Genomic DNA, 103745 nt, shown 5'->3' on the forward strand with positions numbered 1-103745 from the left:
ACACAATGGACTACTTTACTGTGAATGTAAGGAAGTTCAGGGCACTTTGGTGCTAATGAGAGATGCTTTAGAGTTGAAATAAACAAGCGTACTTACTGTATAACTGACTGCATGCACTATACAAGAGTAGTTAATAAAACAGGTGAACAGGTACATTTTAACATGCCTATGATGTACCGACATCGCAAAGGAACAGCATATTGTCTTTGAAGCTATCATAGGCAAAGTATGCTAAGCTCCTCGTATAATTCTCCTTTGATAACAAGAGGGTAAAATATGTTCATTATTTCTATATTTGTGAGTTAATGCATTGACCTACCTGTTTTTTGCAACCAATTGTAATTTGGAGCAGTTTCCTCACAGGCCTTGCATGTTTCAGCTTTGTGTTGTTTTAATGAAGGAAAATAAATGTCATTTGCGCATCTCAACCTCTGTACACACAAAGAAAATACAGGATAAAATAATGATCCATATTAAACATGTGAATCACCAGTCCATAATGCTTTCCTCCCCCTCATTTAAGACCTAAATGACAATCATGTTACTGCAAATTATGGATAACACGCTCAATGCCAACACAATCTAAAAAGGTATATTTACACATATACTGAAAATTACAAATCTGAAATTAGAAGATTATTAACCCAATTAAATTAACTCAGATAATTGATTTGAAATATCACAATTCACTAATGTGTTTATTAGAATTGGCAAATGACGAACTTTCTCTTCCCCAACAAGTCTTCAGAATTCTTCATTCGTGTTCTTTTTTTTCTCCATTGCATTGAAGCGTTACAAAAATAACAATAATAATAAGTGTATATCAAGTCCCAGCCTTGAATTAATGGTTACAGTTATCATTGTGTCATGTTAACTCATTATAGGTATGTGTGTTTTGCATGTGTTGTATCAGCTTACCGGTAACAGCCATAATAAATCCTTGAAAGCTTCTACAACACCCTCACAGGAAAGGGAGGGAGCTCAGCTTTACAGAAGATGGGGACCGTGCGACCATGCTCGTTTTTGCCGTCGCTGTTTCAACCCGGCTTGTCCACACAGTGCTGTATATGACCTGTACCTTCCCAGGGTCCGTCACATAAAGAGCGGGAGACTTTCCCCTCCGACTGTAGATCAAGAGTGGCCGTGTCCATGTCATGAATTTCATGGCACAATTTCATTATTCTTTGCTTCATAAAAATGAAGTGGGTAGGCCCGCACTTTCACTTTCAGGACAGTGTTAAAAGTTGAGGAAATACGAACAGAGTCAGAGGAGAGAGGACACAGGAGATAAACCTTTGCTGGGATTTGCCTGAGGTACAATAAATGAGAGTATTTTTGTGTATTTGTAAGCACCGGACCCCCTACTCTAATTACAATAGTCTTTACTGTATTTACTTTTATTCTGGATTTATTCTGTATTTTACATCGACAGATTTTGTGGGATGGGGGATATGTGTTTTGTTTCTTTTCTTGTCATGTGGTATGTTGTGTTTTTTGTCTCATCATGGGCAAATCCCAAATAACTGAGTTGTGTGGCAATAAATTATACATTCGAATGAATAAATAGATTTACAGGTATTTCTATCACAGTGCTTGTTGACTGTATCAATCAATTCTATTAAAAAAAAAATCACACTATCCTTGTTTTATCTTTGAGGTGTGTTTATTTATCCAAGGATCAAACTTTGTAATGTTTAAGAATACAAAATAGTCAAACTCCGTCTATAATGTGTGTAGGACTTTGATTTTGAATGATTTTAAATAGTTAAATAATTTGTGAGTGTCAAATCTGCTGCTGCTCCCAGCGGCAGGCCTCCATTAGGTTGGATATCAAACCACCAATGCCCCAGAGAAATGCAATAATTCTTAATCAGCCATTTATACATGCAGTACATTTATAAGGTGCAACTATCTGCTTTGCTTTTCAATTGATTTGAAATGTTAAGTCATTTGATTTCATTTCATTCACAAAAGCAATATAAAAACGTGGCAATCTAGATTTAGTTCTGATGAGTTTGACTTTGATAAAAACAGCCGTTCTGCTGAAATATGATTTCACGAGTCAAGTGACAGAAACTCAGTGAGTGAACCTTTTCTATGTGCCAAGCTGTGTGGGCAGACAATGGAATTTAATGTCATCGCTATCTTCTTTCACATCACTGAAGGTCCCTTATGAAGAAAGACAAAATGATAATCTGCATTTGTAGGGAAATCTGCCGTGCGTGCAGCTACTGTAGGTCCAACACTTAGCAGCACGTCACCTGTTAGGATGTTAATGATCACGTCTGCTAACATAAAAAGGCTTTCACTGCAGGGCACGGGGGGATCGATCAATAATGATAAGGCATTAGAACAGATACATTTTGGAAGAAGCATTAAAAGCAACCGCCAAAGGGGGAAATGTATATCCTGAATAACTTTTATTAATCCTAAAATTGCTCTACTTACAATGCTGGATTAGATACCCTCGTCATGTACTTTCACACAAGTATTGTACACTTACAAAAAAAACAGCGTTGTCAGGGAGTCGATGTGCAGGTGAACGTGAGACGTGGTTTGTTATGGGAGGGGAAGTGACTGTCAGCAGCTGTAAATACTGTAAATCACACCATGCTCTGGAACCTGCAGTTAAAAAGGCACCTGCAGTGTTTCACTCCATCATTCCTTCACACGTTTTCCTCGTGTGAAGACATGTTTTCCACGAGGCTGCAGATCAACACGTCCAGAGGAAAAGCCATCTGACTTTTTAACACACACACACACACACAAAAAAAAGATTTACTCGGCGACCTCCGACGCTCCGTCAGTGATGAGCCTCCTGTCATGTCACCTGGTACAATGATTACGTTTTGAACTTGTGAAAAGATCTCACTCGTCTTTCTAAATATTCATGCTTCAACTCTCACTTTGCACTCAGTGTCAGTGTGAACACCCGAGCAGTGACCACCCACTAGGGCGGGTGTTTCTGAGGGGTAGAGTGGTCGTTCTCCAACCTGAAGGTCGGCAGGTCGATCCCCAGTCTGACCCATCTGCATGCCGAAGTGTCCATGGGCAAGATGCTGGACCCGGAATGGCCCCCCCATAGAACAACAAAGGGCTGTGGATAGATGCACTTTATGAATGTGTGTGTGAATGTGTGAACGTAAAACTGTACTGTAAAGCGCTTCGAGTGGTCATCAAGACTAGAAAAGCTCTATATAAATACAAAACCATTTAACATTTACTTTCAGAAAGGGCTCTGGTTCGAGAAGTAAATTTTCGAATTAATTTTCTTCATTGACGTTTCAGTAGTAGCGATTGGACACTCATTGGACACTCTTTTCCTCCTCTCTAAATAAATTTAGCTGGCCTGATATTCATGCTTGTGATTAACATTTCCATGGTAATAGAAAGCTCAACCAATCAGGGACGTTGCGATTACACCTGAGGATTGTGGGTAGTGTAGTACTTCTATTTGTTGAATAAAACACTAACTAAAACATGTTCTTCTTACAATGTAGTTGATATCCCAGGAATCTGTGGCTTCTGGTAAGTCTACCTTGGATGCTTCAAATATTATGGTTGATCATTCAAATCTCTATTCAGAAAATGACTTCCGTAACCACACTGTGGAGCTCTACAGACCAGATTCACATGACGAGCATTTCCCCCTGACTTCACGCTCTGGATGAGGGGTCAAATTATTGTTATGAACAGGATTATGTTGCAGTGCTGTGATCCAGGTTAATAAGTCATCTAAATACAGAAAATCTGACAGTGTTTTCATTTCACTGCTTCCCACCCTGAGCATGAGGTCAGAGGAAAATGGCTGCCGTGTCCATACATTCAATGAAGAAACGTGAGAAAACACGACCAGGAGAAAATGAAAAAGATCAAGTGAGTGAAAGTGAATGTTGGTGCGGATGAGAAGAAACTGAAAGTTTTAGAAAATAAAGAAGAAATGCGACTTTAATTGCTCGTAGGTAATATTTCAGCAAGCGGTATTTCAGGAATTCCACGCACACAAACACATTCATACTTGCATACACACAGATAAACTGTCATGAGAATGAATATGCATCTACAAAAGTACATGTGCCGACACATGCATTCTTATTTGCCAGTTCTATGCTGCCATGAATAATAATGACCTGTTATTTTATCTCAACCCTTGAAAACTGACGTCCCTTTTCTCAGGTGTCAGTGTGGGAACTCCCTGTTTCTGGTCTTAGTACCTCATTTGGACTAAAGCTCAATCTAAGACACTTATTAGTCATTTTTTACATTTTAAAAACGAGTGTTTCCAAAGATGGTCACACGGGACGAGCTGTGTCGTCTCTGACCTCAGCAGCAACAGTCTCATCCAGAATTCATTCACCTTGATTTCACCTTGATTCATTTTAACCCTACCCCAACCTACGACCCCATAACTTAAATACAGTTAGAGTATAAAGTACCATGCTCATCGTCATCGTCCTTTTAAGTAACATCCCTTCCCCCAGTCTCTGGAGCTCTGTTCTCTGAGCACAGACTGCTGGGTAAGACATCTGAGTGACAGCCTGTAACTCTGGGAGCTTGTCTGAAAGTTCTTGTTCATGAGTGTTTACTGGGAATTGGGTTTGGTGCCACCAGGAGCTGGGTCGGGAGGAGGGCCACCGCCTTGGGCAATTCTTACAAAGCTGTGGAGGAGAAAGAGAGGAGAGTTCAGCGCTCGACCAATTAGGGATCGTCCAAATACCCCCATCGTGACTTCAGCTGTACAGTAACTATAAATGTGATTGTTGACAAGTGTTCCTGCAGAATCAGGAAGGAGGAAAATTCAATCAACTAAGTTAGCTCGTTTTTTTGTGTTATTTATGAATATATTCCATTCATGACTTATATATGAACCTGGTTCCAGACTTAATTAAAATGCATTGCTCTAGTTTTCTCTTACAACTACAAGTGTGGGTTTTCAGACAGATCCCATTGATGGCACCGTTTTACCAGCAGATGGAGCCATACTCACATGTCCTTGATGTTGTCCACTTTGGCCTGGATATTTGCAAAGAACTTGTCCACTTGCTCCTGTGAGAGAACAGAAACAGCCAAAAATGTCATTCAATTCAAACGGAGGGCAAATAAAGAAATTCAAGTTATGATAAAGATAATGAAGGGACGGAGGTATCACCTGGCGTTGTCTGTAGAAAAGTGGCAGGGAAAAGAGAGCAATCACACCTGGTGGAGAGAGAAAAGTAGAGAAGATAAAAATGATACAGAGACTCAGTGGGTTAACAGATTGCAGATTTCCAGCAGGTAATGGTTTCCTTACAGATGATGAACACGGTAAGGCCATTGCACAGGGCTCCCAGGAACGTCACAAGGTACATCAGGACCAGGAACTAGGACCAAGAGAAACAGAAACAGAGACTCAGCTGCAGAAAGTTAGTTTAACTCCCATCGATGATCCGTCCAAAGATCAAGAAAACGCTGCAGCCCTGACACATGTGGTTCTCATTCTTTCAGGAAGCAGTAAATCAAGCTCGTGTTCGTCATGTAACTGCACCCTGTCAGACGGCCTCATACAACACTCAATAAAAAGATCCTTCACTGACTTCATTTACTTTTTGATGATGGAAAGTTGCTCCAAGTGAACAACTCCCAATATAGTTTTATATCAGGGGCTGGGTGTGTGGGGGATCCAGTGTTGCCCTGATATGGGACAGCCCTGTCTCTGATGCAAAGAGACCCCAGGCCATCCCAGGCGTTTCTGTGCACAGCGTCCAGTGTGTCATGGTACATACCGGACAGGTCAGGGGCCGGAGGTTCAGGGGCTCAGTTACCTCACACTGACTTGACTGATTCACTGTGAACTGCCTGTCTGCTCTAAAACTGCTGCTGCTCATTACTGTGAATATATTACAGGTCAACTGCTGCAATATGAAGTGCAGTCACCTATATGGTTCTTTATAAATATACATGTATTTAGAATTGCATGTCAAATTCTACATCACATTTCAAATTTACTTCACGACACAATTTGGGATATCTGGATTTTACAGGTTGGAGTCAAGAGGATCCTTCAGATATTTTACATAAATTAGATATTGACGCTGCAAGAAACGTTTTCCACATATCGCTGCGTCCTATAGGACTTTTCTTGTAATTGAATAGAATTAATGATTGCTTCACACTTAAACCGTTTTTTTTAAATCATTAGGGTATAGCACTGTAACGTTTTGTTTATGCTATATAAAGTTTACTATTATTATGGACATGACTTTAATCTTATATTTATTTACAAATGTATGAACATAGGGTAGGAATGATGTCATCATGATGTCAATATGAAGTCAATACGACATCAGTGTTTTAACATCATTATGACATTACATTATTACAATATAAACATGTTACCAGTGCATTAATGGGGAACATACAGCACGTGCACATGTATGCAAGTGTAGTAAGTAATTTTCACAGATCGTATGTTAAATGATACCCAGCATATTACACCAATGACTATAAAGAATAGTATAGATTAACTACATTACGAGTTTAATAAGAGTAAATTGCTATCTTGATTACAAATATGCACATTGAATATAATGGTCGGCATCATGGCATTACGATAATTTGTACAATTTGCCATTTTAATTTACAACAAAATGAAACCGCTACAATTAATGGCTGACTCTAAATCACCTGACCTACAGCCTTAATGTGTTTTTTAATATAATTTTGCAGATGTCGTTTCATCACAGGTTATTGACAATTACAGAATTTTAGGAATTAGATTCTAGGGACATAACATTAAGAATTGTTTAAAGGCAAACAAAACAAGTTTTGCAAAGCTGAGGTTGTGTACTGTGAGAGACGGTTGGCATGGCAATGATGGAGGGAGGAAGATGACAGATGATGGAGAGAAATAAAAGAAAGCAGAGACGGACTGATGCTTGAGTTAATGAGGGGTAGAGGCACTGGACAGAGGGAGGCAAATCTTTAAGGACAGGTGATTAAGCGAGTAAACAAGTGCCGCCTACACACACAAACACAAACCAACACACACTGATACACACTGACACACACTGGCTTGGCTCACCTTGAGGGAGTCAAAAAGGTTTCCCACGAAAACAAGTCTCTTCAGAGTATCAACAGCCGACAGCGTCATGACAATGGCTTTCTGCATATAGAGTTCAGCCTGTTCTCCACTGAAACTGATGTCCAGGTCCAGGTACGACCTGGGAGAAAAACGAGGTGACAAAGAGACGACAGGAGAGGCTGAAAAAGATTTAAGTATAGACGATAAACACAGACATTCTTTCTCCTGCCTCTCGGTAGAATTGATTTCACATTCTTCCTGCACGGTTTAACAAATAATGATGCTAAACGACACAGTGATTCATGATCATTGGCTTCAAACCCAAAGACAAATCTCATCCTGTAGCTGCTTCAGTGTCAAGAGATCAAGAGCCGTAGCTTTTTTAAATTGTGCTGGATCACCACCAGCTTTTTATAATCCCTTTAGTTAGTTCTACAGTTGTCTACTTATTAAGGAGCACAAAACAAAACAATGCATAAAAAGCCAAACACAGACACATTGAAACAGCATGTTTCTTATGAGCCTTATTTAAACACCGATTTAAATGTATGAACTTCAACATAACCACAACTTTGCAAACAGAACCCCCCCAACCAAATAATAACCAATATTACTGGACTATTAATAATTCACAATAGTAAAATAAAGAATAACATCTGTTATTTATATATAACCTTTTAAAACACAGCTACAAAGTGCTGTGTATACATAAAAACAGAACATGTTGAAAAACATGCCGCCTGATCCCTTTTCTGCACCACAATTGAATGGGTTCTTCCCTTAAACTTTCATGGGAATCGATTGTGTAGTTTTTGTATAATCCTGCAAATTCACAAACACAGACAAAGCCTCCTTGGAGGTTATTAAAAAAAACGACTCAAATGTTTTGAGCATTGATTCAACCTGGGGCAGAGAATCCATGTCTGATCTTATCAGGCAGCGCAAAGTCTGAGGTCTCTTACTGCAAAAGTCACCAAGAACAGTGCATTTCAAAATGAGCTTTGCTGACTGAGGACTTTGGATGAATGAACTCAGGCACCTTGGTTTAGAAAAAACAAAAATTTATTGGGGTAGATCCAAGGTTATGTCGTTTTTCTCCTCCCTGTTAGAAAAGGAAGTGTGCACTGTCCTGTTCAACTTACTTGAAGGGGTGGACGCCATCGCCCCACTTGAGGGCGTGGAGGACGTGGTAGTAGATGCGCATTGAGATGGTGACGCACACGACAGCCAGGGAGGCTGTGGAGAATACGGTGATGATGCTGAGCTGGAACAGGGTCAGCAGGCCCACCACCAGCCCTGTCAACACCATGCCTGTTCGCTCTGTGTCCTTCCAGTAGATCAGGTCCATCACTGAAACACAAGGAATTTAGGTGGATGATGAAAGAGTGATAGAAATAAAGAAAGGTCCCCCCCCAAAAAACAGGGATGAAGTTGATTTTAATAACTGAATTTCATTGCGAATGAATGAAATGCAGAGATTGAACCAGGGTAGCCAGCATACTGAATTATTCACAGGCTGAAGGCACCGGATCCATCACCACACATAAGTAACAAGGATAACACTCTAGTAGAGTAGAAATTCGTTCGGTAGATTTTGCGTCATCCTGCAGACAAACAAACCAACCAACAGACGGGCTGAAAACCTTAACTCGTAAGCAGAGGGTAAAACAAATAATCTATGTTTAGTTGGGTCTTGAATTCAGGCATTCGGTTTTCTAGCTTTGCACATCTGACAGCATTGTGAATCACTGCCAGGACCAGCTGCAGCAACATCCCACCTCAGCCTCCTCAGCTTCTGGAGGATGGGTGGCAGGAAGACGGACGGAATAGGAAGTGGATGGGAAGCGAGAGCAGTGGATCAGGGAGTGGATTCAGCATTCAGCATGAAGACAGACACACAGCAGCTAGAAGGACACGTCAGGCTCCGGCCCGGGCTAAATTTAGCCCTGGGATGAAAGAGGTGTAGGATAATTTAGACTCAGGCTTTTAACAGCACCTGCTGACAGACGTCAGACCCTCAGACGGCCCTTTTCCACACCCTGTTGGTTTCCCTCTCCCTCTGTCACCCAGCAACAGCTGCTGTGGAGAATGAGGCTTCCATAGAGTCAAGCTTAACTAGAGCGGATCAATTTAGTATATACAGTAGAATATGTACTTATATAGCTTGACATTTTTCTGCTTATACAACAATGAAGGAATGTATAGCACACGGCCGTTACAGTAGTTCTGTTGTCTGGGGATTAATACCCATGATGCCCCTAGAACACACCCACGTGACGTATGTCATTACCATTAACCACATGTAAAGATAGATGACATGACAACTCTCCAAAAGTGAAGCCAAACTTTCTTGATTGCCCTCTAGAGGCTGACTGAAGTATAGGTTTAAATCCCGCCTCCTCTATATTACTGGATGGTACATTTCTGGTAAGTTTGGTTTTAATTAGTTCTTTGATTTTGGGAGGAAACGGAGGGAAGTGGAGACGCGTCGTCTATCTTTACAGGCTGTGATTCATGATGATGTCACTCCGGGACGTGGTTACTCAGCACATGGAGTCGGGATAGGTGACTAATTTGATGGGAAAATGAGAGAACACTGGTGCTGGAAGGGACAATGTCCATGGAGACACACATGGGGCGGGGGGGGGGGGGACCATTTCTACATTCACCAGTGTCCAGTGTATTGAACTACAGACCGGCCCACACTCTGCATTCATCCTTTCGTCACCCAGGATTTTCTAAACACAATGGGGTGGAGTTACAATGCAACAGCTCTGCAGCAGACATGTACTACATTCTTTTTTGCAAAGCTAAGCTCAGCAGCTGCTGGTGGTGGTAGCTTTATTATTAAACATTGAGATACTAGAATAGTTATTTTTCTTCTCGTCTTGTTTTTGGCAAGAATTCATTTTCAGTTTTTCATTAAAGTCCCCACATATGATCATATTCAAATCCTAAAGTTAACAAGCTGCTAAAATGTAACACTTGTGTATTATTAGGTGTAATAAATATCATAGCCTTTAGGTGCCTTCAGGGTCAACAAGATGTTCTTAGTGTGACCTTTAGCTCAACTCAATCTGCTGTATTCATATTACTTCATGTGGGCCTAATGTGCAGCCCTTTTCACGATTACAATATGAATCCTTTAATTTTGTTCTATACTACATAAAATGAACCAAAGGGGGAGCAGTGCATGAAGAAAACAATGATCCAATCAAGCAATGGACTGACCAGCCAATAAGGAAATAAATTTGAGTTTCTACCAACCAACCATGACCCAATTTCAATATCCATTTCACTTGGCTCACGTCGTGTCAGATCATCCGGTGGTACTTGAGTCAGAAATGTGAGAGAATCCAGCCAAGATATTACGCACAACAACAATAATCTGCAAACCCCATACCCAAACATCAGATGTCGGCATCCTTTGAATGGCTGGTGCTAATTTAAATCAAGGCAACCGATACGGAGAGACTGGAGCTGACGGAAGCTGCCGTCTCCAGAGACCCTGCTCGTGAAAGTGATCAGAGACCGAGTGAGAAATCCTGACGGCCTTGAACTTCTCTCTACTACAATAAAGGCACACATGCTGGAGAGTTTACTACTAAAGAGATGATTTCCACCTATTAACATTTAACTTCTCTGTGGTTCTCCTCTCCTGTCAGCCACAGCAGATTGCATTAGCTGACTGACATCACATACTCTAACATCATCGACGTATGTGCACACTGTTGTCTCAAACTATCCTCTTTTATCTTAAAGTCCAGGGTCTCACCTTTACTGGCCATTTTGGTCGTTGCTCCAGTGTTTCCCCCTCACGCCCTCTTGTCCCTGTCTCTGTCCTGCTGTGCTCCCCTCGTCCCTCTGAGCTGTTTTTGGCCACCCCTGCTCACTCAGCAGTCCAAAGGCCCAAGAGCCCAAAATAATCTTGTTTGCGGCACCGCCCACCACGCTTCAAGACTCCAAGAGCTCCCCACATAAAGAGAGGATTCACGGCAATCGCACAAAAATCTCAAAACCACTCGACCTTCCCCCTGAAAGCAAACATTCACTCTTCAGAAGAATGAATTCATCGGGTAGCTTTGAACTTAAAAGGTTATATAAGAGCTGTGTGCATATTTATGTCTCATGCGACAACTGAAACAGGAGAAGCAAGATTTAGTTTCTGCTATGTCACCAATACAAATCGTTCGGAGCCTACAGCTACACGGGTGGGAGGGAGGGGCTAGCAGGGTCTAAAGCCCCCCCCCCCCTGAAAAATCGGAGGCCCTCCCAAAGGAACTATATGTATCCAATAAAAATAGAATACAAATATACATAACTGAGAATGTGTGTGTGGAGTCTGTATGTAGATCTCCCACAGATTGGCGTGAGGTTAATTGAAGACTTTAAATTGAGTGGAGGTGTGAATGTGAGAATGAATAGTTGCTTGTCTCTGAATGTTGGGCCTGCGACACGCTGGCAAACTGTCCAGGCCGTGCCCTGCCTCTTGAAACGCGACCCTCAAAAGGATAGGGGGGGTTACATAATGGGTGGATGGAGTTATTAAATAACTATATATCATTTCTTTGGCTTTTATTCTCATGATGATGACGTTGACCTTCTCTGCTTGTTCTGTGATCCCTTTGATTGGTTTGCTTGTATCATTTCGTGTAAGACGTAAGCAGTCCTAGCAGTTTATAGTCTGCAGTTTTGACTGTGTGTGTTCTAGTGTGTTTAAACCAACTAGCAATAAGTTAAATAGGTCGAGCTGATCCTTTACTTATCTAAAAATAGTTTTTCTCTTGATAGTTAAACATATTTTACTGTTAAAAGTTCCAAGAGGAGCTGTTGCCTGTGAGTTGCAATTTAGTTTTTCTGATTTCTTCATCGGTTTGGAGATCTGAGGGAAAACCACTGAATGTTTTTGTATCTGTAGATTTGGACGAGACTTACTTGACCTGTTTACCTGGACAATAAGACAGTAGCATGCAATTACCAGCTGAAATGCACGGATTTAGATTAGAAAAAAAAAAAAACATCAAGCAGGATTTAGTATAATTTCAAAAACTTTAAATGCAAATGCTAAACTTATACATGTTGCTCTAAGAAACATGTTTCACTTGATAAGAGCTTTGTCTGTTCAAGAACTTTACTTGAGGAAGATAGCTTCTGGTACTTTAACTATAAAATTAAACTAAAATTATACCATACCATAGATAAAAAAAGAACAAGTGTTGAATAAAACCTAGCTATCAATACCAGAAAAAAACACGATGTTCTAATAGGACATGCGTGCTATTTATTCAGGACACCCTAAACTCTGTCATCGCCTTTACCACACATCAATCAACAGTCTGGGGGTTTACTGCCCCCCCCCCCACCCTCACATCAACTAAAATAAGACTGAGCTCCACACTGACTGAAGGTCCACTTAAAGTGCCATCAAGCTGGAAGAGTTTATCTTTGTCTCACTCACTCCTTCAGTGTCAACAAAGTCCCATTATCCTGCATTTAAAACTACACACACACACACACACACAATAAAAGAGAGACAGGTGTGTGTCTGTAACTGTAACACACTGATATCAGCAGTGAGAGTTACTAGGGAGACAAAATGGATGTGCACCACTTCCTGGTTTGAGGTGGGATGAGTGGGGGGGGGGGGGGGGGGGATTTGTCTTCTTGCTCCTGATGGTCCATCCTGAAATCTGATATTTTCTTTATTTAAAGTATTGATCAATGATATGAGCGAGAGGATCCCACTCAGCAGGAGAAGGAGGATAAAGAAAGAAGGACAGAGGAGAGGGGAGGAATGAAGAGAATGTGTAGATAACGTGGGGGTATGTACCTGCTATATGGATGCACACTGTCAGGTCCTCTGATAGCTTAAGTGCTGAAAACCAGTGATCGCTGACCAGCTGTTCCTGAGAGTTTAGACTGTCGGTACCAGGAGGCGAGGGCGCCGGGCCTCTGGGTTGTCCAGATGTGAGCAGCTTGACTGAGATGGTCTCTCTGATGACGGGGGACTCGGGCTCAGGGGTCAGGGAGGCTGCCGCTGCTGGGGAAACAGAAAGTGATGTCATCATCTCTTCTGACTTGAACATTCTCAGCTTAATCAAAAACTTTGATATTAAATCAGAAGTGTTTAGTCGGAAAAAACTGTTTTTGTAGTTTAGTAGTCCTTTCTTATATATTCCTTATTGAAAGCTTTCTTACAAAAAGGAATGAGAATTATTATTAATAATTATATACTGTTTTATTTATTTTTTAAATCCATAATATCTCATTTGAAGGTTTTGACATTTTTTCATGAGTGTTTTCTCTGCATTTAATTATTTAAGGTACAGACCTCAGAAAAACAGACTGGGTATAAAGATAAAGTGAATAATTCAAAATTCTTCCTCATACATGAAAGTATTTTCATATATCTATATGAAGAAACCTAAATATTTCCTCATAGACAGATCATAAAATACCTCTGATTAAAAAAGGTCCCACAGAGTTTTGCCGACTAATACTTTACTTTCTTAATTATCCTCCACAACTTGCTTCCCATAATAATTTGTCATAATTTCTGTGTCAGTGCCTCATCACATAAAGTGCAGCTATATGAAAGATCCTCATAAATCAGTTGTAGTCTGCATTGATGCTTACAGGTTGAGAAGAGGGAGGAACCATGAGGAGGGGAACATACTGGCACAAGATTTGTGGAATCATCAGCTCAGTCCTGAAGAATCCTCTGAAAATATTCTCAACCAGATGCCTCTCAGACTGAGGGGGATACTTTAAATCGACAGGACCGTGCAGCCCACTTGAAATGATGCATGACTTGTTAAGAAGCAAAGACACTCAGGTTTGTCTCACCGTCCAGTAGCTGTGTGGATCTCTGCTGCTGAGAAGACAAGGCCGGAGAAGGGGGCTGGACGATCTGGGTCGTCCTGCTGTCGCCCTCCTCTCTTTGGATTCCTGTGTCTCTCCCCTGAGCCTCCGTGTCCAGATTTTGGGGCGAGGGCTGAATTGTAATAGTCTCAGGTTGTCTGTCCTGCTCCCTTTCCATCCGTCCAGCTGCGCTCGCCATCCTCATCTCCTCTCTGCTTTCTGACACTTCCTCTTCCTCCTCTTGGTTGAGGAAGACTTGAGGGTCCCAGTCTACATCGGGGGAGTCCAACAGTGTTTCCAAGGTGTCCGTGCGGATCAGAGTGATGCGGCTTCCCCGTGGGCCGGCCCTGCGCCGGTCGCGGTGGTGACGAGAGGCTCCCACCGACTCTGCCTCTGCGATGGCGATGTAAGAGAAAGTCAGCTCGTTGGAGGTCTGACGCGGCGTGCCCCAGATGGACGGGGATGAAGCCAGTCCATCGTCATCATCTGGACCTCCGTCTTCATCATCCTCGTCTTCAGACCACTCCCTGGCTGTTTGCAGCTCGTACATCTCCGACTCCTCGTTTCCGCCTGAATGGAAACAGGACCGAGAAAGATACGGGGAGTGAATACACAAAAGTATAAACACTGGGTGGGGAAGTAAATCACAACACTTACTGATTCATTTAATTGCAGAAACTTACAGTTGGCTTATAAGTTCTGAGTGGTACAAAGAGTGGAAATAAATAAGTCAGTTGGAACCAGCCGAGTGTGTCATTTGATCTCTGGGAGAAAAAGGTGTGTGACATCTAAAGAGGAAACCCTCTTTGATTTGTGCACAAACAATAACCGCTTCCTCTCAAACCTGTGGATCTTCATATGAAAGGAGTTAAACAACAGAGGACCGTGTTCGGCTGAATTCATTTCACAGACTGTTTGAAATCAAAGATGTGTCACAAAGCATTTAAGTAATCCCTTGTATTTTAAGTTTTGTGAGCGTGTGTTCATACCATCGGTGCACGGAGGCGTCGAGTCTGGAGTGGACGCCACAGAGCCATATTCCTCTGCAAGAAAAGAAGATGTTATTTGAATCTACTCATAAAACCTGCTGCAGCCAAACAAACAAAGTGTGTTGTTGCTGCTTCCACTTGAAACAAACTCATTCCTCTCACTGTCTCACATTCATCTAAATAGTGTGACTCAAAACTCTCAAAGTAAATGATGGAGACAAACTCAACAAACACTTGAGCACCTTATTCAGAGTAATTTCAAAACTGAGCTTAATATGACTGAATATATCACAGAAAACTGTAGACATATTGTGATTGACCCAAATTAGCCAATGTTACACCTCCTTAATATGCCTGATTTCTATCATCAAATTCCAGTAATTATTCCCTGAGAAAATGCTGAAAATGCACAATCTTCATCAAGAATTCCTGGATCAGCCACTTTATCTGATCTGCACCAACATTGAATGGAAGCTTCCTTGGCCCATGTCCCTTCGTTTCAATACGTTTTGTTGAAATCCTTTCAGTTGTTATCTGTAACAACTGAAAGTTTGTAATCTTGTTTACAAACCAACCCTAAAACAAACGGACAGGGGTGTAAACATGACCTCCTTGCTATTCCTTCTTGGTGGAGGTAATACGATAAAATCAACAACTTACACTGCAGCACCTTGTTCAGATTCATTCAAAAAGTTATAACAGGGAACTGAGCTTCATGTGATTGAATGACTCACAGAACAAAGTAGAAAGCGTATCCCTGTATTTCATGTAGAAAAATATTGTCAATAATCCAAATCAACAAATGTTACACCTCAAAACAAAATAAAAATACATGGCATTATACATAATACTTGTATTTTATAGTTATATATATGGTATGTATAATATACTACAGTACTATAGTATATCAGCTACAGATCACTGGAAGAGGACATGTTTGATTGCACACTTAAGGTCAGTGAATCTCGCCAAAGTGGCAGGAGTAAGGGCCTACACTACATTAGATAGCCAAATGATATTAGCTAATGCATCAACCCAGGCTGAGCAATGACTGCAGCATTATCTCTACTGTAAATAAATATGAACCCATGCAAATACTCATATCACTGCCATTCAAATGAAGAGAATATCAGGTGAATGTTGAGGCAGAAGGATGAAATGAAACACAAGCATGGAAGAATAACAGAAGCCTCGAGACAGGAATAACTTGCATCGTAGAAATAACTGCTCGCACAAATCCACACAAACATCTGCAAATCATCAACGAGCCGTTGTGACGGTTCTGCATCTGTCCGTTCAGCCATTTGTTTATTAAAGGCTGAGGCAGGAGAGAGGGATGGAGAGTAGGCAGGAAGAGGAGAGAAAGAGGGGGGGGGGGTGTGTGGGCTAGCAGCAGTTAGCAAGGAAACATGATATGAGCTGGAACATGCATGACGCTGGTGCAGTGAGAGAAACCAATGCAGACCTCTCGCACAGTAGCAAACAGCAAGAGGAGAACTAAAAAAAAAAGCAGACTCACGGCAGTGGGAGAATCCTAAAACCTGGCCCATACTCCATCAAGGCATAGCTGGGCCCATCCAGTCTGGAAGACCCCCCCCCTCCCTCCAATGCCGCCAGCAATCAAACCCTGTGGATGCACACACTCCCTCTCTCTCTCCTCCTCCTCCTCCCTCTGTTTCTTGGTCTGTTGAGCAGCCTCCTCCTCTCTCTCTCTCTCTCTCCTGCCCTCCGCTCTGTCACTCAGCAGCCCCACCCTGCCTCGCTCCAGCATCCTCCCTCCTCCTCTTCCTCTTCAGCTGCTTGTGCGTTGTGTGACTGCCGAAGCGGTGTTGGTGGTAGTGTACACTACAGCAAGAGAGAGAGAGAGAGAGAGAGCGAGAGAGAAGTATGAGTGTGTACCCAGTGTCTGCCTGAGCTGGTTGTCATCGCCCATTCATGGTTTATCTTTGTCTGTCTCCCTCATCGTGTGATTTCATCTCTGGCTCATGTAGCCTCAGGCTGTAAGAAAAGCAGTTATGTCGTTAATAATGTATAATGTATATAAACACTAGTATATGCGTACATGCATAAGGTCCATCGTTACCAGAATGAGGTTGGTCAGCTTTTAATATCTTTTAGATTTACAAATCATTCTCCAAATTCCTATAAGTAATAATCATAAGAATGATCAAAATAATAATAATAATACATATTACAATTAATATCAATTTCATTATTAGATTGATGATGAAAGTTTTAACGAAAAATGATTCAACTAAAAGTATTTTTGTCACAGGAAGTGAGGCCTGTTACATCTTATGGTCACATCTTTAAAATGTACTGTTGTGACATGTGTAATCTGGAGGGTTTTAGTAATGTCAATGTGCAGATTATGTGGGTTGATCACCGGTTTAAATACCAAAAGAAAATACTCACAAACAAAAGGAAGTGAGTCCTGTGCAGCAGTGAAACATAGGGGGCAGCAGTGTTCATCTGTAAAACTGATGCTGCTCCACTGTTACATGATCTAAATTCACTGCCTCACAGTTTAATGATTCTACCGACCATTCAAGTGTACACACTTATAAAACAAATGTAATTGAATCATATAAAACAAAACATGAATACAAACATTTTTCCGGTTTACTCTGTAAAATAAACGCTGATAAAGATTCTTCTGTAAAAGGTTATATTGCCCAACCGGAAAAAAATCGATCTGGCTCCTTTTTTTGCTCTGGCTTGTTCTAGAATAATTAGAAGGGACACAAAATATATTGGAAACATACAACATGGCCTCTGTTTTCACCATATCTTTAAAATACTGCCTCTTCCAGTTAAGAACGTACATTTTTTAACTCAATTTGAAGATTTTCAGAGTTGGAGCAGGTGTTACATGTTGTCAAAACTTTTTACAGTATTGCATAATAAGTAAACTTGATGCCATTAGGAAAACCAATAATCTGCCATGTTTGAAGGAATGAGTGTATGGGGTTCTGTTAGGAATTATATAGATCTTTTTATACATTTCACTACACATTCAAGTCATTAAAGAGAGACAGACTCTACCCGTCCTCTGGCCACTGTATCAAATGTAATCAAACAACTCCATACTCATGATAAATCAAGAGATGAAGAGAAGATGCAAGAGAGGATGCACTTACTGTGTCACTCAGTTTTTTTGTGTTTATGGTTCTGGCAGAGACAATCATCAGCTTATAAAAGGTTTAGTCCTTTATCAGCAACTATAACTGGATGGGAACCAACTTAGTATTCCACATATAGTCCTTAACACTATTAAATCACAGTGGCTGCATGTAAACCAGGTCAGCGGCTCCAAATACACAGCAGTTAATGAGATAAGGACACGACAGGCTGGGACCACAGGGGATCGACGAGTCACTGAACCAGTACAAGGTTTGAGCCTGTGTGTCGACACATGACACAACTATTAACTCAGAGAAATGACTTTTTATTCCATCTTTTAACTATTCAATTAAAAATTGCTGTTGTTTGTTTTCTTATAAACAATTTGTTTTAATTAAGGCGATATGTGCATTTTAATTTTGCCCCTTTTATTCATTTTATTTATTTTTCACATACAAAAGCAGGCACTTAAAATGTTCATGTTGTTGTAAAGTGCAATAGTCCGACAAGTATTAAAGCGATTAAAGGGAATAAAATTTTGATTTCGAGAATAAGGTCATAATATTTTATTTAATTACAGTTGTTATATTAAGGGAATAACAAGCTAATTTCAGGCTAAAAGTCATGTTAAACATTAACATAAGTATCAGGACTTTGAAAATATTGTAAAAGAAACTGTGTCTTTTCAGAAAGACACACAGCCACACAGACTTATATATACGAGTGTGTGTGACAGGTTACTGTTGGTAATAATGTGCTGTGGAAGTTTTTCAAGAAGCAATGACATTGTTGGTAATCAAAGGTTTGGATCCATATGTATATATATATATATATATATATCTATTTAGACTCCACTGACTGTGAGATACCTCTGTGTCTGTGTTGTGTAAAGCGTAGTGCTCATAATCCGTGTGCAGAGACATGTCATGTAGGCCACCTTGAAGGCCAGGTGATTATCCAGCAGTGTAGCAGAGACAGGGCGACAATCAGTGAGAGGCAGTAGGTGGGGCAAAGCAGAGGGATGAATCTACAGAAATAGATGGACCAATAGAAGAGCAGGGCTGATACAGGAGGGCAACTACAGAGAAGGAGGGAGACACATAATCAGAGAGCTGGACAGAGAAAGACGTTTTATCCTCTATTCTCAAAAACAGGACAGAGGACGGATTCTATGACTCCACAAGCAGGCTGAGGGAGGCAAATATGGCTCTGATCATATTAAACAGAAAAAACAGTTTAAAGTTGTTTTCATTTAACAGGTTAATTTTGAGTGTAAATTATCTTTGTTCACCTGCCGGAGTGACACAGCTCAACTGCTGAGCTGGACCTGCTGAGGAAAACACAGGGCCGGAGGAGGGGCACCAGGAGGAGAAAGGAGGCGGCCAGGTCCAGCAGGAAGCTTGAGCACAGGCTCCGCGGGGTGATGAGGACGGCCAGGCGGGCGAGCAATGTGGAGGTGCCCTCCTTCCTCCGGCATCTGGTCAAAGAGACAGAGAAGATGGTCACCTTCTTCTTCAAGGGAGGGATCAGGGAGGCAGGGTCTGGGGAGGAGGACAGTCTGGACGAGGAGGACTTCATGCCGAGCCCGTACCTGGACCGTCCCAACCTGGAGAAGCATGTGTCGGAGGGGGGGTCGCAGTCTGGGATGAACTATGCTGAGGCGAGCATGCAGGGCTGGAGGGCTCAGATGGAGGACGCTCACACCTGCATGCCCCAGCTGAAGGGGGAGCTGACAGAATGGGGGTACTTTGCTGTGTTTGACGGACATGCAGGGTCAAACGTGGCACAGTACTGCTCCAGGAACCTGCTGGATCACGTCCTGGCAACAGGTACAGTACAGGAAGTGACCAATGAGATCAGTGTAATTAATATGTAGCACTGAATGTTCTTTAGTTATTGGGTGTGAGGGAATCACATCTACCTCTTAAATACATTCACTGTTAGTCACTTTGGACAGAATCATCGAATTAATAAATTAAATGTAAGGCATACAATGTTTTAATTGAACAATAAATAATGTATACTGTGTTGCTATTAAGATTTTAGTGTATTATATTCAAAATGAAACAAATAATGATCGACTATAATGAATTGATGTAAAAAAAATGTCTCTGCTTAAGCACAGAAACAGACTTGAAACGTGAACAAGTCTGATTACGAAGTGATTCACAGAGTGATTAAGAAGGTTTAAGAGGTCAAACAGGTCAGAGGTCAAACAGGGCGGGATCAGAACAGATCGTCACTTTTGACGTTTAGTCAGACGTCAGGTTTCACACCTGACATCTTGAGGAGTGAACTGAAAATCAATCTGTCCGTCCATCGTCTACGCTTCACGTCCTTCTTAAGGGTTGTGGGGAACCAATTCCCGGTTGAAGGAAGGGTACACCCTGGACAGAGACAGAATCAAAATTCAGATAAATATAAAAAAGAAAATCAACAATGACAAGTTCATGAAAAGCTTGACTAAACTCATGATACAGCTGTTAATGAGACACTTATTGTGTTTCTTAGATAAATACATTTGAACTGTGGGTACTTTTCGGTTATGAGATCTCAACCTTACTACGCTATTTAAAGTGCCATGAAACATTGTGTGTTGTGATTTGGTGCTTTGTAAATAAGAATGAATTAAAATTGAACGGCTCAATTTCAGCACAAGTTTCTCGGTGCTCTTTATAAAATCAGAAGCCTGTGTCGGCCGTGTTATTGAACTGAGCCACAGTTAATCCAACATCTTTGCAGTGTTGGTTTCAGTTCTCTGACCCCAGCACAACGCCTCTCAAATATATTTCATGTACGTGGACCACCTGACCAACATGGCGCCACCAGAAACTACAGCATGTGTGTAAAATCTTAAAACTAAATGGTCCACAGGTGGGGTTAAAGCAAGCGAGGACCCTGAGCAGGTGAAGGAGGGGATCCGGGAGGGCTTCCTGGACATCGATCGCCACATGCACAAACTGACTCGCCAGGACAACTGGGAACGAAGCGGCTCCACTGCGGCGGCCGTCATGATCTCACCACGTTACATTTACTTTATCAACTGTGGGGACTCGCGCACTCTGCTCTGCCGCAGCGGCCGGGTGGTCTTCTACACGGAGGACCACAAGCCGTTCAATCCCAGGGAAAAGGAGCGCATCCAGAACGCCGGAGGCTCGGTGACCCTGCAGAGGGTCAATGGCTCGCTGGCCGTTTCCAGGTCACTGGGGGACTTTGACTTCAAGGAGGTGGACTGGAGGCCGCAGACTGAGCAGCTAGTGTCGCCGGAGCCGGAGGTGTACGAGCTAGAGAGGACGCCTGAAGACGAGTTCCTAATCCTGGCATGTGACGGTGTGTGGGACGCCATCGGCAATGAGGAATTGTGTGCCTTTGTGTGCAGCCGTCTGCAGGTGTGCGATGACCTGAGAGAGATTTGTACCCAAGTCCTTGACCTCTGTCTTTACAAGGTGAGACATGGGCCACAGAACATTAATAACGTAAAAGTGCATGGATAAGAGTAAATCAGGAAAAAAAACACACAACGGTTTTGATAAAAACAATCTGATATTTGTAAAATCATTAACCACACATGGGGTTTCACTCAGCTCTTCAATCAATTAAGAAAATAATCAGTAAATTGTCAATTAATGAGGGAAAATATTTAGGGACAATCCCAACTACTAATTATAAGAAAGGTTGTTAAAGCAGGGGGGAAATATATTAAATATCTAAATTGTATCTTCAGATTAAAACAGAAAAATATATCCCCCGTGAATACTTTTGGAATATACTTAAATATTTGAAACCGAACTCTGATTCTTATTTCTCACAAGCACAGATTACGGTCCAGTCATTATAAATTGAGCTGCTTACTTCCTGTGCATGTGTGTTCATGTCATAGCTCAGCAGAACTCCCTCTGGTTTCTCATTGGACTGTGCTGTAGGAGACAGGGTTACAGCAGGTGGGTTCATGAATGGGAAGCTTTACATTAAGGAGGGAGAGTAGAGGGCTGGGTCTCAGTGAGGAGGAATTACACTGAGGTTGTTATGCAAGTGTTTTCTCTCCTGTCTTCGTAATGCTTGTTAGGAACCGTCTGTCTATAAATAAGTGTATTAAAGCATCTAGGGTCACGGGGTGGGAGGGAGGTGCAGCTACACGTGGCTCGGATTAGGACCGAGTGTGTTCTGTACACACAACAGCTCAGAGGTGTTATCCTGGCTGCTATGCATTTCACCTAAAAGGCTTAAAGCACCTGCTGGAAGACTGCATGTCCCAGTACATGATGAACATCTCTGTTTGCATCTCGGATGTTATGCTCAATGGAGGGAGTGCTTTAAGAAGGGATTTAAAAGTAGAACCAGATGCAGCACTGAAAAAAAAAAAAAAATTATATATATATTTATTGGTTTTATACGGGGGGGGGGATATATTGGGGGGGGGGGGGGGGGGAGAGTAACCTAACCCCAGAGCATGTTGACCAGCTCTAAACATATCCAAGCACTAGCTTTGCATAGCCTACATGCAAACAACAGTGAAGCATAGCCTACCTCTGTTTATTTCAAAGTTTATATTTTAAGTACACTTTTATTAATTCTATTTAATTTACAATTTATTTATTGTTTAAAAGTAGCCTAAGTGGCATACATTTCTTAATCTGTCAGTTTGTGAGCAGTTGACAGGGACTATACAATAATAGGCGCATGTTTTTATTTTTTTTATTTAATGGCTGCCTGGCAGTCATTAAGTTAATGTTAATATTTGAAATAAAACTTGTAAAGCTCTAAGTGAATTTGACTATGTTGTATTTGAAGGTATGATTCAACAGTTTTCCATGGTCCAGTATTTAAAAAAAAGAAAATCAAAAGAAATCGTAATATCGAATCGCAATACCTACAGAATTGCAATACATATCGTATCACCACCTAAGTATCGTGATTTTATCGTATCGGGAGGTCCCTGCAGATTCCCGTCCCTAGTAGTCATTCCAAAGATTGGGGGCTCATGGCAGAGTCGTAAGGAGTCAATCCTTGATATACACAGTTATACTGATTTAAGATAGAAGCAGAATTTTAATGTAATAACTGGTTGGGAGCAGAAAATGTAAACTTTTTATATTTAAAATATATGATGTGCAATTTATACCCTAAATATATAAAGAAAGTAAGGGTAGTGAACTGAGGGAACAAGTTCAATATCTGCCTCTGAGGGGTAGTACAGTAAAGGTCTACAGCAGCATGAAATGGAAAACAAAAAAAGGTATAAATACTCTCACTACTTTCTATTAAAAGCTGTTGGACTGATGATCCTGTGTCTCCCTCCTCAGGGCAGCTTGGACAACATGAGCATCATCATCATCTGTTTCCCCGGCGCCCCCAAAGTGTCACAAGAGGCACTGCAGCAGGAGGCAGCGCTGGAGAAACAGATCGATGTGAAAGTGGGAGGTGAGTTATTTCAAACCTCCAGCACAAAACACACCAACTCTCTGTTATCTCCCGTTACTTATATATTGTTATGACTATCTCCCTTCACAGAAATTATCAAGATGATGAGGTCAAGAGATGAGGACCCTGACCTTCTTTATGTGATCAAATTCCTGGCCGCGGAGGAGATGCCAGGACTTCCACCAGGAGGCGGCATCACCAGCAAGTGAGTCTGATCAATCACCCCCTAAATAACACACAGATGATTTATCATGGATAAATAAATGGGAACCCTTTGTAATGTGTTAACACTGATTGTTTCTTTGCAGACGAGAATGTATTATTGCTGCGTATCAGAAACATATCATGACTGTTAGACCCCAGGAGCCTATGGTAAGATACACTTCATTCAGTCACCATATGATAATAATAATAAATTAATGTTCAAACTAAATTAATGACATCTTTACAAATCAACACATTTGAGGAGCCAGAAGAAGAAATATTTAACATTCTTGTAAAATCTCTAAACTTTTTAAAACTACTACCTCTTGTAAACTTTAAATATGGTGACGCCTGCGAGCTAGTTCTGGCAGGCAACTCGAGCTGCGCTGCGCCAATCACGTGACATACATCACGTGACATACATTATGTGACATACCTCAATCTCCACAACCATCTATAATACACACCCACCTTATCAGGTGGTCTATTTAACAAGAGAGACATTTCCCATCAACCCCTCTTGCTCGCACTGCTGCTGCAGTATTGCTACCTGTTGCTTCAGTCCCTCCACCACCCCAGCATCCACCTGTAGGCCCAGCATCCACCTGTAGGCCCAGCATCCACCTGTAGGCCCAGCATCCACCTGTAGGCTCCAACGGGGGGTTACAAGTATTTGCTCATCACTCCCATCATTACTGTGTAATCATATGGGGGAGTGATTAAGTTGGAGCCTAGACGCCAAACACTAAATCTGTTGTAATAAATATATTACATGATCAAACGTGAGTTGTCTGACAGAACTAACATTAAGTTGCACCCATACTTCATTAAACATACATTCTACTATTTGTTGCATCCTCCTCAAACATGAAGTTATATGAAGAAAGCACAGAAGTTTTGATAACAGCTACATTTCGTCTTGTGATATTTCAGGACATCGAAGGATCGGTGGAGGACTCACCACCGGCTTCACCATCTCCCCGGAGACCAGTTTAGACACCGTGTTCATTTTAGATGAGCAGTAAGCTAATGAAAAGTCTTCATGTAAATTATTCTCTTTGAGTTTTTTGCTTTCAGGTGAATAAAAGTCAAACTTAATTGAAAAACCTGCTGTTGTTGTGTTTGATAATATTTTACTCTTACAGGCAGACACTGTTGGATTTGTATGACATGAGGCCGCTCACTGACATTACTGTGTGATACTGTACACAACATGCAAACACCAAAATAGAATTACAAAAATAACTTGGACTTCATGTGAATCGTAGTCTCGTGATGGAGCTCCGGTTCTACCAGTGAACATTTAGTTGGCACAACGCTGCCAAGGAGCAAAGGTGACCTGGACCACAATGACGTGTTACTGAAACATGAACGTTTGCCATGAGAGAAAAAAGAGCCAGAGGAAGAGACACAAAATGATGCACAGAGGGTTGGAGAGGGAGATACCAGGGGGAGGGGGGGGGGACTAAGGGGAAAAGGAAGAGTCATTCCCAGGAATTAGGACCCACAGCTCATTACACGTGCACGTTAGAGTGGACGTGTGATGTGCTGCATCAGCATGTGAGTTAAACGCTGTTCCCCTACAGATTTCTTCAGCCTGATGAAGCCCACTGACACGTTGGTCCCACTATTATTAAATATAAAATAATAGATAGATCTTGTGCATAAAAGGAATCCATCACCAGTGGGTTTGGTCATGAATCTTGTTGTTTTCAACATTAGTTTTTTGATATTTAGAGCCACTTATTTTTGAATATAAAATACAAGTTGTGAAATGTATAGTGGCTCCTCTGTTAATAAATTCCACAAGTATAAGAGTAACTTTAAAATGGCTGTTCTGAGATCAAGTTTATCATCATCAAAAATACTTATAAATGTATTTTTGGGAAATAATTTCAGCTCTTGATAAAGCAGATTTTCTTAGGTTTGCTTATGAAATAGATAAATTGTGTTTTTTCTAAAAAAGGCAAGAGCTCACAATCTTGATCTCTCTTCTTTTGGACACATCTCAAAATATAAAGGCTCTCTTTAAATCTGCACGTTTGTATTTGAATGAAGAGTCTGCACAAAAATATGACTTTCAAATGCAAACTTCCAACACGTGCAAGCAAACACATCACTGTCAATACAGTCTAAAGTCAAATGAGGGTCTTTAGGGGGCTCTCGTCATGTGTTCTTCAGAATGTGTTGCCAGTGTATAGTGAGGCTCAGCACCTCTGTATTAACTCTCTGAGCAGAGCATTTATTGGACAGTGTCCTTGTCACATCGACAAGTCAGACCACTCAAATATTCAACGGAGACAGAGCTGCTCTGTAAACGCTTGAGGACCGAGTCAAAGAAGAAGTGGACACGGAATAAAGAAGAAAAAAGGACGAGCGGCGAAGACAAGAAAAAGTAAGTCTGTCTTTGGGAGGGATTTAGATGAGCAAGCAACCTGTCAGCTGTTTAGTGGTCAGTGCTGGTCAGACGGCTCCTAAACTAAAAACTGCTGTGGGTTGAAAACCTTTTAAAACCTGTAAACCTTTTATAGGAACTTTAGTAACAGAAATATATTTGCTTTGATTGATAGGCATTTTCATCTAATGTTTTGTGAGTCTAATGTGCTGACACATTCAAATCTAGACTTTGACTTAATTTAAGTGCTGCACCGACAGGGTCTTTTATACGGGAGCCTAATACAATGAAAGTAATCAGTATTAAATTATAAAGAAATATTAAAACACACACTAGAGGCCGATGCAAGCATTTTACAGACATATCAGCGATGATGGCTTTTATGGGTTAGGGCATTTCATCTTTTACGGTTGATTATTGATTTGTATTTTATATTTCTGGCTATTGGCTTTTTACATATTCATATCTACATATATAAACACAGGGGCTTCACAGAGGTGTTGTACCTGATCTCTCACAGTTTGGGGGTCACAGCCTCTGATGTTCCTACTACCACTGGGATCAAATTGCATATCATCCTCCACATATGTTCTATCTGTTCTGTCAGACCTTGGTACTTCTCAATCTTCTCATGCTCATTTTCCCTGATGTTACTATCCACTAGGATTTCCACATCTATCACTAATATATATATATAATATATATATATGTAAAGTTTGGGTTTGATGTGTGGCAGTTGGATCACTCTTAATGTAATGGAACAAAAGGATGGAGACGGATCACTTTCCTCTTCTTCCAACTTCTCATCTACATCAGCAATAAACACTTCCTGCTTCTCAATCTCATGTCACTGAACTAACAAATAAGAAGGCAAAAAGGCCTCAGACTCAGGTGACTGTGAAAGAACACCTACTGTTCTTGTGTTCTTGATGTAGATATTTAAATATGTAAATAATGAATGTGTAAACATAAATATGTAAATAACTTCCTGGTAAACATTATAAAAAGAGCATTTTAGTAAATTAACCAACATAACTTTCAACTTGTATATAACGTATTATTGTGAATATTATATTGAGAAGTTTCAGATAATACAAGAGGCTCCTCTCATTCTCTTTGTACAGTATTTCTATCTGAAAGATACTGGCGTCACTTTCAGGCTCAACCTGAGATAAATTAGCCAATCAGAGGCCAGTATGAAGCTGTCAGCTGACCTGGATCATGTCAGACGCCAGGTGTTGTAACTACGTGTGTGAAGCTGCTCATGGCTGATCTGCTCAGTGAGGGGAGCGGCAGCAGTTAACATCTGTAAACCATAGACTGTCTGCTGTAAACATGGAGCACCCAGAGGAGACAGACACCCTGGTATACACTCACACAAACACACACACACACACACACACACACACACACACTCACTCACTCAATCCTGCTTCCACAAAGTCACCTAAATCCATTTCACCTCTCGTGCCTCACCTGCAGACGGACAGGATGCCGCTGGACGCCGGAGACACCGGGTACGGCAGCGTGGTGGGCCCCGGCCTGTCGGGCGGGGTGGGCGGCTCGGAGGCGGCGCCGCTGCTCATCCCGGAGCCGGAGCCGGCGGTGCGGTGGCGGCCGCTGAGCAAGGCGGAGCTGGAGGCCGTAGCAGGAGGCCCCTGGTGGAGGAGGCTGCGCAGCTACCTGGTGGTACTGTTCTGGATGGCCTGGCTCGCCATGCTGGCCACCTCCATCGCCATCATTGTGACGAGTCCCCGGCCCGTGGCCACTCCGCTGCGGTGGTGGCAGAAGAGTCTGTTCCACCAGCTGCAGCCCAACATGGAGGCGGAGCGGTCAGAGGGCATCAACGGTGAGGAGACCAGGCCTAAAAAACACAAACTTTATTTACAATAAAAAAAGATTTCAATACAAAGACAGGATATGACACCACACACCAATATATAAAATATACACATAGTTTGGTTTAGCTTTAATTCAGACTTATATATTCATTAAAAGAAATAATAAAATGTATAAATTACTATTCAAACCCAATTCATTAGTCCAATCTAATATTTAGACCTTCAACATTTAGACTTTTGTTCAAGTGTCTCCAACAACACGATTACTCTTTTAGAGTTGGTTAATTGAAAAAAAATGTTTATATATATATATATATATATATATATATATGATCTAAATCTCGTTCTAATTTACTTAGAACGAGATTAAAAAAATCACTAAAATGGTGGTCTTGCATTCATCAATTTGGATCTTTGTGTTTACCATTTTTCCACAATTTGAGGAAATATTTTAACCATAAAAAAACTTTATTTTAGATTTTACTTTTGCTTTAGCTCCAAGCTGCTACATTTCTTACATATTGAAGATTCAATAGGTTTGTCTGGCCTGGCATGTTGGAGGCATGTCGATTTCTCCAGATAAACAGTATCATACATTCATGTCTTTTCAGAAAAACTTTATAGGCTGCAAGATACATTTGTTTTGACCATTCTTGTAAACTTTGGCTATAAAGATAATTGGAGAATACTTAATTTTCTGTTTTGCAATCTGTAAATTTGACCCCAACTCTTTGGCTTCAATTTTGGAGTTGTCAAGGCTTTTTGGGGCCTAGTGAGAATTCCCCAATCCCGTTTGCTCTGTAATGTTGCCAGTTTATAAACACTTATTAGTGGAGAGTCAGGCTGACCTCGTAAGACAACATCCATTCTGGCAGAAATGGGAATTTCACAACGGCCAACCAGTTCCCGATAGCTGTAAGAAAACTTACTTCAGGGCCAAAGTCTTTCACACTTCAGATGGACCAGTCAGCAGAAGATCCCTATCACACAGAAAAGTGATCTCTTAACACAGAATTGCAACAAATTATTAAAAAAGCACTGATTTGTGAGAGGAAATGACCGGCTTGTGTTTCTTGACATCAGATCTGCAGAACTATGTGCGTGTGAATGTTTGCTTATGAGGTTGGCCGTGTGATACGCTGGGGACCTGCAGGATGTTTCTCGCCCGATGTCAGCAGGGATTGGCTCCAGCCCCCCCCCCCCCCCATGACCCTTAACAGATGAGCGATATAGATAATTGAATGGATACATGTGTAAATATCACTAACTTTGTAATGTCTTCTGTCTCAAGCACTGTGTGAGCAGCTTCCTTACTTCAAGTCCCTGGGTATAGGGGCTCTAATCCTGGAGGGCCTGTTCCATAAAGAGCCGTCTCCTTTAAACGTCACTGCGAGCGGTGGAAGTTTAGGGACCTTGCCTCAGATCCAACATCTTCTCGCAGAGAGCAACAAAGCAGGTGAGCAAAGTGACTGCCTGCGTATGTCCACTCTGAGGTTTTTCCTGCCTGATTTGATGATTCATGTTTTTATACTGAATTTGCAGGTCTCAAAGTGGTGTTAGATTTCTGTAAACTGGATCTATATGCAGCAGGAAATAAACCAACAAACCTCTCAGCCCCAGTCGAGGTGAAACCCGCTCTCGGCTCAGGTTACTATTCATGTGAAGTTCTCAGATATGCTCGATTTCTCAAACATGACCTTATTATTTCCACAGAATTCACTGCAGTTCTGGTTGGAGCAGGGTGTGGCAGGATTTGCCATCTGTGATACAGATGCAGCATATTCGGAAAAGGTCGACTGATGGTTGATTAATGTTTTTGAATTTCCATTTAAGCAGCAGCATTTCCAATAAAATATTGACCTTTCAGATTCTGCTGGAGTGGAGAGGTCTCTTCAGGGAGTTTAGCACTCAGGAGGAGGAGGAGAGGTATTGTGTGTGTGTCCGTGTGTGTGCAGATGTGGAGCGATGCGTAGTCCTTAAATAACGAGGTCATTGAAAGTGTGCGTCTCTTCAGGATTGTGGTGGTGAAACAAACGCAAGACTTCCTGCCATCTCTGAGAAACACGACACTGGTTGATGTGGTCATGAGGTCAATTCTGCCAACGTCACCACAGCCACTGTCTGCACAGGAAGTAGCCAACGCTATAGAGACACACCTGCTAACGAGAGAACAGGAAACATGGCCGAGCTGGACAGTAAGAGACATGCACTCTACAGTCAGTGGGCAGTTAATTAGGTACACCTAGCTGAAACTAGATAGATAGATTACTTTATTCATCCCCGAAGGGAAATTAAGTTGTCATTGCAGCCGGTACATTTGAATACAATAAAATACAATATTTGCAGTACAACAGTCTAACGTTGAACTGCCTGTAAGAAACTTATAAAAGTTTCGTGATCGTCTTTATCGTTATAGTTTTAATTGAATCACATATATAATTCCATTGTCCTTTTGGTTTAGACATAGTGTTATTATTAAATTGTGTTTCTGCAGATCGGAGGTGAAGGGCCTCGTGAGCTAAAGAAATTACTGCTGGTGTTGATGATGACTCTGCCAGGATCTCCCACAATCCAGTATGATGAGGACATCGACCAAACACAGGTAAACAAACAGACCAACAGACACCATTTTAAAAGTTGCTGATACCTAATAAAAGCTTTCTGCCACAGAATGCGTCTCTGAACATTGGCTCATCACATGGACAGAAGAATGAACCATCAGACACCCATGCAGTGAGTAATAAAACCAGCGTTCCCTCTACAAATACATCTAGGTCTTATCCGCTGTGACTTGTTAAACAAATGAGTCATGGAAAGCTGCACTTGGAGAAACAAAGGATCCCTTGAGTTAATATTTAACTTTCTGACACCATCCCTCTCTCAGGACAAGGAGAAGGCGAGGCGTGCTGCCGTGGCTCTTTTTACTTCCCTCAGTAGCTCCAGAGCCAGAGAGGAAGCTCTTCTGTACGGCAGCTTCACCTTCCTCCCCTTCAACACTTCCACCAACTCTTTCTCCTCATCCTCCTCCAACTCCACTCTCGCCTCTCCTTCATCTCCCACCACCCTGGCCTTCCTGCGATCCTGGGGCTGCGTCCACTTCCTCGTTCTGCTCAACCTCGGGCCTGAGATCCACGCTCTGGATCCGGCCTGGGCCCCGAGTCTGCCCGAGGCCGGAGTGTTTGTGTCCAGCACAGGAATGGACCGCCTGGGGTCGATATCGCTCTCCACGCTGGAACTGCAGCCCCACGAGGCCATCGTCATCAAACTGTTTGAGTCAGGAAGTTACTCGTAAATCTCTGTCAGATATGTGGAGATATCAGTGCTGCAAATAAAATATTGAACTTGTATTCTGTGTTTCGCATTATTTCTTATTTTCACAGCATTGGTCCAATTTGTGCTGACCAGTTTGTGTGGCACATAAGTAACGACAAAGTGTGAACTCGAGAGGTAATAATAATTTACTCAGAGTAATCATACAAGTTTTGTAATCCCAGAGAAAATCTGAAATGGTTAATTTATAACAATAATAACCAGCATGTTTTTTTGGTATAGCTCATCTTGAAAAGGATTCAAACTGTTTCCCAAATGTAAAACAGCAGAATTAAACAAAACTTTAATTTGTCATTAAATGTCATTGAAACGCATCAACAATCAACCGGGATGATTAAGGCTTTCTTTAAACAAAAACTATTTAAGAGGGACTTTTAAAGCAGTGACAGATGTAGCTGATCTCAAATGCTAAGTCTTTCCAGCAGCTGGAACTGCAAACGCACGACAGCCTCCGGTCTCCAGTCTCCAATTAGGCTCTGGGAACTACCAGCAGACGATCAGCTGGTCTGAGATGGTGTGCCGCATCACAGGGTGTCAAGAAATCTTTGATGTACACATGGGCTTGGTTGTGTAAAGCTTTAAAAGTCGTCTTCGTAACTAAATATTAACATGTGACCTGTGTGATGAAGTGAAAACCCTCTGCAGTGGCACCACAATCACTCACTTGGGACAGTTCTCCCTTTTCTGCAAATTAAACTTTGCAGTGATTTACAGAGCCTTAAAAAAATCCTTTCTGACACTTTATTTTGAAGGACAAGATATAAATAAAGTCACAAGATCTATAAAGTATAAATCAATAAATGCTGAGATAACTTAAATGAATAGAAAAAATAAAAGCATGTGATGGAAAATACATTTTATATTTCTGTATTTATTATAAGAAAAGGTTGAGTACCTCATTCTCTTAAGAGTGATTACCTGTGGTTTAACTTAGTCGGTGTACACTGGTTAACCACAGAGTGGCGCTACAGCAATGGTCTCTGCTCTGTTGCTCTGACAAGACCTTGACTTTATATGAGAATAGGATTTCAATATTTAATTAACAAACTTTAAATTTAACCAACAAATCAATACAAATACATACAAATATACTGTTTACATAAGCTGTCATCATTCGGCTCTTGAATTTATTATTACCAACATTACTCGTCATTTGTAATTGAATAGATCCATATCTCCTAAACAAACATGCAATTTGAATTGTAAATATTTACCTGTATTAACACTTAGGCTGTCTACTGCCATGAATCACGTCTGTCAGTATTTTAACAGGTAATGTTTTTTTTAATTAACAATCTCTCACTACTCAAGGAACGATAATGGCTGTCATCAACTCGGTTGTTCCTTATTTCATCACACAAATGTATTTTGTTTATCAAAACAAGCTGTTTAAAAACGCCCTCTACAATATCACACTATGTTTTCTGTTTTTCATTTGTTTTTTCCCTCTGTATCTCATTTCTCAAATTCCTGAGGAAAATGTGATTTGCGACATGATGAACTCAAATTTGTCCAAATTGTTTCTCAGAAGTCACATCCACACTCTCAAGAGTCTCAAATAAATAGGTTTTTCTTTCAATATTTTATTTTACATGAACAAAATACCATACTATTTACAACAAAATGTATTTCTTTATTTCAATGGATAAAAATCTCAATAATGTATGCCCCCGAAGAACAAAATGTGCAAGTGATAAGTATCTGATTTACGCTGGGTCACACGTGACTGAGCGTCGAAGACTATAAAGCGCAACACATCTGGAAAAACTGAAAACACCCCGTCTGTTGTCAGCGTTATCTCCACACTCAACTGAATCACAATCCAGCACAATCATGAGGATGCACAACATCACAGCACGGTGAAAAAGCAAAAATACATACATTCATACATCTAAATGCGGACACGGCATTGGTCATGACACCAAAAGATTAATTTTCAGTGCATTTTGCAGCAGCAGTTTCTTTTTTCTTGAAAGCAAGTGGCTATTAAAAGAACATTCACAGACGATCATCACAGGTAGCTTAGATATCAGTGAGGTGCAATCCAATGTTCATGCAATACAATGATATGATGAGCTGGAAACAAACAGGAATTTAGTTTGAGACTTTTCAACCTGAATAACTCAATTCTCAGACACAGTTTGGAGAAGTCCTGAATTTAGGACTAAAAGACAGAGGTTATAATTTAGAAAGACACCGACCCATCTTACACCCGGGCCCCTTATAATTAACTGCATGTATTCAGATTGTTTTTTCATAGTGGCAGGCTGTGTTGCAGGTGGAACTTCTGGCAGTAGGAGGTCAATGCTGTCTGTCAGTCTGTCAGGGTACATCTTGATTATTTATTCTGTTTCAGCAAAAAACAACCCGTACCATGTTTGATAGGTGATAAGCGAAAGGACGATTTCCAAGATCACTTTCACAGGAACAATGTAAATGTAACAAAGCTGGAGCCCATGCATGAGGTTGCTCTTCTTGGTTTTGAGTGAAATGTTTTGACGTCTAATGTGCAGAGATCTGGTTCATTGATATGGGGATTTATATATTGTGCTAACTTTGCCAACCTCATAACGATTCATTTAGCACCATCATCGAGTTAAGTGGATTCACATGCATCCATTCCATTGGTTCATTACGTACCCCCAGTGAGCAACATTCCCATCAGACTCTAATTATGTTAGTATGTAAACACACTAAAGTAAGATGGTGAACATTGTCAACATCATACCTGTTAGATACATAGAATAAAAATGGACGACATTGAAGCTCCCGCAAAGTGAAGCCAAATCATTATCGCCACCTGGTGGCTTACTGTAATATAGATTAAAAAAATTCTGCCTCTTCGATGTTAGCACATGGGACATGGACCAAAGTACAAAATCATCTACTACATTTTTCTCAAAAATGGTTGCTGTTAATTTAAGTGGTTTTAGTTTAGTTTGGATTTGTACCCCTTCTTGTTGTATACAAAAATATCAGTGGCTTTGCAAAATAAGGACAAATTTAAATTAATAAAATACGTGTCTCCCTTTTGGATGACACTCACATTATAACTCTGGTCGGCGGGAATGGAATAAAGTGTCGTGAAGACTGGTCCTGAAATAAGCTGCAGGTCATCTTCATGCCATGTGTCACTGGGTTCAAAGATGCTGTAGACGAGGTGAGTCCATCATCCTGGAGTCACGTGGCTGTGTCCCAAGGGAAAGGCGGATTGATAGAGAGAAAAAAGAAGACAGTATGCATGCATATTTTGTACCCATAGAGCTTTACCCGAGTGCATATAGTCTGATTTTACAGTATATGATTCATGGGCATGATATGGTTTGACGTGTTCCATAGTGATAAGTTACAGTGCTGTTTGTTTAATGGAACAACTCTCCGAGGAATACCTAAGACCTTGTGCAATACTTTCTCCAATGTTGGTTCATGGAGAAACTGGAACGGTTGTGAACTTCCTTGTGAAAAATGTCATTTCACGAATTGTCCCCGATGTGTTTCGGATTTGAAAGTCCCCCCCGACCCCCCCAGCCAAGGATTTCGGTCACAGAGGTAAACTGGAGTACACGGACTGTGAGACTGTCACATCTGGGGGGTTGTGATGCATGTGATTGTCAAGGGGTAACGACAGAGCGCAGTGTGTTGTTGTCTTCACGGCTCCTTTGCTGAAGCAGCAGCTCAGCAGTGAGCTGAGGTGGCGAAACACGGACTTGCGGCAGATGATGAAGACCCATGGATCCACGATGGGGTTGAGGGCGTAGAAGCGGAAGGCCGTGAGGTTCTCCGCGTCGCTGGAAAATGGGTGAATGGCGTTGATGAAGCCTGCGATCTGTAGAAGGAGAAGGTCGAGATTAGTCTTCACAAATATAAAGAGAAGTAAATAAAAGGGAGTTTCACTTTTAATACTGTATTTCAGGTTTATTATCTAATTTACTTTTTCAGTCCCTAGCCGCCCACTGACAAGTAAGAGAAGTGGAAGTGATGAAAATCAAGCTGCAGCTGGAGATTGATCCTTTAACTTGTCTTTTAAACTGCATACAGGTGGCTGCTTGAATCTGTCTTTTGGCTACTGGTTAATATTGTTCTTAAAATAAGCCTGGATAGAACATCCATCATAATCACACAAATGATTGATGCAGTAAAGCAAAGAGCTCATTTTAGTAAAGAGGCCAATAGAACATGATCTCTCATCTGTGTCAAGGCAACTACAAATGATGGTAATACTGGTTAGTGCGCTTACAATGCAGCAGATGTTGTTTGTTTGGTTTTGTAATACAGTGCCATCACTGTCATTACAAATAATTTTACACACATATTTAACTTCACATTTTCATCACTGATAATTGTAGCATTTGGACTATTTATTAGACTAAATAAGCAAATAGACAATATTTAATTTTGACTCAAAATAAGGACATTTACAATTACTTGGATAATTTTACAGATAAAAGTGAAGAATCAACTTCAACCAAGATAACACATTGAGTCTGCAGGATTTAAAACAGGAGAACATGATGGAGTTGTCAGCACCTTATTGTCTTAAAACACAACAGGAACACGTGACTGTTTGCCTAGTGTCAGTGTCCTCTTGTAATAAGATTAACCAAATGTCAACACCATTCTCTGTATATCACTGACACACCTTTAGTTTCCAGATCAACAAAATGCCCTGAGAAGAGATGCAGTCGACACCACAACTTCTTTTTCTGTGTTGACCTTTAAGGTATGACAGACTGCAGGCCGCGGCCATTGGCTGCAAATTCATCCTGGGCAGACAAAGAAGCCGCAGCTGGCCCAGAAAGCAGCGTTGACGCCTCGCTCATCTGCTCTATCAACAATTCTCCATTTCCTTCGTGAAAACATCCAACAAACAGTGACCTGAATAATGGCTCATGCTGATTGAGTGCTTTTGTGCATCGGTGTAAATGTTTCCCTGTTGCTAAGCCCAGGGATGAAAACTAATAGGCTGGAGAGATAGTGAGCTGGGGGGGGGAATCCAGAGCCAACCCAAACCAGACTAACCGAGGTAGCATATGCAAGGCTATGTCCTCTGCATGCTCATTAACGAACTAAACTCATACAGATGTGGCCACTCCGATATCAATCGACCGACTCAGCCAGGAGAAAGATGAAGAGTATGACGGTGCTGGCTGTGGGAGAAGCCAACGCCCCCAAAACCTAACAACAAATATCCTGTGACGCTTCCAAGATGTTGAGCTCATGCTAATCTTCAAAACCTCGGAAGAGAGTTGTCATGTGAGGCGTGTCAGAAATGGTTACACTGCAAAGTGGAACAAAACAACAACTTTTTTAGGAAGTTCTCATGTTCCTTGTGGTTGTGACTTTTCTTCAGTTGCACAACAGATGTTGCTGGAGTCACTGTTGGATTTTCATAGACACAGTAAGATAATAGCATTTGTGGTTTACTATACTGCTCTCACACACACACACACAGTCGGAATATATTTACAGTCATCGGAGGCAGGGTTATTTTTCCTTTTACAGGATGACATGCTTCCATTTTAAAACACTTGATAGTGACAGCAATTGCAAAAATCGTTTCAAAACTTGGCCTCAAGCGAACTCTTTCAAATTTCCCTCATGTGACGCTGTACTGGTCTGCATAATGTCTGGCATAACACTTAACCAGCTAATGCTCAAGTGATGACACCCTCTTAATAAATTAATCCAGAATTAAGTTTGTAGGCTTAGTTCCTGGGAACTAGAGTAGAAACGTTGAACAATTTAGTTGGTAAAGACTACATCTGTCAATGGGAAACATCATGGAACGCTGTGCATTCACAAGCTCCTCAGAAAGTCTCATTTTCCAAATATAAAGCATTTGAATATATGCATTAAAACCAATAGCAAAAGGATCAGGTGTGAAAGTTATATATAAAATAATTCATTGGCCAACAAGTGGTCTTTGGCACATTGATATAATGTTTGTAACTGACAAAAGCTACAGTTTGGAGGTTAGGAAGTGTTGACGTCCCCAAATCAACAACTAGCTCACAAAAATGCTCTCTCTTATTCCGACTTTAGGTGGCATCGTACTAGCCCAACGTACTAGCCCATGTAAACACAAAGTCACTTTAACAAAACTGTCTTTAACTTTCCTTTCAAAGATTAAAGCTCTATACAGTTTCATACATGGGAAAAAACATATTAGAGCTTTAGAGTTTGACTGATAATATTGGCCAAACACATTTTTGTTATAGTTTTGTAGTAAAATCAACCAAAACATTACATTTCTTAGTCGTAAACGTTTTAATGACGAAATCTTAGAAATCTATTTTTTTCGGACATTTTTACTGCCTCACATCACTATGGGGATCGCTCCCCACAGGCCCATAGGCCTCTGTCTCTAGTTAAAATGTTATCAGCCATGAATAAATCTTCACACTTGTATTTCGTGGTGAAGTTGGAGATTACCGAGCTGGTGCAACGTGCTGCATGATATCAGTACAATGAAGAGGCAGTGGATCCAATACATGTTTTAAAAGCTTTGAAAACGACAGTTAAATCATTAATGACAAGAATCACATTCAAAACACCTCTAACTGTCGTCACTTATGATGAAAACTACAGGCTCATGCTGACAAGTTGTTCATTGAATCAATACCTAAGATTAACATGAAATTTAGGCCTTACTGGCATTAAACACATTGACAAACACAATATAACAAATGTCTCTGACACTCAACAGGGAGTTATTTTACACTTTATTCATCATGCAGCTGCTCCGGCGACATTTCAAACAGAAGTGCATTCCCATACACTCTGTCATCATCCTCATCCCTGTTGTATCACTCCACATTACCGCCCTCACCCCGGCTTCTGTTCCAGTATGCCACCCTGCCTCTTATGGTCCTCTCAGCAGACCTCCAGCCCTGCAGCACAGGGACACAAATCACCAGCTGTCCTCTCCAAGCACCGCGGGCCACAGAGCTAAAACTGATGAGATGTCAAGCTCTGGTTAAACAGGAGCATGTTCATATATCAGTCTGTGGGAAAAGAGCAGGCCAGAGGCAGTGTAGGCCAGATAAATAATTTATTATTTATTTATAAAAGCTTTGGAGGAGTATACTGTGGGCATTCTTTTGTAGATAAATCAAGCTGGGTGCTTCAACATACTGCTGACTGAGAGTCTTCATGTACCTGAACCCATTGGCCCGGTGTAAACGCCCACTTCCTGGCAGTGACACACCAAATGCTATTTGGGGGCTAATGAAAGCTGCGTCTTTCAGGAAGCAAACCATAATGGATGTCTATACGAGCTGTGCCCCATTATTTTCCATCTTGCGGTCCTTGAGGACTCTGCCCAACACTTTCTTCCTGATCCTGTTTCACTGAAGGATCATTACAGGGGGATTAGAGGAGCCAGTGCAGAGATGACTGGCCTTTCAGAGACAACTGGGGGGGGGGACGCTTTAGTGCTACGCATCACTTTATGGAGTGGTTCAACATTTTCAGAAATATGCTTAATTGCTGGCTTTCTGACACCGAAAGGAGAAGATCGATAACAATCTCATGCTAAACCTGCAACAATTGAGTCTTCTTGTAAATTGGAGGCAGCGTAAGTGAGCTGTAAACATTATATTAACATCAGTTGATTATAGCTGCTTGACTACACATCCGACAGACGTGGATAATATCAGCTATCCTCAAACTTGTCAGGACAAAGATATTGTAGCAGCTGATTCATGTAACTGTAGAGTGGAGGGCATATTCTTCACTCAAGGCTGATTGGCCACTTTATGGACAACGATTTACTTTAAATTACATAATCCAGATTGATATCAAGATCTGGATTATGTGTTCATAGATATTACTGATTTCCATAAGGATCTCTGCATTATTTCTTGAAAATTGTTACGTTTAAAGCAGAAAAAACACATACATCGCTTAAGTTAAAATAAATCCGGGTCGGTAATCGAATCCAATGCGAAAGTTGATGGAATCCTTCTCAGCCCTTCCAACATGTTTCTAGGAAATCCTTTTATGTAGTTCCTGGGTAACTCTGCTCAAAACAGCAAAAACAGCATAACATCCCTGACGGAGGAAACAAAGGGCTACGAGGAAATACAATTTTAAGGCAGTTGGTAACTCTGTCTGGTCAGATGTTATTTTGTTAATATAAAATATTGATTAAAGCAACTTCAAACTTTACAGCTAGAATAGCACTTAGCAGAGGCCATACCTCTGCCATATTTCGCGATGTTAAAGAAAACGAAAAAAAAAAACTGATGTGGAGCCACAACCAAATTTAATGTATTCTTCTACGACCCTGTATCCTTCCATCAAGTTTCATGGTAACTTGTCCTATGGTTTTTGCGCAATCCAGCAAACTAACAAGCGCATATAAACGAATGCTCCCTGGCTGAGGTAATACGTAAAAAAACAATGTGAAAACAATGTGGTGAATTAAAGATGGTTTTCAGGAACATACAAAATGTTATCATCTCACTCAATATGTTAATTTGCACCTTAACGGGCTCACAGTAGGTGAGCGTTAAACAAAATAGTGAGTCACTTGCAGATTTCTTGTGCTTTGATTTACCTTCTGGAAACATCATTAGCTGACACTAATCATGACTGGAAACCGTCTCCTTCCAGAAAACGGAAGCATTCCTTTCAAATGAGAGGCAGCTTGACATGAACACTAGACCGGAGCAGCAAAGATTACTGAAGGTGTGTGGATCCAGCTCAAGTCTCTGCTCTGAGCCTAATGAGTTTCATCAGTAAGATCGAAGCACATTAACAACATGTCGACAGATAGTGTTTCCCCCGATTCCTCTAAATACTCATGTTCGATTTCACACCTCAGCAAAATGCCACCACTATAGCTCAGAAGAATGTGTACAATCTATTGCTCCTCCTTCTTTTGATACTGAGACAGAGGATGTGGTTTCGAGATAGTTCAGCAGAAAAGTAAAAAAAAACAACACATAACACATAAGACCTATATGCGGCTTTACATTGTTCGTCTGTGAACTGGGGGATGGGACAAATCTTTCTTCAGCTCAATAACTTACAATCAGAAATCACATTGTTCAGTCCCCCAAACACAAACTTCACCCACATCAATATAAAGCACAGATAAAAAATTGTCCAGTCCCGTTTCCTTTAGTAAAGAACCAACTCAAAAAATATGTTAAATATACACTTAAACAGTCTGACCTGGAAATATGTAATCAAGCATTCATACACTCAAGACTCATCTCTACCTCTCTTTAAGATTTTATTGATTGTTCTGTAATTGCGTTTAAGTATAGACAAATCGTAAAAAAAAATTATTGTTCCTATTATTTTTCTTTGTATTTACTGCTTTTACGTGATGCTGTTTTCTTCCTGCTTTTATTTCTTTTTGCTTCTATTAGTGTAAATGTTTTTTGAGTGCCTTTGTCTGCTTTGTAAGTCAAAGCTCTTTGTAAATCCCCCTGTTTTTAAAAGTGCTAAATAAACTAAGTTTATTATTATATGTTCTTTTGATTAAATCTGGCCTGTTGCTCCTGCTTGACACTCTGATTGGGAGCTGTCCAATAAGTGCATTATAGATGATTTGTTGTCACAGCTTTCATTTCTCACGATCGACTGCAGGTTGAATTTTCTTCAATATAACCCCCCTCCACATTTTGTCAGGCCGTGAATCAAATAAACATGTGCATCCCCGGGCAGAAACCATACTGACCTCTGAAAAAGATTTACCTCCCGACTGACCTGACAATATGTTGGTGGTGACTTACGGAATACACCTACAGATTACCAGATTCCACACTGAAGGGGGTATTTCCCTGCTATACAATATGCAGTTATGAGGTTGGTGAAGGTTTAGTTTGTTCAGAGTAGTAGAAGGTATAGAGAGGAAGTATTGGTGGGCTTGCTGTGTAGGCGAGAGTATTATCGTGCATCTGGTGCAACATTTTTCATCTTTGTTTTGTAGAGAACACATCTCAAGGTTCCTGACCTGAGCACAAAGCTTCCAATTTAGGATGCGTCTCAGACAGACAGACGTAAAGGTTAAAGGATGCTGTCTCAGGAGAAAGGAAATCACCGAATGATAATGAGCAGCGTGAGGCAGTGAAGTCTGACTGTGTTAGTCTGCAGACCAGTTCCATTAGGGGAATTACTTTAGGTGCTCCATTAGCGAGTCGCCACTTTGACAAGCGCGTCAGGCTGTGGTGAGTTACCTTCTGCAATTATCAGACCTTTTATCAGCTTTTTCCACAGCGAACTACAACGGGGTCAGACACTCAAACAGTCAACAATGCGGAAAGTAAAGCAACAATAAGATAACACACACACGCTGCTTTCAGACTTGGGTTTCGGTAAAGTCCGGACATCCTGAAAGTATCCAGACAGCCTACAGTACATGTGAGAATTATAAAATCTGTTTCCGAGGACATTCTCTGGAGTTTTTTCCTAAGGGACCCTTAAGTTTGAGTGATCTCATGTGAGAATACAACAGGATAATGCCTGGAGAATTACAGCAAGCGAGTGGGTGTGTTGATGACATTTGTAGCACAAGATGTGGTGAGTGGAAGATTACAAAACTCTCAGGGTGAAAAAAGGTGAGTCATACAGCATCTTCTCCTGCATGCTGTACCCACTGTACCCACCCATGCTGTACCCATTCTCTAGGTCCTCATAAAGAAATGAGTAAAGGGACAAACACACACACACACAAACAGACACACACACAAAACTGCTGACAAAAGATAAAACGTTCACACAAGAAACAGCGAAGAGGAAGTGGAAGCAACTGAAGAACACGCTTTTAAACACAGTCATGACAAAGGGAAGCGAAACAAGTGCAGAGAAAACACAGTAAAAGACAGAAGATGAAGTAAAAATGACTAAGAAAAATATGTAATAACAACGGAAATGAACAGAATCATAAGACAAAATCAGGCTGAGACAAGATTAAAAAGGTGGTTATTGAAATTAGATGTGTGTCAATGCATTATCCGAACAGTTTGGCGGTGGTATTAACCTCAGAGCAGTTGCAACACACACACTCAACATGTTCCTCTTTGACAGAGATAAACTTGGGAGAGTATCAGATACTGCTGCTGGTGACCTACTTCCATATCTTCCGGAAAACGAAAATCAGCGTGAATTTAGATCAATTTTTAGTTGTTGTTGACTTATACTTGCTAATATTTTGCGAAATGCATCCCCTCACAGGAAGGCACCAGGACGTCTCTGCCACATTCCACTTTCTAATGATTCCCAGCCATGTGCACACAAATTAGTCTCAAATAGCAATAATTCAGCTACAACTGAACATTCTGAATAGCAGCTTTTATTTTCATTGGCAATGAGCAGCATCCACTTCTGTTGCTTTTAAACCTGGGTCCTATTTTTGTAGGTTTATCCATCATTCCAATCTGCTTTGGCAACAACTTGATCACCCAGTTGTGGGGATGTGATAACATTGTCAGCACGAAAAACAATACAAGGGGTCAGATAACCAGATTCATAAATTCCTATATAATCTCTATATTTCTCTGAACCTAAATTTAAACTCATAAGAATACCAACACTGCACCTTCAATGCCCATTGAAGTTGTTTACTTCATAGAAAATGCAGGGGTGGCTCCAGGGACAGGGCAGGGGGGCACTGGGCCCAGCTGCAATCTGATTGGCCCCTAAAACATCCCTAACCTTTCAGTTGTAAAAAAAAAGAAGCACAATATGAAGCATAAATATGTCAATTTGCTAAGCTTTTTTTTAATGATAAATCAGATTTCTGTGTTTTAGTGACTTAAAGCTAAAATCTGCAGTCTTATGAGTAAAAACACGCGGCCATTTCATCAAGTAGTAAAGTTAGAAGTTAAGACAATTTCACTGTGGTTCTGCGCTGTACCGCTGTTGCCAGGAAGGCCCTACGTTTACAACTGCTCCAATAAAGTCTGCTTAAATTACACCTGAAGAAATTACAAGATGATCGTCCCCTCAGGCTACGTCAGTGTGTAATTTCATCACTTTAACAAATGATCAACAGATTACATTTACTTCTCACGGGCATACACGGCATCGTTGTGCATACAATGTGGATCTAAGCTTTTATATCATAATGCCGTCATTCAGCTGTGGAAGTTTTATGTCTGCATAAATCATCTTTGGCCCTGACTACTTAGCTGGACATCTACAGCCGTTTGCCAGCACTTAAAACATAAGCCGAAAAAGATTATGTTTTAACATGCCTGAGTTTTAACTGGTATTGGATACACATTTTTTTCTATCTTATCTTTATATCTTCTATCTTAGTTCCCCATTAAGCACTGAGTGGCCATGTTCATATATAAATAAAGGTGTATTCATTTATTATCACTGATAAAACCACATTGAAAATTATTGAATGAAGTTCCTGTTGTAGTTCAGTTTGCTGGAGTGTAAATGTCCTGTTTCTATTTAGATTAGATGGAGGATTGAGATAATATTCTTTGACATTTAAGCGAAGCTAAGACAACACATATTGGAGCAGGATAAAGCAATCAGCGTTGCATTAGACACAGAAAAGACTCACGAGTCCAGACATGCACTGCACGCCTACAGTTTTAGGACTTTCCCAGACTGACTGTAACATTATCAACACAGCAGGCAGTTGGCACATTGTTTTTTTATGTAACAACACATTATATATGACTGACACTTTAAATAGACTTAATCCTTAGGCATCTGTGAATCCCAGCTTTCTAAATAACCAATTCTATATGAGCTGCACATATATACAGAAAGAATGTTTTGTGCATCATTAAACAAAGCAAATCATTGTCACTATGCAAAACCAAAAGATCTGTGTTTGGTTCATATGTAGCAGCACAACAACTGACGATATATTTAGGACAATGAGGGAGTCTCTGGGAGCATGTTCAGGGGTACACTTATTCCCATCACATATTTTCATGCTCTGTGCAAAAGTAAACACAAGCAAGGGTTCACTGGATCCCAACCATTCCTACACCACAGAATCTTCTCTTGCTGCCTGGTTGCAATTATCTCGTTGAATTTGTTTAGTCCCTGTTGTCTGCGAACTCGAGCTCAGCTGCTCTCTGAAGGCACGACTCGTCTCATTCACAGCAGGAACGAAAAACATGCTGGAAACAAAACAAAGACCATGTAATGATGCCCCTTTCCAAGGAACTAATGGATGTTGATGTTTTTAACACACAGGAGGAATCCCTGATTGAAACGGAAAGCTCGGTGATCCAGGCAGTGCAGCCACTTGTAATCAGCTGTAACAGTTTCAGACAAATTAGTTTTATTACGTTTGATAGAACAGTGAACACCCAACCAGGCCCAGGCACGGCACTGGCCCTCGCATTATGTTTTTTCAGGCAAATACCATGATTCATAACATTTCTGATTCCAGCTGCAGTCGACTTCATGGTAAACATTCAAGACTTCACTGAAAAACCCAGAAAACCTCCACACTTCCTCTCTCTGGTTCCATCGTGAACGATTTCATTTTGTGTATGGAATCACGTGGGCGGATTATTATTCCACTGTTGTTTCCTTCCCGTGATGAACCAAAACACACATTCTGCACATGTTGATTCACATAGGGTTCGGCTTCTTGGTGGCTGTGAGAGTTTTGTCTTTCATTTCTTTATCAGCCGTTTCCCTCTCTCACAGGTCCCTCAGCACAACAACAGACTAAACCACATTCTGCTTCACTTAGGGTTTGTTTGAAGCGAGGGTGTTGTATTTCGTCGCTGCGTCCATTACATTACATGTCATTTAGCTGACGCTTTTGTCCAAAGCGACTTACATTTTTAGTACACTCAACATTTATGAGGGGCCATTTAGGGGTTCAGTATCTTGCCAAGGACACTTAGGCATGCAGATGGGAAAGAGTGGGATTCGAACCAGCAACCTTCTTGTTGCAGAGCACCTGCTCTATCCCCTAGGCCACGCTCTCCCTGCCAACTTTTATTAGGTCATAAATCTTCAGAGACTGGTGGCGAAGTGGAGAATAAAACAAGAATCCTATTGTTGTATCTATATCTATAACACCTGGGGACCTGTTGTCTACTCAGCCAATTGAGAAGATTGCTTTTGTTGTTGGTGTCTTAAATGTAACCTTAGACCTCAACAGATTTCTTATCAAACTCTTTCTATCCTCGCTTTTGACCAACGCTGAATGTCACTTGTTAAAATGACAAACATAATGACAAACATGGCCAGCAGCAGATTAGATTCTCTGTCTTCCTCTCTTTATTGCAGTGATGGCTTTTTGTCATTAATACAATCATGAATCTAACTCTCACAGGGAATCCACCGATACCTTTTAGCAATTTCGCCATTAAAGATTCATAGAGAGTGAACTGTTTTGTAAAACTGGAAACATGCACAAGCAACGAATTACAGCTAAACTAAACTTTGAAGCATCTCTAAAGGAACATGTTAGAAATACAGTACCTTATGAGAAAACTTTCTTGTAACAAATGTTACTTTTAATTTGTACTTTCCTTTGTATGTTTTACATTTTATACTTTAGTGACTTAAAAATGTTGAAGATCATAAATAATAACTGGTTTTGAAAAACTTATTTGAAATCATTTTGAATTTAAATGTTTAAAATTTCTTTTTCATCTTACTTGTTAAAATCCTCTTTACACCCTGATAGCTTCCATAATAAAATCCCCCCCCAAAAAAAAGCCGGTGTCAGTGGCCCTAGCAGGACCTGTTTTTTTTTTTACCTGTCATACAAATCCATCTTAAATGCCATGGTAACAAACAAACATAAATATATCAGTGTACATATCATGTGACTTTGCGAGGGGTCCCAACCCTTAGGTTGAGAAACTCTACACTTGGGTGTGGAGCTCATATCACGCAATTGTTTGTGAACAATAAAGGCGCAGATGGATCTGAAAACAACTGGCAAAAAAACAAGAAAATAAATCTGCACTGCTCTAAATAGTGTTTGAATGATAGGAAAAGGCAGCGGTATGCAGTCATGGCACAAAACTGAAGACATGTCACCAAAATTCCGCTGGTGGCCGCTTCCACCTGCCAACATGTACTGGTAGTCAGTGACTGAAATTGTGCAGAGAACCTTCAAACGTACAAAGGACATTCACCATCTTCTTCTTTATTCTAAAATGATGTTCATTCGGTAAAAAAAAAAAAACTGCATGAGAAAGATTTGCTGAAATTTAAAATGTCTTTGCAAACAACAATTCAACCAACCTCTAAGGTAAATACCATTAGAAAGATGCATCATTGGAAATGTAAGTTTAGCATGGCCTTGCTTGAAAAGATTATTAAAAAGAGCAGCTAATGGTTTCAATTGTGTATCCATCAGCCACACTGTTTCTCCTTTGAGGGTCGAGGGGGGAGCTGGAGCCAATCCCCGCCGACATTAGGGTAGAGGCAGTTTGCAGGGGGCCAGCAGATCACAGGGCCAACGTTCATTGTTCATATCGATTTCAATCTCAGCTCTGAGATATGATCTTTACACACACTTAAAGTGAAAATGCAGTGTCGTGTTGAAAATCCTCATTTAAAAAAAGTCTGTGTCAATCATATCATTTAGAAAGTGAACTTCAAATAGAAGCATTTGTAGGAAGGCTGCCTCTCTACATTAACTCCTAGTGCGTCACAGCTGCTGACAGCCACTTTCATCCCGAGTAAATAAACGTATGAGTGCGGCGACAGATATCGATCGGAGAGGACAAATTTGCTCTGGGTTCCTCATCTCCTGGAAGAAAGACTAGGACCAGAACTAATACCATTTGCCGAGATCAATACGATTTTATTATTTCACCGATGACCCTGATCTGTTAGCGTGGGCTGTCACATAGATCCCACGGGGAATAGTGGGACTGTCAGCTGCCATAGTAACTTTCATTAACTCCTGCTCTGACGTCACATGGATGTTTGTCAAGAACTAAAACCTTTGAGGACATCGGCAAAAACTGACACGATCCTGTGTTCGGCTTCTCGTGTGTCACTACAAAAACTAAAACCTCACACACACCTTAAACATTTCAGTGTTAATTCACCAAAACTGTGTCCTAACTAGACAAATAGGTTTCTCAATAATAATCAGGGATTTCCCTCAGACAAAGAAAATAAAAGTCATTGATTTATGTAATCTGACTGGAAACCTGGTATTTTTTATCAACCTAAACCTGCTTTAAATTGTGAAGCTGACTTCTGAAATCTGTCAAGTGAAAGGTTCCTGTTGCAAAATTCACATCTGCTGGCCACGCCGCTGGGCCTCGGTTCAAAACTGTGATTGCACATCAAAGAAATACTTGGGGCAATTTCAAAGGGGCAACGGGCAGTTATAAGTTAATCAGAAAACATGCAAAACTTCCAATGCTGACTAACATAAATTCTTCATAACCACAATGGATCCATCAAAACGTTACACTAAAACCAAAATCTATAAATCAACATCTATTTGATCAATATCTGCACAATTAAGTGACTGGAATTTTTAAGGGTTGGATAGATTCTAATGTTTTCAATATGGAGAGCGAGGGAAAATATGTGGTGAGCTGTCTACCAGGGAAAGGACAATCAAGGGACAAAGAATAAGACACACAAAGACACAAACAGGATGTGGCTGACTGTGGTTCAGGGTTTGTATTGATTTCCAATCCACAATTGTTGGGAAATAAGTTTACAGTAAAGCTGTGACGTGGTATGGCCACTCAAGTGTTAACAACACATACGACAACGAGACGTCGGGGGAGGTGGGGGTTTTAAACATTGGGGATTGACTTTTGAAAGCAGAGGAAATCAATTTTTTTACATTAACAATAGATGGCTTCAGCCCAAAGGAAGATTTAATTATCTAAAACTCAAGACTCAGCTTCACTCTTGTTTTACTCTCATAGTCTTGTTTTCAGTCGGAGAAGATCTGAAAACCGACTGTGGCTTATTAACCGCCCATGAAACCAAATGTCAGGCAGGTGAGCGGAGAAACAAATCAGTGAACGTCATGGAGCATTAGCCGCTAAGGAGCCGGATTTTTCCATCATAAGTCGGTGGAGATCAAAAACAGAGAAAAAATATTTCACTGGAAAGAATCACAGCTTCAAACGAACTTTTAGAAGTGCATTAGCGGCCAGATATAAACATCAGAAGTTGCAAGAGACCAATAACACACATTAGTGTTGCTCCAAATCAGATGGATACATAAAAAAGGAATTGCTTCCTAACAAGTTTGATGATACGTTAGTATTTACAGTTTGGTTTTATGCTGACCACAAATGACAAAATGTTGAAATGAGTTTGACGTGTGACTGCTGACGATGGAGTCTGATCTGTTTGAGCCGCCGGAATCATGCAAGCTCATTTTCTGGGTCATTGACTTTTCATTTGTATAACTAACAACACATCATGGGGCATTGACCTCAAGTGTTGCACATCTGTCTTTACTCACTTTTCACCATTATGTGCCTCAGTGATTACAAATCTGCAGCTGCTGCTCATCCATTATTGTGCCCCCCCCCCCCCCCCACACACACACACACACACACAGTGACACGAATAAAAGGCCAAATATCTTCCTTTGCGGGTCTCTGTCATTTCCTGCACACTTTCTCCTTGCAGAGGCAGATGTGCCACAGTACAACAAACCCGGGATGAAACAGCAGGATGCTAAAGGGCAGGATTAACAAGCCTGCAGCTTTGTGACTCCTGTAATAAGAGTAATTGTGTGCATGTACACAAATGCGTGTTGTGTATATGTTGGATGCAGGATTAAATTTCCATCCATCTAAGACAGGGAATCCCTCATTGTTCGTACCACAAAGCCGGCTGCTGATTGCAGAGCATCATCTTTCATGATAGTAACCGGGGCGAAGCTGTCGATGACATCTATCTCCCAGCAGCACCTGGGGCACGAAAACAGTTCCGAAGGAAAAAACTGCCACTTATCTTGCCTCTGTCACACGATGTGGATCTTCACATCTGTGACTGTACCACTCCCATGACGTGAGGGTGTCTCTGCTATTCTCATGCAAAGGTAATGGACATGCACAGCTGTCAGACAGGATTCAACCATCATTGCCATATTTCATTGCACAGGCCCTCTCGTCTGACAGGGATTACGTAGATTACAGCACAGAGTTATCTTGTTAACATCTGGATTTGGGGAAATCTCCCTTTTGATTCACACTGATTTGAATCTGGATCCAGTTGAATTTGGGAATAGTGAATGAAAATTCTGTTATTCGGTTATTCAGCTTATTAGTGTTCAAGCCTGTGCTTTGATGGGGGATTTAAAAAGCTCCCGGCTTCCTCATTTTGCTGTATTTGAATGCTTAAGGTCAAAGTCCTGCAGGGAAATAAAGTCTCTCATTTGTTTTAATAATTTACTCGTTGGAAGGCAGGAGCTCATGTAGGATTTGTCCTCCTGTTAGCTGCTTCCTTCAGAATTGGAAAGGTGAAAAATCGATGTCTTTATCTTGGAAACAGAGGAATGTTTTCCCTCCAGCTCTGATACCATGTGTTTTTGTTTCTGTGTGGTTTCCTCATTCCCAGTCTGTCAGGACAGCCTGGATTGATGAGGTGCTGCGCTGGCTTCTCTGAGGCGCGGTGCCCCGTGCCTGTAAATGTGTCCCAGATACTTGCTCTTTCTTGTTGTCCAGATTGCTCATGCACTTACTGGAAGTACTGGGATATTTCCACTTATCTTTGTCCAAATCACAGACTCTGATTTGTTTGCTTTGCATTTTGATTTTATTGTGGTCGCTGAAATGGAAAGGAATCGTGACACAAGGAGAATGACGATGTCCAGACTTGATGTCAAAAGACATTCATCCATTTCACAACCATCTTGTGTCCCAACCATGTCCACAGATTCTCACAGGGACAAGGTAACAGGATACACGGTCATTCCAAAAGCTTCAGGTCATCCCAAAGCCAAAAAGAAGAAGAGCTTGCAAGCACATGGAGACGTTCCGTTAGCTTTTGTCCCTTCCTGATACCGATACCTGCACTGATCCAATACCAGTGCCTTTGAAAAAATAACAACTTTTATGATGTATGACCTCTTCTTTGCCAAAAACAGTACTTGTTTTGGAGCGGGGAAGAAGAAGTGATTTCAGGAAAAAGTGATATTGCAGTTTTATCTGGGTGAAACTATTGTACTTTAAGACTTTATCAGTTGGTATTTCTGATTTACACAAAGTGTAAATCTCATTGCAGCTACTACTCTGATGTACATGTCATTCTTTCAATGATGCAGTATAATTTGGTTTATTGATCTCTGTTGTTCTGCTGTCATGTAACCTCACAGAGAAGAGTCACTATTAGACTGCTGACCAAGACTCAAGACGTGGTAGTTATTATAATAGAAGGATCAGTGCTGCTGCAGATTAAAGTCCCTATACGTCACTTTAAATCGAATCTGCCAATCTAACACCTTTTTTCTCCTGATCTACAACTATAAATAAAAACAAGAATGGAGACTTGTATCACTAAAACAGCCCACACTCGGGTGAATAACTAGTGATGGGTGCAGCAGGTTATTGATCCAGATATTGACCGACAACATCAAGGCTCCAGGCGGCTTCTGTGGTTCTCATTGGAACAGCGGGGAGAATGGATATTGGTGATCGTCACAAACAAGCTATTAGTTTGCTACTGTCTCCCACAGGACAAAAGCTTTGACCATTTATAAACTGAGCATGACAAGACAAAGAGAACAGAATAATGGTCAAATGGAGAAGGCCTGATTTCTCTTTAGCTGGGGAAACCTCCTAGGACTTACTGACCCTACAAACTCACATGAGAATGTGAGCAACTCATATATAACAAGTCTAATGATTATCAGCTTTGATCCTAAACAAAGTTTTAAATATTGATTTTTCATGTTAAGACAGAGTCGGGCTGACCTCTTGAAATTGCTTTTGAACCAACTATCTATTCGTACACAAGCAGATCTCACCACAGAATCCACTGGGCTGCCTCGATAGATAATATCTGTGGTGATTCTCCTTATGGCCATAATAAAACCTGATCTGAGCCCGGCTTTACTGTTTCAGCTTTACCTGTGCTGTTCCTGATTAATATTATGTATGTCAATTTTATTGTAGTCTGTGGCATACCCTAACCTAACATAGCTCCGCCTCCAATTGATTACACTGCACGAGGAGGCTTTAACCTCCAACCTTCAGCTGGACGGGTGTATATGTTTAACAAGCAGTAAGTGTATATTCCATAAGGCACTAAGTAGTCAAGAGTTTGTCCTAGCACCAACCGAGTACAACCTCAAACAATCAAACCCCCGTTCTTTCAGAGAACAGCTCCACTGATATCATTCATCACAGCAGCTTCTCCTGCCTAATGGCTCCTTATCTGTCTCGGCATTCAACTGTTTTTGCACAGTTTTGTTGGTGGGTGTAAATCAATGGGAAGTGACGGACGATATATCATCTGAGGCCAAGGCTGTGGTGTGACAGCCTGGGAAGCAGGTGGGATTCAGGTAACAATCAACCGGACAAACATTCACAGCCAATGATATTGTCTGAAATATGACATCCGCCCTACTCAGACTCACACAAAAGCTACCCAGAATCCTGAAACACTTTTCCACCAAAACCCAACATAGCAAATATCTGACACAAACTGATGAGGCAAAGAACACAGAGAGCAATGAATGTTTTATGATTCTATCGTTTCCTTTTTTCTTCTCTGCCAAACTTACAGTATAAAAGGAGGCCATTCAATTCCCAACAAGTACAACACAGCCACCAGCGTGCAGTCCCTGCTGATGAGGGCAAAAAAGCCTTCTTCAGCGCTCGAGAGCATCGATCTCTGATGTAGATTCAGTTACATGTAAAGTGCTTTGAGTAAATGAAAACTAACCGGAAACACAGGCGAGAGCATTGGCGTTATGACTGTATGGCCGATGTGTACACTGTGTATATGAAGGAGAGAACGTATCAACGCAATATTTGCTTTAGGTTTTTTTCCAAAAGTGAAACACAGAACCTGCCTTTTGTTCCCCAGCGACATCTGTTGAGCTTCAGGGAAATTTCGAGCGATGTTAATCATGAGGCCACATCTGTCTGGAACCATGTGAGGTCTGCAGACATGCGCTCACACACACACACACACACACCCATCGTCTACAGTGCTCTCGCTTACAACCACAAGCATGTACATGCACGTGAGCAAACAATCCCGCACACACAAACACACCCACACACACATATACCGAGATGATTCATGAATCATTAACTACGCAATACCAGGGCCTTGAATTATTCAATCAGATCAGGCTTGTAACACTAGATTATTTGGTGGAGATAATTAAATTATGAATATGTAAAAGTGATTAAATCAATTTGCCGGGCAAAGGTTTATCTTATGGGAGCGAAGGGGAAATTCCCGAAACAAAAACTTGCCAAGTCATTATTTACAAATAATGTGACCAGTGAGGTATCCGTGGTGAACTGCAGTGCTCCGACGCTTGGACCCAGGCTATGAAGTTGAGGTTTTAGTTTCCTGAAGTATTACTCAGAGTGATGACAGGCCTGTATCGTCATCATGTGTATCCCCCAGTCTGTTCTGAGCCACAACTCGGGGCACATACCAGCGCCATGCACCGTCGATTACCCAAACCTTCAGGCCAAGTATTGGCACAGCTCCTCCAGATGCAGGCAATGAGTGGACGTTTTACTGTTTCCCGTACCGATCCTCAGAACACTGCAGCTCCTGACATGAATATATATCAAAGATGCCTTTACAATATGAGTCACACTTATCACTTCCACATGGTTCTTATTTCCATAAACCGGACTTTCCTAAGGAACTCTGGCTGACGTTTAAAGGGCAAAGATGTGAGGCAGTTTAACCGTGGACCCTTGTTGGGAGCAGCTCATGCCCTCCGGGAGAGGCAGGGCTGGACCAGTCCTCCAGGGTTGTCAGGTTTGGTACACTCCCCTCAAACAGGGACAGATATGGAGCTACATAATAACAAGTGCAACACACTCACACACACATATTCGCAGCGACAGCATGCTTTGTGTGGCAAAGGCTGCACTTTCAGACACACCTTTTATTAGTGAAGTTGACACTTCTCTTAAGTTGACTCCAACACGGCACAAAGACACAAATACCACAGCAACCAAAACGTAAACGTCATCAAGTCCGCTGAGTTTCTATGTGCATAATAATTACTGAATGAGGGGAAGGAATTAATGTTATTAGTGTAGATGCTCAGGGGATCAGGAGATTTTCTAATGGCAAATAAACCAAGGGCATGTGGGAAGCTCTGCTCTACACTAACAGTGAACTTCCCTGCACAAGACTTCCCTTTACTGTCCTCTTCTTCGGCACACATTATTTTAACGTCTTTGAAATACACTGAGAAAGTTTGGTTCACGATTCAATAACCTAAATGACACATTAGGGTGTCAACTCTGATTCATTGGAAAAAGCTGGAAAGTGAACCAAAAACATGAAGTGACAGAGTGTGACACACGCACACTGAGGGATGGTCGAATGTGAACTTACAGTGAGCGGAAGCGAGCAGACCACAAAGATGACGGTGATGAGCGCCAGCAGCACCAGATGGTCCATTTCCTCCTCGCCCTGTCCGAACCAGGCCAGGCTCAGCCTCTTCCTCCTCCCCATCGACCCGAGCGAGCCGCGCCGTATCCTGTGGCTCCGGTGCATCTGGCACAGGCTGACGATCACCGAGCCGTTGCACACAAACACTGCAAGGATCAGCAGCGCCATGAGGGAAGAGTAGGACAGAGAGAAGGCCAGCAACAATTGGTTGGCCTGGTCGTCATGGGTGGCGTCCATGTCGATGAAGCACCATGTCCCAGGAGAGTACTGTCTGAATTTGCCGAAGCCGGTGTACGGCAGGAAGCAGAAGGCCAACGAGAAGAGGTAAATAAAGACAAGAGTGAATTTTGCAAAGCTGGGGCGAATGTGCACAGAGTAGAAGTAAGGGTGGCTGATGGCCAGGCAGCGCTCCACGGCCATGGCACACAGAACGAGCGTGGGCGCCAGGCCGAAGAAGCTCATGGCAAAGCCAAAGATGTTGCACACGCTTTGGCCCCCCAGACTGATCAGCTTCATGTTGCGGGCATAGCAGATGAACACAGGCGGGCTGAGGAGGCAGGTACCCAGCAGGTCGGTGAGAACCAGGCCGGTCACCAGGATGCAGAAGATGGACGACCGGGAGCGATGCTCCTTCTGGTGCACGCAGAGGATGAAGAGAGCCAGGAGGTTTCCCACCACGCCGGCCAGAAACATGAGGATGCTCGTCACTGGCTTGCCATCGCCGTTCACCGTGAGAGTGTCATTGTAGGTGGTGTTGTGAAATGATTCGTTTGAAATCATGATTTTGTTCATGTCCAACTAACTGCAGAGGAAATGATGCCAGCTCAGTGTGGAATTAATAAAGAACTCACAGACAGCAGTGGAGAATCCTGACGTCTTAAGACCATCATATGGTAACACAGAGAGTAGGGGCGCATGGTGAGACCCATGAGGAGGCATTGACTTAAAACATGGTTTCTTCTTCCATTTCTCTCAGCCTCAACCCTCTTTAACTCTGTCTGTGAAATCAATAAGAAGAGAAAAAAGCCAGTGAATACTCAGGTTACCTTCCCTGAGTACAGAACCACAAACATTCTCCCTCTTTTCACCAAGGTGAACATCGCCTCTGCAATGATGAAAACGTTCTGCTTTTTCTCAAACACATTTTCAGCACAATCTGTTTCCATTTTCATAGATTTAACCTTTTATTTTATAGACTGTATAGATTTGATTGTATTATTAGTACTTGCTTCTTGGATTTTGCTTGTCCTTTTACTTTTTTGCAATTTAATTAAATATCTCTATATATATGTTTTTTATTTGTTGAAAACCATTCTTGGTCATAAATAAACGATTCTGAACTTCTTACACAGTGAAACTCTCAGCATTGGATAAACAGAGGAACAACCACTCACCTTCCAGTGGCTCTGTCAGGAAGCAAAACACTACAACTTTTCTAAGCTGTTGTTTCAAAACTTCTTCCTCCTCGGTTCTAAAAGATGAGTAATTATATGAGTCGATTCCTCAGCCTGTTTCTCGGAACAGTGGAGTTTGAACGAGGCGCTGTCTGTGCGTAACGTGGTGTCGGCTGAGACGCACAGTGAGCTCACTGACAGAAGGACCGACAGTTTTACACTCTCTCGCTCTCTTTCTCTCTCTCTCTCTCTCTCTCTCTCTCTCTCTCTCTCTCGCTCTCCCTCCCTCCCTCTCTCTCTCTCGCTCAGGTCCCACCCACTGAGCTGATGCACAGAAACACTCTGACATCATCTGCGGAGGTAGAAAGAACCGCATGTCAACGCTCGTTATAAACGTCTCATGACGCAATAAAGTTTTCTCTTCCAGACAAAACTCAAACCACATTTCTTTACTAAAAGTGAATTATACTAACAATTTATTTGAGGAAGGACTTGAACAAACAACAAAACAGTACTAATGATAAAACCAATAATAATAATGATCAGCATCATCAAAATAACAATCATGATTATTATAGTGAAATTGAAAGCAAACAATTGGAATCATTTAGAGAAACAAAGAACAAGAATGAGTTTTGCTCAAGTGTCTGTTTCACTGGACGTGGTTTGTGTAGGTGAAAGTGCTGTGAAACCGAATTTCCCCTTTCTGGGACAACTAACATAGTAACCTGGAAACTTACAAACTGACTGACTGACTGACTGACCAAGATCAGATGTCATGAATCTACATGACATGGATTTTTTAAGTGTGAAGATTGTTTTTTTATGTTATTGTTCTGTATGTTATCAGATTTTTTGTAGTGATATGGATCCATGAGTCTGAAATAGAGATAAATAAAGAAAAGTAGTTTAGTGCTTCTTTTTCTTTTAAGACATGCACCATATCTATTTACGGCAGTCCTATGTCATCAATGACCAGATTGATATATTTTTTGTTCAAGTAAATATTTTCATTTGTATTAAAACTGTTCCTCGACTGTAAACTCTGATTCTATCAGTTAGCTTGTATGCTGCCATGTGTGTTTATGAAATTGTGATATATTACAGCTTGCTGTTTAAAATCAGACTTTCCGACAGTGGGCTTGGACTGTTGATCCTTTAAGAAACGTGTTCAGTTTTATAAATAAATACCTCCGCCAAGGCACCAACCTTTAATTCAATCAAGCTGTAGCAAATAACTCACACTCACTGATATCTGTCCCCGAAGCGAGCTGGATTTCTTTCACCAGGATCCATGAATTGTTCTCTGAGAAATTGATGAAAGCTAAAAAATTAAACAGGTTATTTCTTGGCCGACGTCAAAGTTTTTCTGAAAATCTGTTCAGTAGCTTTTGTTTAATCCTACTGACAAACAAACCATTAATAAAAAATTAATAAACAAGCAAATAAATGGACAGGGGTGAAATGAACAGAGGTAAACCCCTTCAAAGGGCCTGTGGCTGCACTGACAGGGTCTGTTCTCTATTGGCTTGTCCCTCGGGTGAGCTCAGAAAAATATGTAATCCAATAAGTCTTTTGTGTAAGTATTTGGTTTGGCTTCTCTTCTTCCTCACAGCCAGTTTACATGTTGTCCAGATCCAGGTCACTTTGGCTGAACCTTAATTACATGAAAGTGTGTTTTCCCTGCTTGTTTGAGCTTTGGTTTTGAATCCCTCATTTCTGGACCTTTGACTTTCTGTTTTGTTGATGAAATACCTGAGTGGAGAGTTGGGTATATCCTCCGACAGTGTGTGTGTGTGTGTGTGTGTGTGTGTGTGTGTGTGTGTGTGTGTGTGTGTGTTTTTGTGTGTGTGTGTGTGTGAAACAGATTATGTGCTTCGAATTATCCCTCAGGAAAAAAAACTGAAAATGCTGTCAAATATTTGAACAGTTTAAAGGACATTTGACAAAAGTGTAGGCAGAGAAAACCTGTTCAAGAAAGGGCTCATACAATATTGCCTCATCAGAGAAACACAACTCAACAACATTTTTTAATTGAAAAAATCCTTTTCAAATACAATTGTTGGATTCAAAATTTGACTTTTCCTGATCAAAGGTAGAACATTGGCTTTGGCATTTTACACCTGAAGTAAAGTCAGATACAAATTTGAGCAGTAATTGATAAGTCTGTGGCCCAAGGCAGGAGACACTGGACACTCTGGAGGTATCTTTCCTCAGGGTAATAATAGCAAAACAGCACGTTCCGAGACAATGAACAACAGCAGCCCTCGTGCAGTGATGTGGTGTGAGGTCCTCGAGGACATGGGGCCCCTTCTTACGTCACGGTGAAGACAGAGCTGCAGAATCCAAACGAGCCGGTGAGATCCCGGTGGACGACCCCGTCAGCCCAGAGGACACAGCCGATAAGAGCCGAAGAGATCCGTATGCTCCACAGCAGCTGCATTACGACCTGTGTCAATGTAGGAGGTGACTCTTACGCAACGAAGCGATCGATCATCCCTGGCCATCGGTAATTTTCACTCTGAAATTGTCTCAACAAACAGCTGTTCTAAAGTGCTGTGCGTGATTAAATGTGGTTTCCATCATGGCAAGGCCCGGACGACCTGCTGCTTTCCTGGGTTCCGAATCGATTCGTTTGGCCTCAAGGGGGCCATCCTTCGTTTGTTCGCCCATGTGGGATGCGACTTCTACAGCACCACTGATGCTGTTGTTACTGGTTGTTTTAATAGATCTGGTTGATGCAGTAAATATGCTGCAATTATGGACAGATGTTGATTTCTAGGTTTGTGTCGATTATATCTGATATCTTGAGGCAATGCTGTGGCTGTTAAAGGGAAAGTTCACCACAAAAAGAATCTCACATTATCTAATGCTGTAGGCATTTTTTTTGAAGAAGTATTCACCATTTATTTCAATAGAATTGGATTTGGCTGCAATGCTTCTTTCCCCTGAAACTCCAAAACTGTTTTGTGGACTATTTTGAGTGAAAAACCCCTTTAAATACCACGCTTACACAGTCACAGAGGTTTTTACTTTTTTTCTGATTTGGCCTCTTTCTCCAATGTGTGTGCAAAATCTGCCTGAGTAACATTGTGTTATTTTCAACAGCTACATCCCATTAACGTTTATTCGGTGCCTGCTACCAGGCTCAAGCAACCACAGAGAATGCGTAGCAGCCATGTGAGCAAGCAATTACGTTTCAATTCTAGAAAATAGCATTTTGGAGAGATCTCTATGGCAGTAAGATGCAACACTAATAAAACCCTCCCAACCAAGAAAATAGCCATGAATACAACCTGCTGCAGAAAAAACATCTCATCTATATGATGCTCTCAGTAATTCTACATACCTACTTCCTCTTGCTGCTCCTGTAGATGACCTTTTGGCGTGAGTGTAGCATCACTGTTGAATTCTAGGTGGAGTACTGTTTAACACAATGTCAGTGAAGGTGTTGATGTGCACGTAGGCAGGTACACCGCTGGCAGTGCATGGCTACCAGCCACTGGGCTGACAGGGACCGCAGTGATATCGTTAAACAAAGACATGCAGGTGTTTGTTTTTCAACCTCCCCAGTCTCTCTCCACCTCTGCAGTCATCACTTCCTCACTGACAAACAATGCTCTAATTTACTTTCAACCACCCTGAAGAACTTGGAGACATCGGTGTCCCTCACGCTGTTTACAGTTGCACGGCCCCTAAAACAAACCAGGCTGGTACCTTTATATAAACAGCAGACTCTAAACAAACACAAGTATAGTCTGTGGAAATACCAACTCCGACATTGTTCACTCTGTAAATAAAGTCTTTATTAAAATGAATGATTAAGGTGTTGATGTGTGTGTGTGTTTTATGCCATGAGGGGTCAATAGGGCAAACTAGGGTTTGGTAGTGCCAAAATCAAATGTTAAAAACAAATTGGAAGGGTTATTCTATGATAACAGGAAACTCTGGTAATTTTCTTAATCAAAAAACTAAAAAAAGGGTTCTTCAAACTCAACAGAAAAAAAAAAAGTTGGCTACACAGCCTTCTTCTTCTTAATAGTTCTAAGTCTGTTTCTGTAAGTTCCTGCATGTTGTTGTCTGGTCAAAGTTTGTCTCCTTCAGCCCTGTGATAGATGGATGAATAATGAATAAATAAATGGATTGATGGATGGATGGATGAATGGTCTGTCTGCACACTGTCTTCATGGATAGAGGGATGGATGGATGGATGGTCTGTCTGCACATTGTCTGGTTGGATAGAGGGATGGATGGATGGTCTGTCTGCACACTGTCTTGATGGATAGAGGGATGGATGGATGGATGGATGGATGGTCTGTCTGCACACTGTCTTCATGGATAGAGGGATGGATGGATGGATGGTCTGTCTGCACACTGTCTGATTGGATAGAGGGATGGATGGATGGATGGATGGATGGTCTGTCTGCAAACTGTCTTGATGGATAGAGGGATGGATGGATGGATGGATGGATGGTCTGTCTGCACACTGTCTTCATGGATAGAGGGATGGGTGGATGGAGGTATGGATGGATGGTCTGTCTGCACACTGTCTTCATAGATAGAGGGATGGATGGGTGGATGGTCTGTCTGCACACTATCTTGATCGATAAAGGGATGGATGGATGGACGGTCTGTCTGCACATTGTCTTGATGGATAGAGGGATGGATGGATGGATGGTCTGTCTGAACACTGTCTTAATGGATAGAGGGATGGATGGATGGATGGATGGTCTGTATGCACACTGTTTTCATGGATAGAGGGATGGAAGGATGGATGGTCTGTCTGCACACTGTCTTGATGGATAGAGGGTTGGATGGATGGATGGATGGTCTGTCTGCACACTGTTTTCATGGATAGAGGGATGGAAGGATGGATGGTCTGTCTGCACACTGTCTTGATGGATAGAGAGATAGATAGATGGATGGACAGTCTGTCGTCTGCACACTGCCCTGACTGATGGATGTTTTGTCTGAACTCTTTTCTGGAAGACAGATTTCAAAACTTAAACTAAACTCCAGATGCATGTTGTTTACAGACAGATATGTAATGTTGAGTTAGAATGGGCGGTTGCCAGACATTGAAGATCTGAATGCAGACGAATAGGAGTCGCTTTCACCATAAGAGGTCAACACTTTCATAGTTACCTCCTCCCGTTGAATTGCAAAGAAGGCTGACCAGGTCACTGGAACATGAGCGAGGGGTCATGTGTCCACACCTCTGGCTTCAGTCTTTGCTCGCTGATGTCCAACATGAACATGGGTGATGACGATCTCACGAGGACAGCAGCAGAGATGGTAGTAAATTACATAACTGGGTCATTTCAGGAAAGGACCCACATTCTGTAAAAATAGCAGTAATCATAATTCATAACTCACTGGAATTTAACATTAAACCAGAAAAAAACAGAAAGAAGCTCAGGGAATTTTGGTCTTGGTGAGAGAATTGAATATAAAGTCAAGGTTTAATTGAAATCTGTGGGAATTTGAACAAAGCTCTCACAAGCCTCGGACTAAGTTAGGGAAAAGGTCACATTTGACGTGTATATATATGTGTGTGTGTGTGTGTGTGTGTGTGTGTGTCGTGACCTACATTGTGTGCGTATGTTATTGTATTTCACAATAGGTCCAACCCCACAATGAATGAAACCTGTCCCCAAGGAGAAGTACAGCAGCATGTGTGTGTGTCTGTGTGGGAGAGAGACAGAGAGAGAGAGAGAGAGAGAGAGAGAGAGAGAGAGAGAGAGAGAGAGAGAGAGACAGGTTTGCACGTCTTTGCATTTTTTTTCCTTCTACTTTTTATTAATGCGGTGGCCTGTACATCATTTGTCCAGCCTGGTCTGTGTAATTTGCGCCGTGTGTGTTTTCATTGACTTCTAAGTATCAGATGTTCAACTCATGGAAATGTTATTAACCAAATTATGTAACTGGCCGGCAAGTTTTCAGCGGTGCATGCCTTGAGGCCGTGGACGGCTCAGGTTTATAAATCCCTCTATTGTGTTTGTTTTTACATTGAGATGAGCAGAGACGCAAAACTGGTTTTAACATCCGCAATGGTAAACACAGTCCAGGGAGCACAGAGCCGAGGGGACTGTTAAGACTTGGTGGCAGTCCAATAACAGATGTGACCTCGTCCTAAGTGTGTCTATCGGACAATTAGCAACTTATGATATCAGGGTATGAGTTTGTACTGTATTTATTTGTGACATTCAGCAGCTTGGTCACTTTTAAAAGGCTTCAACTGAGTCAAACCTAAAAAAAGGCCACTAATGAGATCAACAGAAAGTGAGATCTTGGGTCAAGACTTCTGTGTTTGCCATTAATGGATATTGAAATTAAATGGATATTTTGTGTCAAGTGTCAACACTAGCATGCTGATTCGTGAACATTCACTCCCCAAACAAAACACGTGCACTTAACTAAATCATGCAAATATGACAAATGTCGTTATGTTAAAAAACAATCCATGTAAAAAAATGTAAGTTCATCCCAGTTCATTGCTTCAAAATGAACCGCTTAGTTCAGAATGCTTAACTGTTGTTGAGCGTTGACAAATGTGTGACAGGCAAGAACACACCCACATATTTAGTTTTGGAAGAGTGGAAAGCAGACCTGTTTCTTTCCCAGTCCTGCAGACAATAAGCAGGCACCTATTAGACTATTATAAATAATGAGCCAGGTCGGCGTTGGCTCATCTGGTTTGATGTTATTCAAACCATGATGGAATTTGAAATTGTACCTTGCTACCAGAGCTTGTTTTCTCAGGAGCTGCTTCACCTGCTGTATTCTGTGTCCAAACAGGCCTCAGCTGGTTTTAGGCTTCATGTCGGAAATCAAGAAGTCGATCACAGCTCACGTGAACAGTCATGGAAAAACTTTGAGATCACTCTTTTAGAGTGCATTGCCAAACACAACATTTCAGATGTTTAAAAATGTCATTGTGTCATATATGAAACAGCCAAAAAAAAAAAAAAAAGGAAAACAGACGTATACAAAGGCATTTTTCAGTTCAGAGTCTTAGGTGTGTACTTCGTTGACTTTCATATTCTCGGCCAGGTTGGAACTCGAGGTGCTGCGTCTGACAGTTTAAGTAACATCGTGAAATGCAAATACCACCAACACAGCAGCGAGATGTGCCAGGACACACAGACGCCACCTGATACTCAGAAGCAGATAATAGTGATGAGTGGGTGTGCACATTTAGAGCACTAAGAGCATGGAGCCTTTTTTATGCGGCAAATAAACCTATTTAGTTTCTGTCAGGCGTAGTGAGATAAAGACCGGGCAATGAAAAATGAAATACCAGAGTTGGAGACCACCTCTGTAGGCACATGTGCTCCGAATGGGATTTACATCAGGAACCACACAGTGAAAGTGTCAACACGCAGGCTGAAGTGAAATATCTCTGCGGCCCTACTCACTCTCCAAGGCTGGAAAAAGAAAGGCTGTGTGTGCTGCTGTTCCCCTTCCGAGTCGAGGGGAAGCGAGAATGTTTTCGATTCTCTGTCTGTGGTCTTTCACTCTATCTTACGAGTAAAGGTTACTGAAGTTTCATGAACTTAGCGAAGGCTCTGTCCTGACAGCTGCTTTCTGATGGTTTCACTCGGCTCAGTCATGCTAAGTATGTGTGTTCAGCCTTGTGATGATGGAGCATAGACTCTTAATTCTTATGGACGACCCGTCTCTACTTGTCCCACTATCCAGAAACAATATCCTGGATAGCAACGCTGCCATGAGGCCCATTTGGAGCCGGAGTCTGTGCAGTAGTGATCCGGGGGGGGTAGAGCCACAGCAGAAAGGTTCATTGGTATGGCATTGAATAAAGAATTACAACAAAAGTTATTGGCAACATGTAACACTTGAACAAACATCAAAGTGATGAGAACCTATTTGAGGAAACTGTATTTCATATGCACTTTGACTTTTTGGTGTGGTCCACGTCCCTTCCCCTAACATGGAGGAGGCTGTATTTAAAACCCATACTGCAGCAAGCAACTAGGTGGCGATAAAGACACGTGGTCCATCTGGATATACTGTCTATGTGATGGATGCACAACATAGTTTTGAAAAATGTCTCAAATATTGTCTGTAACATCAACATCGTGTAAAAAGCCAATCGTCAGTTTTAATGTCCAGATGTGTTCTTACTTTCTAACTTTTCTTAGAATGATTATTATTATATTGAGGACAAGTGGTTTGGAAACCAACACCATGCCACCTCTGCAGTTTTCAGTATCCACTTTTTTATCCTGCTATATGTCTGGGTTCTTCCCGGACAGACTCCACAGCAGAGTGAAAAAATGAGCATCATTGTGGTCTGGAATTAGAAAGTAATTTGAGTGCTAAAACCAGTAAGTATTGATAAGCGATCATAATAAAGTGCTGAGAACCAACCATTTAAGGCCAAGAGAGGATATCCTCAGAACTAATGGTTTCTTTGAGTGTCCCACATGAATTTATTTTAGCGATTGAAGCGTATCGTCATCTGGGGCCCGACTCATTCGTAATCTCACTTTCAACACCCTCGTCGTTCTCTAAACAGTGACACAATGTTTTTTGGCATGACGTTCTGTCACCACACAATCAGACACAATCACACCGGGATAGCACACAACTATGATTGAACATTGTCATGCGGGAGAAATCTGACTCATTATGTGAGCACACACACGTGCAGCTATGTCCTACTTTATCTTGACTCTTGGTATGACACCTCACAAGAATGTGAGGGTTATTACAAGCAAGTGATGAATATTTCTGATCAAGACTTCTGTACAAAGACACAGACACAGTTCCTGCTCACGCTGTCCATGTCTGTGTTCTTCCATTCACCAACTCTTCTGTACGGTGGCGGAGTGAGATCAACGCACTGCAAATGAAACAAACACATGTGCAAATAGAAAAAACATGTGCAAATTAAGAACACGACACACATGCGCTGCAAAACATCACAACACATGCTAAAACAGAAATGAGCCATGCTGTAGTTCAATGATTGGTGAAGTTACATCACCACTGACGAGTCACAGACTTCAATAACATCACGAGCATTGAGCTACAGCCAAGTTCATCACTTTTTCTGGTCCCTTGGAAACATTCCCGTTTCACGCAATTCATGGTGTGTTTCTGAAATTTGCATGAGTTGTGACTTTTTGCAGCGTATGTGTAGCAAGTGTGTTGTTTTCTTAAGTCGAAGGTGTTGTTTGTATTTGCAGCGGTTCAGCTCTCTCGGCCGTCGCATTTTTCCGTCATTTCCCATCTGAGCGGCTGCGACCTGCGTCTGACCCCCCACCCCGGCTGTTTCAGTCACCTGACCCCCACAGCCACCTACTCCCCTGTTCACCATTCACTCATTGGCCCAGCCGTGGTCATACCAGCCCAGTGTCGTTCATTCATTCCTTGTTTGGCTTTCTAACATGTGTCTCAGCTGTTGCAGCTCCCCAGTATTCCCCTCGTTCATTACTTCTCTTTCTGGTTTGTTTGTTGTGTTTGTTTACAGGGTTACAGGGTTACGTGAAAAACTACCAAAACAGATTTCCATGAAACTTGGTGGAAGGTTGGGACGTGGATCGAGAGAGAACCCATTCAACTTTGGCATGGATCGCTTCAAAGGGGCTGATCAAGGATTGTTTTTTATCCAATTCTTAACATTGCGTAATAGGGCCTCTTTTTTGGATATGTTTTTTTTTAATCAATGGATATTTATGAGAAAAAAAAAATCAAGATCAGGCATATTTAGGGAGCTGATTTCTATGAGTTTGATCAAATCGGTACAGATTGATTGGATTTAAGGTGAAAGTTGGAACTTTGTGGAGGTGTGCGCTCGAAAGTACCATTCTAGATATTTTTTTGTTTTTTAAACATATGTATTTAAGTTACAATCATCAACAGTTTTGATTTTATCTCTCCCGTCGTGCCATCTTGCAAAGAAGGATTCAGAGTCTACAAAGCAGCGATCAGGAGATGAATCCGATGTCCAGTCGATACATGCACTCAGCCAATCGCGGGCCAGTCTCAGCCATCAATCAAGACATTTCCCCCTGTTTTCAAAGCATCCACTAACTACTAAAAAATAATTATGAAAGACGATGACACAAAGAGAGATTCTGACATTTTCCTAAAGTTGAGGGACTTTACATCTTGAGTGAATTCCCAAAACAAACGTATTAATGCTAAAACAATATTTATAGATTCTACTGTAGAGTTTAAACCACTTTCCAGCCCCAGACACCAGGATAACTGCAAAGTAGACACAGTAATGAGTCGTGGGCATGCTGCACCCAATCAAACACTACCACACACACGCACAATGAAAAAAACATGCTGCTCTACACAAGCTGTTTTGTATCAAATCCACTTAATCTTTTGGCCTGTTTAATGCCGGTGTCTTATCTCCTTCCTGAGACAGACGCTCTGTCCTGTCGGTGCTGCTCTGGACCCTCATCACACAGCTCAGGTAGAATTTGATGAAACATCACCACCCAGTGTTGAAGTCTTGGTAAAATCCCAACTGGATGTAGCACCTCAAAGGCACAGAGGAAACACTGTGGAATAGGAGCCTATATATATATATATTTATAGAATAGTTCAATACAGTTTTATATGTATGTGAATATTCAAACTCAACTTATTTCACTATATTTCATAGGGAAATGTTGTACTATTTATTCCATTTATAGTTACTAGTGTTATTTTAGATTACTGACTTGCTACAACTGCTGGTTCACATGATTGCATTAGTAATGAACTTCTAAATCAGTCCGATGTGTTTATTTATCATAATTGTAATTTTGCTAAACTTGAATTTCTTTTATAATTTTTTTCCATTACTTTTATATGCTGTTGTATTATTTAATGTTCTGTCTTATAATCATATTTGATATCACATCTTTTACTGTGTTTAGTTTTAAATGCTATTGTATTATTTTACCTATTGTCTTTGACATTTTGTATTCTTGTCCTTGTCTTCTTTGTAAAGCAAGTTGTAAAAGTTGTTTGAAATTTACTATACAAAGTTAAAATTAATATCATATAATGTATAATAATTAACATTATGATACTCATTATTATCGTTCATAATTTTATATTTTACATAAACCAGTATATGAATTGGTTACGATGACGCTCAGTTAATACAGTAAACTTATGAAGTAAGCTATTTTATTTTCAAAAGTCATATATTTTGTTTGTATAATTGCAAATTACTTAAATGCAGCTGTGAACTAAATGCAGTGGGCAAAACATTCCCTGTGACATGAAGTCAAGTAGAAGAGAATATGCAAAGTACAATAAATCGTGTATTCCAGTAAAGTACTTGAGTCAATTTACTTGAATTTTTTCCACCACTGGAACTGAAACTAAAAAAAGATTGAACATGTTCATTTCATCTGAAAACCGTTAACAGTAAACACCATGACTCCTAAGATTTATATTCAAAGTGAAGCTGATCACATTGAATCCATCACTGGCCTCTGTGAGAATCATTAAACCATCACAGAGGGATGATCACACCTGCCTGTGCCTGCGATGCTGCCACTCTTATTGTCCCACTGAGAGTGCTCCGGTTTAATAACTTCCTTCTACTAAACCACGTGAACCCTCTTCCAATCACATCTGCCTGCTCCAGTTAAAACCCATTTGCTCCCGTTATTGCCTGTCAGCAGGAGTGCCAGCACACCTTGTTTGCATTTAAGTGTCGGCGAGAGGTTGTGACCCTCGCTGACCTGGATTACCGCCGGCTCCTATGGCAATCTCATGAGCTGCTAAACATAGCCTGTGCCTGGGACAGTTTCTCCAGCGGAGGCTACAGTGTGACCTGCCCTGACCCAGTCTGGAGCTGTCTGGATGAGATTAGTGCTCTCGTTGTGGCTCAGGGACACTGGCAGAGAAAGGAAGTCGAGCAGTAACACAGAGCAGCGCTTGTGCATTTCTATTGAAGTTTTCAGTGGTTTATTTACAATCAACTCCAAGCGTTGGATTAAACATGACAGTGAAGAGTAGGTGAAGTAAAGCTCAGTCAATTTATTGATTTATGGAAAATATATCACATGTTTACATTGTTTGAGATACCTTCAGGAGTTAACAGTCCATTCACTGTTTCCTTCCGAACCTCTGACTCGATGGTGACCGACTTTAACGCCACAAACAGAGCAGGGTCTACTTTCCAATCGAAGACACCTCAGATGACATGCTTTGCAATTTCTGAATCTGATCTCACACCTAAAGCTGATATATTTGCTACAACTCCTGAACGTCTCTTCTGACGCCCCACCACAACTAGTTATGTATGAACATAGAGTGAAGGTATTCATGTTCATTAAAACAGCAAGCAGGTTGAAGATTCACCGAACTACAAGTTGAAGATCAGACACCAACAAGGACGAGATGGGAGTGAAGCGTATGAGTCGTTATAGCAGCAGCAGCAACAACAGTGTAGTCTGGTTTCTTTTTCTTCTTTTTGAACAAAACCTTTGGAACATATACATGGTTTAAGTTTATATATGCTCAACTGTATTTATCATGTGGTTTTATTAAATAGATTGATTATATTCTTATGAACTACGAGTCTTGCAAGAAGGTTGAGGCGTTTGTAAAGAGCATTATGGCACATTTCAAAACCAAAGAGAAAACATGTCACAGGTCATTTACTACAACAATAGGCAATGCAAACTTTACGATACACTAATATATAGAGAGAGCTATATTTGGTGACCAAAGTTTGTCATCAATATATTAATATTCGAGAACACATTTATAAAGCATTACATCAATATTGTATCAACAGGATATCTGGTTGCAGAATAAATGTATTCACTGCAGTCCTCAAGTTGCGTTTTCACGACAGTCATCCTGAAGCAATACAACGTACAGCCGTCTCCAGTCAGTGCTGCAGGCAGCGCCCGCGACTCAACACATGACAATTCAACATCTTCAAGAGAGAAAACCCCCCCCTCAGCTCTTTTCCTGTCTCATTCTTGTCCGAACTCTTCAAGGTATTAGAGATCTCATCCGTAAAACAGACCACCATACAATGCAACTTTTGGCCCTTGCAATAATCAATAGTGACACAAATTTGTACATATATATATGGCTATATATTTATGTATATACCTCCAGTGTGTACACGATCTGACTGCTACCTCTGGTGGAATCAGAGCCTCCTTGTTGTGACTAAGGAGCGCCACAGAAAGGCTGCATGCAAGAATAGTACTCAATTCATTGTTTGGAGAGTCGCCACTGGTGCGAGAAAAGTCAAATAGTCTTGGTAGGAAGTGATTTGGAAAGAATTTAACTTCACTAACAACTGTGGCATGGGTTCAAACACCTCTGCCTTCACAGTGTTTCCTCTTTCCTCTAAATTAATCAGGAGCTGAGGAACTCAGCAGAATCTTGGTCGGAAGTGAGGGGGCCCTGGTCCCCTTAAAGGTTGGTCCTTTAACTTCTCTAAAGGATTGCTCTGTTGGTGTTTGGTAAACAGATACCTTTTGAAGTAGTTGGATGTACTGAAGCACAAATTGCAAAATTCTACAGGTAAGTGATTCTGAGGAGGGAAGTTAGTTTCTCATTTGATAGTTGTTCCTTGTTTTGGTTCTTGAAGACAGTGATCTTAGGAGGACAAGCGATGTTGAGAGAGATGTCAGTGTTCTCCTCACTTGGCAGTCATCATCTGGACAAACTCTGTAAAACAGCACAAAACGGTTTGAAATTAAACGTGGGATCGTGATTGTGGTGGCAGCTGAACGTAGATTATGATTACAACTACATTGTTTAAATATATGCCTTAAATACGCAATACCACTATCATTACAAATGAAATTACTGCTCCCTTCATCTCTGTCCGGCTTTTCTTTTGTAGAAATACTTTGATACACAGATAGACCATCTTTGGAAGAGGGAACCCTCACGTGAGGCTCTCTGGCTCTTTAAATTTTTGTAATTTCTCCTCTTTTCCTTACTCTTCCTGAGGATTACGGGCAGAGAATGTTGCACCTTGTTAAGCCCCAAGACAAATTGCAATATGGACTAGACAAATAAACTTGATTGATTTACATTTCTACAAGCTTCTGTCTTACTTATAAAACAATTGATGTGCTACTTGTTTTAATAAACTGTTAATGTTAACACATGCAAATAAAAACGAGAAAGAACAGAATATCTCACCCTCATAGTTGACTTGCCCGTCGCCATCGATGTCGGCCTCACGGATCATTTCGTCCACCTCCTCGTCTGTGAGCTTCTCCCCGAGGTTGGTCATGACGTGCCGTAGCTCTGCTGCACTGATGTAGCCGTTACCATCCTGCAGATGTTACAATCCAGCAGAGGAGCTTGTGTTATTGACATTATTTTACATTTGTACATGAGAGCTAAAACCAAATGAACACACCTACATTTAATTGACCAGGGTGAACTTATCACAAGGACACAACTAATCTATGGTGAACATAGAGCTCCTCTCTTTGTTGCTATATTCTCATTCTGCTCGGTCCTGACGAACCTTGTCGAAGACTCTGAAGGCTTCTCTGATCTCCTCCTCACTGTCTGTATCCTTCATCTTCCTGGCCATCATGGTCAGGAACTCAGGAAAGTCAATTGTGCCATTACCTACACAGCCATACAAACACAAAAAGGTTTATCGATTTATTCATGACCAAAAACAGATGTGTAACATTCCATAGCTCGGCCTACAGAGAACAGAGACGTTTCCAGTGTATCTGTCAACTGTGAAGAGTGCTGAGCAGTACGAATCTGGATCATAATTAATAACAACCTACATTGACATTTGGTTAATAATAACCATTGGGAAGAATCTTTTTTTAGCTCTCAAGTATCAAATCAGATTTGCATGGACTCTATTCCAAAGTGTCCTCATTTTGGCCTTAGTCATCTAATTAAAATTAACATGTAAGATTATGTTTAAAACTTCATCAAAATTGTATTAGATATCCTTGCTTGACATTTAAGTGAGATTCAATTGAATTACAAGAGGATTTTAATGCACTACTCAAAATCTAAATATTGGTCATTGGGATGTTACAGGGCTAACTGATGCTACTGTCTGTTTTAACAACCATTTTGAAGCATTTAAGTTGAAGCATTTAAGTTGAGTTTTTTTAAGTTAAGGTTTTTTACATCTGCAGAAGGATAAATACCTCAGATGTGCAATAAGGAGGGGTGATTTCCTAGACATTGGCAACCAACAGAGAAAATCTACTCTTCTTGAAGAACATGATTTAACACAAATACCCTTCATACGACATGTAGTGGTGAATCTTCCCTGGACATTTGACAAGAAAATGACTGTAGTGATTTGAAACCTTTCCTCCTCACCATCAGCATCCACCTCATTGATCATATCCTGCAGCTCAGCCTCAGTGGGGTTCTGTCCCAGAGAACGCATCACGGTCCCGAGCTCCTTGGTTGTGATTGTGCCGTCTCCATCCTTGTCAAACAGCGAGAACGCCTCCTTGAACTCTGTACATTCAAAGATATAACGCCATGAGTATGCTTAATATATTACACAATATTAATTTCTGAGATGTGTGCAAAAGTGCAACATTAAACGTATACAGGATACTTGAGGCAGCAGTGATGTGTGTACATGTTAGTAAAAGCAAGTTTATCTCTGGCTAAACCAGTATGCACTCACCAGCAATCTGCTCCTCAGTCAGCTGATCAGCCTGTTAAGAAAAGAAGAAGAATTTGATAAAGCACTGATAAGTCAAAATGACAGATTTTTTGGCAGACCTGTAAACATTGCGGTTTAAAAAAATAAGTAAAATGATTCAGTATTTATTACAAAGTTGGTTCAGAATAATCAACCTTTGAATCAACTGACAGAAAGACGACAGATTCACAACTCACTTTTCATCGTATGTTAAACTAAAAACTTTGTCTTTGTGGCATCAACTCACAAGGACATCTCACAGAGGTCGACTAGGGTCCATCTCTGAATATTTGATCACAAGATGATAACTGTAAAGTCATGAGCACGCCTAAGACATGATGTGTCTATTTGCACACACAGCAGGGTGTGAGATCAATCACCCGTGGTCCCTCAAGACAAGCGTGTGAACACATGCTAATGCCAAGTGTGGACGGATGTATTTCGAGCTTTCCACTTCTGACAGAATCACCCGAGACGCATGTTAATAGCAGGTATCAAAAAAACCTTAATTACTCAAAGGTTTGGGTAAATATGACTTGAATATTAATCAACATAATCAATCAAACAGAAACATTTACAATCAGTACAGTGAGGAGGACCTTCAAGCAAAGTCAACTGTGTAAACTATACAAGAGGCTGGAGAGTCCATAGGAAATGTGTTTGTGTAGTTTTTTAAATGAACACACAACCCCCATGGCTGAGGTAACAATATAAACAAATCTGCCAATGCAAATTTCTAAAACAAACTGATTCAAAACAGACTGACATGAACTGACAGCTGGACTCAGATAGCTCCTATGACCTAGTTAGAGAGCATCATTACAGATGCAATAAAAATAAGACAACTATTGACTAATCTCACTCTCCTTTATAGGTAGGTGTTTAACAAAGGGAAAATTCTTAACTGGGCCTATCATGTTCTATCAAAGTTGGTTATTTACACAATATAAGATTTAACCTCTTGTACTCCATTTAATGTAAAATGTCAGACTTGTTGCATTATTGGAGTACGGTGAAAGAGATACACTTGTAGAAGGTGCATGTTACTTATCCAAAGAAAAGAAAAGAACCTCACTGCTGTCCATACCTTCGGCTCTTAGAAAGGTTTTACCACTCTACCTCATCACAAAACAGGAACACGTTTGCATTCGCACAGCCCGGGAATTTTTCAACTTCATTCTGTCATCCCTGTGTGGTCTTACCGGGCCTGTCTAAGTCAAGCAACATGCCCACTTCAGGCTGAGAAAATGTGATGAGGGACGGGTATAAATATTCCACAGCCAGAAATACACCGGCCTGCTATAATTAGTGAGACACGAACAGGGTCGCAGATGTAGAACACTGAATATCACAGTAACTCACCACCTCTTCATCTCTCTAGCTGAACAAAAGTATGGCTGAGTTCATTATCGTAATCTAACATCTGTGCCAACTGTTGCTTCACAGAGCTTGTTGCTTTGCGTCTGTGTGTATTCCTTCAGAATGTCAGGGTGCGGTTCTTGGATGACGAGGGGAAACAACTGGCACCATTGGACAATTGAATTCTACAGGTCTACAACAGCACAGTAATGGTGTTAAGCTAGGTAATGAAACCAAGCCGCTAGAGATGGATTGCCATGGCTCATATAGTCAACTTGAATCAAAAGTTGCAATTAAACTTGTCTGTACTCCAGAGCTGATGCATCAAACTAACAAAGTTGCATCACATATTCAAGATCAATTTCTAACTTTATATTTCCTGTTTCAAAAGCAAAAGGGATGAAAGCTAAGGCTCCTGTAGCTCAGGGTGGTGGTAACGGCACTTGTTCTTCAAGTGATTTTCAATGAGTCACCATGTTGGTTTATCAGGTGGAGGGAGGGAGGGGTAAAAAGAAGGGAACAAGACAGACTGCAGAGTATCCGCTCTGCCCTTTGGTGCTGAAGCAAGCAGTGTCTGGATCAGGGCTAAAGCACAGTTGAGCGTTCAGTCGCCCCTGGAGAAATGGCTCAGCAGAACAATATTGGAGGATTTCAGCTCATTGCATAATCCTAGGAGAACAGTAAACTACAAAAAAGCAGTGTGTGTGTGTGGGGGGGTGGGGGGGGCAGCAAGCCACGGTAGCATGATCCAAGTTTCCTGATGTGGCAGACCGCAATATGTATCAGAAAACCATACATGTTCTGTCATGTTCTTTGTACATGTCAGAGAACAGGGAAAGGTGAAAGATAAAGGATAAAGAGGCACCTGTGGTGCTTTTTCGGGGGGGGGGGGGGGGGGGGGTATGGTTAGCCCCCCCCCCCCACTATGGAGGGTGCACTGCGGGTCCTGACAGCCTACTGCACCAAGCATGGTTTGGTTCAATGCGGGGTGGGAGGGGAGAGAGAGAAGGGGGGGGGGGGGGGGGGGGTGTGTGGAAGGAAGGAGGGGTTGCAAACGGGATCATTCGACGGGAGCTGGATGCGGTACAACGTTATGGCGTAATAGGGAAAAGAAGAGACGCTGTCATGGTGGTGCTGCGAAAAACGCGATCCGAAAATGATGGCCACCCCCACCCTCCTTGAATTCCCTGCAAAAATCACCAATTTATTGCTCATGGTGAGGCATCCCACCACAACCTGTGAGCTGCGTTCTTACGTAATCGCAATCTGTGGCGATTACAACCCGTTTTTTGTTTTCATTCGCTTGTTGCGTATGTCACACTTCATCCGATGCCCCCCTCCCTCCTCCTACTTCCCCCTCCGCAGCAGCTCGTCATGCGGGAGGATGGTTTGCAGAAAGCAGGTCGAGCCGCGGTCCTGGTGTCCGCCTTGCAAGATTAGCGAGATGGGTTTCAAGATCACGTTAACACCGGACGGTCTATTTTTACACAGCACCCCGTTCACCAGCAGTAGCAGCAGCAGCAGCGCCTCCAGCAGCACCACGCCCACCCTCCACTTAGAGCCGACGATAAAAAATAAAAAATGCTGCAAACCTCGAGGTGAAAAATCCACCATTTAACCCGAGCTAACTGGGCTAACATGACACATTATAACACGGCAGGATACGCGTCGCCTGCTTCCTCCGCTGCGCAGTTGACACATGCTGCTTTATTACTCAGGATAAATGGCCTTTTGTCATTATTATCATCATGTTCATCATCACCATCTGCTGGTTAACATTACACAGAAAAGCCCCGAGCACACCTGTGATTAGTGAGCTTCGGGTTAACGTGTGAAGAGTTTAGCGTCCGATGATTGCACCGCAGCATTTCCTCTCACCTTCTAAGCTAGCTCACACTCGTGTGCGCTACAGTTAGCTCGTCCGGAATCACACATCGTGTTCGCCGAGGAGCGACAGCAGGCCACGGTGAGACGTGTGACCGCCTCGGGGGCTGTTTCATTTCGAAACCAGCGCAGTGGAAGCTAACGCTACAATGCTAACGCTAGGACTCTTTAACTGTACTCACCATTGTCCCGGGGACTTTTCTAGCTCCGTGGAGATGACGAGACGTCCGACGTACGGTTTATTTATTTAACTAGCGAATGAGATACGTCCTTTGATTACGTATTTGAATGATTAGTGTCCCGGTTAAAACGAGCACGCTTCGGTAAACCAGACAGAGAGAGTGTGTGTCAGGGCAGCTGCAAAGACCTCAATCCGACGCCGGAGTGCAGCCAAACCTGGGTTTAAGCACCGTATCCCTCCGCACGTATCTCTGTGGTCGTCTCACTAGTAGGTGCATTCGTCTGAATAGTCAGCATTGCAGTGCGCTCATGGAAACTTTTTGAATTACAGTTCAAATTCACGATTTATTAATACTCATCAATTTGATACAACACCAATTAAAACCACAACTCGTATCGCTCTATATAAATGAGGCGCGCAGAGATACCGCCCCATCACTCAAGTCGCGAGAAGGGAGAGGTATGGCAGATTAACAGTGTCCTATTAACACTGTGTAAAATATCATGTTAATTCATTTAGAAGGAAATGTCATGCTGTGAAGGGATGTTTTATATATCTGTACTTAACTTAAGTAGATTTATTTTCATGTACTTTATTTTACTCCATTACATAGAGCAGCCAATATCTGTGCTTTATACTCCACTACATCTGTACTAAATGTTTAAAATATTAGGTTCAAGATTTTTTGGGAATTGGTCCATTGATCCAATCAGAGTGGGTAGTAGTAGCCATAGTGGTGTAGTGGATCATTGGTTTACTCTTAAGTAATACAAGTACTCTTACTTTAACACTTAAAGTATATTGGTACTTTAAAAACCTTTGCAAGCCTCCTCCACCAATGTGTAAATAGCCTACGTTTGGTTATTGTCTTTCCTACATGTTGCATAAAGGAATAACTGTTTGTGGTAGTCTTAATAGCATCACTTCATTGATTTGGATTGTCGATGTATTTAGTTTAAAGACTTGCATTTAAACACCTGAGATTTAGAAACTCTTGATAACCACTATTCTCCAAATGATTTAACTGCATCCACTTAAAATATATGTGGTGCATCTCACCATTATGTAAAACATTTTTGATGGGTCAAGAAGCCTTAAATTCTGCATGAAGCATTTGTTGAATGTGTCATCAGTTGCTGTAGTATGACACTCCTGCACTCATTTGACCTCTTAAGTCAGAAGTCAAATCATGTGCCACGCATTTGTGGGGTTTACTCACAAACCCAACGTTTTGCCGTGGGTTTGCCATAGTTAACAGAAATAACACATACATCACGGTGTTGTACGCACCATTGTAAACATAGCTCTACACTCTCATGTCAGTTTCTGTTCTTCTGACCTTTACCTCTTTGGAGGTTTTTTGGCCATCCTCCCTTCATGGTAATTATATATTGTAATTATAATGTGGAGTATCTTCCCATCTACTCACCTTAATGTTGCTGCTGGCCTCTTGTTTAAAAGCCCAAACATTCTCATGTAAAACTCAACTGCAATGCTCCAGGTTTAAATTCAATTAAATTGTAATGCCTTCTAATGGTTTTACAAGAACCATGATGACCAATGAATCATCTAAACGCCATTGTATTGAATGTTATACATACCCCCCCCCCCCCAACCTAAGTGATCTTTTGTTATTATCGTGATTATTTATTATTATCGTTTCACCAATGACAACTTTTCAAGGCTTTCACCACATATAAGGTCAAAATCTTGACAACAACTTTATGAAATGACGAGGCCTTTGCTTTTTCAAAAGGTGAGTCATAGTTTCTTGTGAGTAACAAAACTCACCAGCAGAGGGGCACATTGCTCTAGTTTTGCAAAGGGATATGCTGACATGTAGTGTTGCATTCCTTGCGTCAGACATGAGTAAGAGTGAGGCCTAGCCAGATCCACTTGAAGTGAATGTCAACATGTCTTGTTGGAAAGACAGACCAACCAGTATGACCTGCCCGTCAAGGTGAGGAATGAGCTTTGAAGATGTGATCAGAACGTTATGTCTCACTCTAACTGCCATTTCCGACATTGGGTGGGTCCTGATTGCTTAGAAATTGCTTGTATATATACAAATGAGTGCTGGCGTATGATGTAGCAGTCATCTGTTAAAACTTGCTAATAACTCAGTGATGTGAATGTTTTTTTTAAAGGGAAATTAGTTTGTCTGAAAAACAACAGGCATAATAATTGATGTTAGAAACATGCAACATGTCTATCAAGGAAACAGACATTGATATTGTTCCTTGTTACAAACACTTGTATATACACAAATGTATTATTTAAAGATTATTTTTGCTGCTTAGTGAAGGTTGTGGTTTTAAGCTTTCCTTATGAACAGAGACTGACAAACACCTTAAAACATTTTAGAAATAGAGGTAGATCCATTATATTACATCTCCTCAATTGGCTAATGTATAAGCATCCTATTGATATACATTTGTTTGCTTTTATTTGGCTATTAAGAGAGAATTATAATGTCTTATTGCCCAGCCCTACGTTTACCACTGCTCTTCATTGGGAAGAATGTTTCCTTCCTATGTGTTTTATTTGGCGATTTTTAACCATTACAGCTCAAGATAAAGTCAATATTATGATAAATGTCTTCCGAACAACAAAAGAGCCTGAAATTAAAGAAAACATTATTCAGACAAAATTGTATCTCTTCGTTTCACTTTCTTGACAGTATATTACAAATATTTTAATCTATAGAGGTGGGTAGTGGTCTGACATAGACAACATTATTTTCATTTAAGCTACTATCTTGCCCCTTTTCTGTCCTGTCATAGTCAAAGTGGCACACTGTTTCCACTTCGGCTTTCTCACAAAGACATTTACCTATGGCACTTGGGGCACGGGAGCGCCAAAGCATGCTTTGGGCCGAACTGGAAACCATTTGCAGCGGCTTCCTGTGCGGAGTGTCATCCTCAGAGTAACATATAGTTGTGTCAGAGTCAGAATAAGTGAGTTTGAATAAAAGTTTGAGCTGAAGTTGAAAGTGACAGATTCCCCTGTACATCCGGGCCAGTGTCCTCAGCATCCTGTCGAGTCCCAGTTTAATGATCACAGAGATTGCGTTGAAAAGGGAGTAAGTGCAGCACACTCCCAGGAGCATCAGGAGACAGTTAACAACCTGGTACGCCCAGGTGTCTTCATGGTGCTCCCTCTGGCTGCTAACAAAGTCGCCAAAGCCCACGGTGCTGAACGCCACAAAGCAGAAATAGAGCGACTCAAAGTAATTCCAACCCTCCATGGCTGCATAGATGGAGGCAGCCCCACAAGCAACCAGCAGGACCACAACAAGAAGAACGAGTGTGACATGGTGCACAGACGGTTTCCATTCTTCATTCCTTTTACCTTCACTGGCTCTGCCCTCCGCTGCAGCGCTGTCTCTGCTTCTCCTTCGGTGGCACCAGAATAACTGGAGGCTCAGAAACGTTATGACTCTCTCCAGGAAAAGATTGAAGAAGAGAAGCGTCGCTGAGCAGCCCAGCAACCCATAGAAAACAAGCAAGACCTTCCCTGCTACAGTGGATGAGGCAGTCACTCCAAATCCTGTTAGAAACATGTAGGTCAAAGGTCACTACTGTCATAATATTACTCACACTGCATAGATGATGTCAACCTCTGTGCAATGTGTTTACATTGGTTTACATTTTGTGTCGTCACAAGATACAGATGAAATAATATATTTCAATGTTTATGAAAAATTTGTATCCAGGCTGGATTGTCTTTAGTGTTTTTGAACAGAACTAACAAAATAAACTTTTATGTTGATACTTCTTTTAGCTTTAGATGTGTAGGCAGGTGGATTTAATGCCCTTCAGTTTGCACAAGGTAAGCGGTTTACCGCCACAGAACCTATGTTAACATTTCACTCAAATTAAAAACAGCTGTATGCCTCCACCAACCAAAGCGTCTGTATTCTACATTTCTCCCGACTCATATGAGGTCACTGTGACCTTGACCATTGAAAGTTAACAATTGCATGTTTGTAACTAATTTAAGATTATTCCCAGGAGGTGTTCCAGAGATATCACGTTCACAAGATAAAAACATATGTTTTGTGAGGTCACCACGTCCTTGACCTTTAACCACCGAACTCCATCAATTCATCCATGAGTTCAATTGAAGTTTCCTCAAGTGGTCTTAGGTCTTGAGATATCGTTTTCACAAAAATTCGACTAATACTAGTCACATGTGTTTGTCAGTTGGCGTGAACCAACGATACTTCCATCCAAACTCTCACGAACCTCGGTGGAGCGCAGTCGTGTCTCTGAGCAAAATGTAGTTTATCATACGTTGCTCATATGATACGTGGGGATGGGTGTAGTGTGTATAGCGCTTAGTTTGAGAATTAAACTCCAGCCTTTGTGAATCACTCTGCTACCGATGATAAGATGTGAATGGATTGAATGACAGCCCAAGTTTAAAGTCTGAGTTCTGTTATATCTGCCGGTTGTTCCTGTGCTCACATGTGATAACTGTAAATGAGTGTGTATAGGAGTGTGGTTGTGTGTGTGCAGGCGTGCGTGCGTGTGTGTGTGTGTTTGTTTGTTTGTGTTGGTTTACACCAAGGCTGTGGTTGGGAAGAGAAGAAAAAGGAATGTGAAGTGGAATCTAGAAGGAAAACTTTAGTTTTAAACCTTTATTTCAACAATGTAAAACACTTCCGATTTATTACCAAGAATATTAACTAATTAGATTAAAACAATACGTAAAAATTACAGAGTTCTAGTTAGTTCTATCTAACTATTATAACCTTGGTCATTCTATTATTATGAGTGGAATGGTCCCAAGCTATGGTGCATTCATGAGGAAACATTTTTTTTTTTGTGATCAACTTTTTATTTTACTGAGAAATGTAGCAAGGTACAGATCAATGTTACAGTAATCAATAACAACATATATATTCACATGTACTCATACCTGTCAATGTATATAGACACACAAAGGTAAACAATAAAGGAAAAATAATAACTAGGAATAAGTCAAATAATAAAATAGAAAAAATATATATATATGAAAATATTAAATAAACAAACACAAATATACAATAGGTCATTAATACAAAAACAATAACATATGTATGTAATAAAACACAGGGAAATAAAATAAAATAAAATAACATAAATGAATAAAATAAAATAAAACTACCCCAAACATAAACCACCCACATCCGGGATCCAGCTTCCTAAAGAAACCTTAATCACATATTACAGTTGAAGCGCACGGAGGACAGTTAGGAGCGATTCCCAGGCCTTTATAGCGGATTCTTTGGCTCCATGTACTCGAGCTGTTGACAGTTCTAAATAGACAATGTCCAAGTATGTTAAAATCCATGCTCGGAAAGAAAGTGAGTGTGGAGGTTTCCAGCGTGTAGAATTCATGAGGAAACATGAATGTACCTTTAATCTACATGTCGATTATTATTTCCATATTTTATGTACTAATGTTTTTCATGTCAAATTAAAAATCAGCTGTTTCTCTGTCTCTCTCTCTCTCTTTATATTTATATTTAAATAAAGTATATTGCTGCCTGAAATGTAGTAGAGTAGAAGGTAGAATGAATGAGTGGAAGTTTAATTGGGATATACTTAGAATACTCATGTAAAGAACTGGTACCTCAAAAAGTACATACATTTTACTAAATTATAAAAATCGACCTTTGATATTCCATATCATAACTGGTAAACGGGCTAAGCTGTATTTCTTATAATCATGATCCTAAAAGTCCAGTCTGTGTCTTTCACAAGTTATGAATCACATACTCCAAGTTTTCCGGTACCTACCATGTCTTGCCTAATTAACTACCTCACTAAAGCAACAGGGACTTTACGTCCCTCCCTCCTTCCCTCCTTCCCTCCTTCCTTCCCTTTGTTTGTTTTCATGCGGTAGTGACCAGAATGAAATTTGGCAGGCATCTTCATGGAAAAAGGAAATCTCTGAATGTAGGTGAATCTGTGACCTTCCCCCAGTTGCACTTAAAATGTTGGATTTTGTTGGGAGAGCTGTCACCTCAAAGCTAGCAGTTCTTTACACTTAGTTTACCACTGCTCTTCATTGGGAAGAATGTTTCCTTCCTATGTGTTTTATTTGGCGATTCTTAACCATTACAGCTCAAGATAAAGTCAATATTATGATAAATGTCTTCCGAACAACAAAAGAGCCTGAAATTAAAGAAAACATTATTCAGACAAAATTGTATCTCTTCGTTTCACTTTCTTGACAGTATATTACAAATATTTTAATCTATAGAGGTGGGTAGTGGTCTGACATAGACAACATTATTTTCATTTAAGCTACTATCTTGCCCTTTTCTGTCCTGTCATAGTCAAAGTGGCACACTGTTTCCACTTCGGCTTTCTCACAAAGACATTTACCTATGGCACTTGGGGCACGGGAGCGCCAAAGCATGCTTTGGGCCGAACTGGAAACCGTTTGCAGCGGCTTCCTGTGTGGAGTGTCATCCTCAGAGTAACATATAGTTGTGTCAGAGTCAGAATAAGTGAGTTTGAATAAAAGTTTGAGCTGAAGTCGAAAGTGACAGATTCCCCTGTACATCCGGGCCAGTGTCCTCAGCATCCTGTCGAGTCCCAGTTTAATGATCACAGAGATTGCGTTGAAAAGGGAGTAAGTGCAGCACACTCCCAGGAGCATCAGGAGACAGTTAACAACCTGGTACGCCCAGGTGTCTTCATGGTGCTCCCTCTGGCTGCTAACAAAGTCGCCAAAGCCCACGGTGCTGAACGCCACAAAGCAGAAATAGAGCGACTCAAAGTAATTCCAACCCTCCATGGCTGCATAGATGGAGGCAGCCCCACAAGCAACCAGCAGGACCACAACAAGAAGAACGAGTGTAACATGGTGCACAGACGGTTTCCATTCTTCATTCCTTTTACCTTCACTGGCTCTGCCCTCCGCTGCAGCGCTGTCTCTGCTTCTCCTTCGGTGGCACCAGAATAACTGGAGGCTCAGAAACGTTATGACTCTCTCCAGGAAAAGATTGAAGAAGAGAAGCGTCGCTGAGCAGCCCAGCAACCCATAGAAAACAAGCAAGACCTTCCCTGCTACAGTGGATGGGGCAGTCACTCCAAATCCTGTTAGAAACATGTAGGTCAAAGGTCACTACTGTCATAATATTACTCTCACTGCATAGATTATGTCAACCTCTGTGCAATGTGTTTACATTGGTTTACATTTTGTGTCGTCACAAGATACAGATGAAATAATATATTTCAATGTTTATGAAAAATTTGTATCCAGGCTGGATTGTCTTTAGTGTTTTTGAACAGAACTAACAAAATAAACTTTTATGTTGATACTTCTTTTAGCTTTAGATGTGTAGGCAGGTGGATTTAATGCCCTTCAGTTTGCACAAGGTAAGCGGTTTACCGCCACAGAACCTATGTTAACATTTCACTCAAAACCTGAATAAAAAAACAGCTGTATGCCTCCACCAACCAAAGCGTCTGTATTCTACATTTCTCCCGACTCATATGAGGTCACTGTGACCTTGACCATTGAAAGTTAACAATTTCATGTTTGTAACTAATTTAAGATTATTCCCAGGAGGTGTTCCAGAGATATCACGTTCACAAGATAAAAACATATGTTTTGTGAGGTCACCACGTCCTTGACCTTTAACCACCGAACTCCATCAATTCATCCATGAGTTCAATTGAAGTTTCCTCAAGTGGTCTTAGGTCTTGAGATATCGTTTTCACAAAAATTCGACTAATACTAGTCACATGTGTTTGTCAGTTGGCGTGAACCAACGATACTTCCATCCAAACTCTCACGAACCTCGGTGGAGCGCAGTCGTGTCTCTGAGCAAAATGTAGTTTATCATACGTTGCTCATATGATACGTGGGGATGGGTGTAGTGTGTATAGCGCTTAGTTTGAGAATTAAACTCCAGCCTTTGTGAATCACTCTGCTACCGATGATAAGATGTGAATGGATTGAATGACAGCCCAAGTTTAAAGTCTGAGTTCTGTTATATCTGCCGGTTGTTCCTGTGCTCACATGTGATAACTGTAAATGAGTGTGTATAGGAGTGTGGTTGTGTGTGTGCAGGCGTGCGTGCGTGTGTTAGTGTGTTTGTTTGTTTGTGTTGGTTTACACCAAGGCTGTGGTTGGGAAGAGAAGAAAAAGGAATGTGAAGTGGAATCTAGAAGGAAAACTTTAGTTTTAAACCTTTATTTCAACAATGTAAAACACTTCCGATTTATTACCAAGAATATTAACTAATTAGATTAAAACAATACGTAAAAATTACACAGAGTTCTAGTTAGTTCTATCTAACTATTATAACCTTGGTCATTCTATTATTATGAATGGAATGGTCCCAAGCTATGGTGCATTCATGAGGAAACATGAATGTACCTTTAATCTACATGTCGATTATTATTTCCATATTTTATGCACTAATGTTTTTCATGTCAAATTAAAAATCAGCTGTTTCTCTGTCTCTCTCTCTCTCTCTTTATATTTATATTTAAATAAAGTATATTGCTGCCTGAAATGTAGTAGAGTAGAAGGTAGAATGAATGAGTGGAAGTTTAATTGGGATATACTTAGAATACTCATGTAAAGAACTGGTACCTCAAAAAGTACATACATTTTACTAAATTATAAAAATCGACCTTTGATTTTCCATATCATAACTGGTAAACGGGCTAAGCTGTATTTCTTATAATCATGATCCTAAAAGTCCAGTCTGTGTCTTTCACAAGTTATGAATCACATACTCCAAGTTTTCCGGTACCTACCATGTCTTGCCTAATTAACTACCTCACTAAAGCAACAGGGACTTTACGTCCCTCCCTCCTTCCCTCCTTCCCTCCTTCCTTCCCTTTGTTTGTTTTCATGCGGTAGTGACCAGAATGAAATTTGGCAGGCATCTTCATGGAAAAAGGAAATCTCTGAATGTAGGTGAATCTGTGACCTTCCCCCAGTTGCACTTAAAATGTTGGATTTTGTTGGGAGAGCTGTCACCTCAAAGCTAGCAGTTCTTTACACTTATCTTAATTGATAGTTCTTCACATAATGAGAAAGAACAGTGAAAACAATGTCTAATTTCCTTTGTGCGTCTTTTCCTTTTCACGTGTCTGAATCACACATCCTCTGTCGTCTTCTTTTGGTTAAAATTAAGCTGTAGAGGAAGAGGCAACTCTGTCGCCATCGTCATATCATCACCTTTATTGTCATTGTTATACGTGGACAGTTCCTTCCTGGATTGTCTGGAGCAAACACAGGGAGAACAGGGTCCGGATCTGTCATTTCCACGCAGACAGGGCCTGGCCAGGGGGGACATTAAAAGCTATATTGATCGCTTAACTTTCAAAAATCATAAAATATGATCTGTACAATACTTTTTTTGTGACCAAAGTAAAATCATTCCCTCAACTGTACCTTTTGTCGACCTTTAAATGTTAGCAGGCTAGTACACTAAATGAAGGTGTTAAGGTGTGAACATGTTGACATTGTCATTGTGAACACACTGCTGTACCTAAGTAAAGCCTCAGCATGAAGACTCTTTTTCTTGTCCTACAATAAGTGCAGCCATTATTGTAACAGGGAGGAAAGGCAAGGAATCAGGAAGACCACAATTAGGAGACGTCATGATTTCCATAACAAACAGAGAAGCTCAAAGTGTGTGCTGTATATTTTAGTGCCACTAACCCCAGATGCGTTATTTCATCGTGAAAGGACTGAAGTCTGTAAATAAGGAAGTGGTTGTAAAAAGGAAATTGATCTGAGCTGTAATGTTATTACTAATACTACTATTATTACCTCCTATCCCTGAGTTTCCACAGTGACAGAGTGCCAACAGATAGTGTCGAGCATAGGAAAGGCTGTAAATTGATTCTCAAGGATGACGCTCGTTTTTATCTCAGAGACATGTTTGTCCTTCATATTGTCAGATATCAAAAACATTTAAAACACTTTTCCATTGTCATCCTCCCCAAATCAATATGGCTCCATATGTCCACGTATGTTTACATGATTAGTTAAATTATGTGTGATTGTTTTAGATTCATGTTACTTGGAGGCGGTGTTGATTTGCCCTAAAGGGATCCTCTCTTTATCTACACATGTTTCTCACGTGTAATCTGTCTCTTTAAACAGATTAAAAATGAGGCTGCAGCTGTCAGAAAGATGCAGTAATCACTGGGTATGTTTATTTAAAAGTAATATTGCACATGCATACTTAAGTCCAACATGTAAATGTGCCAGATTTAGATATGGTGGGTAAAAACACACAAATAACATAAATACATATATACAAACAAAGAAATACATCTACATTAACTTAGTACAAATAAACAATACAAGGACACACACATCCAAACATTTAGTAAAATTGGAAGTAAAACAATGATTTAGCCTAAACACTAGACTCTACTCCAGATGTGACATGTTTGAGTTTCCAGTTACCACGTTTTTTTTTTTTCTGCAATGTATTTAGTTATGAAGGTGTCTTTATCGTCAGCAACTGATAGGGGGATCAGGGGGGAGGCCCTCCAAGAAGTTGTGTTTGCAAACTATAGTGAGTGCTACAGCGCTACCCAAATTGTGCAATCAGAATTATTTATTAAAGGTGAAACCACTTTCTCCTACAGAATTTGTGTTGGTGAGACCCAAATCAAAACCAGAAGGAGATGAGAGCAGATCAGACGCCCAGAGTTAATACTGACCACAATGAGATTGAAAAGTAGGAGGACAGCGATAGTCTCTCTCTTATTTTCAGCGGGCAGGAAGGTTTCGGCATAAACTTTGTAGAGACTGGCTTCCGTTCATGCAACCAGCAAACAGTTCTCTACATCAGGGGGGGGTTGTTCCCCAAAGCTCCAAAAAAGTCTAAAATCTGGAGATACTCTAATAGTTACACCAAGTTTCATCATTTCAACCATGTGTTTTAGGTGAGTGATTCACTCCTCTTGACTCACCAATAGTGGAGACAACCGTTCCCACAAAGTAGGAGGCACCGGACATCTCCCATAAGGCTCTTCCTCCGTCTGTCCAGATGCCAGCTGTCCTGCCTTCTTCAAAGTAGCAGAGCAGCATTTTCAGGTCATCCCGACTGACTTCATGCTCGCGAATGAAGTTCTTCAGCCTCTTTTCCCAGAGGTGGTGTGCCTGTAACTCTGCTGGTCTCTCCAAGGAAGAAAATGTGACAGCTCCAGCCAGCATGTAAAGAGCAATGAGCAAGCCGAGCAGGTAGAGACGAGCAGTGTCCCTGCTGGGGATCAGAGACAAGCAGCAGTACCCAGACTCTTTCTTAATTGTTACTTTTATGTGTTAAGCAACAGCAACAAGGTCGCTGGAATCTGCCCATAGGACAAACAGCTGAAATTCCAATGAGTTCTTCCCTCATTTGATAATTAGATAATCATTGCGATTCTATCTTATTCAGTACAAAACTAGTGCTACAAAATGTTCTTTGTCTTAATCTGTGCACGTTACTGCGCTTCTGCAGGTGGCTACAAACAGAGGCTTGAACGATCGGTGCATTGCTTATCATCAGCTCAATAATCCATCTGTTATGATGAGCCAACACAAATATATGCACGCTTGTCATGTCTAAATCTTTCGCGATCAACACAAGTAGCCTCACATAAAGCACCCTGCACTATGTGTGCTTCAGGGATACTCACACTCTCAAGTTACTCCAAAACTTTTCTCACTTGTTTAACAGGGGTCTTAAGAGCGAACTCCTCTGGTTTCCTCCTCTTTCTGTGCAATGTGAACTTTGAACCTGGTAATGAAAACCTGAAAGGGCTCATATAACTGTGTTTATGGATACAGGTCGTTGAACTCTGTTTGGTAGGTAGTCAAATTATAATTAAAGACAATCCATTTCAAAACCCTCCGAACATGGTTGTGCAGGCCCATTAATAACTCAAAAATATGCTCTAAAACCACAGCCCCAGATGCAGTCTCCGTTCCAGCAGCGCCAGCCTCCTCCCTGTACCCAAAGGAACCAAGCATTTTTTCTCACACTATTCTAGCCACAAAGACACACATCCTAACGGGAATAGCTGCTATAGCCAGCTGCAGATGGAAATCTATGGAGGCAGATAGAATGGAGGTCAATCAAAATAAAACACAAGGTCAGCTATGACGTTGGAGAATTTTATTTTAATATTTGTTTCAATTCTTTCCCCGTCCCCTGATAGTCTCCACGAGATCTTTCACACCCACACAGAGCATTTTTTTGGGGGGTGTGATCAGTGCAAACATTAATAATTAAACCACTCCATTGTATATCCTGCCCCACAAAGTGTTTGGTATACATTTTCCATGATGTTTTATAATGATCTCCAGGAATACATCTTAGGGCAGGGTGATAATGAGCATCCAAGTGTTTCTTGTAAATAAACTTGTAAATCAGTGACCTTATCATCAAGTACAATTTGTTACCAGGGGTTATACCTCAGTATCCTGTGATACTACATTATGGTCCCAGATAAGTGAGATACAACAAAAGACGTTTGATTTGTATTCAAAACAGTTTTATTTATCAGAATGCAATAGAATATGTAGAAATACAAACGTGATTCTTCTGACTTTGTATAATAGTGTACATTCTCTTTGAAAAGTGATTCAATCTGAATGCAACTAAGAATAAAATGGAACAATAAATGCAGACAAACAGTAATATAAGAATTAGAATAGCATCAAGCTAATAAAGAGTAACTATGAGAAGTATTCACAGATAGCTGTTAAGCTTAGATCAAGTCAACATTAGTTTGGAGACTGAACTTTTCAGCAGAGGACACAGCTTTTACTGCTCGAGGTCTTAAATGTATATGTTAAATAAAGGCAGGTTCATAGTCTTTGAGAACAGTTTTTCTTTTAAAACATAATCACCTACATTATCATTTAAAAAACAGGGCTTATTTTCACGCTGTAGGAACCCATACATGGCTGTTCATACTAAAAGTGCTAATGCTGCTAGTTAAGTAACAAAGTTGGGTGGTCTGTAACGGAAACGGTGATGATGCCATCTGACCAGAGGCTGCAGTGAAGCCTCTACAAAGAGTTTATAACTGGTTATGAAACAGTCTCGTTCTAATAAGACTGCCTGTTAATGACCAACAAAATTGCCTTTTTCTATAAACTATTCTTAATGTCTGCATTTCCTTCAGATTACCCACAAGGTCAGATGCAACAATTTAAGGCTTTCTTCTTCCTCTTGATGAAGAGCGGTTGAATAACTTAGATTCTTTCTACACCCACTCTTAGCTAGGAGCATCCGCTGTGCGACTGCTGAAAATAGAACCACATGATGATTGATGATACTATTCAACTATTCAACTATGCAGAAAAACCGCACAGTCAAAAATGATGACATTTGGAATAAATGTAATGGAGCAACGAAGGAGGATCATGGATGAAACCAGGGAAGACATGAACTTTATCAAAGAAGTAGGTCCTGCCAAGGATCAGTTTAGGTTTGTTGCAACGATCAGGTGTTCTCAGGATGTAAGGTGACGCCAGAGCTTTAACAGTGCCGTCCACTGCGTGAATCTTCAGCACATCGCGGAACACGACACTTTGCAGAGATACACTTTCCACAGTCCCGATATTCACTAAAGGACATAAAGAAAAATGTGTAATATATTTCAGAGCCAGCAATTGCTCCCAAATAAATTTTAAAAACAAATTAAATTATAAAGTGGTGTCTTACTTTCTTTGCAAAGATCTTTTGTGTTCAGATTGTTCACTGACAGATGGGATCCATGCTGGACAGGCCATGGACTCAGCTTCTCAGCACAGCACGACCACAGAGAGGTGTTATAGTAGAGGTGACCGCAGCACCTGTGTCCTCTCTCCCTAGAGTAGCGCACCTCCTGTTCCGCACCTGAGCAGCAGACATCTTGGTTCTAAAGTCGACATAGAATTATGAACAATATGAAAGTCACATTAACATGCTTGTTGGACATCAAATCCTCAGAGATTAGTGAGACTGACATCACTGCATTTGCCTATAACATATAGTAAAGATGTATATGTTAAACTGTTCAAAGACACAGGGATGGATGTCTCCACAGCTACGGGCCGAAGTGCTGTGATGTGATTTGTGCACCAAACCAGACGGCTGCATTAATATGATATATATTATCAATAACTGATCATTTTAGACGGAATTCTTTTTATATTAAAAATCAAAACTGTTGTGTTGAGTTTCAGACTACAGACATTTTTCAATACGTCTTTGAGTCCAAGGGAAAACTGGTCAAAGGCAGATTTGAGATATCATGTTCAAGAGACCTTTCACCACCCAAATCAAATCAGTTAGTCCATATTCAAAGTGAACATATGTGCCAAATGTGATGGTATTCTCTTAATTCGTTTTTATGAAGGCAAAGAAATGGGCTTTGTGAGGGCACAGTCACCTTTGTCATCCTATTTAATACTCAGGTCACCCTCGCTCTAAGAAAAGGTTTGTGCAGGATGTAATGAAATCCCCTAAAGGTGCTCCTGATATATCACCTTCACAAGAACATGAGGTGACCTACACCTTCAACCACCAAAACCGTTTCAGTTCTTCCTTGAGTCTAAGTCTCACAAGCAAAGGGGGATTTGAGAAATCATAGTGATGTTGACCTTTGACCTCTGAATTCTGATATCGATCGTTCTTGAGTCCAATTGAATGTTTTTATATCACATCTAGAAAAATTGGTTCATGGAGTTCTTGAGATATCACATTCACAGAAATGGGACAGATGGATGGACTGACAACCAAAAAACAAGAAGCCTCCGGCCAGGGGCTGCCTGCAGCATGGAGGAATTGAACATGTCAATTGTTGCTGTCCTATTGTTTTTCTTTTTGACTGAACTTGCCTACAGCAGCTCCTCATCAGGTCTAGCCTGTGATAAGGAGGTGGAAGAGATGGAGTTCCCCTTCCAGGAATATTTAAGGTCATGGATATATTTTAAACAGACATAAGCAATAAACCTTTCAGACTGTAAACTGCCAGTGTTATTATGATTTTTTACGAACACACCTTTTGAAGAATGGATCCACAGCAATGGGCGTCATTCCTGTTGCTGCCTGATGATGTCAGGTTATAGAGTGTCCCTGCACAGCACTTCATGTGCAGGTCATTAATGTTGTAGGCGTGAATTCCACAGCAATAACTGTGTTCACCTTTAGGATGTCTGGATGGAGAAACAGAGCTTATGTTACAATAAATAGAGCTTATATTCATGATGCTTATTTTATCCTGTTAGGGCAGAATCAATTATAGATGTTTCAGAGATGTTTGAATTCATTAAACGTTTTTCAATTCAATATTTGATTGTCTCTATGATTTGAAAAATGTTTAAATATGAAAGAGATTCAAATATGAGTAATTTTTCAATAAATTACTTATTCTTTGTAGGACCCCATCGTCAGATCAGAACAGTAAAATAGAAACAGTGAGTCAAATTCAGATACAGCACAGAAAGTCAGTTTCATTTTTAGTATTAACAGACAAGCATCAAGACGCTGGTCTTAACCATAGCCTCGGCATGAACGCTCGTTGAAAGCCTCTTGATCGCCACCTAGTGGCTGATGGCAGTATGACCTATACAGCATGTTGACATTGGCTGCCACCCGCCAATAAACTGAACATTTCAGTGGATGGGACACTTTTTTCATAAAAAAAAAAAAATCAAAAATATTATTTCTGTCATATTAACCATTTCTTATCATTCAGATGTTGTTTGTGTGAAGAGTTTTAATTAGATATTTGATGCAATGTCATGATTGACATTGTCTGATCGCAATTGGGCGAGTGCATGTGTCGACTGGACATTGAAACCGTGGCTCCACACAATGAGTACTAATGCACAGGCACTGGCTCCAAATTAACAAAATGGTCCCGCTCTGATATTCTATCTACCCCTATATGGGTCTACCTGAGAAATCATTGGTAGGCCTATTCCCAACCAAAAGCTGAAGATAACCACCAATATTAAAGAGTAATTATCAAGATACGCTAAGCCCCATCCTTTACAAAGATTCTTTAGTGAAGTTTGTTTATACAGAAATCTTGCCAATTTAAAACAGAAATATTTATCTCAGTCCCCTCAGGATGCAGACTAAGGGAAATCTGTAAAAAATGTACTGCTTCAATGTAGACAATGGAATGTCTGTCGGTCTCAGAGTCTAAACTGAATCCTCAAAGACACCGTCTGGCGAGACTGTTTAGGTGGGGCTCACACATCCTCACTGCTCAACTATGAAAAACAAATTTTTAATGGGTCACAGTGGAAAAGAGCAGACACATAGCAGACGCTGCAGCATACCAAGCCAATGTGCAACTGTCTAACTGAATTCTCATGTATTATTTCCATTGACTAGCATGAAAACACGTGCAGACATAATTACCTATGACCATCGCAGCAGATTTCGTAGTGAGGCTTGTACGTTTCTGTCCCACAGCAGTGTTGTCCAGGTGAGCTGTGAAACTGAGAACAACATAGAGTCCCTTTAGTAGGATTGAAAGGAATATTGGTGTCTGAACATTCCTCTCCATCTTCTATGTCCTTGTACAAGGTGCCGTTACAGCAAAGAACTCTTCGTTGTGCAAAGCCGTACGCCGTCTGTCCACAGCACTTCAAGAATCAGAGAGAATACATCTATAAGTGTGCAACAATGCATACACACGCAGACACACACAAGCACTGCACATATACACTGTACTGACACATATATATGCATATAAGAATATAGGATAAATGCATGCCAGAAAAACGGTGACTGATGTAAATATACATTTCTATAAAAGTCTTACCAGGACTATGTTATATAATCCTTTTGCAATTTTCAAAAAGCGGTAGCGATGCTAACTTTAGCAGGGCTTTTAGTCCAGTAAGTCCAATCGTCCTCACCGACTGTATATAAGGAGCGGGGTGGAGCTCCGAGCTCTCTCAATGAAACTGCCCCAAAGCAGCAGATTTTTTTTTATTTTGCTATTTCCAGGAAAACCTGGGGTGTACTTGTCCTAGTTCTCAGACTCGTAGAGAATTATTTGTATTCATTATATTCACCAGATGTGCTGTATTTGTTTTCCACAAGCAGCCACACAAAAGAGATTCTGCCTAAAGTTTTTTCGTTCTTTTTTCAGGTAAATCTGGTATGAAGTAATTATTGCAAAGCTTATAAACATCACTGGAAACTGTGGTTTAAGTTTCCCAAAATATTTCCCAAAATGTTCAACCCAGCTGAATCTCATGTGGACATTACTTGATATATCGAAGGCTCCTTCTTTGATAAACAGCCTTCGCAGCAGACTTGTGTGATTGGGTCATACACTGTGGGGGTGGCATCACATCCGCCTAAACAGTAGATGAAAACAAGTCAGAGCATTTGTGGAATGTAAAAAAGAGTAAAACAGGAATAAAATGCGGGAATTATTAGTTGGTGGAAGAATGACTCAGAGGGGAGCACAATCCCCTCTGAGTGAAAGTAATAACCTGTTGGGTCTGTTGTGATGACATCAGCTCAGGTGATGCGTGGGTTAGTGAGTCATGATCAGGAGCTGCCAGCATTTGTTTTCTTTAACAATTAAGCAATAGTTGCTACAAGGCGCCTACCTTCTTATACAGCTTATCTGGCCTGATATAAATCTAGTAAATGGAAACTTCGTCTGAACCATGGTCTAAAAAAACACCCAGTGTAGAAATAAGAAGTGAGACTTTATATGTCTCACTGTGGGAGAGTGGGAAACGTTGTATCGATTCCTTGTATGTTCTGAACATGTTAAGAAATTGACAATAAAGCTACTTTAACTTTAACTTTAAGAAGATATTAGGGCTAAACTTTAGATGTAAACAAAACAACAGAAACATGACATAACAGGCCTCCATACTGCTCCTGTGGTGTACACCATGCTTTATAGCATTAATGGGACTGATATCTTCCGACAAGGTACATTCCGGGACAGTCAGAAATGCTAACATCAGCTAGCTTAGTCACTTCTGGTGAACTTTAGGGCGTAAAACACGGTGGAAATATCCTTGTTTCGAGTTGAGTATGAATGTCATGGATTGTGAACACTTGGACGACACCACAGGAACAGCGTGGACGCATGTTATGTATTTTCCTGTTTTCTTTTTACGTCTGAAAATAAGCCCTAATATCTTCGGATGTTTTGGATTTGGCTGCTAACTGGCTGCTACTCTGTTTACCCCTGAAACTCCAGCAGTGTTTTGTGGGTTCAAACACTTCACCCACCTCTCCATCTGCATAGTGGTGATTAGATAAGATGAGTGAATTATAATTTTTGGTTGAACTATTCCTTTAAGGGGGAGATGTAACTGCATACTCAGGTGAAATGCTTGTTGATGGATGATTTGCATGGATGCCTTACTTCTTCTTCTTCCTCTATCAGAAGTAGGGTTGCCAACCGTCCCTTGACAAACGGAATTGCCCCGTATTAAGAAACAAAAGCACCCGTCCCGTATTGAGCTGAAAAGGGATGCACTTTGTCCCATATTATTGTGAGATTTAAAAAATGCTCAGTAAAATGCTTTGGCAATGTCCTGATCTGGGATCAATGAGCGGACAGCATATTCACACATGAGTACGATGATACAGAATACGCTCATCCCATTGGTCGAGGAGGTACTGTCGCTCGCGGAGAAGATAGTGGAAGAAAACAAAGCAGCATGGGTGACAGTGACAGAGACGCCGACCTGCTTTACGGGGCGGTACAGCTTCGAGCAGCAATACGACTCGTAGCTACTCCTCCGACAAAAAACTGAAAAGGATGCAAAAATACCGGGAGGAATGGGAAAAAGCAAACACCTGGGTGGAAAAGGTGCACGAAAATATCTACAAAGCGCACTGCACAGGTTAGGGTTATTATTTGTTTTCCATGTGTTCATGTCACTCAAAAATATACCTCTAATTCCATTCAGGGTCAAATAGTTGGCAATCTGGTCAGCCGGCCCTACCAATGAGGTGTACCTTATTTATTTTTCAGGAAGTTGGCAACCCTAATCAGATGCATCAGATAAGACCACATCAAACACAACCCTTGGGTCATACCTGAGTCGAAGTGACGTGTTGTACTCTCTCTCTCACAGCACTGTAATTCATGAGGGTTGTAACATGATGAGCCACAGAGGCGTGTGTGTGGCTCAGTGCTGTAAAAGTGCAAAGATAAGCATAAATAAACAGAGGATTAGTCCATATCACATCACACCAGCCCTGCGACATAACACAAAGCATGATGCTGCTTTTTACAATATTTTGTCTGAGCTGGAAAGTGTTCAACACACTTTTTGAGATACTAAAAGTTCTATCAGATGCATATTTACACAATCCTGTCAATGATTACATAGTCCCACTGATCTACATGTGGCAGTAAAGTGCGAAGAAACGCACCAACGCCAGCAGAGAAGAAGAAGACTGCTAGCTCATAAACTTGTATGTTAATAATGTAAAGTACCTCAAACTGAGCGGCGCAATTATTCAATGAGAAAGTAAACATGTTCAATGTGTTTATTGGACACACAATACATCCTGGTGGGTTACACTCACTGTAAACTTTTGTTTCTTTGCAAGAAAACTCAACCAGGCATTTTATTGTCTGTATAAAGATAGACAACATAACAACTCCCCAACAGTGAAGCAAAGCCATCATGATTACCCCCTGGTGGCTGACCAGTCACACTGACTTGTGACTGGTCACGGATATGTATTGAAGGGACCTTTCTACAGAGGCTCCATGCCCCGATCACCATTTTGCAGATTCTGGCCCCAAATGCGCAATGGCAGCATTAATGTCCAGGATATTCTAGTTTTGTTTCTGGATAGTGGGCTGAAGTGGAGACGCGTCGTCTATCTTTATATAAACTGTAGCCTATGGCTCAAACCAGTGTGGTGGTGAACTCTTCTGTAGTTCCTCTTAAACCTAAATGTCACTATTTGTTTTTTATTAGGAATAATGTATAAATACTTTATAGTTTGGAATGTCACATGCACATAAGGATAAATTTGCAACAGTTTACGTTTAAAACCTGAGCGTGATGTGTTTAACATTGGGTCAAAATAACCAGTCTTAGATTGGGTAAAAACAAATCACACAAACACTGGATTCAAACATTTGGTTGACTTACCACTTGGTCTGAGGAATCGGTATCTAAGAAAATAAAGCACAAAAAAGTGAATATCCCCAAAGTCTCCGTCACTTACTGATCTAATTATCCAAATATTGATGTCAACAAAAAGCAATCAGTGTGGAGTTTATCTACAGTATTGTAGTATTGTTTGGGAAGTTGATTAATTATTGTCTTTCATGACTGTGACATAAATTATGTAACCTGAAGATAAGAGTTTTGGGGGATTTCTTACCTGCGGGCGCACACCTGTGGGCACAAAGCACAAACGATTTTGAGTGAATTTGGAAGACAGGTGGCGGCACCCTTATTTGCAAAAAAGATCAAACTTGCTCGTCAGTGACTCATCAACTGTTTTGAAAACTTGCCAAAAACAACATATTCGGTGCATTCCATCACGTACCTAACTCGTTCACACAGCAGACCGAATTGATGGGATTTATCTGGAGAGCGTCATTCCCACAACAGCACTCAGTCTTACTGTCATACTGCTCCTGACCACAACACTTGTGGTGGATGGACTTCCTGAGCAGGACCTTCTTCTTCTTAACCGGACCGCAGCACAGGTGTGTGTCCGTATCAGTATAATCTGCAGATATGATCAGAAAGAAATCCTGGATCATTTTCACCTCTACCATAACATGCTGTTCTCAGACATGACATAACATCCGGGGAATTGTGTCTAGACTTCAACCGCAGTTTGCCTTTCACACATGCACAACGCTGAAGGAGGTTCTCTGCATAGACGTGTTCAAAACAGCAACAAGTCCTCTTTATGCAGGTGTGACATGGAGTCGCAGGTAGAAACATATAAATCCGGCTGTGGAGATCACATGATTTCTTGACAACACACAGACACCAGTGTCAACACTTATCACAACAAACTCTCATGACGTCTTCGTCAGTTTCTTGTACGTGTTTGAGGCCACTGGGAGATTTTATTTTTCCTTTTTTCATTTTTGCGTCTCTTGCGAGTTGGAATCGTATCAACCCTCCCACTCGCTCGCGGTGAATCCAGCACAGGATCGTATGCTGTGCGCTCACATCGGATTCTTCAGACTTTATACTAGGGGGCCAGGTGGAGAAACTCTGCAGATAATCCGGAGGGTCTCACTTGGACATTTGCATTCACAGATGCACAAGAATCCACTTCACAGCTTTAGCTTACATTTGTATCTAATACATGGCGGCTAATTCAAAATTGAATTACATAAGGACATTTTGTTTGCAGTTCTACTCACCTTTATCACAATACTGGGCGTCTGGCACAGTTTTTGTCACAACGTTTGACACCTTCAATATTTTGTTGAGTTGACCATTAGCAAGAGCTGTAGAGACAGAGATCAAGTCAACACACATGCACCAGTTTTCATGAAGAAGTGAAATGGTTGAAGCATTGGTTGTGTTGCATATTGCAACATCTACAAACCAACCAATCAATGGTTGAATTGAATTAAATTAAATTACCAGCCAACATACATACAAATACTGCACATCAGTGGTGGATCTAGGATTTATTCTAAATTAACACAGAGGTGCCAACATCCAGGCACAATTCCTCATTCCGTAAGGTGCACGCTTAAGTCATTCCTTGTTTACTGTTCGCTCAATAACTTTGAGCAAGAACAGAATTCCTTGGAAATATTTAGAAACATTTTCACATATTAATTATCAGTATTTTTAGTAAGTGACTAGTTTAAAGACTAGAGACAGGACAGGGGCACTGCAAGGGCCAATCATATGTCACCTAGGCCCTGCTATTGGATCCATCCTTGCTACACAGGCTTGTATTAATAATATTGTTTTGACCCAGATTTAGCTCACACCAAACAACCTGGCAAACATACTGTGTGAAATGATGGCACATGGACGGTCCGCTCCTGTTCACTATTTGCTATTTTACAAGAGGGACACTTTAGGTTCACTTCCAGGCCACGAGAAGGCCAGAAGTGCAGCATCATAACCTGAAGTGGCCTACATTTACGCTATCTACGTTGTTCTCTGATTAAGTTAGGAAAGCAAAAGTTGTTTTGCATTGTTTTCTTACCATGGAAAAAGCACAAGTGGAGTTTATCGACTTGTCTGAACTTGCATATTTTTCTATTTACATTGATTGCTCAATCCGAAATGCCTCAGGACAAAAACAAATGAATGTCTGAATATTACACAAGGGTGATTTGTGTTAAATAGTTACATTGCTCTTATCCTGCAGTGTATAGGATCTGTATGAGTTGAGAGACACCTGACTCACCTGACTCTTTCTCACAGCAAGTTGAATTCTTGGGTTGTATTTTGAGACCATCACTTATTTCACAGCAGCATTGAGTCCTGTTGTCAAACTGCTCGTGAAAACAGCAACGGTGGTTATTGGACCTGCTTGTTAGGACCATCTTGTTTTGCATTGGACCACAGCACATCTGCTTTTCCTCATCAAAAGCCCCTGTGGACAAGATTGCCATGATTTGTAATTACAAGTTATCAAATTACTTCAGATATAACAAATTTTATTTGATACTGCATATCCTTAAAGTTTTTTATAGATTAAACAGAGTAGAATATGTTACACGGTGTTTGTGTAAGACTTGATAAAACAGTTGCCTCACTTGTAAGTGTGTTTATATGATGCTTCACATCAGTAGATGGAGTTTGCAACTCTACTCACTTTTTCCACAACATTGGGCCATCGGAACAGGTTTGGGTACAATGGTTGAATCACAGCACATTTGGTTGAGTGGGTTGAAAGCCTCCAGGCCACAGCAGGCTGACACGGTTTCACTTGCATCCCGTGTTACATTGGCTGTGAAAGCAGAGATCAGTTCAAGATACAGAAGCCGGCTGTTAGATGCTGAAAGTGCTGAGTCCGCACTGGGGAAATGGGTTCAAGAAAGAAATATAACACGTAAGAAGGAGGCCCATGATCTAAGAACAGAACGTGAGAGCATCATGTGAACCAAATAGTTAGAATAATAACACATTGATATCAACATGTCACAACAAAATACAGCTTTTTGTAATCAGCAAATGTATAATATCAATCAGAATCTGTCATCAATCATGATGACAGAAAAAAGGGATCTCAGTGAATTTGACTGGGGCCTGGTTGTAGGTTTCAGACGAGCTGGATTGAGATTTTCACACAACAGCCTCAGAGTTCACTCAACGGTGCAAAAAAATTACTTTTGGACATATATTACTATTGGATATTTCATGCTGATCAATAAGCGTTAGAGCGCTACAGCCTGCTCCTTCATGACCATGATTTATTATAATGGCATCTCGAACTGGTTTCATCATTGAGTTCAGGAATTTTCCTGGGGCTTCCCTAGTCAACACCTCTAACAAAACGTCTGACAGCTGACAAATCGTCTTGGTAAGTTCAGTATTTCTCATCGAAAGTGTCAGCCTTTTCTTCTTCATGCTATTTAGTGCTTTGGTTTATTTTATTGAATTCTTTCCCTTTTCACCAGTTACACAGCTCTCCTCCCGGTTTAAAAAAACAAAATCATCATTACTTGCTGGTTTAATTTCCATTACCTGATAATGTGCTTCCACGTCCTACTTGGCAGCAAGTGGCTGCAGCAGGGTTGTAAGGCTGTCTTCCACAACATGACAGTCCTTGCCCTGAATGAAGTTGATCCTTACAGCACACAGCCTCGCGAATGTCATATGTTATTCCCTGACATGATTTACTGCAGGACAAGGAATCATTGACACATCATTGTAAACTTTTAGACTTTTGACAAAATACTTGTAGAATTTTGTCAATATACATTTCACTCTTATGCTTTGTAATACTGCCCTCTGATGGACAAGTGAACAGTTACATAGGTAAGCCGCATTATAACTACACACTACAGAATTCGATGAATCTGTATATTTGAACATATCACTGTAACAGTACTAGTTTTGGGGTAACCACAAACCAAAATAATGCTAATGAGGTTGGAACTACAAAAATGGCATAGTTTCACTTATCACACACAACCTTTTACTTTGATCTTTTTGAGGAAATTCATTGGCATAATATATGACATATCTCCATGCCCTTAAAGGGCATTACAGTGACTGATTTTGATTTCCTGTGGACTCGAAAACTGGATATTTGTCCCCATAAGAAAGACAATGCCCCATTATGTGACTATGTAAAAAGTTTTGGTTCCTACAACGCACACCCCCAAACACTGGCACACTTCACCCGTGGGGACATGCTTGCATTCATTTATGGAGACAAAAGTAATGAAAATAAAACCAATTTATTAACCTATCAATGTCATAAAAAACATGCAAGGCAGATACATGAGAGTAAGCTAAAGGAAAAATAGAAACAATAAAATAGATTAGACTACATGAATAGAGATAATCAGGCAAAGTAACCTTTAAACACTAACCTTATCTCAACCACGGAGCCTAGACTTCCGTCCTCAATTACATTGTTACTCTTCTGAACTTTGTTTCCACAGATAGCCTCTGCCCGAAACACACACACACGCACACGCACACGCACGCACGCACGCACACAGAAAAGAAGGTTAAAACTCACCGGTGGTTACAGCTCTTATTAGGGACTGCGTTAGTTTCCTTGTCAGACTCTGTCAACAAACATGCAAGTACATTGGATACATGGAATTCTCTCAGAGATCCCTTGTACTGAACCCAGCATCTGAATTTGCTGCTGATCTAAATGTGTTTACAGTGTGAAACAGGATCCCACCCCACCCCAGACAAACTTTTAAAGTGATGATTCAGTGCTCACACAGCTCTAGGACATGAATCATTAAAGAAAGTTTAGTAGTCCATCAATAATGCCTGTACTTACCACATTGAGTGATGGAGCTGCAAATCAGCCACACTGAAAGAATGCAAAAAAAATGTATCTTCTTATATCAACCAAACCAAAAGTAGTGGTATTTGTAAGAGCATGCGCCTGTAGCCATACCTAATCCAACAATCCAAGGTGGAGCCATGTTGGAGCTCTTTCTTTTGCAGCATCTAGCAGCAGCCTCTGCAATAGAGAGTGGGATGCAGAGATGAGACTAAATAGCATCACTAAGCCACGCCTCCCACATGATATCACCTCACATATTTCAAACCTGGGCAGTCCCATGCTATGGCCCAAAATAAAAACAATCAGAGAGTCTTTATGTGTTTTATTAGTGTTTGCTACAGGTTAATACAATGGAGGGGAGTACAGAATACCTCTGAGTAATCATCCGACAGGTATTCATCACACGGCACAGAGGTGTTAGCTTTAAATGCTCTGCTCTTCTGGTAGAATGAACTTTCACAGGATTATTTAAAGTTGTATAACCGGATTTAGTTGGAAGGTTTAACTGTTGCAGGGACTTTTTTTCTGAATCATTTTGGATCTATGCCTGTAAGTGTTTTACTGTTTGTCCCCTTTATGGCCCCTGCTCCTGTGGGTGTCTGTCATGGCTGGCTTCTGGACACCTGCATCTTCTATCAGTTCCAGCGATAAGAAATCATGATACTATAACACGAGAAAATTAAGTAATGTTTCAACATTAATCCTATTTAAAAAAATAATCACTCTTTAGAAGGTGAGGTTGGCCCAAAATATGTCAAAAAGCCTTGAAATGCTAGTTGTTATCTTCAAATAGCTCAAAATGTTCCTTAAAAGGGTTAGGGTTAGGGTTAGTGTGCCTGAAACTACATGTAAGTGTCAGTGTGCTTTTTAAATATTGCCAATCGATGCATAATTGATTATCAAAGACGTAGACAGCCCTCTTGAATTCCTCTTTGGGTGGTCTGTAGGAAGGGTCTGCGGCTTTTCAGACATAATATTTGTTGGTTTTGGTTGATTTCTCTCTTCCTGACATTCTGATTTTTTTGTTTTTGGCAAAGGTTTCTATTGTGTAATCACTCACTCCAACGCAACATACCCAACTAATGTTTTTAATAAAAATCTAAAAGCGCCCAATATAGTTTGTTACGTGAATGTGTTTTTGTCTGTTGACAACTTGACTGTGGAGAAATATTTATCTAGCCCAAGTCACCAAAAGGTGAGTTTCAATTATGCATGTTTTCAAAGTTAAATACAGGCCCCCCAAAAAAACATTGGCTTGCTTGATGCATAACCAGGCCGATTGCTCATCAACTCTGCTGAACTCATCAGTGGGTGATCATTCATCAAAATAGTTTTTCTTCAATGATTCACTGGAAAGAAGGAGAGAACATTATCGGTGGGTGTATCTGAGTTGGTGTAGCTCATGAACTTAAGTTCATGCAGAGGAGCACCTCTTCAAAGAGCACTTGGTAAGAAACACTGAAGTTCAAACAGTTCACTTTACTTTGCTTTTAAATATGATGACTTAAACACCAAAATATGTTATGACCTATTTAAGCCAGTATGGTGAAGTGAAGGCTTAAGTTTGTAATATGCACACCAGATAGAAAACAGTCGTTTGTTTTTATACATTTGGCTAACCTCTCCCATTCGGGAGGGGGGTGGTTAAACAGTCAATGAATGAGATCTTCTGATCACATGAATAAAACAATACCTAGTTAAAGCAATCAGTGTTGCCCTGATATTTTTGGGGTGGGGTCCTCGTCCGCGGCACATCATGGCGTCGCTGGTGCGGGGGCTTTCTTTCTTTCTCTTGGCCCGCGGGGCAGTGTCCGTCGGCGGTGCGGAAGGCAGGGACTGGTTGGAGGGGACCGGGTACGGCGGTCGTCGGGCAGCGACTCTTCTCGCGGATCACCTCGGCTACGGCGCCCTCTCTGGCGGTTTCTAATAACGTGAGTGTTGTCAAAACTGGTTGTCATTTTTATGTTGAGGCAGCGGGGGTGTTGTCGGCAGCTGCTGAATGTAACTAATAAAGTAACTTGTAATCTAACTTAGTTACTTTTAAAATCAAGTAATCTGTAAAGTAACTAAGTTACTTTTTCAAAGTAACTGTGGCAACACTGATGGTCATATGTTACATTTCCCATACAATCCGTCCTTTTGATCATATTGGATCAACGACAATTTATATGGTGGGATCCAGTCTGGGATAGGGTAGAGGTCAATAGTGGTAACAATGGCCTTAGTGCATTGTTTGCGTATCAGACCAATCATACAAATGGTAACAGAAATAGCAATTAAAAACATGAACAAACGACTGTGGGATTCTCTTGGTAAGCAGCTGTAACCCTGGAATTAGGTATTTGCTCTAGTAGAATAGAAGATAGAGAATATGGCATTAACAATGCGACCTCTTGATATCATTCCTGCTCTTATACAGGGAGGCTGACCCAATGCCAAGCTATCTAATTTCTTTGAGAAGAAATACGCCACTGGTCGTTTGTACTAAACTGTTGTCATGAAACCCCCGTTCTCATTTACAATCTGTGTAAATGATCTGTTTTGATCTGGTGGTCCCAGTGTAGGTGTCGAAGTCAGTCGGTTGTAGTTGGGTAAATGCAGTGTCAGTGTCTGTCGTCCACGTCAGGTTGTCGGTTGGTGTTAGTCCTTGGCCATGCATAACATACAAGAATAGAGACTCCAGGGATGCACAATGACAGATCCACTGTTTACAGTAGTCCGTCATCCCTAAAAAAAAATTACATTAATTGTTTTTTAGAATGCAGTGTTGGAATCTTTAGGATGGCTTCCACTCGTTTGAGCTCAATGTTTTACCGCTGCTAAAAAATTTGTGTCCTAGGAAAGTTACACTTTTCTGGACAAATTGCAGCTTAGCCAGGCTGGCCTTGTGGCCCTGGTCTGCAAGATGTTTTAGCAAGCTACTGTGTCGACTTTAAAGGCCTGTGTTGTTGGTGAACAAATCATTGAATCATCAACATTTATATAAGCGCACTTACCGCTGGCAATGCCAAGTCCTCAATACTCTCTTGCATAACCCGTGACCTGACTGCGCGGGATTCCACAAAACCTTTGGACAAACGTCTGAACGTATATGATTTGCCCGGAATTGTGAAAGCAAACCAATACTGAGAGTGTGGATGAACTGGGACACTGAAAAATGCATTAGTCAAATGAACAATTCAAAATAAACAGAAACCACATGCTTTCTGGTGGAACCGGAGAAACTTGCCTACTATTCTCTCTTTTTTTTTTTAATTGTATTTATTTAATAGGCATTCTTACTGGTGAGTGTGCACATAAAATGATGACTCCGGTTTTTACCAGTTTTAAAATACTGGCGTTATCCCTGCTTCTGCTTCTGGTTTGAGTGGATGTTGTGCTTTGACATTAACCGTTTGTGCTCTTTGGTGTCACATAGAGAGGTTCAAGTTAAAATAATCCCAGATCATACTTACCTGTAGCCCATACATTTTGTTGCACTTCTTGTAACTCTGAAGAGTAAATGGTTAACTACAAACCTTTTGTTTAAATTTAGCAGTTTGCTCTAAATACACAATTCGATTTCCCCCCGAAAAGTGCTTTGAAATGGGCATCAGTATGTTTGCATTTGGGATGAATATTTAATTCCTTTTCCCCTATCCTCCCATTTACAATCTTGTGAACACTGAGTGACCATGGGTGCCAAATTTTCCCACTGCAAATCTTTTGCTTCAGCTAGAGACACATCTGGTGATGAGTTAAGTATATTAAAGAATTTGGCTACTGTGGGGTCAACACAAGAGTCAATGCTTACAATCTATTATGTTAATACATCCAATCACTAGTAATACAATTGCTTTCTTTAATCTTCCTGTAACCAGTTTTTTGTTATGTCTGGTCCTTCACTTACTGTTGCTGTGCAATGTAAATCAGATGCTTGCATGACGCTGTGTGTGCTATTTCAAGCAGATCTGAGGTTATGTACCTTGGCCCAGAGGATAACAGGTCTGGTTGTACCTATTCACCTGGGATAGGTCAGTTTCCCTTCCTGTTTGCAATGCAAATATCAAGCCTAAGATACACATTTGGTGTCTTGCTAAGACATTTACAAGTCAACATGTACTTTTTATATTAAACAATATTTAAACAATTCTTAGTAATGTTTGTACGTGTATGTGGTGTTGGGGGTGTGTCACCAGAATCTGGAGTCTCCTCTGCCTCTGCCGCAAGCCACTCACTACTTGTTATCTGTTACATTTCCTTTTTCTGAATCACACATCATCAATGCTATCTAATTAATTTTGTTTTACCCTTCATTTTGTCATATTTTCCCAATTCATGTTGTAGTGCCTGTATTTGATTTATGGGAAAACTACAATTCTCAGAAAATGCAAACTTTTCTATCCACAACAGTAGCTGTTTACGGGAGTCATCACCATGTTTCTCACACATAATATTTGCACATTCCATTAGATCACACACTCCAGGCAAAGGTTTGCTATAAAGTTTCCCCATTTAAATTCGCAGTCACTCACTTACCAGCACACAGAGTTTCGCGCTACCTGCAGC

The 103745-nt window shown here is 40.9% G+C and overlaps 8 protein-coding genes across 10 annotated transcripts; 2 read left to right on the plus strand and 6 right to left on the minus strand.

Annotated features, from left to right (window-relative positions):
• Positions 1-3930: 3930 nt before the first annotated feature.
• Positions 3931-16515, minus strand: rtn2a (reticulon 2a). 3 transcript variants are annotated; one of them, XM_062385121.1, is made up of 10 exons: positions 16430-16515; positions 14911-14964; positions 13907-14491; positions 12891-13100; positions 8203-8410; positions 7061-7199; positions 5291-5360; positions 5150-5196; positions 4988-5046; positions 3931-4658 (listed from the first exon to the last, which is right to left on the minus strand). In XM_062385121.1, the coding sequence occupies exons 1-10, from the start codon at positions 16458-16460 to the stop codon at positions 4583-4585; spliced, it is 1479 nt and encodes a 492-aa protein (XP_062241105.1). In that variant the 5' UTR covers positions 16461-16515; the 3' UTR covers positions 3931-4582. The 3 variants fall into 3 exon arrangements, with proteins under 3 accessions (XP_062241105.1, XP_062241107.1, XP_062241108.1); XM_062385123.1 differs by lacking the exons at positions 12891-13100; positions 13907-14491; positions 14911-14964; positions 16430-16515 and adding an exon at positions 10836-11047; XM_062385124.1 differs by lacking the exons at positions 12891-13100; positions 13907-14491; positions 14911-14964; positions 16430-16515 and adding an exon at positions 8839-8948.
• A 2635-nt stretch (positions 16516-19150) lies between these two features.
• Positions 19151-24758, plus strand: ppm1na (protein phosphatase, Mg2+/Mn2+ dependent, 1Na (putative)). Its single transcript, XM_062385111.1, has 6 exons — positions 19151-19862; positions 20908-21479; positions 23337-23454; positions 23545-23659; positions 23763-23826; positions 24592-24758. Exons 1-6 carry the CDS (start codon positions 19457-19459, stop codon positions 24652-24654), a joined length of 1338 nt encoding a protein of 445 aa, XP_062241095.1. The 5' UTR covers positions 19151-19456; the 3' UTR covers positions 24655-24758.
• Positions 24759-27268: 2510 nt separating this feature from the next.
• On the plus strand, positions 27269-31239 carry si:dkey-202g17.3 (amino acid transporter heavy chain SLC3A2). Its single transcript, XM_062385110.1, has 10 exons — positions 27269-27418; positions 27536-27902; positions 29186-29350; positions 29437-29519; positions 29608-29685; positions 29762-29820; positions 29909-30089; positions 30389-30496; positions 30565-30627; positions 30779-31239. The coding sequence occupies exons 1-10, from the start codon at positions 27389-27391 to the stop codon at positions 31184-31186; spliced, it is 1542 nt and encodes a 513-aa protein (XP_062241094.1). The 5' UTR covers positions 27269-27388; the 3' UTR covers positions 31187-31239.
• Positions 31240-32797: 1558 nt separating this feature from the next.
• Positions 32798-55376, minus strand: ptgir (prostaglandin I2 receptor). Its single transcript, XM_062386771.1, has 3 exons — positions 55167-55376; positions 53716-54770; positions 32798-35050 (listed from the first exon to the last, which is right to left on the minus strand). Exons 2-3 carry the CDS (start codon positions 54562-54564, stop codon positions 34766-34768), a joined length of 1134 nt encoding a protein of 377 aa, XP_062242755.1. The 5' UTR covers positions 54565-54770; positions 55167-55376; the 3' UTR covers positions 32798-34765.
• Positions 55377-67164: 11788 nt separating this feature from the next.
• On the minus strand, positions 67165-74457 carry calm3a (calmodulin 3a (phosphorylase kinase, delta)). The gene is made up of 6 exons (XM_062385760.1): positions 74253-74457; positions 70810-70840; positions 70491-70634; positions 69658-69764; positions 69324-69459; positions 67165-68840 (listed from the first exon to the last, which is right to left on the minus strand). Exons 1-6 carry the CDS (start codon positions 74253-74255, stop codon positions 68812-68814), a joined length of 450 nt encoding a protein of 149 aa, XP_062241744.1. The 5' UTR covers positions 74256-74457; the 3' UTR covers positions 67165-68811.
• Positions 74458-76653: 2196 nt separating this feature from the next.
• On the minus strand, positions 76654-77813 carry si:ch211-261a10.5 (potassium channel subfamily K member 13). The gene has a single exon (XM_062386293.1). It carries the CDS (start codon positions 77811-77813, stop codon positions 76947-76949), a length of 867 nt encoding a protein of 288 aa, XP_062242277.1. The 3' UTR covers positions 76654-76946.
• A 2729-nt stretch (positions 77814-80542) lies between these two features.
• LOC133952020 (potassium channel subfamily K member 13-like) lies at positions 80543-85775 on the minus strand. Its single transcript, XM_062386294.1, has 3 exons — positions 85718-85775; positions 85201-85542; positions 80543-81345 (listed from the first exon to the last, which is right to left on the minus strand). The coding sequence occupies exons 1-3, from the start codon at positions 85773-85775 to the stop codon at positions 80543-80545; spliced, it is 1203 nt and encodes a 400-aa protein (XP_062242278.1).
• Positions 85776-86776: 1001 nt separating this feature from the next.
• On the minus strand, positions 86777-99006 carry si:ch211-195m9.3 (galaxin). The gene is made up of 14 exons (XM_062385269.1): positions 98913-99006; positions 97907-98061; positions 97035-97169; positions 96624-96812; positions 95614-95700; positions 94776-94961; positions 94608-94621; positions 94373-94395; positions 93300-93397; positions 91494-91585; positions 90636-90862; positions 89266-89419; positions 87945-88140; positions 86777-87846 (listed from the first exon to the last, which is right to left on the minus strand). The coding sequence occupies exons 3-14, from the start codon at positions 97093-97095 to the stop codon at positions 87593-87595; spliced, it is 1581 nt and encodes a 526-aa protein (XP_062241253.1). The 5' UTR covers positions 97096-97169; positions 97907-98061; positions 98913-99006; the 3' UTR covers positions 86777-87592.
• Positions 99007-103745: the final 4739 nt, after the last annotated feature.

Source organism: Platichthys flesus, chromosome 4, assembly GCF_949316205.1.
Source record: "Platichthys flesus chromosome 4, fPlaFle2.1, whole genome shotgun sequence".
Lineage (NCBI taxonomy): Eukaryota > Metazoa > Chordata > Actinopteri > Pleuronectiformes > Pleuronectidae > Platichthys > Platichthys flesus.

What these genes read in the sequence shown, in the direction of transcription:
- rtn2a (XM_062385121.1), bottom strand. Translation starts at nt 16,460, where the DNA reads ATGGGCCAGGTTTTAGGATTCTCCCACTGCC. An exon ending in GATGGCGTCCACCCCTTCAA is followed by an intron (nt 7,200 to 8,202) that starts GTAAGTTGAACA and finishes TTTTTCTCCCAG; the next exon opens with GTCGTACCTGGACCTGGACA. An exon ending in CCTTACCGTGTTCATCATCT is followed by an intron (nt 5,197 to 5,290) that starts GTAAGGAAACCA and finishes TCTCTCCACCAG; the next exon opens with GTGTGATTGCTCTCTTTTCC.
- ppm1na (XM_062385111.1), top strand. Translation starts at nt 19,457, where the DNA reads ATGAGGACGGCCAGGCGGGCGAGCAATGTGGAGGTGCCCTCCTTCCTC. An exon ending in GATCGATGTGAAAGTGGGAG is followed by an intron (nt 23,455 to 23,544) that starts GTGAGTTATTTC and finishes CTCCCTTCACAG; the next exon opens with AAATTATCAAGATGATGAGG. An exon ending in GGAGGCGGCATCACCAGCAA is followed by an intron (nt 23,660 to 23,762) that starts GTGAGTCTGATC and finishes GTTTCTTTGCAG; the next exon opens with ACGAGAATGTATTATTGCTG.
- si:dkey-202g17.3 (XM_062385110.1), top strand. Translation starts at nt 27,389, where the DNA reads ATGGAGCACCCAGAGGAGACAGACACCCTG. An exon ending in CGCAGAGAGCAACAAAGCAG is followed by an intron (nt 29,351 to 29,436) that starts GTGAGCAAAGTG and finishes CTGAATTTGCAG; the next exon opens with GTCTCAAAGTGGTGTTAGAT. An exon ending in AAACATGGCCGAGCTGGACA is followed by an intron (nt 30,090 to 30,388) that starts GTAAGAGACATG and finishes GTGTTTCTGCAG; the next exon opens with ATCGGAGGTGAAGGGCCTCG.
- ptgir (XM_062386771.1), bottom strand. Translation starts at nt 54,564, where the DNA reads ATGAACAAAATCATGATTTCAAACGAATCATTTCACAACACCACCTAC. An exon ending in TCTGCTCGCTTCCGCTCACT is followed by an intron (nt 35,051 to 53,715) that starts GTAAGTTCACAT and finishes CTCCTTCTACAG; the next exon opens with ATCGCAGGCTTCATCAACGC.
- calm3a (XM_062385760.1), bottom strand. An exon ending in CAATGAGGTGGATGCTGATG is followed by an intron (nt 69,765 to 70,490) that starts GTGAGGAGGAAA and finishes ATGGCTGTGTAG; the next exon opens with GTAATGGCACAATTGACTTT. An exon ending in CCTTCAGAGTCTTCGACAAG is followed by an intron (nt 69,460 to 69,657) that starts GTTCGTCAGGAC and finishes TAACATCTGCAG; the next exon opens with GATGGTAACGGCTACATCAG.
- si:ch211-261a10.5 (XM_062386293.1), bottom strand. Translation starts at nt 77,813, where the DNA reads ATGTTTCTAACAGGATTTGGAGTGACTGCCTCATCCACTGTAGCAGGG.
- LOC133952020 (XM_062386294.1), bottom strand. Translation starts at nt 85,775, where the DNA reads ATGATAAGCAATGCACCGATCGTTCAAGCCTCTGTTTGTAGCCACCTG. An exon ending in TAGCCACCTGCAGAAGCGCA is followed by an intron (nt 85,543 to 85,717) that starts GTAACGTGCACA and finishes AACACATAAAAG; the next exon opens with TAACAATTAAGAAAGAGTCT. An exon ending in AACGGTTGTCTCCACTATTG is followed by an intron (nt 81,346 to 85,200) that starts GTGAGTCAAGAG and finishes TGTTTCTAACAG; the next exon opens with GATTTGGAGTGACTGCCCCA.
- si:ch211-195m9.3 (XM_062385269.1), bottom strand. Translation starts at nt 97,095, where the DNA reads ATGTGCTGTGATTCAACCATTGTACCCAAACCTGTTCCGATGGCCCAA. An exon ending in AACACGTCACTTCGACTCAG is followed by an intron (nt 91,586 to 93,299) that starts GTATGACCCAAG and finishes TCTACTGTTTAG; the next exon opens with GCGGATGTGATGCCACCCCC. An exon ending in ATCTGCTGCGATGGTCATAG is followed by an intron (nt 89,420 to 90,635) that starts GTAATTATGTCT and finishes TTCTCCATCCAG; the next exon opens with ACATCCTAAAGGTGAACACA.